The sequence below is a fragment of the Haliotis rubra genome, unplaced genomic scaffold (genome assembly GCF_003918875.1).
Source record: "Haliotis rubra isolate DU_JTF1 unplaced genomic scaffold, ASM391887v1 Scf828, whole genome shotgun sequence".
Classification (NCBI taxonomy): Eukaryota; Metazoa; Mollusca; class Gastropoda; order Lepetellida; family Haliotidae; genus Haliotis; species Haliotis rubra.
This window is the reverse complement of record NW_025767555.1, coordinates 210,755-354,933: the sequence shown is the minus strand read 5'-3', so window position 1 is coordinate 354,933 and position 144,179 is coordinate 210,755. Positions and strand designations below refer to the sequence as shown.

At 41.5% G+C, this 144,179-nt stretch overlaps 4 protein-coding genes across 11 annotated transcripts in view; 3 read left to right on the top strand and 1 right to left on the bottom strand.

The window, feature by feature from the left end:
- Positions 1-48,292, top strand: part of LOC124262226 (amiloride-sensitive amine oxidase [copper-containing]-like) — a 54,829-nt gene extending 6,537 nt beyond the window's left edge. Inside the window, exons 1-4 of one of the 6 annotated variants that reach the window (XM_046696700.1) lie at positions 13,377-13,416; positions 24,996-25,098; positions 30,769-30,947; positions 44,470-48,292. In XM_046696700.1, coding sequence (XP_046552656.1) covers positions 30,856-30,947; positions 44,470-46,834 — 2,457 coding nt within the window. In that variant the 5' untranslated portion in view covers positions 13,377-13,416; positions 24,996-25,098; positions 30,769-30,855 and the 3' untranslated portion in view covers positions 46,835-48,292. Of the gene's footprint in view, positions 1-11,202; positions 11,287-13,374; positions 13,417-24,995; positions 25,099-26,043; positions 26,062-30,768; positions 30,948-41,981; positions 42,114-44,469 lie in introns of those variants that run through there. The other 5 variants (XM_046696701.1, XM_046696702.1, XM_046696703.1 and 2 more) reach the window with 5 other exon arrangements.
- A 10,190-nt stretch (positions 48,293-58,482) lies between these two features.
- On the top strand, positions 58,483-70,482 carry LOC124262220 (ADP-ribose glycohydrolase ARH3-like). 2 transcript variants are annotated; one of them, XM_046696692.1, is made up of 8 exons: positions 58,483-58,687; positions 59,138-59,267; positions 61,332-61,542; positions 62,000-62,235; positions 63,874-63,974; positions 64,448-64,530; positions 68,793-68,989; positions 69,044-70,482. In XM_046696692.1, exons 1-7 carry the CDS (start codon positions 58,540-58,542, stop codon positions 68,985-68,987), a joined length of 1,104 nt encoding a protein of 367 aa, XP_046552648.1. In that variant the 5' UTR covers positions 58,483-58,539; the 3' UTR covers positions 68,988-68,989; positions 69,044-70,482. The 2 variants fall into 2 exon arrangements, with proteins under 2 accessions (XP_046552648.1, XP_046552646.1); XM_046696690.1 differs by having other exon boundaries at positions 68,793-70,482.
- Positions 70,483-79,092: 8,610 nt separating this feature from the next.
- On the bottom strand, positions 79,093-93,916 carry LOC124262219 (pentatricopeptide repeat domain-containing protein 3, mitochondrial-like). 2 transcript variants are annotated; one of them, XM_046696688.1, is made up of 18 exons: positions 93,836-93,916; positions 92,932-92,987; positions 92,378-92,408; positions 91,651-91,696; positions 90,961-91,029; positions 90,190-90,294; positions 89,773-89,896; positions 88,653-88,806; positions 87,129-87,216; positions 86,420-86,480; positions 86,189-86,274; positions 85,340-85,487; positions 82,917-82,970; positions 82,563-82,640; positions 81,521-81,549; positions 80,449-80,557; positions 79,611-79,689; positions 79,093-79,183 (listed from the first exon to the last, which is right to left on the bottom strand). In XM_046696688.1, the coding sequence occupies exons 1-17, from the start codon at positions 93,898-93,900 to the stop codon at positions 79,661-79,663; spliced, it is 1,332 nt and encodes a 443-aa protein (XP_046552644.1). In that variant the 5' UTR covers positions 93,901-93,916; the 3' UTR covers positions 79,093-79,183; positions 79,611-79,660. The 2 variants fall into 2 exon arrangements, with proteins under 2 accessions (XP_046552644.1, XP_046552645.1); XM_046696689.1 differs by having other exon boundaries at positions 92,378-92,405.
- Positions 93,917-95,846: 1,930 nt separating this feature from the next.
- On the top strand, positions 95,847-132,602 carry LOC124262232 (BTB/POZ domain-containing protein KCTD9-like). The gene is given in 13 exon segments (XM_046696713.1): positions 95,847-96,017; positions 98,840-98,929; positions 98,931-98,962; positions 103,627-103,670; positions 104,756-104,888; positions 108,528-108,589; positions 117,855-117,986; positions 118,744-118,811; positions 119,429-119,524; positions 127,915-128,064; positions 128,916-129,021; positions 131,061-131,194; positions 132,206-132,602. Coding segments are annotated over 13 exon segments (1,212 nt in total). The 5' UTR covers positions 95,847-95,969; the 3' UTR covers positions 132,323-132,602.
- Positions 132,603-144,179: the final 11,577 nt, after the last annotated feature.

Below are 144,179 nucleotides of genomic sequence, written 5' to 3'. Positions count from 1 at the left end.
ATTATCCTCCAGCTCCTACACCCAGGTCTGTTTATTATCCTCCAGCTCCTACACACAGGTCTGTTTATTAACCTCCAGCTCCTACACACAGGTCTGTTTATTATCCTCCAGCTCCTACACCCAGGTCTGTTTATTATCCTCCAGCTCCTACACCCAGGTCTGTTTATTATCCTCCAGCTCCTACACACCAGGTCTGTTTATTAACCTCCAGCTCCTACACACAGGTCTGTATATTATCCTCCAGCTCCTACACCCAGGTCTGTTTATTAACCTCCAGCTCCTACACCCAGGTCTGTTTATTAACCTCCAGCTCCTACACACAGGTCTGTGTATTATCCTCCAGCTCCTACACCCAGGTCTGTTTATTAACCTCCAGCTCCTACACCCAGGTCTGTTTATTAACCTCCAGCTCCTACACACAGGTCTGTTTATTATCCTCCAGCTCCTACACCCAGGTCTGTTTATTATCCTCCAGCTCCTACACCCAGGTCTGTTTATTAACCTCCAGCTCCTACACCCAGGTCTGTTTATTATCCTCCAGCTCCTACACCCAGGTCTGTTTATTATCCTCCAGCTCCTACACCCAGGTCTGTTTATTAACCTCCAGCTCCTACACCCAGGTCTGTTTATTATCCTCCAGCTCCTACACCCAGGTCTGTTTATTAACCTCCAGCTCCTACACCCAGGTCTGTTTATTAACCTCCAGCTCCTACACCCAGGTCTGTTTATTATCCTCCAGCTCCTACACCCAGGTCTGTTTATTATCCTCCAGCTCCTACACCCAGGTCTGTTTATTATCCTCCAGCTCCTACACCCAGGTCTGTTTATTATCCTCCAGCTCCTACACCCAGGTCTGTTTATTATCCTCCAGCTCCTACACCCAGGTCTGTTTATTATCCTCCAGCTCCTACACCCAGGTCTGTTTATTATCCTCCAGCTCCTACACAGCTCCTACACACAGGTCTGTGTATTATCCTCCAGCTCCTACACCCAGGTCTGTTTATTATCCTCCAGCTCCTACACACCAGGTCTGTTTATTATCCTCCAGCTCCTACACCCAGGTCTGTTTATTAACCTCCTCCAGCTCCTACACCCAGGTCTGTTTATTATCCTCCAGCTCCTACACACAGGTCTGTGTTATTATCCTCCAGCTCCTACACCCAGGTCTGTTTATTAACCTCCAGCTCCTACACCCAGGTCTGTTTATTATCCTCCAGCTCCTACACCCAGGTCTGTTTGTATTATCCTCCAGCTCCTACACCCAGGTCTGTTTATTAACCTCCAGCTCCTACACCCAGGTCTGTGTATTATCCTCCAGCTCCTACACCCAGGTCTGTTTATTATCCTCCAGCTCCTACACCCAGGTCTGTTTATTATCCTCCAGCTCCTACACCACAGGTCTGTGTATTATCCTCCAGCTCCTACACCCAGGTCTGTTTATTATCCTCCAGCTCCTACACCCAGGTCTGTTTATTATCCTCCAGCTCCTACACACAGGTCTGTTTATTATCCTCCAGCTCCTACACCCAGGTCTGTTTATTATCCTCCAGCTCCTACACCCAGGTCTGTTTATTATCCTCCAGCTCCTACACCCAGGTCTGTTTATTATCCTCCAGCTCCTACACCCAGGTCTGTTTATTATCCTCCAGCTCCTACACCCAGGTCTGTTTATTATCCTCCAGCTCCTACACACAGGTCTGTGTATTATCCTCCAGCTCCTACACCCAGGTCTGTTTATTAACCTCCAGCTCCTACACACAGGTCTGTATATTATCTTCCAGCTCCTACACCCAGGTCTGTTTATTATCCTCCAGCTCCTACACACCAGGTCTGTTGGTCATTCTTAATCTCCAGCTCCTACACACCCAGGTCTGTGTATTATTCCTCCAGCACCTACACACAGCCCAGGTCTGTTTATTATTCCTACACCCTAGGTCCAGCTCCTACACCCAGGTCTGTTAAGATCCATCCAGCTCCTCTGTTGTTTATGATCCACCAGCTCCTACACCAAGGTCTGTTGATGATCCTCCAGCTCCTACACCCAGGTCTGTTTATGATCCTCCAGCTCCTACACCCAGGTCTGTTTATTATCCTCCAGCTCCTACACCCAGGTCTGTTTATGATCCATCCGGCTCCTACACCCAGGTCTGTGTATTATCCTCAAGCTCCCTACACCCAGGTCTGTTTATTAGCCTCCAGCTCCTACACCCAGGTCTGTTTATTATCCTCCAGCTCCTACACCCAGGTCTGTTTATTAGCCTCCAGCTCCTACACACAGGTCTGTTTATTATCCTCCAGCTCCTACACCCAGGTCTGTTTATTAACCTCCAGCTCCTACACCCAGGTCTGTTTATTATCCTCCAGCTCCTACACCCAGGTCTGTTTATTATCCTCCAGCTCCTACACCCAGGTCTGTTTATTATCCTCCAGCTCCTACACCCAGGTCTGTTTATTATCCTCCAGCTCCTACACCCAGGTCTGTTTGTTATCCTCCAGCTCCAGCTCCTACACCCAGGTCTGTTTATTATCCTCCAGCTCCTACATCCAGGTCTGTTTATTATCCTCCAGCTCCTACACCCAGGTCTGTGTATTATCCTCCAGCTCCTACATCCAGGTCTGTTTTATTAGCCTCCAGCTCCTACACCCAGGTCTGTTTTTATTATCCTCCAGCTCCTACACCCAGGTCTGTTTATTAACCTCCAGCTCCTACACCCAGGTCTGTTTATTAACCTCCAGCTCCTACACACAGGTCTGTTTATTATCCTCCAGCTCCTACACCCAGGTCTGTGTATTATCTTCCAGCTCCTACACCCAGGTCTGTGTATTATCCTCCAGCTCCTACACCCAGGTCTGTTTATTAACCTCCAGCTCCTACACCCAGGTCTGTTTATTAACCTCCAGCTCCTACACCCCCAGGTCTGTGTATTATCTTCCAGCTCCTACACCCAGGTCTGTGTATTATCTTCCAGCTCCTACACCCAGGTCTGTTTATTAACCTCCAGCTCCTACACACAGGTCTGTGTATTATCCTCCAGCTCCTACACCCAGGTCTGTTTATTAACCTCCAGCTCCTACATGCAGGTCTGTTTAACCTCCAGCTCCTACACACAGGTCTGTTTATTATCCTCCAGCTCCTACTCCCAGGTCTGTTTATTATCCTCCAGCTCCTACACCCAGGTCTGTTTATTAACCTAAGCTCCACACACAGGTCTCTTCCAGCTCCTACCCAGGTCTGTTTATTAACCTCCAGCTCCTACACCCAGGTCTGTTTATTATCCTCCAGCTCCTACACCCAGGTCTGTGTATTATCTTCCAGCTCCTACACCCAGGTCTGTGTATTATCTTCCAGCTCCTACACCCAGGTCTGTGTATTATCCTCCAGCTCCTACACCCAGGTCTGTGTATTATCTTCCAGCTCCTTCACCCAGGTCTGTTTATTAACCTCCAGCTCCTACACCCAGGTCTGTGTATTATCTTCCAGCTCCTTCACCCAGGTCTGAGTATTAACCTCCAGCTCCTACACACAGGTCTGTGTATTATCTTCCAGCTCCTACACCCAGGTCTGTTTCTGATCCTCCAGTTCCTTTATAAACTCAGGTCTGTCTGATCCCTAAAAGACAGGATCGGTTCAACAGCGTAATCGTAGCGCTACGGGTCTTAAGTCTATGTTAAAGGAGGAGAGTTACGATCACCTAAGCGCTGCGGACGCTTTGTGCAAACGAGCCCTGTCCCTTAACGAACTGGGTTCAGTTCCGAGAGTATGTGAAAGCACAATCGTGATGCCCGTTATCGCGACACAGCTGGAATATTTAGACAGGCGTTTTCTGTAAATTCAATATTTTTTCAAAAAGGAAGGACACAATTACCCCAGTTGTTTACACAGATCCTCAATTAAAAAAAGTCGGAAATTTGGTTTCTTAAAGATACTTGACCTCACTAAATCTTGGCAAGGCTGTAAAAGTCCTTACCTTATGCCTCATCTATATCTATATGTCTATAACTTGACGCAGGAGATAGCGCAACGACCCTTGGATCCATTTTATGCCTCCAGACGAGGTACTGCATCTTATCTCTGCTGAGCCCATCTCATATAAGTATTCAACCGTGAGTCCACCCACTCGATTCCATGTTACTCAACTTGCTGACGTGCTCGTGTTGAGTGGAACAAGATCGTCTGCTGTTTTAACATCCTAAGACTACGTGTATACATAGATGCCACTTCGGAAACACGGCAAGCTTATGTACTTAAACCCCTTGTTAATTTCCTGCGCGCGACTTTGCTCGTGCCAAGTGGTTTCTTTGAAGGGGATTTTCCGTTTGTCTGGTTTCCCATTCAGAATGCGCAACCACCTGGCCCGACGTGCACATTTTAAAACCGAGGGTCTATATAAGACATATATAGAGCGCATCCCATTGTATGTTAATCATGATTTGTACTGATTTTTACAGTATAACAGCGGGGTGAAGGGAATATATCATTTGTATGGATGTACCGCTGTAAGGGGCCTGTCTGTAATGGAGCCACGACTGTTTGTGTGGCCCGGATGTTGCAAGGGCATGTGGATCTCATTTCATACATCAAACACGCCGCTCTGCGTGTACACACTTCCGAAACATGTCGTGTAACATTTCAAAACTAGCTCGGGTTGGATTCAACGTGGCCCTGTCAGATAGAAACAGCAGTGTTTGTCATGTAACAGTGGCACATATTATCTTCACCATACATTACGTCTTACTAAGGTAACCTAAAATGTTATCTAATGGTGGCCATATTGAAACAGTTGTAAACGATTAATCTTAGTGGTCGATATTTGATATTGAGTCAGATATGTTTACACTTGTAAGACAAAGCTGGTCCAGATGCGTCTGTTGTCTCTTACTCATTATACAGTGACGCATGCGCAATCGTAAAGATACATTTCGAGCTGCTGATGCATTGTTTTAAGAAGCAATCGTAAAATTCAGAACGCGAGCCAGAGCGCAGTACGGAGTAAAATAGCTCCACAGCAACCTGTATTTATCGTTAACCAGTAGGATACTTCACCCTGCCTTCCACCCATACTCTTCAACACACGTCCACAAATAAACAGTTGCAACATTAAACACTAAATTTGCAATAAAGAAGACCTCTCTCTCTCTCACACACACACACACACACACACATTCTCTCTCTCTCTCTCTCTCTGTCTCTCTCTCTCTCTCTCTCTCTCTCTCTCTCTCTCTCTCTCTCTCTCTCTCTCTCTCTCTCTCTCACGCACACGCACGAACACACACACGTGGAATGCAAGAGCTGAACCATGAATATATTTAAATTGCCCATAAAAGCTACTTCCCACTGTCTCTTTGTCTCTGTCTCTCTCTGTGTCTCTTTCTCTCTCTCTCTCTCTCTCTCTCTCTCTCTCTCTCTCTCTCTCTCTCTCTCTCTCTCTCTCTCTCTCTCTCTCACGCACACGCACGAACACACACACGTGGAATGCAAGAGCTGAACCATGAATATCTTTAAATTGCCCATAAAAGCTACTTCCCACTGACACGGACATCGACACGCCACCACTTCCAATATGTCACATTGGACGTAGTGGTAACATCTATTTATATGTAGTTTTACTCGGTCCCCTGACCAGCATAACCTTTAACCCATCTGACCCCTCTGAACTCTCATGTCGGTCATGTGTCGTTAAGGTGGACATTCCTCTCCCGAAGATATTATCACGATTTCACCATTTTGAGAATATCCGAAGTATTGCTAGCCCACTGAGATACCGTTCTACTTTACCTCGTGTAGACACAGAATACTGTCTCCAAGCCGACCACAAGGCAGCGTATCAATAAGTACCATACCTTAACGTATTTCACGAAACGCCGCCGGAAGTCGTGATCGACCTTCGACTCTCACTCACTCACTCACTCACAGAAGTCGGTGTTAGATCGACGAGATTAAGACTTAGTATAAAAATTCTGATGCAAACAAATAATGTCACATTAATTGCAAATGAACCCCAGTGAACTGGGCGATTCAGAACCCGGGAAAATCTAGACTTTCTTCATTCAGAGCTCTTGCATTACAGAAAGGGTTGTGCGGGAGGGGGATTATTGTGGTTCAGGGACTGTGATAGTCTGTCATACAGACCCTGACACAAATATACCCAAGAAAGCCCACACAAGTCTAGAAAATGTGGCAAGTCTAAAATGAAGAAAGTCTAAGGGATCTTTTTCATTATATTTTATCTTTTTCACTATGAGCTTATTTTCTGTAAAATATGTTCATTTCAGAGACTAACTGTTAGTCTAGGACTGTGAGACAGGCTATAGTCGGCCAAGTCCTTCCACGCCTGTTTTTACAATAAACATGATAAATTGATGCGGATGGGGCATCAGTTTTCACAGCCTCTACAGATAACGCCGATGATGTTTTGTTGTTTTATCAGACTCTGCCCCCGCGGGGGTAGGGTGTCGGGGAGATACAGTTATATTAGTGGCCACCAATTCCCGAACCAAATACTCTGATGCTGACATATATACACTTGTTACATGTCGTACATGGCGTGTATTTTGGGCTGTGGTGCTTTGATAAGGTTCCAGGGAGGGCGTGGGTGTCTTTGGGGATAGAATTGTCAAGATTTAATGTTATCATGCTGCTTCAGTTGTGTGAATTTAAATGGCCTCAGGACAAGAAAACTGTGTCACATTTTTGTTTGTTGTTTAACCCTGCGGCAACTTTGTTTACATGGCAGCGGTCCGTAAATAACGGAGTCTGGACCAGACAACAGCATGAGCATCGATCTACGCAATTGGGATACGATGACACGTGTCAACCAAGTTGGCGAGCCTGACCACCCGATCCCGTTAGTCGCATGGGTTGCTGAAGACCAATTCTAACCCAGGTCTTTACGGGTCTCAGATCTCACTTCAAAGCATAGAAACGGCAGTCATCGAAGTAGTTGTTTTGGTTATAGCAGTGACTGTAACGGTCTGTTAGTAAAGCTAATGGAGTGAGTAGTATTTTCGACTTACGAGTCTCTGAAATATGTAATGGCAACTGGAAACTCCGTTTAAAAGGATCTAGACTTGCTTCACGCAGAAGCCCTATATGGAGCAAGTCTTGATTTTCCCTGCAAAATCGTTATCACTGGCTACCCTTTTCATAGTAAATTGTTGTGTTTCTGACAGAATTGTGTATTTAGAGACTGGCTGTTGGTCGATGGGCTAGCACAGTAAACCGGCTTTAAACTAATACAAACACCCATATCAGACGCGCCACACATGCATATTGCAACAAACGTGATTACGATGTTTAAAGCTCAACAACGTATGGTATGGATTTAGAACTTCTTTAATATTACAACACGACGTTTCTGGGCTACTTCTTGCCCCTTCATCTTGATTCACCTGATGAAGTGGCAAGAAGTAGCCCAGAAACGTCGTGTTGAAATATTAAAGAAGTTGTAAATCCATACCATACGTTGTTGTGTTACCTCCCAACTTCTAAATGCCCATCAAGCATCTGATGTTTAAAGCTATTCCATCTCACTATCAAACGAGAAAAGCACCGTCACTGCATGTCATAACTCCCACAAACAAGTTGTGCCGCTATTAACAATATCCCAGCAATATTACGGCAGGGGACACCAGAAATGGGCTTCACACATTGTACCCATGTTGGGAATCGAATCCGGGTCTTCGTTGTGATGAGCGATCGCTTTAACCCTAGGCTACCCCACCGCCCCCACGAAGAAATATCTTCGGGGGGGTTCCCGTTTTGCCGGACAATTTTGTTCTAGATAAAAATTCACTGATGCGCGATAATCCTTAAACAATAGGGGATTAACTTATAGTCTTTTTCGGTTATATGTACACACTATAACTTCATCTCGATGTTTTCATTTCAGCAATTCAACATTATTTGTGTATTTTCTCTTCATGATAAAATTAATAAATACACATTTCGTACATTTTCAGAAAATGAGAAAATGGTAACTGAAGACATATAAATAAATATGCATAAATATTTTTCCATAAATATACATAAAGATTTTTGTTCATAAATATACATAAATAATAATTATTCCAACACAGGGACACCAACTAGGTCTGAGACAAGATCCCCTAGAATTTGGAATGAACTGAATTTTTCAATGAGGGAACCATGTCTACATTCTTTATATACAGGCACAATGGCAGAAATAATCATTTGAATAAGTTTCACTCAATTTAGCTGATATAATTCGAGTTCACTCAAATTAGTTACTAGAAATCGAGTTCACCCAAAACAAATTAGTGCCTTGTAATTATTGAGTTCGAACTCTGCCAAACGCCCATGTCCCCCAAAAGAGACTATGGGTGACAACTACCCACTGAAAACACACTATAGCCAGCAAACTATCGGACCGTTACTCTTAATCCGTGATCCTCACATCAGCTGTCCGGCAAAGTGGGGTATGACCATATCTTCTTACAATAACTAAACAACAACACAGCATCATTCTTGGAATGGTTCGCCCTCTGTTTGAACTATTGCCTGTAATTGCCTGTGTATATTATCGAGGTCAATATTTGGTAGGTATTCCGAGGCAGAGTTCACATCAGTTATAAGCCACACACCTGCTGTGATGACAATTTAACGCAAACCAAACACAGTGTAAGGCTCATTTCCTTCTCTAGTACGGCATATCTAAAATACCAGGTACAATTATTGGTAATTAGACCAGTGTTTGTTCAACTAATACATACCTTCACACAGGTGTATTTGAACATTAACTCTCTATATGCCAGAAGCTTCCCGTGCACCTGGGTGAATTTACCTTTAAACTTCAATGTTGACGTGTCACAATGCTTCGTGTCAGGTGTATTATACACGCCAGTTAATACCCTCGATGGGATCGTATTATTTCGGCTTATCCGAAGTTCGACACAACCGGGGCGGCGGGGAAGCCTAGGGGTTAAAGCGTTCGATCGTCACACCGAAGACCCGGGTTCAATTCCAGACATGGTTCCAATGTATGTAGCCCATTTCTGGTGTCCCCCGCCGTGATATTGCAGGAATATTGCTAAGAGCGGCGTAAAACCAGATTCACTCACTCGACACAACCGAAAACTGTTATGATGAAATATTACAAAAGGTCCGAGACAACCCGACTCAAAGTTTGACACAACGTTGTTTGTTGTTTCTGGAATAATAGATACAGGGTTGTAACCTCGATTAACCGTTGAAATATCGTTTCTGTTGTAAATATCGTGAACATATTCGCTACCATAGCTTGTCGTCATAGATCGACTTTCACGATGCTTCAGACAGCTATTGGAACGGAAGAATGTGCAACACCATTACATACGGCAACAGCTTGCCCAGCTTTAAATAACTCATTTTGTGATCAGTTCGTTTGTAGTGTTATTATTTATAACCATATATTTTGATAGTTTAGGTATAATGTTATAACGCGTTTCAGTCTGGTCCAGATGTTCATGATATTAATCATGAATGATTAGAGGCCGCACTTGCTGCCGTGTGCAGCGTTAAACAATAAACAAAACAATCTGAAGGTCACATGACGCTCGGGCTTCAAGCATTTACCTAAATCATATACTATGAGGTTGACTTACATCTAGTCTCTTAAATGAACACATTTTACAGAAAAGAACAGTTCCTAACTTTTATTCATAAAAAAATTAAAAAGTGCCCAGAGACTGAAACTGTTATAATTAAAGGGCCTATTCGATTATGCTAAACCGGTTTTGGTTTCTGGAAAACCATGCACTCGATTATGTCGAAACCTAAAACTGGGTTCTGAAACTTCGAAACCATCTCCGAGGCAGGTTTCGCAGTTTCGGTTTCGCGTTCCCTCACAACAAACAAGGCGGAAACGAAGTTCAGCTGATCTTGGTGGCAAAATAGAGCAGCAGTTTCTGTAACCAAAACAATGATAAAAATCATTATTTAAAACCCCAGTCTATTGAACATGACTATTTTATGTTACTTGTATACATATAATTACTTGTTACAGTATAATTACATATACGCAAATATTTACCTCCAAAAGCATCTCATCTCTTATTATTTGTTCAATCCCTGATAAAATGACAAAAAATATTACCTTCGGCAATGCTGTCATCCAATTCCTTCCACATATATAGTAGCTGAGACATTTTTTTGTATTCATTTTGAAACCGGATGGTGAAACCATCCACTCGTTTATAAAACTAGAAACTGGTTTCACTTTGAAACGATGTATCCGAAACTGGACACTCGTTTATAACAAGAGAAACCAGTTTCAGAAACCCAAACCAGTTTTGCAATAATCGAACAGGCCCTTAGACTTGCCACATATTCTAGCCTTACATGGGCTTTATTATATATTTGTTTCAGGGTCTGTATGGCAGACGAACTCAGAAGGTAATGGTTAGAGTCAGGGCGAAAGCGTGATGAACATGCATCTTCAAATAAGGCAGGGTGATTATTGGGTGTCAAGTTGTTGTCACGGCTCGTCGGGAAGAATACCCTCAATCGATGCACCATCGGGGAACAAATTAGCTCATTAGTGCCCCTGCCTCTGAAGATACTGGGCTAGAATTAGTCTTCAGCAGCCCATGCTTGTCGTACGAGGCGACTTACGGGATAGGGTGGTTAGGGCGGCGTGCAGATCCGGGTTATAATAGCCACTTAGCAGCCCATGCTTGTAACATGCGACTAACGGGATCAGGTGGTCAGGCTCGTTGACTTGGTTGTCACATGTCATCGTGTCCCAATGATGTGTTCATGATGTCAATCACTGGATTGTCTGGTTCAGACTCGATTATTTACAGACCACCATCATATAGCTGGAATATTGCTGAGCGCGGCGTTAAACAACAAACTAACAAATGTTACCCTCCCTGCGGGCAATCGTCAATACGGGACAAGTAAACATAAAATCGCACCCACTCACTCTTTAATAACCTGTGTCACTCTTGTACAAACAAACAAACCGACTGTTGCAAAACATAAAGAAAATCTTAAACTTGAGTTGGTTCAATTCCCTTCGCTCCATTTCCTAGTGCCTTTAGAAAGTACATCGATTTTACAATTTTCCGGAACGCTCGACCGAGACTGATTCATATAAATATAATAGAGAGTGTGAAATACACGTGCTGCTTGCTTTTGTAATGATTTTCCACCGCGGCTGTCGATAGAGGTCAGAGCAGTGCTAGTTATGCATACGCTGGGACGATTCTATCAATGACAGTGACACAACTCGCTCGCTGCTTTGAAAATACAGTGATGTGAGCTGTAACTTCTGAAGCATTTGTGAGGTAGGGATGCTTATCTCTAATGATTTTTTGTTACAGGTTTTCTTTGTTATAAACAACGCGATTGCTAGATTGAGAACGAATGTTATTGCAGCTCAATAGTACTCTAAACGTACGATCGCCTCACATCGTCCCATAAACAGATACAGAAACTTATCTCGTGTGTGTGTGAGAGAGAGAGAGAGAGAGTGTGTGTGTGTGTGTGTGTGTGTGTGTGTGTGTGTGAGAGAGAGAGACAGAGATAGAGAGATTGTATGTGGAGCTGAAATGCTGAAAGTCAAAACACCATGTCGTCATACAAACTCGCTCTCTGTCAGACTCGGTTTCAAATACGCGTTTCCTTTGTGCTTCTGCAGACCCTTCCCTCGTAACGCTTGTGCTCTCTTGCCATGGGGGCTGACGTATATCAACAATATTCAGACTTCAGCCTGAATATCTGTGTGTATCTTGTACTGTAGTATCGAGCCGCGATCCCTGTACTATATACAGAAGCGTTCAATACCACTGGTGTACACTGTTTGATCTGGGCGCTAGAAACGGCCGCCGTTGTTATTGTTTTCCGTCTCTCTGAGGGATGACTCAATTACTCTAGGGCTGTTTATAGCTGGAATGTGCCATTTAGCGGTCTCTGGGTGGATCATTCAAAGTGCAGCTGTAGACATCATTTAGCGCAAGCAGATATGGCTGCATGTTGGCCTACACACCTCTATGACGGGCACCACACTGACGTATAGCAGTACGCATCACCCTGACGTATAGCAGTACGCATCACCCTGGCGTATAGCAGTACGCATCACCCTGACGTATAGCAGTACGCATCACCCTGGCGTATAGCAGTACGCATCACCCTGGCGTTTAGCAGTACGCATCACCCTGACGTATAGCAGTACGCATCACCCTGGCGTATAGCAGTACGCATCACCCTGACGTATAGCAGTACGCATCACCCTGACGTATAGCAGTACGCATCACCCTGACGTATAGCAGTACGCATCACCCTGGCGTATAGCAGTACGCATCACCCTGGCGTATAGCAGTACGAATCACCCTGACGTATAGCAGTACGCATCACCCTGACGTATAGCAGTACGCATCACCCTGGCGTATAGCAGTACGCATCACCCTGGCGTATAGCAGTACGCATCACCCTGACGTATAGCAGTACGCATCACCCTGACGTATAGCAGTACGAATCACCCTGACGTATAGCAGTACGCATCACCTTGACGTATAGCAGTACGCATCACCCTGACGTATAGCAGTACGCATCACCCTGGCGTATAGCAGTACGCATCACCCTGACGTACGTATAGCAGTACGCATCACCCTGACGTATAGCAGTACGCATCACCCTGGCGTATAACAGTACGCATCACCCTGACGTATAGCAGTACAAACTGGTGTTGGTGGTACAGTACACGATATATAGAGTCGATATATAATATTAACACGGAAAAATTGGACAAAGGTTTACCAATATTTTATACCGATATGTGTTATTGAATACTGGGAATATTACAGACTGCCTGAACACGTTCCTCAATCTTAAACCTGCCAAGGGTCAGCCATCATGGATCCGCGGTACCGGTTGTTTCCGTACCGCAATTTACTCATCACTCGTAACGCACTGTATGATGTCATTTTTGTTTATTGAAATTTCGGGACGAAATATTAAAAGAACAGGGGGATACTATTAACACGGAAAAATTGGACAAAGGTTTACCAATATTTTATACCGATATGTGTTTTTGAATACTGGGAATATTACAGACTGCCTGAACACATTCCTCAAACTTAAACCTGCCAAGGCTCACATTGATAACGAGCATTGGACTTAATCCGGGACCAGTATCTCTAAAGCTAACAGAACCAAGGTGCGTTACGTTTATCTGTCTTAAAGGCTGTTTGTATTCCACGTTGGTCAAATCATGTGCGTGCCACATATACCTTCGTGGCATACTCGCGACTGGCCATCGATGCTTCGGTCCAACTAAATGACATAATCTCATGTTCACAATAACAACGTTATCGTAAGTTTTTTCTGTAAACGCGATTATCTGCGATAGCTAGAATAGATATATATTAGGATGACAGTCACAAATCAGGGGGTGGCTGTCTAGTAAATTCACTCAGGTAAGAAACTTTACTTCCTTCTACTTTGACAAACTATTGTTATTCTATGTTAACTTTAACCTATTGTAAATACCTTAACTATATGTTACCACCCTTGGCAGTACCTTCAGGTCTATGTGGAACGAGGCATCCCTTAGTATGTGTCTCATATCTTCTGTATTACAGTTTAGGATTGTTTATTTAATACTGATTGGCACTACACTGTTATGTGACTATTATAGAATGTAGAGTGTGTCGGATATTTTAACTATTGTATTACGTTGTGAACACTATGCTGTTTGGGACCGTTACAGAATGTAGATTGTATGAACGCCTACTGGGATGATGTGTAGAGTATTGAACCATTGTTGTGTACATTGGAATATGTGTCCTGATGAATCTAGTATGTGTCGTGTGTAACGAATCTCCATGTATTTTGATATCTGATTGCATTGTGAACATGTTCTAATAATTAATTGTAAACCATACTGTTATTACCTGATTATACCAAATCGTTCAGTGACTGCTGTGTAATAAACCCCTTGTTTATTTACTCAGGGGTTGTGTTGTGTGTGGGTTGGTATGGTCAGACCTCTTGCCAAGCGAGCTGATTCCCCAAAACTCGCTGATTCCCCAAAACTCGCTGATTCCTGAAAACTCGCTGATTCCCCAAAACTCGCTGATTCCCCAAAACTAGCTGATTCCCCAAAACTCGCGTTTTAATAATAAGGTAATAATCAATAATTTGAATGGTAATTTATAGAAGAAATTATAAATAAGAAGAACACATTGTACCTCTAACAGGCTTAGACTATCTAGACGTGCCTCTTTAACGGATGCTATACATCCATGGGTTTAGCATTCAGTACAGCTTGGAGCAAGGCTATTCACAATGTAGTCTGTCTCACAGTTCCTAGACTAGCATCTACTTTCTGAAATGAACATAATTTACAGAAAAAAACAGTTCCTAAATAATAATCATACAATATAATAAAGAGGAGCCCAGAGACTTTCTTCATTTCCTGAAACTGTGGAAGTTTAGACTTGCCACATAATCTAGACTTGCCACATAATCTAGACTTGCCACATAATCTAGACTTGCAAGGGCTTTCTTGGATATGTTTCTTTAGGGTCTGTATGACCGACTAACAGTTCTGAACGTGTTTTCCCTTCCACCGAGCCTTTTCTGCAATGCTAAAACTCTATATGAAGCAAGTCTAGATGTAGGTGCAGCCACAATCTCCCAGCTAACCGGAGCTCCTTCTCAATTTAAATGGAGTCAGCTGTTTTTATCAAAACTATATATTCAGATACGATGGTATCGATGGATCAGTTTATTCACAAGTAATGAAAATCCGACGAAAAGCATGGTAAACGACCTGTGAACTGTGACAACGAACTCCTGATAGTGTCACTTTGCTCGAGACTGCATCATGTACGCACCAGGCTGTGTTTGGAATTGTCCACACACCCCCACGCGGTGGGACGGGGATTTCCAACAGAAAAACACTACGCTATGTACGACAGTGTCACTATAGATTGCTCTAGACTGTATCCTGTGCACAACTGTCCGTGCTTGGAATCACCCACAGAACTCTTCGTTATTCGTGACAGTGTCACTGGCATTTGCTCTGGACTGTATCCTGTGCCCACCTGGTCATGCTTGAAATTACCAAATTACCCACTCAGCTCCCGCGGCCCACCATAGTGTCACTTGTCTTTGCTCTAGACACTATCCTGTGCCCACCTGGTCATGCTTGAAATTACCAAATTACCCACTCAGCTCCCGCGGCCCACCATAGTGTCACTTGCCTTTGCTCTAGACTGTATCATGTGCCCACCTGGCCATGCCAGGGTTGTTCAAGCTGCAGAAACGTTGCTGTTGTCGGAATGCAGGTATTTAGCAGAAACTGATACCATAGGAACGCGGAGTAGGTCCCCTAGGCCTTCACAGTCACGTAATGAATATACAATATGCTCGTCTTTCCCTGCTGCCCTTGATGGGGTAGTCAGAACATAGGTGCGTGGGGGAGGAGTAGTGTACATGCTCTCAAGGAGCATGTAGAAACAAAGTACATGCTGCCGTTTCATGTAGAGAAAGCCAGACTAGCTCATATCACACGTGTGAAAGTTTGTGCCGACATGAAATCGCACTCGTGTAGTTTATTATAATAGATGCAACACTAGATGAGTATTTAAGAGCAAACTGAATGTCAAAACGTGTTACATTTTTTTTTGTTCAAAGCCGCACTCAGCAATATTACAACGCGCGGCAGTCTGTAAATACTCGAGTCTGGGCCAGACAATCCAGTGATCAGCATCATGAGCATCAATCTTTGCAATAGAAATATGATGACATCTGTTGACCAAATCAGCGAGCCTGACCACCCGATCCCGTTAGTGGCCTCTCACGACAAGCATGGGTTGCTGAAGATCAATTCTAACCGGATCTTCAAGGGTCGAGTGAACACTAATCCTATATTGTCATACGTCAGTTTATACTCAAAATGCTTTTTTCATATCTAAATGATAAACATATCAAATTAACCCTGGGATGCCATAGGATCGAATCGATCCCGAAGTCTCTAAATGAAAAGCGAGATGGTTGTGCTGTTTATTGCGTTCATCTCTCTGCTTTCATTAATTAGGATTGCGATGAAAAGTAAAAGGTTTATCCAGTACTAAATATAGAGTACGAAAAGGCAGTTATTATAAATTGTTAAATTTCGTGAACCGGAAGCGTAAATAACAAGAAAAGAGCAAAAATTGCTTGGCACTAATACCCCCGCTAAGCACATGTAGTGGTAGAAACTTAAGACGGAAGGTACAATAAGTTCAATTATGTAAATATATGCACAGCTTAGGGTACACATCATCTATGTCGATACATGTACTGTTAACGGTAAAGACTGTACACATCATCTATGTCGACACATCTACTGTTAACGGTAAATATTGTACACATCATCTATGTCGATACATGTACTGTTAACGGTAAATATTGTACACATCATCTATGTCGACACATCTACTGTTAACGGTAAATATTGTACACATCATCTATGTCGATACATGTACTGTTAACGGTAAATATTGTACACATCATCTATGTCGACACATGTACTGTTAACGGTAAAGACTGTACACATCATCTATGTCGATACATGTACTGTTAACGGTAAATATTGTACACATCATCTATGTCGACACATGTACTGTTAACGGTAAAGACTGTACACATCATCTATGTCGATACATGTACTGTTAACGGTAAAGACTGCGCACGTCGTTGTTGTTGTCAGCGTTGGTTTTGTTACTCACATGCATCAAGCATGATACATGTTGTATCAACACAATCCGGTATAAACATAGGATTGATGCCTGAAGATCATATGAGAGCTGAACAGTCGGAATCAAGGAAGAGTCATCGTATTGATCATCTTCAAGTGATCGCGCCAACAGTAAACCGTAGTAAAACCATTGTTCCTGTGGTCGAGCTAATAGTTCACTTTACTGATGATCTTCCAATGGAAAAGCCGATAGCTCACCTACTGCTGATCTTCCTGTGGTCGAGACAATAACTAATCGTAATTTATAATATTGAGACTCATTTTTATGAAAATGAAATATACATCTATTTATCAGCAGTATTCCAGCTAAATCATTACGACCAAGAAATAATTAAATTCGGACCCATTAAAGCTTTCCACCAGTATGGAGAGCCGAAATCAGAAAGTGGGAAATATGGGATGACACAGTTGTAGCTGGGTTAGTTGAGGTAAGACCCACAATGCTGACATTTAGTGCCTGTCCGCTGTTCGTGACGAGATTAATTGATGTCACTAATTCGGCTTCGTGTTCAGAGAGAAGTGGTTAGTCCGGTAGTCCGTACTCTTCCACTTTTCGGACGATCTTTGTATACTGTTCCATACTGCTGGCATTTCTAGTCAATGTGTCCTTAAACCAAAGACAGAAAATTATTACGGCTATACAAGACTAGTCATCATTATCTGGGTCCAGATCCACAAAGAGTCCGTAACGTTACGACCTGTCGTAACTCAATAGTTTATCATAGACTTGCGAATGTCTTAACGACACGAACACTTTGTGGATCTGGATCCTGGTCAAGCGATCGGACCTGGCGTGTCATTCGGCGTCTCTGAGTTCTACAGTATTAAACTGCACTCGTCTCTTTGATAAAGTAGCTTCTCTTAATGTCTTTGTAACAGACAAAGTCGATATCTAGATGTTCCTTTTCAGTTACATATGACGCTTATCAGAACTTCAAAAGAATGAAAACATTTCAGCTTTCTAGCGACGATGTAACAAGGACTTAGGATTAACGAACAGAGGAGTGAAACTGTTTCCCTGTGGCTGAGCTATTGCTAATATGTTACTACACGGATAAACAGAGTGTGCCTTAAACCCCTTGAGATGTTATACACCTAGTTTGCCGTGCCTTGTATCCGCTCTCAACCCTTCTTGAAGGCGACAATTCTACTCGATGGCAGCCGCTACCAGAAAGTTTCTCCAATGGTGCTGTTTTGTCCGGTAATTAACGACGTGTGGTTGTGATATTAACTGACTTAGTCTGTTAGGTCAAGTGGTCCTACACGGACCTTGATGAACTGAGACCGCCTGTTGAAATTCTCAACAATGCTACACGGAAGCCAGGGTCATTTCCGTCCACCTGGTCGCGGCCGCCATCTTGACCCACGTGTGCTACACATCGGATGTGATGGCCTTGTTTCTCGACATTCATGATATTCACTGAATAATTGACACGAATATGCCAGTAATGCATTATACATAACACGTATTGTTCCCACTCATTGTACTGAAGCTATGGACAACTATTACCGACATGGACAAAGGAATGTGTGAAAACATAATGAAAGCGATTTCACGATCCCCTTGCACAGAGCGTTCATGGGGTCACGACAGAATTAAATCCCATTCAGAATTCAATCAATCATTATTTCTTAGCACTGAGAAGGTCGTGGGCCCAGAGTACGTGTATACGCAGTAACTGAATGTATATTTGTACAGACAAATGTACATAAAACTCTACGGTAGCCGTTAAATTAATACAAATCGTGAAGGAAGTACGTGCTTTCTAAGATTTACACAATGGAAAATAAGATTGACAATTCTTTAATTGTGACAGTATTTTTAGACACCGTCAGTTACATTAATACAGGTGAGGATCCTAGAAATCATTATTAATGAATCAGTTTCTCATATCGACATAAAATAGACCAAGTGAAAGGCGACATTCATCTTGTATTACTTTAACTACCCAGTGGGGTGACGTGACCGAGAGAGTGAGTACAGTCTAACCCTGCTGTTGGCGTTACTCCCGTAACATCACGTCAGGTGTCTAATGCCTGACACGGTGACAAATCAGTTACCTATTACAAACTCCAGTACATTTCTTCCGGTGTGAAATAACTGAGAAAAAAGTTATTTCAAACTGAAATAGTTATCCGGTGAGATATGATACGGGTATCACCGTTTAGTTTTAGATCTTACGTTTACAGCAATTTTACAGGAATTATTTTCATCCCAGTAACTTTTTGATAACGTTTTGGGGTAAAGTTCAATTTATGTTAAGCACATTTTCTTTTACCCACACCTTTAATAATCATTAAACGTTATGTACTCTGCACCACCATGTAGATAACGTGTAATGAAAGCAGATAAACTTATGGCGGCAATCGGATTATTTGTTTACCAAGAAAAAACCACTGCGTTAGGGAGTTTCCAGTATAATGTTCCACAAAATATCGGAATAATAAGCAGAATATAACACGGTGTGTATGTAAGTAGTGTAAACATACAGACTAAACTCAAGGACGAGCCCCGTTATCATCAACATGTTCACGGCGACTAGCTGACTGACCGTGGTTGTATGTAACATGGTACCAAAATACGTCAAATGTTCACCTATAATTTTGTTGATATTTTTTATCTTTAAATTAGGGACCGTTCATAATTTTTGGCTAGGGGGTGATGATGATTTTTATGGAGAAGCATGTACAAAATCAATTACCCCCCCCCCCCTTCCCATTATTCTAAGCATAGTTTTAAACATAATTTTATGTACAAAATTGGTGCCCCACCCCACACCACCCACCCCACCCACCCCCAACCCCTAAAATCACCATCACCCCCAAGCCATAAATTATGAACGGTCCCTTATTAAGTAATATCTATCTAACAATATAGGTTGATCCAGAAATTTTCAGGGTGGGGGTGTGGGGGGTGTTCAGGGTGTTCCACCCCATCTTGGCTCCGCCATTGCAGAACATTAACTTCAAAGTGGCCTTTAGTCATTTTCAAAGGGGTGGGGGGTGTTCAAACCCCTAATATGTTGTAAAGTCAAAATTATCAACAAAATAATAGGAGAAAATATGACTTATCTAAAGCAAAATATGAATCTATCACAGTCGGTGTTTATATACCCCTAGCATTGTGTGTTAGTTGTTGGCGTTATGTGTTAAGTGTTAACGGGAATGTTTGGTCCCGAGAGAGAAACAAACTATACTCATGTTATCCTCACATAACGCAAACAGGCAGTTCGCAGACGCCTTAAAACAACAATATTTAAAATTTACGGTTCAATGAACAGATTAGCTACTACCTGTTACCTACACATTATAATGGAATAGTCCAAATAAAAACACAAGAAAAAACTGAAGCTATATTATTTACTTTGAAAAATGGCACCGCCTCCACCGTGTAGTGGTTAGAGCGTCCGCCCGGAGAGCGGAAGGTTGCGGGTTCCATCCCCGACCGCGTCATACCAAAAGACGTTAAAATATGGTACTTGTTGGTCCCTGCCTGGCGCTCGGCATTAATGGGTACAACAAGGACTGGTCGGCTCGGAGTCAGTATAATGTGTCTGAGTGGGGTATTCATGCTTCACTGCGGCATGGTATCTCAGTGGGCTAGCACTATAAAACCAGCTTCAGTCTGGGTTAGTACAAGCAGCCGCCCATACACATACACACGCATGCACGTCGTCATATGAGCGAAATATTCTCAAACACGACGTTAAACCCAATTTCACCTCATCTCATCTGAAAAAAATGGCCGAAAAGACATTAATTTGAATTTTTATTACTGCAATATAAAACCAGTTGATTTTCATAACCATTTCGTCTAACGGGGGTTGGCATCATATTGAAAACATTGTAAACAATACATCTAAATTGATTGTTCCTACTAAGTAGAACAACATTAGCGAAAATATACACTGTATTGATGGGCCGCATGTTGTGTACGCATGCGAGGGATGGGTGGATGTTTGATTGAACAAGCCAATAGATTAGAAAAACTCCAACTTGAAGCAGCACGGATAGTCATTGGTCTTCCAAGATATGCATCTTTCGGTTCCTTGTATTTTGAAACGTTATGGGATTTATTTTCTACTCACTTGACAGTGGACTGTTCCATTATACCAGTAGGTGTTACCCTAATTAACCTTCTAGCTCAGTGTCTGTCAATCGACTGTGTGTCAATTGGGACATAACCCTATTTATTGATAACGTGCTCTCCGACAAAACTAATTAATTATTTTATGTAATATCATTCTTTATAAAAAACTTCGAGATAATCTCTACATTGAGCTTGCCAGCACGATAACATCAACTCACTATGCATTGTTTAATTAAGGGATAAGTGAACAAGCGATAGCACCAAGACCTCTAAGAGCATCGATAGTATAGGTAACGGCTTATATTCGGGGCACCTCACAGATGAGTTACGCTTAATACTGAATGGCCGCTAACAGAGGCTTCTCTTGATTATTTAAGGTAAGACATGTGCACTTCACATATTTTGTTCTTAAATTATATCCCTTGTGCATTATGTGTTGTAAACCTGTGGAGATCCGGGTTAGAATTGGTCTTCAGCTTGTCGTAAGAGGGATACAAATGCTTTTCTTAATGTGCTAATTCCCCGACAACCGACTGTCGGTCTTATAATTAGCCCAGCCAAAATGGTCCGAATGTTTATTATAGTTGTACTCTCAACATTCACTCATACCCAGTGAATACCAGGTCTCGTATGTATGTACATTCAACATTAGGGGAGGTGGGGCAGCCTAGTCGCTAGTCACACCGAAGACCCGGGTTCGATTCCCCACATGGGTACAATGTGTGAAGTCCATTTGTAGTGTCCCCCGCCGTGATATTGCTGAAATATTGCTAAAAGTGTCGTAAAACTAAGCTTACTCACATTCAACATTCACTCATACCCAGTAAATATCAGGTCTCGTTTGTATGTACATTCAACATTCACAACAGGTCTCTTTTGTATGTACATTCAACATTCACAATGGGTCTCTTGTATGTACATTCAACATTCACAACAGGTCTCTTTTGTATGTACATTCAACATTCACAACAGGTCTCTTTTGTATGTATATTCAACATTCACAACATGTCTCTTTTGTATGTATATTCAACATCCACAACAGGTCTATTTTGTATGTACATTCAACATTCACAACGGGTCTCTTGTATGTACATTCAACATTCACAACAGGTCTCTTTTGTATGTATATTCAACATTCACAACATGTCTCTTTTGTATGTATATTCAACATCCACAACAGGTCTATTTTGTATGTACATTCAACATTCAGACCAGGTCTCTTGTATTTACATTCAACATTCCCACATTCCCAATGAATGCTTGGTCTACCTCAATATGCAGTCACAATATACACCACCCATATTTCAGATATTGATTCTACGTATCAAGTTTATTTTCATTCGTTCGTCTGACTGATATTGTGCGACACTGGGGTCGTGCAAGAAGAATTTAATCTTCGGAACCTTGGATTCCCTTGCCTTTTTTTGTGCTCGTAAGAATTTTCATGTACCACTTCTCGGCAACCCCCCAAGAAGTAGATGCTCTTGTCATCTAGATGCTTCATGACGCCATGATTAAATATTATTTTTGTTTTATCATAAAAGTTTACCGAACAGATATCAAGAATAGACTGACTGCGTCGTGTTAACGTAAAGTACGGATAAAACGACTTACTGATGGGATCTGTTCCATTAAGCAATTTTATATGATTAAGCGCTACGATTATGGAAAGTGGGTTAAAGTTTGCGTGTTACGATCACCTAAGCGCCAAGATCGCTTTGTTGAACGGGACCCAATATTCTTGCACTGTTATTTACCTACCTGTTATTTACCATCGAATATAGTCTTTTGAAATGGGCATTCTGTTGGAAAGAGTCTAACGTCACATTCAAGATTATTTCATTTCCATGGCAACGTGTGCATGTGTGTGTGTGTGTGTGTGTGTGTGTGTGCCAGAGAGATTAATGTGGCTTCTTCTGTAATTCTAGCCCACTGAGATAGACTGCAACAGTTTACTATGCACACTGAGCGCCGAGCCCACTGAGATAGACTGCATCAGTTTACTATGCACACTAAGCGCCGAGCATACTGAGATAGACTGCATCAGTTTACACTGGGCTCCAAGCCGACTGAGATAGACTGCATCAGTTTACTATGCACACTGAGCGCCGAGCCCACTGAGATAGACTGCATCAGTTTACTATGCACACTGAGCGCCGAGCCCACTGAGATAGACTGCATCAGTTTACTATGCACACTGATCGCCGAGCCCACTGGGATAGACTGCATCAGTTTACTATGCACACTGAGCGCCGAGCCCACTGAGATAGACTGCATCAGTTTACTATGCACACTGAGCGCCGAGCCCACTGAGATAGACTGCATCAGTTTACTATGCACACTGATCGCCGAGCCCACTGAGATAGACTGCATTAGTTTACTATGCACACTGAGCGCCGAGCCCACTGAGATAGACTGCATCAGTTTACTATGCACACTGAGCGCCGAGCCCACTGAGATAGACTGCATCAGTTTACTATGCACACTGAGCGCCGAGCCCACTGAGATAGACTGCATCAGTTAACCATGCACAATGGGCTCCGAGCATACTGAGATAGACTGCATCAGTTTACTATGCACACTGATCGCCGAGCCCATTGAGATAGACTGCATCAGTTTACACTGAGCGCCGAGCCCACTGAGATAGACTGCATCAGTTTACACACGGCTCCAAGCATACTGAGATAGACTGCATCAGTTTACTATGCACACTGAGCGCCGAGCCCACTGAGATAGACTGCATCAGTTTACTATGCACACTGAGCGCCGAGCCCACTGAGATAGACTGCATCAGTTTACTATGCACACTGAGCGCCGAGCCCACTGAGATAGACTGCATCAGTTTATTATGCACACTGAGCGCCGAGCCCACTGAGATAGACTGCATCAGTTAACCATGCACAATGGGCTCCGAGCATACTGAGATAGACTGCATCAGTTTACAGTGTGTTCCGAGCACACTGAGATAGACTGCATCAGTTTACACTGGGCTCCGAGCCAACTAAGATAGACTACATCACTGGGCTACTAAGATATACTACAGTGGGCTCCGAGCCGACCATCCTTGTTTTAATTCCGAAATGCAGGTTAACAATAAGTACCATCTTGTGATGCATATTTTGGCGAGGGGGTCGAACCTCGACCCTTTACTCTCTGGGCAGACACTCTATCCACTAGACCGCGGTGCAGCTTGTATCCTTATAACCAGTATGTGTGTCAGTATGTCGAGATAATTGCGAATTGCCTTGGATTCCTTTATTGACAAGACAATTACTCACACATACAGTCATAAATGGTGTCACACATACAGTCATAAATGGTGTCAATGTAATATGATCACATGGAACCACACACGGTACTTTGTATCAGAACAGTAGACACCGATAGTGGCTGCACACATTTTAGTCATGTAATGAATCAAACCCGGACCATCAACGTAGATGAAACACCTGAACCACTGGGCTAATGCACCGTCAAAAAGGTCATTTAGATTTCAACTTACAAAGTATCTACAAGAATAAAGCCTTGCTCCAAGGCTGTACTGAATGACAACTCTATGGATCTATTCTACCTTAATAATGCCTTAGATAAGCGGACAGAGCGCCAGTCGTTTACAAGGACAGTGTGTTCTTACTATTTATAGAATCAAAAAATTGTGCTATAAAATAATAATGTATTGCCTTAGAGAGTTCTTCAAGTCTAACAAGACTATTACAATGCACGTCAAGAAGCATTTTGCATTAATTGAAAATAATTTTTCTATTATTTTCAATAAAAACAATATGAATGTCAAAAGCGTTATTACTGTATGACTTTCTACAAAATTGCATCGCATTAGTTTGATGAAAAGTAGAACCGACATGATTTCTTCAGATACCTGCGCGTTCCTATAAAATTCTTCTATTTCTATCGCATGGTCCCCCACTGATAAAAAGGGCAATGTGTTCAAAACAATCAATTCAACTCGCAAATTACACCGGGAAACAATGTCAAAAGTGTAATTCTCATGGGTGTAATATATGACCGAAATTGCCCAAATGTCCGATGTGAAATCCTCCACTTATAGCCCTGTGATGTATAACGCGTCCAATTGCTCCCTCCCCACGGTCGTTGGTATGTGGGGATAAATGGTTAATGAGGGGAGCATCCTCCGTTTGTAGGACAAGTCTATTGTCGGCTGATTGATCGCTCGCTCGGCGGCGTGTGACGGGAGGAAGGATGGGTACAATGTGAGACCCTACAGTTGAGGGGCAACTCCTGTAGGTAAGTCCTCCAACATATCAACCTCTGTAGTCGCTTTCTGATAGTTGTTGTAGTCCGGTAGTCGTCTGTACACAAAAACAACCACCTTAATCCGACCTTGATAGAGCTGGTGTGTGACCTCATGCATTGAGCCACGGTCACAAAACAGCTGAAGGAAAGCAACATTGGTCACGGAGAGTCCCTTGGTGGCAACATGACTCGTGAGAGTTTGTAGGATTTGGTCCTCGAACCTCCAGTTACCCCGTCGGCCATAAATGTAAACGACTTGCTCTTCAGCTGTCTGGAAGCTGACCTGTCCAGCTGACCGGGTCTGCGCCAATGCCACACACATCAGTGGTCTTATATAACCCAAGGGATATAAAATAATAGGTCTGACTTGAAGCTGTTTAAGTCATTAAGATTGATGAAAAATGTATACAGCGTCTTTCAGATAACTGACATTTTTACTCTGGTGAACTCCCCAAATCCACCGTGCATTGGTTCGTTTGTTTTTCAATCCAACGTTTATATCTCCATTTGTACCAGGCTATAGGCTTACGCGTATCAATTATCCTGTATATCATATCTCATTCTGTATCTGAAGTGTGAATTCCTTCAGGTTTTTTGGCCAAAGAAAAACACTCCACAACAGATTGCATCGCTACTTTCAAGCTGTAACGTTTAGTTAAACCCGGGATTTGACGCAGGTTATTCAGAATACACCTACCTCACAAATAAACCAGATAAGTGGGAGATTACTGCTGTGTTATCAAACTGCTTGCTGAGTGAATCGCCATAGCTCCAACATTGTTGATATGGAACCCAGAGCTGAGACAGCAACAGGTATTCTACATCTTATGTCTGAAAGGTACTGTACTCGGTTCGGAGTTGAACACATTTCACGAGTTGCAGCTGAATCACCACGTCTTCATCTTCCAGAAACGACCTCCTCAGTGAAAACAATGCGCTAGGTTGATGCGCTAGGTAGGATGCTTCACTCTTCACCGAGGACGTTGATAAGGTGGTTTTAGTAGCTGTTCCTGTCCCTTAACCGTACCAGGATCCGCTGATCGTGGGTTCGAACCTTATATTATCGTATTGGTTTGTCTGCACCTGGTCCTAGCGCGGGGAGTTTTTATCAAAAAGGCCAACATCTAAAATGAAATCATCCCACATGAAACTGAAACACAGAAACAGAACTTAAATATTGTTAAAAGCAATGACACACCGCATTCACCTTAATCACTTAAAACCTGTGTTTTATCATTTACAACAGGGTATCGTCCTGCAGTCTACACAACACTTGCCCTAACTATGATATTGACGATCTTGTTAAAATTAGCCAAAGTCTCGATGTTGTCAACCAAGAGCGAACCCCCACCCCACGCCAAAAGCTTAAGCTTTTACAGAATCAAGTTGAGATTTTCCTTATTAGGTTCCGTTCTAAATCTTTCAATACTGGGCCATCCTTTTCAAAAATATATTGAATTGTCTGTTTCTATCTAAAGCATACATTTTCGGGGTTGAAGTACAGTCTACTCTGGCTCTTTTTTGTCAAAACATCATTATTTTTTTCTTTCAGTGGCATTTAGAAGTTGTACATTGATGTCCAAGATATTTTTATGGATTAAACTTCTTTTTATTTTCTCACGACGTTTCGAGACCATTCCAGGTGATGAAGGGACCTGGAATGGTCTCGAAACGTCGTGAGAGAAATAAAAAGAAGTTTAATCCATAAAAATATCTTGGACATCATTATTTTTATCTCAACTTGTGATATGTTACATTGCCAGTAGATATACACACTCGATACAAAGAATCCCGCCGAAAGCAAAATTTGGTCCGACCGGAAGCGTTTTTTATATCTTCAACATCATCATTAAGTATCTTCATTAAACATCGGAACCCGTGAAGATCCGGATTAGAATTCGTCTTCGGCAGCCCATGCTTGTCGCAAGAGGCGACTAACGGTATCGGATGGTCAGGCTCGCTGACTTGGTTGACACATGTCATCGTATCCAACTGCGTAGATCGATGCTTTTGTTGATCACTGGATTATCTGGTCCAGACTCGATTATTTACAGACCGCAGTCATACAGCTGGAATATTGCTGAGTGCGGCGTAAACAACACACAATCAAATCATTGAACGTCAGTCGTCAAAGGGTAAATAGGCAAGTTCTCGCAGTGCAAAATTGACGCAGTAGTGCCACAGATTTCATTATCGTGTGCTTTCAACCACTACACCACAAAAAAGGAATTTAAATAGCAATGTTTCCTAGCCGCCGTAGAGAAACTCCATCTTAAATTACCCTGGTGTTTATTCGTATAGGCGTAGCTCCTGGTGTGATATCCTATGGCAGTATTTAGACTTACCAGCACAGAATCCACATATCGAGATGACCCTTGTCTTAACCTACGATCTGAATATGATTTATTTATTTTCCATGAAGGTGTTGCCAATTTTTGTTTTTCAGCTTTGCATATCAAAATACGAGCTTAAAAGCATGTCAAGGATATCATTGTGTCACACGGTGGGTCAAATTGTCAGCTACAAATATGGGTCATACAAAATAATAACCCGGGCTAGGGTTGTGTTTTATTTGTCTTATATGTTTGTTTTTTTAAACATTTGTAGATCCGGGTTGGTCTTCAGCAATCCATGCTTGTCGTAAGAGGCGACTAACGGGATCAGGTTTTCAGGCTCGCTGACTTGGTTGACACATGTCATCTGCCTTAGTTGGGTAGATCAGCGCTCATGATGTCAATCACTTATTTGTTTGGTCCAGATTAGGTTATTAGTCCGTCATACAGCTACAATATTAGTATACAAGCTTATATTGTAATTACAAACCATTGGTATAGAGGTGACCGAGTCATACGAGACTCGCAACAAACGTATACTGCAGGTGTCCGTATTCTTAAGGTTCTACAGTACACCGGTTTGGAATTTTTTCAGAACTTGGCACTGGCACCTTCCTCTGATATTGTTTGGAAATGGTTCCCACCGTCCAGGAACAGTGCTTTGAATTGAAACACATTAAATATTGGCTGCTCTATATGCCAGAACAATGATTACTAGGCAACGCCTTTCACATATTATGTAATGCCGAACTGGCAGGTAGACAGATTATGTCTAGCAACGTCAAATAATTGCTTGGTAGTTTCTTTAAGCAACGATCTTGGAAACACTGTCTGTATCGTGTTATTTATTATCTTATTTACAAAATGAAATTAGGAATGTGTGCCAAAGGTGATCTAGGGAGCTCTGATTTGTAATGGGCGGTGGGGTAGCCCAGTGGTTAAAGCATGCGCTCGTCACGCCGAAGACCCGGGTTCGATTTCCCACATGGATACAATTTGTGAAGCCCATTTCGAAAAAAACATTTTTTTAGTGTCTCCCGCCGTGATATTGCTGGAATATTACTAAAAGCGGCGTGAAACTTAACTCACTCACTCTGATTCTCTACTATACTTATGAAGAAGGACAAATGCTAAACGAAATGCGAGAAGGCTAAAGGCTAGAAATGAAACAAGTATTGGAAATAAAACTATCATACATAATATCATATATGTCTGACATCCGATATTTATTTCCTACATTTGGAAGGTTTGACACCAGATATGATCGATATTATATATAGATATGATCGATATTATATATAGGTATGATCGGTATTATATATAGATATGATCGATATTATATATAGACATGATCGGTATTATATATAGATATGATCGATATTATATATAGATATGATCGGTATTATATATTATATATAGATATGATCGATATTATATATAGATATGATCGGTATTATATATAGATATGATCGATATTATATATAGATATGATCGGTATTATATATAGATATGATCGGTATTATATATAGATATGATCGGTATTATATATAGATATGATCGATATTATATATAGATATGATCGGTATTATATATAGATATGATCGATATTATATATAGATATGATCGGTATTATATATAGATATGATCGATATTATATATAGATATGGCAAAATGACGGGGTTTCCAATTTATGTAGGAGGAGCAGGTCCACGACAGTCCAAATATTGTAATATTTGTTTACCGTATTGAACTCACTTTGGAAACTCTGAATGAAATACTACCGAATGTTCAAGCAGAAGAAACGTGGCTCATGGAAATCTTCTCGGCACATTTTACAATAGCCATGCATATCTATTTTTAGTTTTGTTAAAGTTCTAAACGTGCATTTGTTCAAATGGACAAATCTAATTTTCATCCAGTATGACATAACATCACAACTTTTATGATGACTTTGTAAAGGGGTTTAATGCCTTTCTTCATAAAAGGGTCCTTCATAGCATTCTAGGTCCGTGAAAGTCATTGTAGCGCAGTTGTATCTACGAACCCGTAAAGCGTCCCAGCGTTGACCCTGGGAGAGACGGTCAATTCTGATGACACTATCAGTTAGCCCAAGGACCCAGCTTCATGTCGATGTGAGGCATGTGCATGGGCGGTATATATTCAACGTCTGAACGACGTTTTAACGACGACACCCAATGTATTTGACGCCTGTATGAATCAACAGAATTGACTTTCTGTTAACCATAGCGGCTACCATACTTAACATAGACAAGAAAGTCGTAGCGGTAAGACCGTTTACTGGTACAACTGAAAGCACATCAACATTGAGAACCAGTGTTTTAGTTCCCCCTGCCCTCTTACAAAGACCATTGGCATCAGTTTTTTTACCTGATCTGGGTTCCAAGATATCAAGAGTAGGTTTCTAATTAGACGTATTTCGGTCATCTTACGGATTAAGCTATGTTACTTGACGACCTGAAGAGTGTCATGGCGGATTTACCGTTATCACACAGCCGGATCCAATGTCGCTGTCAAGTAGGACCAACTTACTTGACGAGAAAAACAGTATTGATTATGTTGTAGAAGCTGTATCAATAAATATTCAGTTAAAGTTAAAGTTAAAATTGGTTAAAAAGAAAGTACCCATAAACTACGTGACATTGTTTTTCGGGTTACTATTTTGATGATAAGCGCTTTTGAAATTGACAAATGACGCTCTTTTAAAATATCTTAAACAGAAGTTTCACTTGTCATAGGTCGAACAAAGTTTGTTCAACCCATCCTACCCACTTTGTAGTTAAATCCACTTTGAAACCCCGATCCAATCAACTGTGAAAACACTTCCTCATATTTGTCCATATGCCTCTCAGTCCATACTGTGGTCTGTACATCACTTGCGCGATAACGGTGTTGGAACCTATACAGAAACGTCGCTCCTGTTGTAACATAGAAGTTGTTCCATATATTCTTACCCTTCCTTATTTCAAACATCGTTGAAACATTTTCGATGATAGTTACAAGGCAGATAACTTGAACACCCGTTCTGACCTGCTGTTAGCTGTGATAAGTATTCACAAAATAAATATGTTCTAACATACAAACTTTCGCTTTTTAACGGGAGCCCATTTATCGATTACATACATATCGATCTATAAGTTGGTCAGTGGGCGTTTCTTTCACTTAATACAGTAGATACAAATGTATCTCTATTTTGGTCCATACAATACAAGCTGGTACAAACCAGGGCGTCTATTTACGAGTATGTTTGTTTGTGTTCATGTTTATTCAAAACCCCCTCCTCAGATTATTTGTTTTCGTGTTTCCATAGCATCAAGACGAAGTTATTCTATTGGCTGATGGCATCTGAGGCCCGCCCGGGGGAGCAGGAAGGGGGAGGCGAGGCCGCGCGCACTACATGAGGCGGCGTTCCAAAGAAAGGAGAGGAGGAGGGAGAGAGGAAGTGTATGGAACGAGTGAAGAAGAAAAGGAGTGTATTGTTTTTAAGGGGTGAGTAGTCATATTAACTTCAACCAAACCTGTCAGAACTGATCAGTTGAAACCTTTGATGTAAATCGTTGCATTATGTTTCAATAAGACCGAAGTCAAAACTTTGTTATAATTTCAGTATGTTAATATATGTCGTTACAAAATTCATAACAAGCGTAGACGGTGATCTGAAATTAGACAGCCGTTTTGCAGGACGCAAATGCATGTCTATGAACATTAACTTACACTGCATTCGCTGTTAGAGCATTGTATACCCTCACACCTTACCAATACCGGTGTGTGTGTGTACACGAAAACACGACGCGATGCTTATGGCTTACCGATTCGTTCCCTAAATAACCCGGAGATGGAATACCACATCGGCTGGGTCGGAGTACCTCTCTCTAAGCCTAATTGTTATGGCATTTATTTCATAATACGTTGGAAATAATTGTTATCAAACATGCCATCGTTTATTTGTATCACAGACGAGGGAAACGTGTTTGACGTTTTGGCAAGTGAATGTCAGACACACTGCCGGCAGAAAATCAATTCATGTGATAAAATTTCATGTAAACTTTACAGAACTCCCTGTATTAGCATATCGCTTCCTCCTCTGTTAAGTAAAGCATAGTGCGTCTACACAACCTTCTACTAGCATAGTGGGTCTACACAGCCTTCTACTACTAGCATTGCGCGTCTACAGCCTTCTACTACTACCATAGTGCGTCTACAGCCTTCTACTACTAGCATAGTGCGTCTACAGCCTTCTACTACTAGCATAGTGCGTCTACAACCTTCTACTACTAGCATAGTGGGTCTACAGCCTTCTACTACTACCATAGTGCGTCTACAGCCTTCTACTACTAGCATAGTGTGTCTAGAGCCTTCTACTACTAGCTACTAGCATAGTGGGTCTACAGCCTTCTACTACTAGCATAGTGCGTCTACAGCCTTCTACTACTAGCATAGTGCGTCTACAGCCTTCTACTACTAGCATAGTGGGTCTACAGCCTTCTACTACTAACATAGTGGGTCTACACAGCCTTCTACTACTAGCATAGCGGGTCTACAGCCTTCTACTACTAACATAGTGCGTCTGCACAGCCTTCTACTACTAGCATTGTGCGTCTACAGCCTTCTACTACTAGCATTGTGCGTCTACAGCCTTCTACTACTAGGATTGTGCGTCTACAGCCTTCTACTACTAGGATTGTGCGTCTACAACCTTCTACTACTAGCATTGTGCGTCTACAACCTTCTACTACTAGCATTGTGCGTCTAGAGCCTTCTACTACTAGCATAGTGGGTCTACAGCCTTCTACTACTAACATAGTGCGTCTACAGCCTTCTACTACTAGCATTGTGCGTCTAGAGCCTTCTACTACTAGCATTGTGCGTCTACAACCTTCTACTACTAGCATTGTGCGTCTACAACCTTCTACTACTAGCATTGTGCGTCTACAACCTTCTACTACTAGCATAGTGGGTCTACAGCCTTCTACTACTAGCATTGTGCGTCTACAGCCTTCTACTACTAGCATAGTGGGTCTACAGCCTTCTACTACTAGCATTGTGCGTCTACAGCCTTCTACTACTAGCATAGTGCGTCTACAGCCTTCTACTACTAGCATTGTGCGTCTAGAGCCTTCTACTACTAGCATAGTGGGTCTACAGCCTTCTACTACTAACATAGTGCGTCTACAGCCTTCTACTACTAGCATAGTGCGTCTACAGCCTTCTACTACTAGCATAGCGGGTCTACAGCCTTCTACTACTAGCATTGTGCGTCTACAGCCTTCTACTACTAGCATTGTGCGTCTAGAGCCTTCTACTACTAGCATAGTGGGTCTACAGCCTTCTACTACTAACATAGTGCGTCTACAGCCTTCTACTACTAGCATAGTGCGTCTACAGCCTTCTACTACTAGCATAGTGGGTCTACAGCCTTCTACTACTAGCATTGTGCGTCTACAGCCTTCTACTACTAGCATTGTGCGTCTAGAGCCTTCTACTACTAGCATAGTGGGTCTACAGCCTTCTACTACTAACATAGTGCGTCTACAGCCTTCTACTACTAGCATAGCGGGTCTACAGCCTTCTACTACTAGCATTGTGCGTCTACAGCCTTCTACTACTAGCATAGTGGGTCTACAGCCTTCTACTACTAACATAGTGCGTCTACAGCCTTCTACTACTAGCATAGCGGGTCTACAGCCTTCTACTACTAGCATAGTGGGTCTACAGCCTTCTACTACTAACATAGTGCGTCTACAGCCTTCTACTACTAGCATTGTGCGTCTACAGCCTTCTACTACTAGCATAGCGGGTCAACAGCCTTCTACTACTAGCATTGTGGGTCTACACAGCCTTCTACTACTAACATAGTGCGTCTGCACAGCCTTCTACTACTAACATAGTGCGTCTGCACAGCCTTCTACTACTAGCATTGTGCGTCTACAGCCTTCTACTACTAGCATAGTGGGTCTACACAGCCTTCTTCTACTAGCATTGTGGGTCTACACAGCCTTCTACTACTAACATAGTGCGTCTGCACAGCCTTCTACTACTACCATAGTGCGTCTACAGCCTTCTACTACTAGCATTGTGCGTCTACAGCCTTCTACTACTAGCATAGCGGGTCTACAGCCTTCTACTGCTAGCATTGCGCGTCTACAGCCTTCTACTACTAGCATTGTGGGTCTACACAGCCTTCTACTACTAGGATAGTGGGTCTACACAGCCTTCTACTACTAACATAGTGCGTCTACAGCCTTCTTCTACTAGGATAGTGCGTCTACAGCCTTCTACTACTAGCATAGTGGGTCTACACAGCCTTCTACTACTAACATAGTGCGTCTGCACAGCCTTCTACTACTAGGATAGTGCGTCTACAGCCTTCTACTACTAGCATAGTGGGTCTAGAGCCTTCTACTACTACCATAGTGCGTCTAACGCCTTCTACTACTAGCATTGTGCGTCTACAGCCTTCTACTACTAGCATAGTGCGTCTGCACAGCCTTCTACTACTAGCATTGTGCGTCTACAGCCTTCTACTACTAGCATAGCGGGTCTACAGCCTTCTACTACTAACATAGTGCGTCTGCACAGCCTTCTACTACTAGGATAGTGCGTCTAACGCCTTCTACTACTAGCATTGTGCGTCTACAGCCTTCTACTACTAGCATAGCATAGTGCGTCTGCACAGCCTTCTACTACTAGCATTGTGCGTCTACAGCCTTCTACTACTAGCATTGTGGGTCTACAGCCTTCTACTACTGGCATAGTGTGTCTCTAGAGCCTTCTTCTACTAGCATAGTGCGTCTACAGCCTTCTACTACTAGCATAGCATGCGTCTGCACAGCCTTCTACTGTCTACAGCCTTCTACTACTAGCATAGTGCGTCTACAGCCTTCTACTACTAGCATAGTGTAGTCTAGGCCTTCTTCTACTAGCATAGTGCGTCTACAGCCTTCTACTACTAGCATAGTGGGTCTACAGCCTTCTACTACTAACATAGTGCGTCTACTACTACCATAGTGCGTCTACAGCCTTCTACTACTAGCATTGTGCGTCTACAGCCTTCTACTACTAGCATAGTGCGTCTACAGCCTTCTACTACTAGCATTGTGGGTCTACACAGCCTTCTTCTACTACTAGCATTGTGGGTCTACACAGCCTTCTACTACTAACATAGCGGGTCAACAGCCTTCTACTACTAGCATTGTGCGTCTACAGCCTTCTACTACTAGCATAGTGGGTCTACACAGCCTTCTTCTACTAGCATTGTGGGTCTACACAGCCTTCTACTACTAACATAGTGCGTCTGCACAGCCTTCTACTACTAGCATTGTGCGTCTACAGCCTTCTACTACTAGCATAGCGGGTCTACAGCCTTCTACTGCTAGCATTGCGCGTCTACAGCCTTCTACTACTAGCATTGTGGGTCTACACAGCCTTCTACTACTAGGATAGTGGGTCTACACAGCCTTCTACTACTAACATAGTGCGTCTACAGCCTTCTTCTACTAGGATAGTGCGTCTACAGCCTTCTACTACTAGCATAGTGGGTCTACAGCCTTCTACTACTAGCATAGTGCGTCTGCACAGCCTTCTACTACTAGCATAGTGGGTCTACAGCCTTCTACTACTAGCATAGTGGGTCTGCACAGCCTTCTACTACTAGGATAGTGCGTCTACAGCCTTCTACTACTAGCATAGTGGGTCTAGAGCCTTCTACTACTACCATAGTGCGTCTGCACAGCCTTCTACTACTAGCATAGTGTGTCTACAGCCTTCTACTACTAGCATAGTGCGTCTGCAGCCTTCTACTACTAGCATAGTGGGTCTGCACAGCCTTCTACTACTAGGATAGTGCGTCTACAGCCTTCTACTACTAGCATAGTGGGTCTACAGCCTTCTACTACTAGGATGGTGGGTCTACAGCCTTCTACTACTAGGGCATAGTGCGTCTACAGCCTTCTACTACTAGCATAGTGGGTCTGCACAGCCTTCTACTACTAGCATAGTGGGTCTACAGCCTTCTACTACTAGGATAGTGGGTCTACAGCCTTCTACTACTAGCATAGTGGGTCTACAGCCTTCTACTACTAGCATAGTGCGTCTACAGCCTTCTACTACTAGCATAGTGGGTCTGCACAGCCTTCTACTACTAGGATAGTGCGTCTACAGCCTTCTACTACTAGCATAGTGGGTCTGCACAGCCTTCTACTACTAGGATAGTGCGTCTACAGCCTTCTACTACTAGCATAGTGCGTCTACAGCCTTCTACTACTAGCATAGTGCGTCTGCACAGCCTTCTACTACTAGGATAGTGCGTCTACAGCCTTCTACTACTAGCATAGTGGGTCTACAGCCTTCTACTACTAGGATAGTGGGTCTACAGCCTTCTCTACTACTAGGATAGTGGGTCTACAGCCTTCTACTACTAGCATAGTGGGTCTGCACAGCCTTCTACTACTAGCATAGTGGGTCTACAGCCTTCTACTACTAGCATAGTGGGTCTACACAGCCTTCTACTACTAGGATAGTGCGTCTGCAGCCTCTACTACTAGCCTTCTACTACTAGGATAGTGCGTCTACAGCCTTCTACTACTAGCATAGTGGGTCTGCACAGCCTTCTACTACTAGCATAGTGTGTCTACAGCCTTCTACTACTAGCATAGTGCGTCTGCAGCCTTCTACTACTAGCATAGTGGGTCTGCACAGCCTTCTACTACTAGCATAGTGGGTCTGCACAGCCTTCTACTACTAGGATAGTGCGTCTACAGCCTTCTACTACTAGCATAGTGGGTCTAGAGCCTTCTACTACTAGCATAGTGCGTCTACAGCCTTCTACTACTAGCATAGCGGGTCTACAGCCTTCTACTACTAGCATAGTGCGTCTGCACAGCCTTCTACTACTAGCATAGTGCGTCTACAGCCTTCTACTACTAGCATAGTGCGTCTGCACAGCCTTCTACTACTAGCATTGTGCGTCTACAGCCTTCTACTACTAGCATTGTGCGTCTACAGCCTTCTACTACTAGCATAGTGCGTCTACAGCCTTCTACTACTAGCATAGCGGGTCTACAGCCTTCTACTACTAGCATAGTGCGTCTGCACAGCCTTCTACTACTAGCATAGTGCGTCTGCACAGCCTTCTACTACTAGCATAGTGCGTCTGCACAGCCTTCTACTACTAGCATTGTGCGTCTACAGCCTTCTACTACTAACATAGTGCGTCTACAGCCTTCTACTACTAACATAGTGCGTCTGCACAGCCTTCTACTACTAGCATAGTGGGTCTACACAGCCTTCTACTACTAACATAGTGCGTCTGCACAGCCTTCTACTACTAGGATAGTGCGTCTACAGCCTTCTACTACTAGCATAGTGGGTCTAGAGCCTTCTACTACTAGCATAGCGGGTCTAGAGCCTTCTACTACTAGCATTGTGCGTCTACAGCCTTCTACTACTAGCATAGCGGGTCTACAGCCTTCTACTACTAGCATAGTGCGTCTGCACAGCCTTCTACTACTAGGATAGTGCGTCTAACGCCTTCTACTACTAGCATTGTGCGTCTACAGCCTTCTACTACTAGCATAGTGCGTCTGCACAGCCTTCTACTACTAGCATTGTGCGTCTACAGCCTTCTACTACTAGCATTGTGCGTCTAGAGCCTTCTACTCCTAGCATAGTGGGTCTACAGCCTTCTACTACTAGCATAGTGTGTCTAGAGCCTTCTTCTACTAGGATAGTGCGTCTACAGCCTTCTACTACTAGCATAGTGGGTCTAAACAGCCTTCTACTACTAGGATAGTGCGTCTACAGCCTTCTTCTACTAGCATTGTGCGTCTACAGCCTTCTACTACTAGCATAGTGGGTCTACAGCCTTCTTCTACTAGGATAGTGCGTCTACAGCCTTCTACTACTAGCATAGTGCGTCTACAGCCTTCTACTACTAGCATAGTGCGTCTACAGCCTTCTACTACTAGCATAGTGCGTCTACAGCCTTCTACTACTAGCATAGTGCGTCTACAGCCTTCTACTACTAGCATTGTGCGTCTAGAGCCTTCTACTACTAGCATAGTGTGTCTAGAGCCTTCTTCTACTAGCATAGTGTGTCTACAGCCTTCTACTACTAGCATAGTGCGTCTAGAGCCTTCTACTACTAGCATAGTGTGTCTAGAGCCTTCTTCTACTAGCATAGTGTGTCTACAGCCTTCTTCTACTAGCATAGTGCGTCTAGAGCCTTCTACTACTAGCATAGTGCGTCTACAGCCTTCTACTACTAGCATAGTGTGTCTAGAGCCTTCTTCTACTAGCATAGTGGGTCTACAGCCTTCTTCTACTAGCATAGTGCGTCTAGAGCCTTCTACTACTAGCATAGTGCGTCTACAGCCTTCTACTACTAGCATAGTGTGTCTAGAGCCTTCTTCTACTAGCATAGTGGGTCTACAGCCTTCTTCTACTAGCATAGTGCGTCTAGAGCCTTCTACTACTAGCATAGTGCGTCTACAGCCTTCTACTACTAGCATAGTGCGTCTACAGCCTTCTACTACTAGCATAGTGTGTCTAGAGCCTTCTTCTACTAGCATAGTGCGTCTACAGCCTTCTACTACTAGCATAGTGTGTCTAGAGCCTTCTTCTACTAGCATAGTGGGTCTACAGCCTTCTTCTACTAGCATAGTGCGTCTAGAGCCTTCTACTACTAGCATAGTGCGTCTACAGCCTTCTACTACTAGCATAGTGTGTCTAGAGCCTTCTTCTACTAGCATAGTGGGTCTACAGCCTTCTTCTACTAGCATAGTGCGTCTAGAGCCTTCTACTACTAGCATAGTGCGTCTACAGCCTTCTTCTACTAGCATAGTGCGTCTACAGCCTTCTACTACTAGCATAGTGGGTCTACAGCCTTCTTCTACTACTAGCATTGTGCGTCTAGAGCCTTCTACTACTAGCATAGTGGGTCTAGAGCCTTCTTCTACTACTAGCATTGTGCGTCTAGAGCCTTCTACTACTAGCATTGTGCGTCTACAGCCTTCTACTACTAGCATAGTGGGTCTAAACAGCCTTCTTCTACTAGCATAGTGGGTCCACAGCCTTCTACTACTAACATAGTGCGTCTACAGCCTTCTTCTACTAGGATAGTGCGTCTAGAGCCTTCTACTACTAGCATAGTGGGTCTACAGCCTTCTACTACTAACATAGTGCGTCTACAGCTTTCTACTACTAGGATAGTGCTTTTACAGCCTTCTACTACTAGCATAGTGGGTCTACAGCCTTCTACTACTAGCATAGTGCGTCTAGAGCCTTCTACTACTAGCATAGTGCGTCTAGAGCCTTCTACTACTAACAGTGCGTCTAGAGCCTTTTTCTACTAGGAAAGTGCGTCTAGAGCCTTCTGCTACTAACATAGTGCGTCTACAGCCTTCTACTACTAGCATAGTGCGTCTACAGCCTTCTACTACTAGCATAGTGCGTCTACAGCCTTCTACTACTAGCATAGTGCGTCTATTTCTACACAACATGGGTAGGCTTAGTGTTACTTACATGAGCGTCATTCTGGGAATGATGTATTTAATGTGTCACCATCGCATATTTTATTGCTATTGAGAGTTGTGTTTACACTGTTATACCAACATTGTAAGGCCAACGCTAACCATTTGCCAACCGCTCCAACCGTACGCCAAAGTTGGTCTTTTGTTACCATGTTATGTGGAAGCACTTACAAATTCGGTTAGTTGTCGATGGAATTTCAGTGTACTAACAAGTAAACAACAGAGATAAACATTTAAAAATCAAATCTTTAATAAATTTCCCCATCTGTCCAGTACAGATGTGCGAAACTAGATTTATGAGGTGTTATACAGTGTCAGTTTTGAACTGTATAAATTCTTTCGAGGAATGGCCGGCGTGGTGATATTGAGATCTTTGTTACTGTGCTGTATTAAGTCGTGGGGATTTTGAGTCCACATTAGTATACAGGATAAACCCATGCTATGAGGTAGCTTTGCCACATGCAGTTATGACACCCCGCCCTTCTCGTATCTCAGTCCGCGCCTCATCTGCGTCCTTCATTCACAGTTTAAATCTATTATTTTTTGTTCCCAAATATCATGACAAATATTCATTTACTGTTGTGTTTTTATCGCCCGTCTCCGGTTCTCAGAGGGAACAAGGGTGAAATTATATTGTGTTTTTTGCTTCCCATGGTGTACGTGAAGCCTCAGTGGCTGAATTGTTTCTCAAGTTACTCCCCGCGGCGGGTGTTATGAAGTGTTAATTGCCACAGACTGGGGATCAGGAATGTTTATGTGTAATACAGATATCTGTTGTGCTGTTCTGAAGATGAAATAAACCCTGTTTCTTCTCACACAAAAAGTGATGTTTTTAGTGAAATGAGTGTGTTATCTCCACTTATAGCTGACAATGTAGTGTATTTCTTATTACACCCTCCCCTCCACCTAATGCGCTCACCAGAGGGTGTAATAAGAAATATTGCGATCAATATTGTTTGTTTAACGCCGCACTCAGCAATATTCCAGTTATATGGCGGCGGTCTGTAAATAATCGAGTCTGGATCAGACAATCCAGTGACCAACCGATCCCGTTAGTCGCCTCTTATGTCAATCATGGTTTACTAAAGACTAATCATCACGGGTTGCGATCAAAAAGGAGAGTTAAGTTATACGCCGCATCGACATTATTTAAGCCATATATCGACGAGACCAAATCTGCATACGTATACATATTAAGCACATAGTTTAGGGTGTGTTAAGGCGCGATCAGTGAGAGAAATACATCTACAGTGCAAACAACAGGTGTACCTGTCCGTAGTGGCGAACTATCCCTTTATATACCTAACACGTGTACCTATCCGTATTGATGAGGTGTCTGTATTGGTGAGGTATCGCTTTATACATCTACACCACTAACACGTGTACCTGTCCGTATTGGTGAGGTATCACTCTGTACACCTACACCACTAACACGTGCACCTGTCCGTATTGATGAGATACCATTCTGTACACCTACAGCACCAACACGTGTACCTGTCCGTATTGGTGAGGTACCACTCTGTACACCTACAGCACTAACACCTGCACCTGTCTGTATTGCTGAGCTATCGCTCTGTACACCTACAGCACTAACACGTGCACCTGTCCGAAGTGGTGAGGTACCACTTTGTAAACCTACAGCACTAACACATGTACCTGTCCGTATTGATGAGGTACCAGTCTGTACACCTACAGCACCAACACGTGTACCTGTCCGTATTGGTGAGGTACCAGTCTGTACACCTACAGCACCAACACGTGTACCTGTCCGTATTGGTGAGGTACCAGTCTGTACACCTACACCACCAACACGTGTACCTGCCCCTAGAAGACGAGAGTTTCAAGTGTTCAGTGATAGACACAACATTATTTATCAGTCGTTTGTCTGCCGCGATACTTGTTCCAGCCGACCACGGGTTTCTACACATCTGCAGTAATGAGTGACACATATACGTGGTGGATATGTCGGTTAATTGCCGAACTGTGGGCGAACGCAGTGATGCGATCATGCTTCGCCGGTGATCGGGGAAGATCGGAAGGTTAGTTTCGTGGCCTGCTCTCTGCCATCACATATCTGATAGTGGAGTCATAAACTAGATACGCGATTTCAAGTGACATCAGTTTTCCAAAGATTTCACGTTTTATGAGTTTCCTCGAAGCGGTGGTCCGCCAGAAATATGAAATCATATTAACAGAATAAGTACTAGCAGTAGTAGTAGTAGTGATAGTAGTAGTAGTAGTAGTAGTAATGGTAGCAGTAACAGAAGTGGCAGTAGTAGTACTAGCAGCAGCAGTAGTGGTAGTAGTAACAGTAGTGGTAGTGGTAGTGGTAGTAGCAGTAGTAGTAGTGGTGGTGGTGGCGGCAGTAACAGAAGTGGCAGTAGTAGTACTAGCAGTGATAGTAGTAACAGGAGTGGTAGCGGTAGTAGTAGTAGTAGTAGTAGTAGTAGCAGCAGCAGCAGCAGCAGCAGCAGCAGCAGCAGCAGCAGCAGCAGCAGCTGTACTAGTAACACGACAGGTCGTCCCAGGTTGTAACGTCCAAAAGTAGCGCGCAGAAACATTAAAACGTGTCCGAGCTATGTAAGCATTACTATACATCACCTTCTACAATTGTTCAGTACTTACCATGTCATTATATTCACACGGGTTCAAAAGACATAATAGACCATTTATGAAATCATCTTCTGGAAGCTCTATTATGAACCGAGACTGTAATACTTGTTTTGTGAATCATGTCTCACTACTGACTCATTATCTGATTTCAAGATGTGGACTTGTAGGACCAAACACGCTGACGTGCTTGTTATAGCGTGTATTATTTGCCAGCTCATCCAACACAAACTCTGCTCGCTGCGCCAGGGTCGCATTACCCTGAAAATAGCTTGAATTGTTACTACAACTGCCTAGTCAGTCACTGTATGGAGATCTGTGATGAGGGAGTGGGTTGGGTTTAACGCAGCTTTGAACACTGTTTCAGTTACGAAATTGCGTTTCAGTGGGGTGACACTAGCCTGAGGCGATCCAGGTTTCACACATTAACTATCCTGCTGACACGGACGGTCAAATCTAGAAACATACTCAGGCCGTATTTGGGATTAGAACCCGGAATCACCGATTTCTGGAACGGGTAAGGGACGCAACTCGGTACTGTGAATTGCTGCACCTTAGATCACCGGGTCAGTTGTAACTATCCTGCTTCATCACAAAGGTCTGTACCCTGAAGATACAGGTTAGAATTTCTTTCAGAGATTTGCATAATCGGATGGTCAGGATCACTGACTTGGTGACACTGACACATGTCATCGTATCCCCATTGCGTAGACGATGTTCATGGTGATCACTGGATAGTCTGGTCCAGACTCCTTTATTTATAGATCTCTGCAATTTAGCTGGAATATTGCTGTGTTAAACAACAAACAAACAAGCACGGGGTCTGTAAACTACTCAAAGAAAAATATTCAATGGCACCAACAGCAAAAACATGCATGCTGAGCCACCATCAGTCTAATGGCTCCCACGCGACAGTATCCACAGGCCTCATGCATCCAGGCCATTAGACCCTGGAATTCAACAAACCAACAGTGGAACTCATGGTTTTGGAAGTCGACGATACGCCACCACAGAAAGGTGGCGATAATCAGTAGGTGTTTGAAGATCCGTGCTGGTTGAGTCGATGGCGGTGGTTCGTCAGACTGGGTGACGTGGTTGATAGAGTACCATGGTAACCCGGCACCCATGCAGCATACTTACGACATCAGTCCCTTGACTCTGTTACTTGCAAACCTGTTCCAGCGCCACACCAATGTCTCTCCTGTTGCTTACAAGCGTGTTCCAGCGCCACACCAATGTCTCTCCTGTTGCTTACAAGCGTGTTCCAGCGCCACACCAATGTCTCTCCTGTTGCTTACAAGCCTGTTCCAGCGCCACAGCAATGTCTCTCCTGTTGCTTACAAGCGTGTTCCAGCGCCACACCAATGTCTATCCTGTTGCTTACAAGCCTGTTCCAGCGCCACACCAATGTCTCTCCTGTTGCTTACAAGCCTGTTCCAGCACCACGCCAATGTCTCTCCTGTTGCTTACAAGCCTGTTCCAGCGCCACAGTCTTCAGCAGCCTTTTTACAAGCATGGTGTTATTGAAGTTCTAATTACCCTGGATATATCAACGGAGCACCGACTCTTCACACGTGCAGGTTTCAAGGTCGATTCGGTGCACAACAAAACACTGAGCTGGACGTTATTCCTTCAGTTTAAGGAATCAATACCCTACGTTTTCACTATAAACTCCCACACGTGGCTGTAATTACATTAAATCGTAGGCAATGTGTTTGTGTTTGGTGCCATTTTCAAAACCAATCAATAAGACAGGGTAAAAGTCGTATTGGTCATTGATTTGATGAATAGGAATGTCCATTAAGGATAATTAGGTCATAACTCAATAGTTTTATGATGAAACCACAACAAAATTGGGTAATTATTTATATCCTCCTAGCTTGATGGATTCAGGGTAGGCAGCTGGGCCGACTTGCACGAAGCGATCTTAGCCCTACTACTATCTTAGGTCTGTGTTCGGATATGGGAGTTACGGTTGTTGAATCCTATAGTGGACATTTGATAACTATCTCAATGACATTTATTGCTGATAGTTGTGTGAAACAAACATATACTCACTTACTTTGTCCATCCAGCATTGAATGGGTACCCGGTAATGTAACCGTTAACTTCCTCGCGGCTAACAGGCAGCTTGAGCTGTGCATTCACCAGGGACCCGAGAATAAATGTGGTAATTTTCTATGCGCTTTCAATAATTCCATTATGGAAATTGCCATTCAAATGGACTTTCATTTTGAAAATATCATAATATGTACAAACATGAATTTGTTTCGCAACCAGCTTCACGAGTATGATAATTTGCCCGGGGCATGTTGATCTCTGTTAGTGTAGGGTGCATATTGACGGTGCGCACTGCATATCGACTTTCTAATGATATCTCACGTATTCATTTGAAGGTGGAAACTGTTTCCATCATGACATTTCAGTTTTGGCAACACTTTTGGTACACGTCCTCGACATTAAAAAGGACGTGCAGACTCAAAAGAATACACGTTATAACTCATCTTGTTTTATCCAGGTAAAGTCTAAGTAGTTAAATACATCTTCGCTTGGCACGTCCACACGTGTCCTTCTGTTGTCCTTGCATTGGTTCCACAGGTCCAAGATACGTGTTTCCCAAAGGATTCAATAAGCGGAGTTGCGTCCCTTAGGCGGACGAAAAGCCTGGGAACAATGGTTCGAATGCTGATTGTCCTTGATAATGTTTCATTGTAAATATGCACCATCTCAAAGGTCGCTGGGTTCGTTGTGGTAAATGTCTAAGACCGGTATCTGCATCCCCGACATTGAGCTGTTGTAATTTAAATTGTTATCAAAGCGGCCTTAAACAAAATTCACTCACTCACTGACAAACCATTTGAATGTCTTTCCAGCACAATGGGGGAAGGCTTGGTGTCGACGGAGAAGCAGGTGATGGTGTCATCTCGACTGTGGAAATGTCTTCGCGTGCTGCTCGTCCTGCTTGCTATCATCGCCATCCTGCTCGCCATCGCACTCGTCATCGTCATCATCAAGCGGTCAGAGAAGCCCTTCTGTGCAGGTGGCAAGACGGTCATCCCACGTAACCTGGGCAAGCCGGGCATATTCGAGGACCTAACTCCTAATGAAATGAAGATTGTCAGAGACTATATGCAATCTCAGAAAGGTCTCAGTCTTAGGCCCTACAGCAAAGCCATCTTAAACAGCAGCTATATATATTTGATAGATCTGCATCTTCCTATTAAAGCCGGAGTGTTAAAGTATTTAGACGGGGGCCACCGTGAACCTGAGCGAGCTGCCAAGGTGGTGCTGTATCGGGGGGACATGAATCCCCCGCGAGTTGAGGAGTACCACGTGGGTCCTCTACCCCGCCCCCGGTACCACAGGCTCGTAGCTAACCCTATCTATAGACGGATACCAATCCCCTTTACCAGTCGACCAGTGGATCAAGTAGAATATAACCACTTGTACGCAATGATCAGTGATATATCTAAAACGCTATACCCTGTTTTGATGGACAGTTACCGCTTGAGCTACCACAACTGCACCAAGGGTGTGGACTGTATGTTATTTTACGACGTGGCACCGAGAGGCATCAAAAGTAATGAACGGAAGACTTGGTTCTGGGCTTTTAGAGGAGTAGAAGGATTCTATTTACATCCTCTTGGATTTGAAATTCAGATTAATCACGAGTCTGTGAACGTTAGCGACTGGTCCGTAACGAAGCTGGTTTATAACGGACAGATGTTTTACAGCGTTAATGCTTTCGATGACTCTTACAGAAGGAATCGTTTGAAGAAAGTTCAACTGTTCATGGACAAATACGACAGCGTATACTCCTCGTACAATCGCCGTGGACTAAATGATTATGACGTGCCAGTTCGTGGACCGCGATTGGTCGAGCCAGACGGGAGGAGGTATAGCATAGACGGCCAACACGTTCAGTACTTCGGCTGGAACTTTAACTTCAGAGCTAGGACTTCAACTGGCCTTCAGCTGTTTGATATCCGATTCCAAGGCGAAAGAATAGCTTATGAAATAAGCCTTCAGGACGCCATAGTGTATTACACAGGGTATGGACCCGTGGCGGGTTCAACAAATTATTTTGACACCTCTTGGCTCCTTGGGGCTTCGTCTTTCGAACTGATGCCAGGGGTTGACTGTCCCGCCACTGCTACCTTCCACGATGCCTACCATTTTGCCGGATCTGGGGAACCATTGCATTACAAGAATTCTATCTGTATATTCGAGCAGAATTCAGGTCTACCTTTGCGTCGACATTACGCTAACGATTTCATGGGAGGTTATGGCTTTTATGGTGGACTTGTTGACAACTACCTCGTTATAAGGACAATAGCAAACATATGGAACTATGATTACATATTTGATTACATTTTCCATTTAAATGGCGTCGTGGAGATCAAAGTATCTCTGACGGGCTACGTACAATCTACGTATGGACTGCCACAGGAACGGGCCTACGGCAACTTCATCCACTCAGACGTCATCGCCACCCTCCATCAACACCTGTTCCATTATAAAGTAGACATGGATATTGTAGGAACCAAAAACAGATTCGCCAAAGTGGATATCTCAACAGAGACCATCTCCCATCCATGGTATCCGGGTCGGAATAAAACGCAAATGAAGTTCACGAAGAGAGACAAACAAACTGAAAAGGATGCCATTCTAGAATACGACTTCGACAAGCCAGGATACAGTATCATCTACAATGCTAAGTCTGAAAATAACTGGGGCGTGCAGCGAGGATACAGAATTCAACACAAGGCCATGAGCAAGTTCGTCCTTGATGGCGTTGACGTCACTCAGGCAGCAGGCTGGTCCAAATACCAGTTAGCGGTGACCAGATTCCAGGACGTTGAGGAGACAAGCTCCTCCATCTACGCACAAAACGACCCCTTCGACCCCGTCGTAGACTTTAGAAGGTTCTTAGACAACGATGAACCTATTGTCGACGAGGATCTTGTCCTCTGGCTAACGGCTGGCGTGCATCACATACCGCACGCCGAGGATGTTCCGTCGACTACGACAACCGGAAACCAGTATAACATATTTTTACGACCTTACAACTACTTCGACGAGTGCCCGAGTACGACTGTTTCCGACGCAGTCCATGTCCAACCAAGTGCTCATTATGAAGAAATCAAAATCGACACATTTGGTGTCGCGGAAGGTTCGAACTGTTTCGCTAACGAGATCCCCTACAGCGTGTTCAATGGCTCAAGATCCCCTGCTTAAAACCCTTGCTCAATGAATATAATAATTGTTGTGTTATTTTCTATCATGTTCAAGTTTAGATGTTTTACTGTTAAGGAATGGAATATAACTGAATGTTTAATTTTGTAATTTCTTTCCATATATTGTCGAAAAACGTCTCTATTTAATCCAAGTTTATTTTGGCAGTGGCCAGGCTGTAGTCTCAGATCCTAGAGAATATACCAAGAAACCAATCTATCGCTTAGTGTGAATGATTTGGCATGTCTGAATTGTATTAACCATTGTTCAGGGCTCAGATTTTATTCATTAGGGGTCCATGCATAAAGGGCAGGAGACCTATTGTAATCGTTCGATTTATTTTTTTAATTATTTTATATTTGTTGACATATTATTTGAAACAGGATCAATTTAGTTCTGAGACTACATATTGTCAAACATGCTGATGTATGTTTTAGTAATGTAATATGTAATATACAAAACGTAATAATCAGTAATATGTAACGAAATCATTATCAAAATATAGAACAAACTTTATGGGTAACAACTTCTTTTTATTCGTGACTGCGACGTTTCGATACAGATTCTTGTACCGTTGTCAAGAATCTGTATCGAAACGTCGCACTTACGAATAAAAAGAAGTTGTTATCCATAAAGTTTGTTCTATATTGTACTTCCCAACTTCTAAAATGCCACTCAAAGAAGTTATCATTATCAAAAGACTTCGTCTTGAGTTTCCAATGTTTATGATAAACCAGTCAACGCGCTATCATATTTTAGTCATAGTTTTTATGGAACCAAATTATCTTTATTGCAGGGAATGCAAATATATGCACACACAAAGTACACGCATTGACATATACCAGCCGATTGTTTCATATTGCTATAGCTTGTCCTATATATTATGGTAACTGGAATAATAGGAACTATTCGGGCGGACCTTAACAACATGTATATAATCCTCATGTCTCCATCATTATATGTAAGGCAAGTCGTTGACTGCGCTGTCCTTTCTAAATTCCCTTTTCTATAGTTGACACATTAAAGGGTTATATCCCCCTGCCAGACACCTGGGTTCGATTCCCAACACTTGTACATTGTGTGGTGACAGTGTTTTGATGATATTGATGGAGTATTGTAAAAGCTGTCCATTCAACCTCGATTATCCAGACTGCGCTTCCGTGTATGGGAGTTTTTACATTTCTGTGTAACAGAGTTCCATAAGATCATTCTGCGAATGAGTTCCAAGGTTAACGGTCTTTGTTTTCAAGAACGACGGGAACAATTTCTCATGGTGAAATTTTCATGGACTTCATTATGTAACTAATGTCTCTACTTGTATGTATGTACCAGTCATAATGTCAGCGATCTAACATGTCCATCACATAATCAGAGGATGTCTTCTCATTCATATAAAATGTATTTCCTTCAGTTTGTGTCATAATATTGTCACAATGGTAAATAAAATCATTTGTCAATCTCTTCTCATTTCACTCAATTAGTGTGGAGTAACCTACATACTACTAGTATTCATCTATTCAGTCGTTTCCTCAATGGGCAAGGATTTCACTGTTATGAAGCTACCATTTAGTCACACAGGCCCTAATCTGCAAGCTACAGCCACTGCACGGCGTTGGATGATTGAGTCTGGGCCAGCCACACCAGTGAGTGAGTGAGTATGGTTTTACGCTGCCTTAGCAATATTCCAGCAATATCACGGAGGAGGACACCTGCAATGGACGTCACACATTGCACCTATGTGGGGAATCGAACTGGGGTCTTCTGCGTGACGAGCGAACGCTTTAAACACCAGACTACCTATCGCCCCAGCCACACTAGTGGCCGATAGTGAGTGAGTTTAGTTTACGCCGCACTCAGGTATATGGCGGCAGTCTGAAACAGACAATCCATTGATCAACAGCATGAGCATCGATCTGCGCAATTGGGAACACAAGTATAGGTACACGAAAACACTGTAATCTACCAACCCTTGTCTCACCACAAGTACAGGTACACGAAAAGACTGTAATCAACCAACCCTTGTCTCACCACAAGTACAGGTACACGAAAACACTGTAATCTACCAACCCTTGTCTCACCACTAGTACAGGTAAACGAAAACACTGTTATCCACAAACCCTTGTCTCACCACAAGTATAGGTACACGAAAACACTGTAATCAACCAACCCTTCTCTCACCACAAGTACAGGTACACGAAAACACTGTAATCCAACAACCCTTGTCTCACCACAAGTACAGGTACACGAAAACACTGTAATCCATCAACCCTTGTCTCACCACAAGTACAGGTACACGAAAACACTGTAATCCATCAACCCTTGTCTCACCACAAGTACAGGTACACGAAAACACTGTAATCCACCAACCCTTGTCTCACCACAAGTACAGGTACACGAAAACACTGTAATCCATCAACCCTTGTCTCACCACAAGTACAGGTACACGAAAACACTGTAATCTACCAACCCTTGTCTCACCACAAGTACAGGTACACGGTACACGAAAACACTGTAATCTACCAACCCTTGTCTCACCACTAAGTACAGGTACACGAAAAACACTGTAATCCACAAACCCTTGTCTCACCACCACAAGTACAGGTACACGAAAACACTGTAATCCACCAACCCTTGTCTCACCACAAGTACAGGTACACGAAAACACTGTAATCCATCAACCCTTGTCTCACCACAAGTACAGGTACACGAAAACACTGTAATCCACCAACCCTTGTCTCACCACAAGTACAGGTACACGAAAACACTGTAATCTACCAACCCTTGTCTCACCACAAGTACAGGTACACGAAAACACTGTAATCCATCAACCCTTGTCTCACCACAAGTACAGGTACACGAAAACACTGTAATCCATCAACCCTTGTCTCACCACAAGTACAGGTACACGAAAACACTGTAATCTACCAACCCTTGTCTCACCACAAGTACAGGTACACGAAAACACTGTAATCCATCAACCCTTGTCTCACCACAAGTACAGGTACACGAAAACACTGTAATCCACCAGCCCTTGTCTCACCACAAGTACAGGTACACGAAAACACTGTAATCTACCAGCCCTTGTCTCACCACAAGTACAGGTACACGAAAACACTGTAATCTACCAGCCCTTGTCTCACCACAAGTACAGGTACACGAAAACACTGTAATCTACCAACCCTTGTCTCACCACAAGTACAGGTACACGAAAACACTGTAATCTACCAACCCTTGTCTCACCACAAGTACAGGTACACGAAAACACTGTAATCCACCAACCCTTGTCTCACCACAAGTACAGGTACACGAAAACACTGTAATCTACCAACCCTTGTCTCACCACAAGTACAGGTACACGAAAACACTGTAATCTACCAACCCTTGTCTCACCACAAGTACAGGTACACGAAAACACTGTAATCTACCAACCCTTGTCTCACCACAAGTACAGGTACACGAAAACACTGTAATCCATCAACCCTTGTCTCACCACAAGTACAGGTACACGAAAACACTGTAATCCAACAACCCTTGTCTCACCACAAGTACAGGTACACGAAAACACTGTAATCTACCAACCCTTGTCTCCCCACAAGTACAGGTACACGAAAACACTGTAATCCATCAACCCTTGTCTCACCACAAGTACAGGTACACGAAAACACTGTAATCTACCAGCCCTTGTCTCACCACAAGTACAGGTACACGAAAACACTGTAATCTACCAACCCTTGTCTCACCACAAGTACAGGTACACGAAAACACTGTAATCTACCATCCCTTGTCTCACCACAAGTACAGGTACACGAAAACACTAGGCAGCAAGGTTACACATGTTGCATGAGCGGAGAGCCCTATAATTTACACCGTCACTGAAACAAAGGACAATGTTCTGTCAAGTTGGTGTTTAATCAAATCTGCATCATTTAGTGAATCAACATAAATTCAAACGAAGAAAAATAGAAATATTTAAGTTGGCCTATTTTCAGACATGTCAGTTTGAAACACCCGAAGCTATTGGCACAACATATACATACATACAACAAGTGGTGTATGCTGAAGAAAATACCTTATTTCCTTGATTAATACACAGGACTATTTTTCTTTCACTCTTTACAATCTATATATGCATTTTCCATCTAATGATTCACTCAGATCCATCGACGGTAACGTAGTCGAGTTCACGAAATGTTTCTGTTCAGCAGGGACACTGAATCGTACGCATACTGTAGTCGAAATACAATACGTACATATACTATGTCCGGCGTTAAGTTAAGGCCAGGTGTTAAATGGAGGTCCGGTATTTATCTGTTTCAGATACCACAACGTTTACTACAGGCTCAGTATTTAATCAAGGAAATACGGTGATGATAGAGGGTCGCGGGATCACAGTTAGGGTTACACATTTCATTATCACCTACCTGGGGAGAACACTACTCAAGCCAGGGTTCGAAATACCCCATATATTAGTGTGCCATGGCACGGTAATTATTGAAATGGCACGGCTAAAATATGTTCTCGGTGCCCTTTTGACACGCCTGATTTTTCAGAGACATAACTCACATTTAGTCATTTAATCCCCAAAACATTTTTTTTTTTTAAATCAAATAATACCATGAATGCTCACAAACCCATTTTTATATTTAACATTAAATTTCAAATGATCATCATCATTGTCATTTATTCTAAAAACATGTGGGCATACTCAATTTCTGAAAGGCACACCTAAAATATTTGTCCGGTGCCCTAAGGCACACTTAGAAAAAAAAGTATTTCTATCCCTGCAAGCTGAAAGGTCTTGCTTTAACATTAATCTCATCCAACAGGTATCCACTCGCAGCAGAGTGTACATAGTTATATTTCGAACAAAGTCAGATTTTAAAACACTGATTCATACCGGGACGTGGCCGAAATCCATGTGACTGTCGAGAGAGTAACCTCATTTGTGTTAAGCACACAACATGGAACAACCAACATAAAATCCGCTTCGGTTGTTTTCAAGCTTGAAAAAAAGCTTTATATTTTCTAAAAGGAAATGACTTCTTAAAGCAGGGTTAAGTGTACGGTTCCGATTATATTCAGAGCTGGGGCGGTATTCAAAAAGCTTTATGAATACCGCCCCTGATGTTTATAAATCCTGCACTTTGTAACAGTGATGACATCAGGTGGAATGGGTGACCGTATCCTGCCTATGGGTGGCACACTGTCACAAACCAATGCAAAGGCACGTTAGCTCTTCACTCGACAAAACATGGACACGTATTTTACAGGGAGTTGCATCGGTCGTACTTTTGTCAGTAATGCTGGAAAAGTTGAAAATATCACCCACATGTCCACAGGTTCTTGAATGTCATTTAAAGAGAGTTTAGTTTTACGCCACTTTTATAGCAATATTCCAGCAATATCACGGCGGGGGACATCAGAAATGGGCTTCACACATTGTATCCATGTGGGGAATCGAACCCGGGTCTTGGGCGTGACGAGCGAACGCTTTTATACCCACCGCCCCGAATGGCATTTAGAAGTCATACACGCAAAGGAGAGAGTTTTATGGGTGCAATTTCTTTATTATGAGGAACACAACGTTTTGGAGTATATACTTACTCCTTCATCATTTCACACGATGGAGCAACTATATACTCCAAAACGTTTTGTTCCTCATAATAAAGAAATTGCACCCATAAAACTCTCTTCCTCACATGTCCACAATAAAAACTTGATAAAAACAAAACAAATTTTAAGTAGGAGTCGTATGACGCTCTAAAGATCTTCCTATGAAGAGCATGCTCGTTTGTACCTCAAACGGTGTAAAATGTACCCGCCACAGCAACACATACGACCTACGTGAGCTCCACAAAACTTTCCCTTTGGCACTGGACGCAGTTTCATACAAATCTGATCCGTGGATTCTCAAGACGAGCAAGGAATCTCAGCTGTCAAATACTCAAGGAGGTGTTTACATAAACTATAAATAAAATCATAGCTTACACCAGGGGATTTAACACTTGTTTTCATAACGCTTGCGTGTTCTTAAATTGCATAAACAACCTCTTAATATATTTCCAAATACATTTTACAGATATTTCTTTAGTTAAAGAAATTTATCAATTTCAAGTTTGACAATGTTTACATATTAAACAAAACTGACACTTGACTGAGTGCTTATATTTTTACATTTTTCTTGTTGTGTTGAATGATTTTGTTTCTCGTCACTAACCTACTCAAAAATCGTCCCCATCCTAAATATTTGAGAATGTAAAATTTAGTTATGGATCTGCATCTTTAAAGGTATCTACCATTCTTAAGTAACGCATTTTGATGTAACCGGCATGACGACCACTAAATATATATTTTCTAACAAATGCCACATAAAGATGCTGTACTCAAGACAAACATCTATGTCCTTTCAGTGTTGCCGATTATATTTGGTATTTGAAGCAGTTGGATCCAACCTCATTATCCCGTATATTCGATTATTACAAACACCACACAATTTGTAATATGAGAAAAATTATACACATAAAGAGTAGAGAAAAGTCCGCATATTCCGAGATACAATCCCATTCAACAAGGATTGTTAAACAGTCTCATCCCAGCATTTTTACGTAAAACAATGGTGAATTGGGGTTTTAGTGTTTGCAGAATCGAAAAAAATATAATACATGAATTTGATGCATTTCTCTAGCTTTAAAAAAAAGTGAAAAGAACGAACAAAAATCTTATGTGATCATACGTAGCAAAACACAATGGAAACACAGCATCCAGTGTCTAGCCAAGCTTGTTCAAAACGAAAACTCTGCATGGTAAATTAGGAAAACTATCTTCCCGTTCATAACCAGCGCAATCCTTCTGTAAGTCAAGTATTTGCCAATTATCGTATTGATCAAAGCCCCAAAACCAAGATCAGACTCACTCAAAGCGATGCTAATTGGACGCGACACCTGGCCGCGACTTTGAGGGTACTCCATTTTATTTCCGTCTTTTGTCTAGATTTGGGAGGATTAGTGGAATGCCTGATAACACACTGACAAGGAAATACTACCCCAAAGCGGCTTCGCTTCATTCTCGTGGCCGGATTCTTAACAGTGAGTTGCATTAAGGATTTCGTTCACGAGGTCGTTCAAAGCAAGAAAATGTTATTTCGGAAAATTCTTTATTACAGACCACGAGTGACAGTAAATGTGTTTGGCATCTCTGATTCCATAAATAATATTTGCTTTCATCTAAAAATGCAATTATTTCAATGGGAGTCATTCAATCCCAACATCACAGTCTAACGATGAAAGAGGTGTTCCATGCACTATGTTGTCATTAAACAATGTAAATGTATTACATGGACAGGATTAGGCGGTCAGTATTTCATTCTGTGTGTCGCAATTTAGCTCGGTCCGAAATTACCACCCCGCCCAAATACACACAACGTTATGTGCGGATACCGGGTGTTATTTTAAAACATATCCTCCCTGTGGTTTTATCATAAAAATATGCGATGAAGTGGAATAACTCTGCCAATAGCTGTTATTTCATCGTTTCTTTGGTTGTTTTTTCCATCTCCCAGCATTTAATAAGTTATACTCTCAGCCAAGGGACCTTTTTACGCCAAATATACATTTTTGTTGGAAAACCCTCCGTCTAAGGCTGTGCACGTGGATGAGGAGCATACGACATGGTATTGATAACACTATCACCGTGAAATGTACATGTGCAGTCACAGACGCATTGACACGGTTGTGAAGACCATTTCTAACCCGGATCTTCACGGGTAGCCCGGATCTTCACGGGTAGACGCTCACAGGACTTGCAACGTAACACACCAGCATCACAGTATATATTGGCGCTGCCGGGAGTTACTGCAATAACAATATATACCTTGGTGCTACCTTTATCTTTTTTCATCTGCGAAGTGATATAAAATCGATTGCTTTCCGATGTTTGTCACAGCGTTCGGAAACTATGCTGCGTTAAAGTACAAACAAACCAACATGGGAGTTCCATGCGTGGACATGAACAGACGCCGAGCACAATCTTTGGAAAGCTTGAAAGTAAACAGGAGCATGTTTGTTCCGACTATATATCATTTGGTACAGGGAATTCCAAATAGAAAGTTGTTAGCATAGTAGTCTTGTATCATTTCCTCGTGTCCTGTGGGTACATGTATACGGGTAGTGAGAAAGACTCACTTCCAGACTAATATATAAGCTAAGGCTTTAACAAACTCACGGTGGTAACAATCTAGTACATACAGTATTACAGCATAATTGGCAACTAGTGCGTCTCTACGTCGTGAGAAAGGCGTGAATACATGTACCCCTGTTCCTTTTAATCCATACCACCCCGTGAAGATCCGCGTAAGAACTGATCTCCAGTAACACAAGCTTGTCGTTAGACTGACTGGCTGAGTTTGGTTTTACGCCGCTTTTAGCAATATTCCAGCAACATCGCGGCGGGGGACACCAGAAATGGGCTTCACACATTGTACCCATGTGGGGATTCGAACCCCCGTGACGAGCCAACGCTTTAACCACTAGGCTACCCCACCGCCCCCTTGTCGTAAGAAGCGACTAACGTGATCGGGTGGTCAGACTCGCTGACTTGGTTGACACGTCATCGTTTCCCAATTGCGTAGATCGATGCTCATGATGGTAATCACTGGATTACTTGGTCCAGACTCGATTATTGACAGACCGCCGTCATACAGCTGGAATATTGCTGAGTGCGGCGTAAAACTAAACTCACTTACTCACTTTAATCCATACCTACAGAGAGACTCTGCTTTTCATATTATGTCGAATGTCTCAAATGTGTGTGATAAAATACTTTGTTGAATATAATACTAGGGTTACCAACGAAAACAACCCAGCAGGGTTTGCTTGACCCTCTAGTAACTTGTCATCTCCGCTACTTGTATACATAAATAATGGTGTTTTTTATTCAGCTAGATTACTGTTGAAATGACAAAATTACTGAGAGCTATACATGTTTGGTGATTTGCACCATTCCCCGTAAACTTGCACAAGTCTCTAAGGTAATAAGTTACAGTTTAAATGATAATTCTAAACAAAAATATAAATATTCCTCTTAACAGACTTGTGTCTTTGTACTGTACGCTTGTATAGACTTGCCTCCCTGAAGGGTGAGTGGGTTTAGTTTTACGCCGCTTTTAGCAATATTCCAGTAATATCACGGCGGGGGTACACCAGAAATGGGTTTCACACATTGTACTCATGTGGAAAATAAAACCCGGGTCTTCGGCGTGACGAGCGAATGCTTTAACCACTAGGCTACCCCACCGCCCCGCCTCTCTGAAGGATTGAATTGCTATAAGTACATCCATGTGCTCAGCATAAGTACAGCCTTGGAGCAAGGCTACATTCCCACACATTTATGTTCTCTGTCGAAACTCAGTTGGATTTTAACTATCGCATAAATGGCTGAGTACTTTTTCAAATGTAAATCGTGCGATTGGTTCTTAGTAGAAGTTTGACCTACAAGTCAAAATGTACGCATTTGTCTCTCAAATTACGCTGTGAAAATATGTAACTATTAAAACATCTCAGAATATTTCAGTTCAGCTCAAGTTCAGTTCGTAAGCAAGCTGCCCTTTACAGTATAAATAAACCTTTCAAGTGTTAACACACAGTAGCATCTGAAGACAGTGAAAATATTATTGAGACACTGAATATTTTTAAAACAGATTATATTTCATTTCTAAGCTCCCGAACAGTTTTTAAGATTATGTGCGCAATTACCACTAATCATCTTTTTCTGTTTATCGGCATTGTTGATTTGTCCATGCACTAGCAGTTTTGGTTTCACATTCAGCGCGTAACGATTTCTTCCAGATCACACCCATCCCTGGTGTCCCCCGCCAAAATGTTGCTTGAATAGTGCTAAAAGCGGCGTAAAAATAAACTCACTCTCTCGCTATTCCAGATCATAACATGTCCAATACAGATATCGAGAGAGGTGTCGTAAAATCACCCAAAGTCATCAGTATAACTTCGAGCAGACGACAGGTTGTTTAAGAAATTCCTAACTTTAGAGCAGAATTTTACCATGTCAGTGTTAATTTCGCCAATCTACCGTTAAGGTAGCAAATATAAATTCTTACTTCACCAGTAATGACCCCTCATGAAAGATTCTCAGTAACGGCTTTCATCTGACAGCAATGGAGTCAAACGGCAATCTGACTGTTTTGATGAATGGCGCGCACCTGCACATGTTCATGCCCCACGAGAGTCACGTGCTGCACGTGCTTAAACCTTTGTCGGTGACATTGTATCTTAATAAGGCCTAAACAAATGCACCTTTTCCTAACAATGAGAGACGATAGGTAAGATTTCGTCTAGGAACTATTGTGATAAAAATTATATAATTAATAAATAATATAATATTATGTTGATAAAAAGTAAGAAATAGGTTTTTTTGTAGGTTAAACAATTCATTGGAAATCTCTCTCATTGATCGTAAAGATTTAAAAGCTGAGTACGGGCCTGGATTTTCTTTTCGATGGGTCTTCGCGGATGATGCGCGTCATCGGTTGATGCGTGCCATCATATCCTAATAACCTAGCTCGCTACGCACGATGTCAATCGATTGATTTTCAATCCAGACTCCATTATTTACAGGCTATCGTCATATGTAGGTTAATATTTGCAAAGTGCGACATTAAACCAAAAAGAGACCAAGATAAAGGCTATTTTTAGCAACGAAAGCGAATAACTATGTTCTGCTCCACTGTCACAGTCTGCCTATTGTTAAATGGGAATACGTGATAATATATAACTTCTACTGAGGACAAAGTAACAAGAATGCGGAGACCTTTTTCCGTAGCTTTGATTAAAAAAAAGTTTTAGCTTTGATGTAGTTTAAAAACTGAAATAATGAATTTAAAGTCGAGTGTACGCCTCAGACGCAAGGTATGAATTTGGGTTGAAACATACAATATAGAACAAGAGATGAAAAATAACATGATCAGTTCGAGTTTCGGATGTTGTGCACAGTCGTCTAAGAAGCTGTTATTAATATACGATATTTTGTTACTGTGATTTGTGCCGTTTTGTTTTTTGATCGAAAAGATTTGGGCCGGGTAAAAATGGATCATAATTTGTTGGCAGAAACCGAAGATATGTTAAAATTACATTGCACAACAAACAACTAAATGGATGGATTTATCGTAGTCTATTGTATAAAATTGTGAAAACCATTTCTGGTGTCCCCGCCGTGACATTGCTTTAATATTGCTAAACGCCATGTAAACTAGCTAGACTAACGTCTAGTCTCTGAAATGAACATATTTTAAAGAAAAAACGGTTCCAGAATTATAATCATGAAATATAATGAAAAGAAGCCAAGAGACTTTCTTCATTTTCAGACTTGCAACATAATCTAGACTTGCTTTGGCTTTATTGGCTATATTTCTTTCAGGGTCTGTATGACATATATGAACCTATAAGAATCACTCTTAGATTAATTTACAACGTATCATACAGATAGCGCATCATTGCACACAGACACCTTTGCATTTAGAATAATAAATTGACAGTTTCCAACAGATCAGAATTTAAAGCGCTTAATACGTAGGTAAACGGGAGATGGTGCTTGTGGTATTCAAATGAAAGAGGAAGTTAGAGTTACCTCCCTTCGCGTCAAAACCAAAACAAAAAGTTGCTGTGCAGGTATTTCGACTAAGTCAAGTAGTGTGCTACATGCGTGGCGTTTTAATGGCTACTCTGTCTAGATTTCGTGGTAGTTTAGTGGGGGCAGTTCTGGGAGACTGCATTGGAGCTATATACGAGTGTGAAGGGAATGTCAAACTGAAAGACGTGCTGAAGACGGTGAAGGATATTGAAACGAGTTGGTGCATTTACCTTTTACCTTTATAGTATATTATTTATTGAGACCACGTCAGTGACAGTATATACCTTGATGTCATTTTTTTGTGTTACAGTCACCTTTGGCTGTTCTTAATACGTATTAGATGTACATAAGTCTATTCTGTGGTACTTCACACTTGCTTGATAAAGGTATAAGGATCTCTACTCAAACGGGTGTTTAGTTTTTTGTCATTATAGAGATAAGTTGTCATCCACAAAGTATCTTGCCCCTTAATGTCATTTACCTCGGGTAAAACCACTACAACATCATGTCTCTAATATGATTGTGTACTTGTGCATTGCAAAATGAATGTCAGTCACTAAATGAAGTAAATCATAATGCATTAGGACAGATATATTTCTATTTTGTTACGAACCTAAGAAGCAGTACTGTCAGTCTTGGTACTCTTACTCTGTTCTTTCTCTTCAGGATATAAAGAATTGGAAGATGGCAAGAAATTGGAGCTTCTACCTTTCACAGATGACACAGCCATGGCTAGAAGTGTGGCTGCATCTCTCATCGCCAAGAAAGGATTCGATGTCAAGGATATGGCAAAACGGTCCGTCTATCATCATCATTAAAGTTTTGCAAGTTCTTGTAAAAATAGACGGTATTATGTTTTCAAATGAGTTACCATAACAACAATTGTCATTAAAGAAGTTAAGAGATAAGGTAAATGATGTGTTCAAAGTTGGGAGAAAATAATTAATCCTTGAAGTTTTCTGACATAGTCCCCAAGCCCCCTAAGATCGAGTTTAGTGGTACATTTATCTTTTTGTCACTCGTTTTCATGTTTTGGCCAACCTTTTCTGAGCATTTATCAGCTATTTTACTGGGCTTTGATAATGATTTACAGGATTTTGTAAGATAAAATCTAGGATTCTACTGCATTTCATGTACATGTTAGGTCCTTTACTGTCTATAGATACAGACTATAATGATTCACCAGTAGTCCACCGGTGAAGGTCCAGGTTAGAATGAACCTTCAGTAACCCATCCTTGTTGTAAGAGGCGACTAACGGGATCGGGGGGTCAGACTCGCTGGCTTGGTTGACTCTTCATTGGTTCCCAATTGCGCAGATCAATGCTCATGCTGTGGATCACTGGATTGTCTGGTCCAGACTTGATTATTTACAGACCGCTGCCATATAGCTGGAATATTGCTGAGTGTAGTGTAAAACTAAACTGACTTACTCACCACTACTCCCCATGACTACAAAACCCTACCTGGTTGTAAGACGAAATGAATTGTGTCCCAGTACACATGGCACAAGGACCACGATACACCACTGCTTGGTTTACAACCAATGTATTGCAATATATACCATTCATTACATGTTACAATTACAGTATGAACGTGTGAATAATAGCAATAATAAATTGTTCAACATCCAGCTCAGATTCAGTTGGCTATGAATAACTGCATTCACAGCCTATACATTTCTGCCCAACAATATCACGTCTTTGATCTCTGAAATTTACAAGCCTGTGATTAAATTGGAAAAGGAAACAATATCAACATATGAATGAAAAGAACTGTATCTGGAAATGGATCATATCACATCCTAGTAGTGGAATACATATTACAGGTTTCTTCACATGTCTATTAAATATATAGTCATTATCAAAACACATTCTCCGTTGGACGGGCAGCATCACCCCAATGTGTGTTGATGTCGTGTATACAACACAAATAATAAACATTGTTGTGGGTTAATGGTCATGAGCGTGATGGTTTTTGGAGGGGCCCTTACTTAATAACTATGACAGAGAGTTAAATCGGGCGACTTCTGAGTAGACACCAGCAGCAGGATAAAGTGTTGGCAAATGAAGTTGCAGCAGCAGCAAAATGATAGGTAAAGATATACGTCCGCTGAGAAGCAGGAATTTATTTATATGCCAAAATAGTCCCCACCAATGAGAAGTGGAGGGAAAATAAGATCCAACTGAAAAGTAGGACCCCTAAATTTAGAACATTGTTATAATATGTTTAAGCCTCCCAAAATCCTGCCACACCAATAGCATTTTTATTCAAGAGTATTTACAGAGGGATTAAAATGTTTAAGAATTTATAAGTAAAAATATATGATGACGACAAGGCAAGCTAGGGTGGGAAGGGTGGGGATTTTACAGAATGATGTTTACAGCACGATGAGATCGGCGCGAATGACATCCAGAAAGTGACGTGATCGGCACGCATATAATACATGACGTCATCGGTAACGACGTGACATAATTATGGCGGCAGATAACAGAATGCGGAACCAAACGCGAGAACGCGGAAGTAGATGCGAAGGAAGCAAGAGAATGGTTTTCATAACCGCATTTAGTGTCAATCACTAAATGTAATTATATAGCCAATCCATCACTCACTGAAGAAGATAAGCCCAACATATCACAAACAACTCAAACCCTATCCATTTGAAATATGAAAACAGATGTTATAGTCAAGTGCAGTTTGTTCAGGGGAGTGGCATATTTTTTCAACAGCTGAATATATACTACTCAAAAAAGTTAGGGACCTCTACATTACTATTATTAATCTGTGATGAATTGTGTGGTCCTTAACTTTCTGTGAGTAGTATACTATCAGATCCTTATGGTCATTCTAACTTTCCTACAGGTTTGCAGACGAGTTCCGCCATGAACCAGACCGTGGTTATGGAGGGAGTGTAGGTGCCGTCTTCATTGCTTTGAGGCTCAATAACCCCGAAGATGTCTTTGAGCCTGCAAGGAAGCAGTTTGATGGTCAAGGTTCCTTTGGCAACGGTGGCGCCATGAGGATAGCTCCTGCAGCATTAGGCTGCATGAAAGATGGGTTTGAGAAGCTCAAGGTGATTACTATGGCATTTCACTTTAAGTTATTATAAACATGTTATGGAATAGATAACATCTTGGGTCAAATTTGTGTTATTTAAGGGAGCATTTCAGTTGTAACTTGCATTTTTAAAATTTATGAAATTTAGTTAGATTTTGATGGAGTGAGGTAATGAATTGTATTTAAGGATCCCTTTAATGAGATGCTGTAACTTGTTTGCCAGTATTTGTGGTATGATCGTGTTATGGGTTTTCAGATGGTTAAGAACACATGTTGTTGTCTCAATTAGCATATGAACAACTGTAAAATATGTCAGTAACTCTTTTTAGACAACAACTTTATCTTAAACACTGGTCATCAGTGTTTATACTGTGTGCGTGACGCAACCTGTCACGTTATCGTGAGAGTCAGCACTGCCTTCCGAAACATGTGACGTCCTAGGATAAAATGATAGTCACATTTCTATTTTCCAGACTGTTACCGTTGATACCAGCCAGATCACACATTCCCACCCCCAGGCAATACAGGGGGCAGTGTTACAGAGTAGTGCTGTGGATCTGGCTCTCAGGGAGGACCAATCAAAACAGTTGGACAGGGAACGGTTCCTGGACAGGCTCATTGAGAGAATTAAGCCTATGGAGGAGGAACAACTGGAGAAATCCAAGAAGGAAGAGAAAGTGTCGGGTTCACCGAAACGTAAAGCTAAGAGGTAGAGCCATGTCGTACAGATGTATGCTGAAAGGAGAACACTGATGCCAGGTTTAAATTTATGGATGTGTTCTGGTATATTTTCGTGTTCTAAGGTCAACTTCACTGTCATGTACATGGTGTATCTGACATCTTGTGTCAGTCTGTCATGGACATGGTGTATCTGACGTCTTGTGTCAGTCTGTCATGTACATGGTGTATCTGACGTCTTGTGTCAGTCTGTCATCAGTATTCGGTCCCTGGCCATGTGATACCAAAAGACATTAAAATATGGTACTTTTTGGTCCCTGCCTGGCGCGACATTAATGGATACAACAAGGACTGGTCGGCTCGGAGTCAGTGCAATGTGTCTGAGTGGGGTATTCATGCTTAACTGCGGCATGGCATCTCAGTGAGCTAGCACTATAAAACCAGCTTCAGTCTAGGCTAGTACAAGCAGCCACACATACACACGCATGCATGTCATTATGTGAGCGAAATCACTGCAATATGAAAATTCTGCATGGTTTTATATATACTACCCATCAAAAGTTTAGACTCACTAGTGTAAATGTAGCCACTTACTTAATTCAGTCACCTGTTCTAAACTAGATTTTGCAAAATATTCCCTACTGTTTAAAGGTACTGTTTACACATGAACTGATGTATTGTAAAACAAATTCGTAATGTTGAAAAGATTATTGTCATGAGTTCAATAAATGATGAAACTCAGTGAAAATTGGCGAATTCTTAACAAAACTTTACACCAAAATGCAGCTGTTCACATGCACGTTATTTGCACATGCTTTTCAGCAATTTGATGCATGATCCTCATGCAATTCATCTGCATAAGGTTTGCAGTTGGTTCCCCCAAGTTAGGGGAGAATTCATCTTCGATGTAACCACATACACATACACATACATAACATATAGTGAATGCTTTGAGTGAGTCTAAACGTTTGATGGGTAGTATAAGATACTGACCAGCAGACATCCTTAATTTACCAGTGAATCTATCTGGCTGACAAGGCAACTTATTTAACACCGGAGTTCCCTAGTCATGCCATCATCACTGGGTGCTGATGAAATTAGCTTTTATTTACAGGTAAGGGAGGGGTCATTTATTTTTATAGGGGGTGGTTAGGTCTGAGGCAATCAAAGAGACCGCCAAATATTACAAGTCTGTATGTGGATGGTAAATAAATAGGACAGTTATGTGAGGAGGAGACAAGAAAAACTTCACATTTTATGGTAAAAATGTTCATATTCATATTTTGCCACTAACAAGTCAACAACATTGATTTTAGGATTTCCGGACATGAATGTTTAGCATGTTTACTGTCATGTGTAATTTGTTATATTTGGATTCGAACCCACACTCTCAGAGTCAAGCGCCTAATCAGTGGCTGAGCGGGTTAGGCGGCTGACTGTGTGTGCTGATGATTAGGTGCCTGACTCTGAAAATGTGGTTCGAATCTCAGATGGGACTCAACCGAACAAAAGTTCCAAATCTGTACTTTACTGAGAAAGAGTAATCCCAAATATAACATGTTACATTTGACCACTTTCTAAATGGCATTGTGTATTCATTACTGTGATTTTTCTAGTATTTGTTGAGCCCTGAACTAAGGCCTGAAGTGCTGACGTCTGCTTGTTTCAGGGTGTCAGACACAGTGAAGATGCCATATTGTCATAAACTGGAAAAAATAAAAGAGTTCCTCCAGAAAGATGTGTCTGTCAGTGACATCGAGGAAGAGTTAGGTAACAGAAACTCTACTCACTAATTCTTGCATGAAGTTATTCCTAACTGGTGGTTGAAGACCACCCAGGACAATCTTTCCTTCAAAGGATTAGTGCTTTCCTTGGGTTGAAAGCACTCTTTGTCTGTCCAGACACTCTGGTCTTGGAATGAAATCCCTGTTTGGATCCAGACCTTGGTCTGTCAGCACCATCCCTTTTCCTGATCCAAAAGTGTTAAAAAACTGCAACCTGTGCTACCACAGGCTATCGTCTTACATTGTAGTAAAAGTGATATGCACTGTCTACGACTTTAGCCTCTAGTTTGAAGCCAGGTCTAGTAAACTTCTGCTCAGTCCAGTAAAATCTGGCAAATAACATATAACAATGCAAAAGTGTACTGAAAATATAGTAAAATCTCACGTTGTTGTCACCAAAGGTACAGGTGCTCTCATCATAAGGGTTTATTGGTTAGGATTTCTTGGTCTCTCTTGCAGGCAATGATATCTCTGCCTTAGGCTCTGTTCCTGCAGCTGTGTACAGCTTCTTGAAGGCTTATAAGGAAATACCTGGCATTGAGGTGAGATACAGCTTCTGAAGGCTTATGAGGAAATACCTGTCATTGGGGTGAGATACAGCTTCTTGAAGGTTTATAAGGAAATACCTGGCATTAAGGTGAGGTACAGTTTCTTGAAGGCTTATAAGGAAATACCTGGCATTGAGGTGAGATACAGCATCTTGAAGGTTTATAAGGAAATACCTGTCATTGAGGTGAGATACAGCTTCCTGAAGGCTTATGAGGAAATACCTGTCATTGAGGTGAGATACAGCTTCTTGAAGGCTTATAAGGAAATACCTGTCATTGAGGTGAGATACAGCTTCTTGAAGGCTTATAAGGAAATACCTGTCATTGAGGTGAGATACAGCTTCTTGAAGGCTTATAAGGAAATACCTGTCATTGAGGTGAGATACAGCTTCTTGAAGGCTTATAAGGAAATACCTGTCATTGAGGTGAGATGCAGCTTTTTGAAGGCTTATGAGGAAATACCTGTCATCAAGGTGAGATACAGCTTCCTGAAGGCTTATGAGGAAATACCTGTCATCAAGGTGAGATACAGCTTCCTGAAGGCTTATAAGGAAATACCTGTCAGTGAGGTGAGATGCAGCTTGTTGAAGGCTTATCAGGAAATGCCTGGCATCAAGGTGAGATACAGCTTCCTGAAGGCTTATGAGGAAATACCTGGCATTGAGGTGAGATACATCTTTTTGAAGGCTTATAAGGAAGTACCTGTCATTGAGGTGAGCTGCAGCTTCTTGAAGGCTTATGAGGAAATACATGGCATTAAGGTGAGATACAGCTTCCTGAAGGCTTATGAGGAAATACCTGGCATTAAGGTGAGATACAGCTTCCTGAAGGCTTATGAGGAAATACCTTGCATTAAGGTGAGATGCAGCTTCTTGAAGGCTTATGAAGAAATACCTGGCATTGAGGTGAGATACACCTTTCTGAAGGCTTATGAGGAAATACCTGGCATTAAGGTGAGATGCAGCTTCTTGAAGGCTTATGAGGAAATACCTGTCATTGAGGTGAGATGCAGCTTTTTGAAGGCTTATGAGGAAATACCTGTCATCAAGGTGAGATACAGCTTCCTGAAGGCTTATGAGGAAATACCTGTCATCAAGGTGAGATACAGCTTCCTGAAGGCTTATAAGGAAATACCTGTCATTGAGGTGAGATGCAGCTTCTTGAAGGCTTATCAGGAAATGCCTGGCATCAAGGTGAGATACAGCTTCCTGAAGGCTTATGAGGAAATACCTGGCATTGAGGTGAGATACATCTTTTGAAGGCTTATAAGGAAGTACCTGTCATTGAGGTGAGCTGCAGCTTCTTGAAGGCTTATGAGGAAATACATGGCATTAAGGTGAGATACAGCTTCCTGAAGGCTTATGAGGAAATACCTGGCATTAAGGTGAGATACAGCTTCCTGAAGGCTTATGAGGAAATACCTTGCATTAAGGTGAGATGCAGCTTCTTGAAGGCTTATGAGGAAATACCTGGCATTGAGGTGAGATACAGCTTTCTGAAGGCTTATGAGGAAATACCTGGCATTAAGGTGAGATAGAGCTTCTTGAAGGCTTATGAGGAAATACCTGGCATTAAGGTGAGATATACAGCTTCTGAAGGCTTATGAGGAAATACCTGGCATTGAGGTGAGATACACACCTTCTGAAGGCTTATGAGGAACTACCTGGCATTGAGGTGAGATACACCTTTCTGAAGGCTTATGAGGAAATACCTGTCATTGAGGTGAGATACAGCTTCTTGAAGGCTTATGAGGAAATACCTGGCATTAAGGTGAGATAGAGCTTCTGAATGCTTATGAGGAAATACCTGCATTGAGGTGAGATGCAGCTTCTTGAAGGCTTATGAGGAAATACCTGGTCATTGAGGTGAGATGCAGCTTCTTGAAGGCTTATGAGGAAATACCTGGCATTAAGGTGAGATACAGCTTCTTGAAGGCTTTTAAGGAAATACCTGTCATTAAGGTTGAGATACAGCTTCCTGAAGGCTTATATAGGAAATACATGGCATTAGAGGTGAGGATACAGCTTCATTAAGGTGAGATACTTATGAAGGAAAAATACCTTGCATTAAGGTGAGATGCAGCTTCTTGAAGGCTTATGAAGAAATACCTGGCATTGAGGTGAGATACACCTTTCTGAAGGCTTATGAGGAAATACCTGGCATTAAGGTGAGATGCAGCTTCTTGAAGGCTTATGAGGAAATACCTGTCATTGAGGTGAGATGCAGCTTTTTGAAGGCTTATGAGGAAATACCTGTCATCAAGGTGAGATACAGCTTCCTGAAGGCTTATGAGGAAATACCTGTCATCAAGGTGAGATACAGCTTCCTGAAGGCTTATAAGGAAATACCTGTCATTGAGGTGAGATGCAGCTTCTTGAAGGCTTATCAGGAAATGCCTGGCATCAAGGTGAGATACAGCTTCCTGAAGGCTTATGAGGAAATACCTGGCATTGAGGTGAGATACATCTTTTTGAAGCCTTATAAGGAAGTACCTGTCATTGAGGTGAGCTGCAGCTTCTTGAAGGCTTATGAGGAAATACATGGCATTAAGGTGAGATACAGCTTCCTGAAGGCTTATGAGGAAATACCTGGCATTAAGGTGAGATACAGCTTCCTGAAGGCTTATGAGGAAATACCTTGCATTAAGGTGAGATGCAGCTTCTTGAAGGCTTATGAGGAAATACCTGGCACTGAGGTGAGATACAGCTTTCTGAAGGCTTATGAGGAAATACCTGGCATTAAGGTGAGATAGAGCTTCTTGAAGGCTTATGAGGAAATACCTGGCATTAAGGTGAGATATACCTTTCTGAAGGCTTATGAGGAAATACCTGGCATTGAGGTGAGATACACCTTTCTGAAGGCTTATGAGGAACTACCTGGCATTGAGGTGAGATACACCTTTCTGAAGGCTTATGAGGAAATACCTGTCATTGAGGTGAGATACAGCTTCTTGAAGGCTTATGAGGAAATACCTGGCATTAAGGTGAGATAGAGCTTCCTGAATGCTTATGAGGAAATACCCGGCATTGAGGTGAGATGCAGCTTCTTGAAGGCTTATGAGGAAATACCTGTCATTGAGGTGAGATGCAGCTTCTTGAAGGCTTATGAGGAAATACCTGGCATTAAGGTGAGATACAGCTTCTTGAAGGCTTTTAAGGAAATACCTGTCATTAAGTTGAGATGCAGCTTCCTGAAGGCTTATAAGGAAATACCTGTCATTGAGATGAGAGATTTTGAATATTAGACACCAGAGGACTTTGTGTCATTTCTGAAATATACTAAGATCTGATATACTAAGTGTGAGTCAGAAATGTGCTACCGTAGATAAGCCAGTCTGATTGATAAGCCGATCCCCTAACTGGACCCTTAAAATCAGTATCAAAATGGTATGTTTCGTACATAAGCTGACCCCCCCCGATAGGGTCCTAATCACGGCCAACTCAGTCCACAAGACAACTGGCAGTTACCATCTTAGATGCAAAACGTAAGTATGTTTGGTGAGAATAATTTCTAATAAAGATTTTACTGACCCCTAATGTGGGTACCTGTGTTTGTTTTCCTTTTTATATGCCAACGATCAACAGTGAGACACCATTTTGTGAAATCGGTGAATATAGAAATATGAACCCATGAGAAAATTTACCCACGGTAAATAACGGAAGTCAGTTTTTTATATTCAAAACATTATGTTATTTTTTCTGTGTTGACTAAAAAATAATAATATGTACATAGATATAAACTTAAGTGCAGAACACGTTTGATTATGGAAAGATGATATTATTTATAAGTCCTCGGAAGTGAACCCTTCAGATCAGTGTCACTGTCTTCACCGGTTTGAATCTGCCACACTCCTTCATCGGTCCCATCGTCATAATTGTCCTGCAGATTTTCACAGCCAAGGACACTAATGTCATAAATATTCTGGGCCTAGATTTTCGAAGCTCTCTTAACGCTAAGATAGTCATAAGTGCCATACATTAACATTAACTTACGACTATCTTAGCGCTAAGAGAGCTTCAAAAATCTAGGCCCTGATCAGTCTCCTGAATACAATGTCAGTGGCATCAGTGGTTGTGTGCTAGTCTGCTGGTAGCTTGGATCACATTACATAGAGAACTAGATAGGACTGCCTTACACTGAGGATTACATTTTGGACAAATCGAAGATGACAGCTCCCGGCCCCTTGTCTCTCCTTATAACAATGACTGGTATAAGTATTGATGAATCTGTTGAGGTTTTATGTTCTACATTTCCAGACTGACAGTGCCTTTGAAAGGACGATCATTTACGCCATATCTCTTGGAGGAGACACAGACACCATCGCCACCATGGCAGCAGCTATGGCTGGAGCGTACTATGGCTACGAGGCTATTCCTCAGTCCTGGCAGGCATCGTGTGAAGGTGTGGAGGATGCCAAGAAGTTCGCCCAGGACTTGCTGGAGCTGCAGTAGCCGCAGTAACAGCTGGAGCTGCGGTAGCCGCTGGAGCTGCAGTAGCCGCAGTAGCTGCTGGAGCTGCAGTAGCCGCAGTAACTGCTGGAGCTGCAGTAGCTCAGTAACAGAGACAGCAAATCTTCGAAGTCTCATACCGTATTCTACAGTGATGTCACATTTCTTTAATTTGCTAAATGCAGATTTTGTGCTGAGGTTGCAAATGAGTATTTATTTAACCCTTTGTGATAAGAGCATGTTTGTCAACTATTCACAGGTGTCAGTATTTCATTATGAATTACCTTCACTCAAAGACTGACAATAAGTCAGTGTTATTCTAGTTTATCTTGTCTTGTGTGTACATTGTTTATGAATAGAAATTTACTACAATCTGGTATTTTGGATGAATTATTATTATTTTCAAAGGTAGTATTACAAATAAAATAAAATAAATGACATAACATCCTCAATTTTGACATAAAATAATATTCTGTAATTTCCACCCAAGAATCATTCTCAATAATTAAGTCTGTTTTGTTACCACTCTCCTTGACAAACCACCCTTGGCCATTTGCCACCATAAATCAGTTTTAGGCTGAAAACCTCTACACTTGAAATAGAGAGCCAATTACTTATAGGTCAAAGATGTTGTGTGTTGTTAGTGACAGCAGAATGGAGTTGTCACTTCCAGAACAAAGCTTTGAAAGTTAATGGTTCCAAGTCTTTATCGTTATAGGATGGAAATGTGATACACAAGATAATTAAGGTGATGTGGCCAATATTATTGTGCTTATATGCTGATGTGTATACGTGGTGTGTGTGTGTGCTGTGTGTGCGTGTGCGTGTGGTTGCTGGAAGAATGGCAGTTTTATCGTCTGGCCCAAAGTTTTAAGATGGACACCTCACTCAGGCATGTACAATGAATCAATCCCCTAAAGTCCTTGCTTTATCTTTTATCGCCCTAATATAAAGAACAAGGTTGAGTAACATCAAGTATATTTTTTTAATTTATTTGGTACATGTCCAGGGGTCAAACCACCTACCTTCCGCCCTACAAGCAAATGCCCTGTCAGCTAGACAATGGACTGACTGACTGAGTTTGGTTTTACACCGCTTTTAGCAATATTCCAGCAACATCACGGCGGTCTAGACAATGGAAGTCATGTCCATGAATTAACTGCATGTACATTATGCAGTAAGCAGGAACAGCTGTCCATGTGAGTTTTCATATTGAAACAACACTGTTCCAATTAATTCCTGAACGAGACTTCAGCAGTTATTTCAAGTAATTGATTTTCAGGGTGATCTTATTTTAGAACTTAACAATGTTATTCCAACCTATTTTAGTCACATTTTATCGTCTTTGCCAGCTCTATGATGTGTGATGATGCTGATTGAGACAGCAGATGTTGGTACCAGTTATTGGTGCGGAAGTGGATCAGGTACTTGGCAGAATGTCATTTTACATAATTTATATGACCAATAAAGGCAGCATAAATACTTCTTGTAACTATCATAGATTTGTTTTGTTGTATGTGTTGTGCAAGATGCTGAGCTTGTTGTTGCAGTTACCTCCCTTAGCACTACCAGGATCACCTTATCCACACATATTAAATAATTAATAGTAGCCTGATAATGTTCCTTGGTGTCAGTCAGCAGCACTAGTAAATGGGTTTCAGAAAAATGCTTTTAATTTATGACATGATTTCCTTCAACACAGAATTGACACAATGTGACACATTGAACACAACTCACTCACTCACTCAGTGATTGGCCCATCAGTATCTGTCACATCTTTGTGCCAATGAGTCTTTCATGGATTCTTGCTCTTGATCTTGGAAATACCTACTGATATTCAACTTGTCTCGTGTATCTTAACATTTCAGCTCCAGATATGGAATTGGGCAACGTGATTTGAATCTAGAGAGCCCCTTAATGTGTCACCTTTAATACAAGGTCAGTGAAACCTTGACCTTCATCCTCAATCCCACTGACAGATATGCATAGAACCAAAGCATCAATACAAATCACTTTATTCTTTTCTCCACCATGATAACAAAGAATTGTTTTTTCATCAAGTGTTTTGGGCTTTTTTTTCACTTTTTGTGATTTATAGTGAGTGAGTTTAGTTTTACGCCACACTCAGCAATATTCCAGCTATACGGCAGTGGTCTGTAAATAATCGAGTCTGGACCAGACAATCAAATGATCAACAGTATGAGCATCAATCTACCCGACTGGGATACAATGATGTGTCAATCAAGTCAGCGAGCCTGACCACCCGATCCCATTAGTCGTCTCTTACGATAAGTATGGGTTACTGAAGATCAGTTCTAACCTGGATCTTCACGGATCTCTGATTTATACCACTACCGACATAAGAGTGTTTGCAATGTTTCACAGAATATTCTGTTTTGTGAGTAGCGTAACTTTGGACACAATGGTTGCAGATTTTATACCTGGGCATGTCTGTATTGAGTGAGTGAGTTTAATTTTACACTGCTTTCAGCAATATTCAATCATTATCATGGCAGAGAACACCAGAAATTCACACATTGTACCCATGTGGGGAATCGAATCCAGGTGTTTGGTATGACAAGCTAAAGCTTTAACCACGTGGCTATCCCACTCCCTAGGTGTCTGTACTGAAACTAACAGGATCACTTCAACATTGTTCCATCTCCACAAGCATTTTACATTCATAACTCAGATGTAACAAACAAAACTAGAACTAAAAGTTTATATTCAGTTCCTGTTAATAGCACTACATGATATCACAAGGTGTTAATTTATCATCCAAAACCAGTTTTGACAACAGATAGCGCTTTAGTGTCATCAAAATACATGGTCATCTCAATGCTTTGCACAAATTGCCTGCCTTTAAATTTGATGCTATGACTTTTTATGCTTTTAAATGACAATGTAATGAATATATGTTTTTGAAATAAAATTCATTCCGAGTATGTATTTACAATGTTTATTAATGCAAACTTGTTCTCGTCACTATATGGCTGGAATAATGCCGATGTGACGAAAACCCAACTCAACAACAATCAATGCTTTGCAGACCATCGTGATGTCAACAGTTACCATGACATCACAAATCAACTGACATTATTAATCTCTCTGCCACTGTTTTGGATGATAAAGAGAATCTCACTCTAAAGTAAATTGATACAAAATATATTAACACTTGTTTTTACAATCTTGGTAAATCACTGTGTAATAATCTTTTATCAACATATGTTAATATATTTCATATCAAAAGACACAAAGGTGAGATATTCTATATACAGTCATCCCTCCCAATAGCTTGGGTCTTGGGAGTCCATGGAAGACCCCCGCGTCGTGTGACACTCGCATTATTACATAACACGGAATAAAGATCATAGTTTCCATGTGCATTTCATAACTGCCATTCCGTGTAATGTGCCCACTAAAACCACGGATTGTTGATAGGCTGTGTCCGCTCCGTGTAATGTGCCCACTTAGAACCACGGATTGTTGATAGGCTGTTTCCGTTCCGTGTAATGTGCCCACCTAAAACCACGGATTGTTGATAGGCTGTTTCCGATGCCCTTAAGATGTGTGATCGCTGTGGAACTTTTGGGTTTTTTATGGGAGCCACCAATTACCCCACGGTTGAACCAAAACCGCGGTATTGCGAAGGGCGCTATTGCGAGGGGTGACTGTATTTCTAGTCTGTAGCACACATTTGCTCTTCATCCACAGAGACCAAGGTATGGCCCACGTCAAACTTCATCTCAAACAACTCACTAACAACATCACACACACTGAAACCTAGAAACCACATGAACTAGACACCATGCCACGTACCGCTGGTTGTACACACAGGTGAGACAGAGTGGCAACAAGTACCTTAAATGCTTACACACAGCACATGAAAATGTCCATGATATTGTTCCTTCTGCCTATGCATGTGAAGGGAAAATATTACCCAGGTATTTTCATATATATTGTGTTTTGCAAGCTATTGCAAACAAACAATAATTATTTCTCAAACAGGATATTCATGAAATAAAAACATGAGGTAATTGATCCCTTTGTCATAATGTCTTGAAATTATTGAAGTTTAGGACATATTTCATATGCTAAAGTAACTTCAGAAATCACAGAACATTATGTCTACAGTTAGATGTGGTACCTACTACACAGTGCCAATGATCACTTCATTTGCATATTACGGATCATGAGTCCGAGTTTATCACACTGGCGTGTGGATATATAATAATATGATAATCATAATTTACTCTGGCAGAACAATGTTATCTGTAACATTAATGGAATAGTCTTGTTATGAAGTAGATGTTGACCAATTGGATCAGAGATAATCACATCTCCGAACACTGCCATCAGTTGTCTGGAATCATTGATCTGAAGAAGGTCAGAACCAGACAACAGTGTATTCATCACAACACAAACAGCCTCCAGGACGATCAGTGGTTGGCAATACTGTGGTTTGTTGATGGGACTCACACTTCCATCACTATCATGTCCCAATAATGCCTGCCCACTGGCAGATTCAAAATGGGGATGCACACCTTCTTTTCTTTTCAGACACTGTATATGTCAACTGCCTCGGCCAAGTCATAATGTGCACACACTCTGGCCAACCTTCTCTCAAACTTCTGCATCGGTGTTGTTGCCCATGTCTCCTGTATTCCTGGTAACTCGGAGTGTTGTGTATCACTGTAGCAGCACATCCACACAAGTGACCACCACCTGGTGTTGACCCATTCAGATGCCTGACAGAACTTATCTCATCACATTGACCCAGGTCAGGAAGGAAGTCCGACAGGTGTTTCCAGGAATTAAAGTCCAGCAACATTACAACAGTATGGATTACAACATTGTGCGGGGCAGTAGGTGCTCTATCTGACTCCTGAAAAACAGAAACAGACATAATTAACATCTACTCACTTTGAAATTGATTTTATAATTGATATAAAGCAGCCAGTGATTGAGGAATTGTATGTCATCCCAACTGGAGATAAAAGCATGGGTCCTAAATGTCTGTTCTGTTTCACGCGTCTAGTTGAGAGATAGGTATGGGTTACTGAAATCCTGTCATGTGACATAGGACTCATTCCTCTGTGGTCTCCACATACCTCTGTTGTCCTGACAGAGACAGCGTCTCCATGGTCTTCTTGGTGGCCTCGTCCACACGTGGCATCATCATCTCATCCATCATCAGCACCACAGACTGCAACATAGCAACCGCAGCTACCAGCAAGGAGTGAAAACACACTGACCCAGACATATACTATCACATGTACCATCTCATGACACTAAACATACCACTGTAGACATTATGCAATACATATGTGTGCATCTTTATTTATCCTCAAGAACTGGTGATACTTTCAAGTTAACAAAGGTACTGTACAGTTGACAGACTAACCCTAACACAGAAAAGACACAGATCTTCTGTTTGCAACTTTGCTGCACACAGTAAGACTCCAACCATGTGATATGATCTGTGTATAGCTGAGTCAGGAACAGACAAACCGGTGGTGGATAGCATGAGGAATGATGAACACTGTATACAGAATACACACCGCTGTATACAGAATACACACCGGGGTATACAGAATACACACCGCTGTATACAGAATACACACTACAGAATACACACTGCTGTATACAGAATACACACCGCTGTATACAGAATACACACCGCTGTATACAGAATACACACCGCTGTATACAGAATACACACCGCTGTATACTATAGAGACATCAGTACATACCACAGCCTTCTCTGGATCCTCCTTCTGGATGCAGCCATCCAGCAGAAGATGGAACGTCTCCTCCCTGAAACAAACACATTTCAAGCTGTACACGACTCTTCAGACGAAATATGACAATCAGTGGTTGCTCTTAAGACTGTTATTACTTTACATCGGCGATTGTGTCGGACATATGGTATGGTCCAGGAGGATGAACAAATATGACACTGGATGAAGAAAGAATTACCAAGAAACAGTCAACCACTTAGATATGATATTTATATACTGATGTCAAACTCTATGAATATATGAATTGTACGTGTACTGACCCTGGTAACCCTGAGAAGTCACGACTGTTGAACTTGTATGTTTCAAATGCAGACCTGGTGAAAAACAAGGAATACAGTAAGGAAGAATGCTTTCAGCCAGTTTGGATACTAGTACACTGAATCAGTGGGACACACACTGAATCAGTGGGACACATACTGAATCAGTGTGACACACACGGAATCAGTGTGACACACACGGAATCAGTGTGACACATACTGAATCAGTGTGACACACACTGAATCAGTGTGACACACGGAATCAGTGTGACACATACTGAATCAGTGTGACACACACGGAATCAGTGTGACACACACGGAATCAGTGTGACACACATGGAATCAGTGTGACACACACGGAATCAGTGTGACACATACTGAATCAGTGTGACACACACTGAATCATATTTCTGCCAGTAAACCAGGAAGTGAATCACTCCAGTGTAACCTCTACCAGAGGTCTTGTTGTCATGGGCACTATAGGAATGTACCTCAGTAACTTGTTCTGTGTACAAGAACATATCTGTCCCAGGCAGAAACATACCCCAGCTGCACACTGTATAGAGCTGAAGCCCGTGACAAGTCCATTTAATCAGACCTATATCCGATATGCCATACCATGGTAAAATCAGTCATGGCTTGTGTGTCATAGTAGTAGGATTATCTATTTCCTCTGTCTATTCATAGATCACCATAAAAGGCATGACTACACAGCCAATCAAATAGGAGAATTTCTGCCTGCCACTTGCTGCATGCACACTGTACTTGGCAACAAGGACGCATCACCAGAGATTTTACAAAACCTGGTGAAGTAATTCCTGGGCAGTGATGTGTACATGTAGTTAATTACAACAGTTAATGTCACAACCGTTAATGTCAAGACCGTTAATGTCACAACCGTTAATGTAATGTCACAACAGTAAATGTCACAACAGTTTAAGTCACAACAGTTAATGTCACAACCATTAATGTCACAACAGTTGAGGTCACAACTGTTAATGTCACAACAGTTAATGTCACAACCGGTAATGTCACAACCGTTAATGTAATGTCACAACCATTAATGTCACAACCGTTAATGTCACAACAGTTAATGTAATGTCACAACCATTAATGTAATGTCACAACAGTTAATGTAATGTCACAACAGTTAAGGTCACAACAGTTAATGTCACAACAGTTAATGTAATGTCACAACAGTTAATGTCACAACCGTTAATGTAATGTCACAACCGTTAATGTAATGTCACAACAGTTAATGTAACAACATTTAATGTCACAACAGTTAATGTCACAACCGTTAATGTCACAACCGTTAATGTCACAACAGTAAATGTCACAACCGTTAATGTCACAACAGTTAATGTCACAACAGTTAATGTTACAACAGTTAATGTAATGTCACAACCGTTAATGTCACAACAGTTAATGTAATGTCACAACAGTTAATGTAATGTCACAACAGTTAATGTCACAACCGTTAATGTCACAACAGTTAATGTAATGTCACAACAGGTAATGTCACAACCGTTAATGTCACAACCGTTAATGTCACAACAGTTAATGTCACAACATCTCTTTGTTGTTTATTGGTGTCGCACACATTTCTTTCGCATACAGAGTATCTTGGTCAGTTATTCCATCAATTTGGAAATTGACACAAAACAAGTATATATACACATGCAGGTGCCAACATACTGCTTCTCACACAACTAGTCTTACCATGCTTCACTGAATCGACCACCCTTCTGCAGCAGAGTAATGACGTGACCCATGATTTCCGCTGTCAACCTGGAAATATGACGGACATATTTGTTATAACAGTGTGAGGCTATAAACTAAGGGTAATGTCTTCGTAGTCAGTATCTAGCTTCAGATTCATTGTATAAGGATATGGAGCTCCTTATATACCCTTATGTTGCCGGGATCAGGGGATGATATACCTGCGGTGTTTACCGGTGGGCCAGTGTTCTGGTGAACCGAGGACAGATTGACTGGTGAGCAGACATTCATGTGTGAGAGGTCAGAGCATCTGTCTGCTGGGATATATTTCCAGACTGGTTGGGGTACATTTGAGTATCAGTGGCGAAGTGACGTGTTCGTTCTGTTTAATCAGTTTAGCGTATGACCAAACACCGAGCCATTGAATTGATATAGATCGTATATCTCAAAACAATCTATCAATCATGCAAGTCCTGAATGACAAGATCTATTCCTCAAGTTCCCCAACACCCCTCACTCTGTGTCTGTGAATCTGTTGTTTATCACCACAGGTTATGTGTTTTTCGTGTGAGGCCACACTTATAGTCAAGCTAGACGACATTCGCTAGTAACCAATCAAACCTTCAACAATTTATTGACAGGTTCTTTTGTTACTGACATTTGAAGCGACAATAAATGGGCTTAACACATTGTGCCCACAATCCATGCCATTTGGTGTAACGACATGTTATTAACCAGGTCATAGAGCACGGCAACCAATCATATAAGTCACCTCTTACAAGCAGCATCAGTTGCGAGGGATGAATCTGAATCCCAATATCCACAACAATATATGCATAACATAAAAACAATCAGTTCACCATGATGCAAACAGTCAAAAACACTTAAAAGTAGTACAAAAAAGTCTGAAAAGCAAAATACATTTTCAAGCCAGCTCCATACTTATGAATCATATTCACCAGAAATTTTGCATAAATACATTACGCTGTAAGAATAACAAAAGAGGCTTAAAAAACACTGCATGACAATCAACTGTAATAATTTTTTTAACAAATTTTAAACATGATATTTCTACTCCATACTTTTCTCCCTTCAATCATCGGGACATTTCAAAAGATTATCTGTAAATCAAGGGTTGTTTGTGTTTCTGATATTCAGATTCCCTGTGACAAGACTTACACTAACGGTCTTCTGTCGGTGATCTTATCCCTCCACTGTTGAATCAGAAACTGGGCACAGTCGGCAAACTTCCCAGACAGCTGAAAGTAAACATTGTTTTAATAAAAAGGAGCAGTAAGTCAGCAGCCTGTAGTATGTGAAACTATCACTTCATTTCACCAATGAATGACCTTCAAAGTAACCTTGACATTTGACACAACTGAAAGGTGTTGATAAACTTTATCTTCACTAATGCAACAGAACTCTTTGATATATGACGATTTGTACAAAAATGTTTGGATGACTGTCTAACTCTTGCAACCTTGACCTAATATGGAAGTCACCCCCAAACTGTCCATCCTACCTCAGGCTCTATCGGGCTCTTCACCATAAGGCCAAGCATCAGGTTCAACACATGGGGCCTGGAAATGTCAAGTCTCACCAAATCTGAGGATGGAAACACAAATATGAACAATGAATGATGCTGATACACATCCTGTCACCAGGGGTGAGGGGTGAAATGATGTTAAGGTCACACAGGAGCATGCTGGGAGTAGGTTTGACAGAGTGTGTATTTGGGTGAACGTTCTACACTGTATAAGGATTGAATGATGAAGAAAAATTCAGTACTATTTTGGAGTCACTCAGTGAGTCAGTCAATCAGTCAGTCAATTGGGTTTAACCCTGCTTTGAACAATATTCCTTTACTATCATGGCAAGTTAGCTTGATGTATGAGGAAAGCCTGAAGGGACATAGGTTTTAGATGTTCACCATGTTGTAGAACCCACATGTATGGTACAGGCAACCTTCAAACATAACTGGCACAAACCACCATAAGACCCCAAATCACAGGATACCGGTGTGCCGAAGGGATTAGAGTGAGCGGGTATGGTTAAACGCCGCTTTTAGCAATATTCCAGCAATATTCCAGCAACATCACAGCGGGGGACACCAGAAATGGACTTCACACATTGTACCCATGTGGGGAATTGAACCCGGGTCTTCAGGGTGATGAGCCAACGCTTTAACCACTAGGCTACCCCACCACCCCAGGGATTAGACTATATAACCTATATTCATTACTGTTTAATGCTTGCCAATGGCTCACCTAACACAAGCTTATGATACAGAAACACACTCTACAAATCATCTTCAGTGATGGAGCTCACCTGCCCAGATCTGGGGAAGATGTCGGAAACCTTTGTGTAGATCTATTGCTCTCATGATCTCCTGAATTACGGCAAAATGGGGTGTCCATTGCTAGAATCAGAAGCAAAAATATGTACAGTGATTTTGATATAACACATTCTTCTCAATTTTGGACTGGAAGACATACTTCAGTGTTCCTAAGTACCTCAAGCAATAACATTGTGAAGTTTTAAAAACAATCATTTCCATTTTGTTTGTTGCCTCACTATTCCAGCTATACGACTGCAACTTGTAAATAATCAAATCTGAGCAGATAAACCAGTGATTGATATGATGAGCACTATTCCACACTGTTGGGTTACAATGGCAACCAACTAACAAGCCAGTCTACTCAGTATTTAACAGTAATAAAGTTCTGGAGACGAATCTAACCCAGAATTACCACAAGCTGTCGACAATCTACTCTCCCGTTTATCAAGCAAAGTTAACAGTGAACAGGGAATGTTAGTTATATTACACTGTAACCATGGTAACCTACAGAAGGAACGATGCTGGTGTAGTAGTCCATGACGGTGTCAATGTTGTCCATCAAACACAGAGTTCGGAAGAAGAAGTTGCTGGAAACAAATGATGAAACTCAGTGACTGGATTGTCTCCCTTTGATTGAAACTTTCGACCCCAATCTCTTACGTGTCCATTATTGCAAATTACTGGCTGCCTAAATAGGGTTTCAAATATTCTTTACCAAATGTCACAGTTTTAATGACATTCATGTGAGTGTAGTCTTTGTGAACATCCCCTACTAAGACCAAGTTTTAGATGACACTCTGCACTTTGTTATATTAAGTACAAACTTCCTACCAGCGACATCATTGTAGATGGAAATACTTTACATTGTCACTTTGGTCAAAAACGTCATATTTTCCTTGATGTTCAAACTAAGTCAGTACAAAACAGGCCTCCCGCTTGATGAATGACGACAAACATAGTTTGCGCAAGGTTTAAATAAGCATCACCTTAACCAGGATGTTTAGTACAGAGATTACAGTCTCTGCTTCATGCAAATTTCTTCATTATTGCAAAATTGTGGAATGATATGTTATGTTCAGTGAAATTCATGATTAATTCAGAATGAAACATGAGAAACAGGACTTCATTTATTCCTTTCCTGGAAATAATCTCCATTTAAGAGTTGCCCCCTACAAGGCTGTGAACAATGTTTTAATACTAGTAGAGACACTGTGTGAAGGTCATGTACTCAGTGTGAAGGTCATGCACTCAGTTTCAAGGTAGTGTACTTACTAGCAGAGACACTGTGTGAAGGTCAAATACTCGGAGTGAAGGTCATGCACTCAGTTTCAAGGTCGTGTACTTACTAGTAGAGTGACTCAGTGTGAAGGTCAGACATGACAGTGAAGTTCCGTCGGTGTTGAACAATTTGTGTAAACGTTTTGCCAACTCTGGATCCTTCTGACAGATGAAACACTGGAAGGACAACAGATGCAACATTCTCAAGACATGCTCTTGGCTTTGAGAAAAAAGTGAGATATAAATTCAAATCTCACTGTTTTGTTGTAAATTAAGAATTGACTTCAATGTTTGTTGTTGTCAATTAAGAATTCAATACCTTTGTACACTTATGGCAGTATAAACCTAAAGACTGTGTATCTCCCAATTCGTATACATATATCATCAATAAGAACAACTACATAGATTGATTGGAGCGGTGGGATAGCCTCATGGTAAAGAAGATGCTGAAGACCCGGGTTCAATTCCCCACCTGGGTACAATGTGTGAAGCCCATTTCTGGTGTCCCCCACCGTGATGTTGGTGGAATATTGCTAAAACAGTGTAACTAAACTCACTCTCTCATAGACTGATTATTTGGTCATTAATACAAAAATAACTGTTAACAACATGATTTAGTGTGTTTATTTCTATGCCACACTCAGCAATTTTATAGCTATATGGCAGTGTTCTGTAAATAATCGAGTTTGGATCAGACAATCCAGTGATCAACAGCATGAGCATTGATCTACGCAATTGGGATATGATGACATGTGTGAACCATGTCAGAGAGCCTGACCACCTGACCCTGTTAACAATGTGAAATAAGTGACATTGTTTAGTACAATAATCCAACACATGAATTACCTATTCTATTATTAGAAAATTGAGCAGTCCATTAGAAGGCATGGAGTGAGTGAGTGAGTGAGTGAGTGAGTGAGCGAGTTTTGGTTTGGTTTATGCTGCTTTTAGCAATATTCCAGCAATATCACGGTGGGAGACCCCAGAAATGGGCTTCACACATTGTACCCACGGGGGAAATAGAACCTGGACCTTTGTCGTGACAAGCGAACACTTTAACCACTTGGCTATCCCACCTCCCCACATTTTGATGAAATGTGAAAAAAGAAAGAAAATCAGTTTAAACGTATTAAAGCTTACCTTGGCCATTGCTGATTTGAAGAACTCTCCTGGAGCAAAAGAGAACAAAGCATATGTTACAATTCACCCAAGAACAATCAACAAAGAGGCCCACAGTAATACGGATGTGTTTCAGTTAGGTTTTATTTGTTTGTTGTTTACAGCCGCACTCAGCAACATTCCAGCTACATGGCGGCGGTCTGTAAATTATCAAGTCTGGACCAGTCAATTAAGTGATCAACAGCATGAGCATCGATCTACACAATTAGGATACGATGCACCAATATTCCAGCTATATGGAGACACCTGTAAATAATCAAGTATTGACCAGACAATCTTGTGATTAAATGCATGGGATCGCAGAGGCCCAGATAAGCTGCGTATCCGGGTAAAATACGCATAGAAAATTTCCAATTACGCATTGAAAAATAATTGTTGCGTACCAATTACGCATTTAAACTGTTAGATACGCAAAGAGTTTAACACAAATGCGTACGGAATATACTTATAAAAATCGCTTGTGTAATGAAAAAGACATCGATTGCTATCAAGTTGCACTGTTAGTATAGGACAAGTGTTGTACTGTCAGTATAGGATGAGTGATATTTTATGAAATCATTTCCCTTATATTTAAGTTGGTTTTGATTTTGTATGACATAAGGCAGAACATACCTGCTTAGTAAACGTGCTCAATGACACAATATTTAGGTGTGTAAAATGACTGAAATACGCACATATTTGAAAGCAGTGGGTAACGGAAAATGAAATACCCACTCAACATTCATAATACCCACTCCAAAAAAATACAGTGGGTACAGTACCCACATTAGCTAAATCTTATCTGGAGCTCTGGGATCGATCTATGCAACTGGGTTACTAAGACATGTGTCAATGAAGCCAGCGAGACTGACAAACTGATCCCGTTAGTCGCCTCTTACAACAAGCATGGCTTGCTGAAGACCAATTTTAACCCGGATCTTTACTGGTGAACATTTTCGTGATTTCAACAACGGAACCGACTGTTCCCAACCACAAAGATGAGAAAAAGATGTAAAGATCTTACCATCCTCTGGGTGCCGGCAGGTGACTCCATTTTCCTCCAGATACTCAATGATGGTGCCAAGTAGAGGTGACTGCACAGCTGGAAGTAGATTCATTAACACTTAACAGAAAATAAAACTTGTACATTTTATAAGGATTATGGACGTTTTACTAACCCTTAGATTTGGAAGGTCAAAATAAAAAAATAAAGGCAAAAATGTGGAGCTCAATCATCATTTTTGCATTATTTCACTTAACATAATCTGGGGTAACTGGGACATACACAGGACGCCCCTATGTACTGCAAAATGCTTGCCTTAGAAAGGGCCAGCTTTAAATGTTACTATGGCTACAAGTTAGATAACTCTACACTTACCATCTTCAAAGTATACAATGCTCAACAATCTCGACCAAATTGACAAACTTGGCTCTGAAACATACAAAACAGGTCATAGTCCAGAAACACATGTAAAAAGTGTAGTAACAACAGTAGACCATATTACTGCAGTAGACCTAATACCACATTAGACCATATGACCACGGTAGACCATATGACCACAATAGACCATATTACTGCAGTAGACCTAATACCACATTAGACCATATTACCACAATAGACCACATTACCACAGTAGACCATATTACCACAGTAGACCATATTACCACAGTAGACCATATCACCACAGTAGACCATATTACCACATTAGACCATATTACTACAGTAGACCATATTACTACAGTAGACCATATTACCACAATAGACCATATTACCACAGTAGACCATATTACCGCAGTAGACCATATTACCTCAATAGACCATATTACTACAGTAGACCATATTACCATTCTAGACCATATGACCACAGAAGTCCATATTACTATAGTAGACCATATTACCACAGTATACCATATTACCACAGTACACCATATTACCAAAATAGACCATATTACTACAGTAGACCATATTACCATAGTAGACCATATGACCACAGAAGATCATATTACCACAGTAGACCATATTACTATAGTAGACCATATGACCACAGTACACCATATTACCACAGTAGACCATATTACCACAGTAGACGACATTACCACAGTAGACCATATTACCACAGTAGACCATATGACTACAGTAGACCATATGACTACAGTAAACCATATGACTACGGTACACCATATTACTACAGTAGACCATATGACCATAGTAGACCATATTACCACAGTAGACCATATTACCACAATAGACCATATTACCATAGTAGACCATATTACTATAGTAGACCATATTACTACAGTAGAAAATATTACCACAGTAGAAGATATTATTACAGTAGACCATAGTTCCAAGGAAGACTCAACGATCCTACACTTCCTCTCAACAGACCATACTACCAAGGAAGACTCACCGATCCTACACTTCCTCACAGTAGACCATATTACCAAGGAAGACTCACCGATCCCACACTTCCTCACAGTAGACCATACTACCATGGAAGACTCACCAATCACACTTCCTCACAGTAGACCATACTACCAAGGAAGACTCACCGATCCCACACTTCCTCACAGTAGACCATACTACCAAGGAAGACTCACCGATCCTACACTTCCTCACAGTAGACCATACTACCAAGGAAGACTCACCAATCCAACACTTCCTCACAGTAGACCATATTACCAAGGAAGACTCACCGATCCTACACTTCCTCTCAACAGACCATACTACCAAGGAAGACTCACCGATCCTACACTTCCTCACAGTAGACCATACTACCAAGGAAGACTCACCGATCCTACACTTCCTCTCAATAGACCATATTACCAAGGAAGACTCACCGATCCTACACTTCCTCTCAATAGACCATAGTTCCAAGGAAGACTCACCGATCCCACACTTCCTCACAGTAGACCATATTACCAAGGAAGACTCACCAATCCCACACTTCCTCACAGTAGACCATACTACCATGGAAGACTCACCAATCCCACACTTCCTCACAGTAGACCATACTACCAAGGAAGACTCACCAATCCCACACTTCCTCACAGTAGACCATGTTACCAAGGAAGACTCACCGATCCCACCCTTCCTCACAGTAGACCATATTACCAAGGAAGACTCACCGATCCTACACTTCCTCACAGTAGACCATATTACCAAGGAAGACTCACCAATCCCACACTTCCTCACAGTAGACCATACTACCAAGGAAGACTCACCAATCCCACACTTCCTCACAGTAGACCATATTACCAAGGAAGACTCACCGATCCAACACTTCCTCACAGTAGACCATATTACCAAGGAAGACTCACCAATCCCACACTTCCTCACAGTAGACCATACTACCAAGGAAGACTCACCAATCCCACACTTCCCCACAGTAGACCATATTACCAAGGAAGACTCATCAATCCCACACTTCCTCACAGTAGACCATATTACCAAGGAAGACTCACCGATCCCACACTTCCTCACAGTAGACCATATTACCACGGAAGACTCACCGATCCCACACTTCCTCACAGTAGACCATATAACCAAGGAAGACTCACCGATCCCACCCTTCCTCACAGTAGACCATATTACCAAGGAAGACTCACCAATCCCACACTTCCTCACAGTAGACCATGTTACCAAGGAAGACTCACCGATCCCACCCTTCCTCAAAGTAGACCATATTACCAAGGAAGACTCACCAATCCCACACTTCCTCACAGTAGACCATGTTACCAAGGAAGACTCACCGATCCCACCCTTCCTCACAGTAGACCATATTACCAAGGAAGACTCACCGATCCCACACTTCCTCATCTCAGACAACATGTGGAACGCCCGCTCCTGGTTGGTGTTCTTCCTCATCCGCATTAAACACAGGAACGCCTGGTTGAACGTCTCCAGGTCGGGCCGGAGTCCTCGCAGACTCATCTCCCCAAGCAGGCACTGAAACCAGGTGCATCAATCTTCATTCCATTACTTGCTTCATCCCAACAGACGCCAGAAATATTCGAATACACTGTGAACATGGCCATCTGGTGCTGGGTCTACATCTAACTATCATGATAAAATCCTTACCTTCTCAAATCAATGTTACTGATCAGATAGTCTTGAATTTGTGTCAGAGGTAGAACCTAATTGCTCCAATGAGGAACATACAAGAGACATAACTATTGGTGGCACTATGTCTATGCCACGAAATTCCAGCCTACTTCGGCAAATGTAGAAACTGGATGTTTACAGGGAGTTACCTCCCTTGCCTCAGGAAGAAGAAACAAAACATGTATCAGCAACTACTGTCAGGTAGCAATACATATCAGCCATTGTTTCTACATACAGGCAATCCTGGCCCAGTGTTTTGATAATCACATGGAAAATGCTGGGTATTTTTGTTTGCTGTTTAACACGACACGCAGCTATGTTGCAGCTACATGGTGGTGGTCAGAAAATAATCGCGTCTGGACCAGACAATCGAGTGATCAACATCATGAACATTATTCTACGTAATTTGGGATATGATGACATATGTCAACCAAATCAGTGAGCCTGACCACCCGATACCATTATCGCCTCTTACGACAAGTATGGGTTACTGAAGATCAATTCTAACCCAGATCTTCACAGGTTCATGTGAAGAGAGAACTCACCAGGAGATGTTGCCAGCGTATTTCGCTGGAGGAGTTGTCTGTAAACACCGAACTGTAGATGATGGCATTGTAGGTTGGTGTATCCACTGAAATCCACAAATAGAGACAGATTAGTAAACATTGCCAGCTAATCAGATTGCAGCAAATAGCATTAGTTTTACAATGTCGCATCAAACTATGGGTGAGTGAAAAACCTTCAAACACATTAACATGATGTAAGGTTCTACATACGTGGCATGTCTGCAGCCACCATCTCTTCATAGTACTCGAATGCTTTTTCATGGCCTCTGTACTGTAAACACAACAAACATATAAACATAAAGGCTAATCGACATTCATAAAAACATGGAATATCAAATTAAACTGTATAGAAGTTCTCATTGTTATGCTTGTTATATCAAGACAACAACTGATGCACTTTCTTGACTTGTAAAACTGCAACGTAACAACATACTCGCATGTGTGTCTCAAAAGGAAGTATCTTCGATTGTCTTGATTGCAGTATTAATTGGTGCTTGCACGATGTTATGATTGTGTCCTGTTTTTGCTCACATGAGTTTTGTGGTGGGATACATAAATAAGTTTGAAAGTAATATGTCTGGACCAGACAATCCAGTGACTGATATCATGAGGATCATTCCACTGGGGTACACTGACACGCATCAGCCAGGTCAGTGAGTGACCACCCAATCCTCAAGCAATGGTTGCTGTAGAACAATTCTTACCCAGATTTTCACAAGTCACCAAGATATCAGTCATTGTATCCCCACAGCATATCAATGCTCATGCTGTTGATCACTGGATTGTCTGGTCCAGACTCAATTATTTACAGACTGCCGCCAAGTGCTAAGTGTGGCATTAAACAACGAACAAGCAAACCAGCAAGTCACCATGTACAACAAACACAAACTCCAATGGTGTTATTACTCATAAGACTTACTTTGGACAGCCCTCTGATCATGCTCTTGTAAGCTTCTGGCGTCTTCACTTCCATATCATCAAACACAAGCTGTGCCATGCCATTTTTGCTGTGGATGAATATTAAAATGGAATGTACCATCATCATCATCATCATCATCATCATCATTGTCGTCGCCTCCATCATCATCAGCAGAAGCATCATCGTCATTGTGATCATCATTGTCATAACCAATATTGGCATGGAATGTATCATCATCATCATCATTGTCGTCACCTCCATCATCAGCAGCAGAAGCATCATCGTCATTGTGATCATTGTCATTACCAATATTTGGCATGGAATCTATCATCATCATCATCATCATCATCATCATCATCATTGTTGCCATTATCATCATGAACATTACGTATGAAGGTTAAAGTCTGCAGCTGCAGAAACTGTACTGAGTTGAAGGGGGAAAGTTTAACGGATGTCAATATTCAGTAATAAGAGTGTGTTCATCTTGTTACACAAGATGACATACAAAAATCCTCCCTTCATGTGTATCACTTCTAAATGCCACTCAAAGACTGTATAGAGTTACTTAAAATACAAATGTTTTCCAAGGATAAACACAACGATTGCCATTTGTGTACAAACAGGAACAACAGCTATCTTTGTTAATAATTCTAAGGACACTGCCTCTGTTACACCAGTGCCATTAATCCTGTATTCGGCTGCAATCATACACCACTAATCTTCACTGTTATCTTCACACAAGTACAGTGGAAACCGCCTAAGTAAAGACCGCTTAACTAAACAGACCGGATAAGTAAACACTATTCTTTGGTCCCGGCAAATTTCTTCATTATTTATCACTATTAGAGTCCGGTTAACTAAACTCGGATAAGTAAACAATACCGCTTAACTAAATGTCTTCTCACGGTCCCTGGAAGTAAATTACTTAACAAAAGAGACTGGATAACTAAATTAACGATCACCACATAATCTGATATGAGGGGCACGTGTCAGTCTCCAGCTCCCTGGCTTAACTCAATGAAATTTTATGGAATAAAACATGTCATATTACTTACAAATGTTGTCTGTTATTCTTTTGTATACATATATATGCATATGGTTGTCATTTGCAGGTTTTGATCAGTTTGGATAAGTAAAATACCTGATAAGTAAACAATTTTGGCGAGTTCCTTGAAATTTTATTTATCAGGTTTCCACTGTAGTTGTCAAAATAACAGTACCACTAATCCGCACCTCACTCTTCAACTAACGCAAGGTGGGAAAAACCTCATGATGTATGTTGGGACAGTGAGTGAGTGAGTGAGTGATTTATAGTTGTATGCCACTTTTAGCATTATTCCAGCAGTACCACAGCAGGGGACACCAGAAATGGGTTTTACAGATTGTACCCATGCGGGGAATCGAACCCTGATCTCTCGGCTTGAACCACTAGCTCCCAATGACTGACAGTCAACACGTGATATACATTGAGTTGACAATTGACAAATGTGACGTGATCTTTACATGATCTATATAAGGACGTACTTCCATGACTTTGATGGACCCCTGGGTGAATCTTTTCCTATATCTTGTCGAAACTCGAATTCTTCAGGCAGCAACTGGTCCGGAGGATCGTCACTGTTGTAGACACACAGCAGATCCAGGAGGCGTTGATGTGTGTCGGCACTGATCTCAGTACCTGCAGCAGTGAGTGAGTGAGTGAGTGAGTGAGTGAGTGAGTGAGTGAGTGAGTGAGTGAGTGAGTGAGTGAGTGAGTGAGTGAGTGAGTGAGTGAGTGAGTGAGTGAGTGAGTGAGTGAGTGAGTGAGTGAGTGAGTGAGTGAGTGAGTGAGTGAGTGAGTGAGTGAGTGAGTGAGTGAGTGAGTGAGTGAGTGAGTGAGTGAGTGAGTGAGTGAGTGAGTGAGTGAGTGAGTGAGTGAGTGAGTGAGTGAGTGAGTGAGTGAGTGAGTGAGTGAGTGAGTGAGTGAGTGAGTGAGTGAGTGAGTGAGTGAGTGAGTAACACCAACTCATACAGATCACAGTATAATATGTTAATGTGGTCTTAGTTGATCACTACACTAACACTATTAAGTCAGTGAGTGGGTATGGTTTTACGCTGCTTTTAGCAATATTCCAGCAGAAATGTCACGGCAGGCTGACACCAGAAGTGGACTTGACACATTGTACTCATGTGGCATCATGTAATTAAGTGAGCAAGTTGGATACTAAACCTACTGATAACATTTATGAGTGAGTGAGTGAGTTTAGTTTAACGCCGCACTCAGCAATATTCCAGCTATATGGCGGTGGTCTGGAAATAACCAAGTCTGGACCAGACAAACCAGTGATCAACAGCATGAGTACGATCTGCGCAAATGGGAACCGATGACATGTGTCAACCAAGCCAGCGAGCCTGACCACCCAATCCAGTTAGTCGCCTCTTACGACAAGCATGGGTTACTGAAGGTTCATTCCAACCCGGACCTTCACGGGTGTTAACATTTATGAATAATGAATAGATGACATGAAATGCATAAACTATGGATATGTAACACGAGAAGCATACACTATGAATAGGTGGCATGAGATGCATGTACTATTATCAGGTGAAATGAAGTGAACACAATATGGATAGGTGACATGAAGTGAATGCATTGGCAACCTACCTTCTTTCTTTAGACTTTTATAAACATCAACTGCATCTGTCACTCGTCTCTTCTCAATCCTTTCATTCAAGGCCAGCTCATTGACATAGCGATACTTGTACTTGTTTGACTTGGGCATTAATGCCTGGTGAAGAGAAATGTGACAATTACTTTAACATACCAAGAATGAAAGGTGTACACACTGAAATGCAGATTAGAAAGTTCTTATGGAGGATTTGCGAGATGACATACTGGTGTTGAAGTTCTGATTTTAATGAAACGGCACAACACAGTTAACAAGGTTAAACAGATCCTGGCATAGAAAGAGCCTGCAAAACTGCATTTTCATGGTTCTTGAAAATCAGATTTCATTGAATTATCTTGCTAAATATCTCCCTTTACTCAATGAAAATGACAGTTTGGAAATAAACACACTACCTCGATGGGCGGGTCAGCAGGGCTGTCTCGGAAGTAGGCAGGATACTTGTCCACCATGAATCGAGCTGCTTTCCGTCCAGATGCTTTGGACAAGGCAAAATTCCTCTGAAACACATTACTGAGATGAAATACATGCAGATGTTGTCAAATTTCCACATGTTAAAAACATACAGGCAAAAAGTTTCAAGGTATGTACGCATGCACCTGGGGTGTGCAGGAGTGTGCACAACACATTTCAAAGCATATACGCAATACTATCAGTAAATGTTAGTAAAAAGGCAAAATTTGGCGTGAAGTGAAATTGTCTGAACATCACTTTCGAGATATTTTTCCTCATATGGCTGCTGGTAGTATATAGTAACATAGCATGCTTACATTGCACTTTCCTCCATACACTCTGTGCATGGCCAAAGATATCAGTAACATTACCCAAGTCATTGGATAAATGTCCACATAATTTTAACTCTCAGCTCCTTGAGGAGTATACCTTGTCATGAAGGATAACAACTATGCATCTAATCCTGCTGTGTATACTGTTTTAGTGCTGGGTGTACAGCACAAATTTCAAACGAAATCAACACAAAAGCCAGAATTGTATTGTACGCTTACAGATATAACACGATACAGTTTGACTTTAACACCCACTCTGACACTGGCCCAACTAAGCAAGTAGCATCTTGGTAGTTCTTGGTCTCTTGGCATGATGCTGCAGGGATTGAACAACAACCTTCCCTCCTAGTGATAAACCATTTACGTATATGGAATACCTACCTTGGCAGAATAGGAATAAGGGATGAGGAAGGGGTCGTCCATGAACATGTATTTGGGAGCTGTTTCATCCTGCAAGCAAAGTAAATACATATCAGTGTAACATCAACAGCAAACATGTGTGTTGGGTTTCACATAGTTATAGTTATATCACAGCATATGGAACTAAAGTAGGTCTCAGGCATTCACCACTTTGGTGAAACCCACAAATGAAGTCAAACCAATAAACAATCAGAGCTTCCAGTCATGCCTAAAGGATGCAACTCTGAACAGTAAATCCACCACCTCTGACTGAGTTAAACACAGACACATAGATTCGGTGAAGTCAAACACATACACAATCAGAGGTTCCTGTCATGCATAAGGGAGGCAACTCCAAACAGCAAATCCACCACCTCTGACTGACATAAACACAGACTCAGCACATCCACTATACAGTTACATCTTTCTTATGTATGGATGTCATCGAAGGAACCACAGAAGATAGGATGTAATAACAAGATATTTACGTCTTGACAGGCAAAGAGTGAATGCTCCAGTCCGAGGTGACAAGGAGATTGCCAGTCCCGTGGGCAAAACATGTGACATCATGTGATGTTATACCCCAGTATCCAGAAATGTCAGGCATTTTAATAACCACTGTTACACCCATAATCACATAAACTTCAGAAAAAGTCTGCCACGTTTCCCTACCTTTCCAACAGTTGATGCCAATGCTTGAAGTATAGACAAAGAATCCCTGGAAACAACAGAAACATCATCTTATTATACAGGCACTACATCTTACACTAGCAATACAGCCGTGCAAGGAGAATTCCTTACAGCACTCTGATTTCTGTATTGCCTGGCTGTCTGGTCTACTTTAGGCCAAATCTCTGAAGAATGTCCAAAATTAAATTTTGGATTTACAGTTATTAAAGGGAGTTTGTTTTAAGTCAAATATTATACTGTTTTGTTTCTTTTGAGATAGAACCTGGCACTTGATTGATGATGTGAAGTGGATTAATTCAATCTCACATCTACACGTTTCAGGGCTCCAGATGATTTTTCAACATCAGGAGTATGTACTCCTTATTTTTTCAATATAGGAGTACTGGGAAAACTTGGAGTACATTTAGAGTACTGAATGGAATTTAATGGAGTATCAGTAATCTTGTGTTTCGTTTCATATATGCATAACAACATTGCTACTCTTGTGTAAACAGGTCAATGAACAATAAAACAATACTTTTTCAGATAAATACGTCTGTAAATGATTCTAAGACCGTACACCATTGCTGTGGTGAGTATCTGCTACGTTTCCTAAATTATTGACGAACCATTTGACGATATTTCCAACAATCGATCTATTTAGCCAGCCATTCACCATTATACAATCAACATGGAGTACTGAGTAGAACAAATGATTCTTAGAACTTACCTTTTCTTCTTCTTTGGTATAATAATATCTGCTGAAAAAAGGTGAAATAAACACATTAGAAAAAAGGATTATTTTCATAGTTTAGGAAATGATTAAGCTGTGACAATGAATTTTATTCCCATTGTACGAAAGGTCAACATCACTTTACTAACGATAATTATCAAAATTGACTGGACAGCTGAACATGAAACCATGCACGTTCTTGTAACCATGGCAACATTATGATTATGTTAAATGTTCCCAATCCCATGAAGACCAAAGAGGTTAACCTGTCAGCAAGCTGGCTTGGTAAAAATGTCATCATGGTCATCTGTGGTATGACTCCAAGATCTGCTACATACTACCCCTCAGTAAAAGGCATGTACCTGGGGTCAAAACGTCTGCCTTGGACCAGGTTTGTGGTTCAAATCCCATTACCAGAGGCAGACATTTTATGACCATAACACTTTGAGACCCATCAAATGCAAATCTACATTACAACTATCCATGTTAAGAGAGTGTTATATCAATACTTTGATGTACAGAACATAAATCCTTTCTCCAGCATCAATAACCTTGTTTTGAGTCTGACGTCTCCTTCAGTGTAGACTGTGTGGATACTGTGCACGACCTGAAAGATACAGTACAAATTCTCTGTATCGAAACATCACACATCAAAATTAAATCATACCATTTTAATGAGTCAATCAGTACAATGCATACACAAGAGCTCCAGATAAGCTACAAATTTGCATAACATCTGCAAAATATCATCATAACCAAACAACTACGCATCCTTCTTAGGCAAGGTTTACCAAGTCATCAGAATCTGATTGCAGCTTGTAACCATTTTTTCCACAATAACAAAAAACTTGAAATAAGGTAGTTTCCTCTAATTGTGTTGGATTTATTCAATAAAACTAAAAGAGGTAGTTGGCCCTACTTCACATGTCACAACCAATCCCACGGATTAAAGAAGGGTGTTTTATCTGCAGGTGGTGAACATCCTAAGGATCATGAATTATCCGAACGATATATATATAACCCTGATAATAGTACAGGGTGCTTGACTGGTAAGGGTATGTCTATAGATATATTAGTTCAGCAAGCTAAACGTCGTGTTCCTGCCAAGGCAACACGACGTTTAGCTAGAACTATAGATATATTTGATTGTAACGTACCCATCAATACATAACTAACCTTAAGGATGTAAGCGATACGCGACATCTGTGTAAGAGCCAGAGTCGGAAGTCTGAGACAAGTACATTGCACTTTTGTTACGACCTGAATGGTTGGCAATTAGTGCCTATGATGCTGACATCATTGACATTGACAAGATTAGTGGAGACTGGCTAAGAGAACCGGCCGCGCAAAATACGTGTTTCAGGTTATGCTTTCCAACAAACACTGACAAATCTAACCAATGCCACACTTTAGCTCTACAGACCACCTTTGTACATCTGCAGTAGAATAACGTACCTATAACACAACCTAACACTTGTTGCAAGCACTCGCCGTGTGCAGTTGCACATGGACGCAGCCATCTTTGATACTTAAAATCCGGATCGTTACTTATTTTATGAGTTTTTGAAAGCCGTATGAAAGCAGTGTCAAGCTAGCATTGAGGAATCTTATCAGAATTTCTATTCTAATACTGTACGTCATCTGTCTTTTATATTTCAATAATATGCCTTTTTTTTTATTAAGAAATAACGAAGACATCGTTATATAAGGATCGGACCGGTATTTATAAACTTGGCCAATGTTCTTGAGAGAACTAATATTTGTCCCAAACTTAAAACGAACAGGAAAAACTCCTCTTGTTTCATGCGTTGACATTTTGCAATTTCAGTGGAGTAACTACTACTAAGAACAAGATGCAAGTTAGTACTTACACTTTTAAATCGTTACTCAAATCAAATCAATTTTTTTTTTAAATCCTGGAGCGTGTTCTTTCAAACCTATGATATAGTTGCATGCATGGTACTTGTTTAATTTCCAACTTGGCCCGGCCACTAATATGAATGTTGTCGTTGATGTGTTGGTTAATCAACAATATAATGTTTGCTTGTTGCTTTAATTTTTTATGATGTCTAAGTTTCTGTTTTTGATAGGGATCCCTATTTTAATTGTGTTCTCTATTGCAGATGCATGCCAGTGTTTGGCCTGTGTTTGACGATCGTTTCAAATGTTTTATATATTACACGTGACTGAGTTTAGTTTAACGTCGCTTTCAGCAATATTCCTGCAATATCACTTCGGGCGACACCAGAAATCGGCTTCACATTATTGTGCCCATGTACTAGGGCTGGGACGGGTAACCCGGATATGCGGGACGGGTGGGTAATGATCCAGTTGGACCCGGGTGCCCGTCTCAAATACCCAGACCCGTTATGATCATGTGACTAATGGATTAAATAATGTAATATATTATTCTTTCATGATTGAAAGGTTGTATTGTCTTTAAAGATTTAGACATAATTTACAGTCACTTGTTTTGAATATGATATATGGTTAAGATATAAACACGAAATTTTAGCCTCCGAGTATCAGGGTAGGGTAATAGGGGGTGGGATACCCGGGTATAAAGTTTGGACCCATCCCAGCCCTACCATATATGTACCCGCATAGGCAATAGAACCCAGGCCTTCGGCGTGACGAGCGAACACTTTAACCACAAAGCTAGCCCTCCGCCCTTAATGCCCCTTATATATTACGACAACATATTGGTTGATGTTATAATTTCCTCATCAATTATCCTTTCAATAATTCAGTTATACGATTGCTTCAAAACGATTGCTTCAAAGGAATATATTTGAATAATAAACAACGGGCGAAGCGTGACAAGTTGTACACGTATCATGTTCAGATTTAAAAAAAAATTATTATCATATTACTTGATATGACGTTCGAACCGTCTTTTCTGGCAACGTCACAGTAGGTAAAGAACAACTGTTAGTATCATTTATTCTGTACATCATCTATTTACTACGAGCAAACCATTGGCATACACATTTATTTAAATATTTCACCACCGACTGTTCACATTTGACGTAATATTAAGTGTATACTGTTAAATAATACTTGTACTACTGCTGCTATAAAGTGTTCGCGAGTGCGTGCTTGTGTGGGTGTACTTCGCAAGCACATTCCTTTGTATCGAAGTGGAAATCCTGTTTGAGGCGGCTTAAAAGTTGATCGTTTGAGGTTTACAAATGTATATATTTCCTCTGACGAATAATATTATGTCTAATATTATTTGCCCTACAACTCATGCAAATATATTGATAAACTATTGAACCGCCATCTTATATTAGGGTCCTTTGTTATCTAAAATTATTTGGGGGGGGGGGGGTATTGAGAAAAAAATATAATATTTAACTGTGTAGATATTTATTTGGGATTTTACTTTAAAATTCTACATCAAATTAAGAATATATAATGTGTCTTTAAGATAGTATATTCTTTACTAAATCTATAATTAGTAACCATCTGGGTAAATAAATATAGCTCCAATGAAAAGTTAGTCATTTTAGTAGGTAGGAACGTGAACTTCAGCATGACAGTGTCAAAAGTGTCAAGGAGAGACAGAAGGATGTAAGGTGTTGGAGTTATGAAAAGGATCGTCGTTTACAACAACGGCTCAACTGTGGGTGGAAAGGCAAGTCTCACTGGTTCAAGAATTTGTTTCGCCGTCAGATCATGTTGGAATGAATAAGAGATTTTAGTTTGAACTTCCTTAAGATGATGTAACAAAAGACATTTCGCTAAGACTGCATTTTTTCCGGATGCAGCTGATAGCGTTAATTGGGCGTCTGTACGCGAGTTCTCGCTTCATTGATGTCACATGCCTCCTTGAACCTTACTCACTAACTTACTGTTAGTTGTGGTGGGGTAAGGGCAGGTTACCCCTAACTCTACACCTTGGATCTTCATTCCGTTCAAGCGCCCCTTCACAGTCGGGAGGGTTTGGTACCCCATGTATCTTAATCTTATTTCGGTTAAACAGCCCTTCATGATCCTTGGGGTTGGGCATACCTTTCAAACCAAATACCCTTTGCATTGAGGATCCTTTGGGTTGAGCACCAAATACACAATTTACAATAACTACGGTAAATTGTAGGCACAGGGCTATGGGTTAGCTCAACCTCTTGTAATAATTGGTAATATGTGGTAAATTAAATTTTACATTCATTAGCTTCACGCTGGCAGACTGGTTTTGACTAAGCTGAAAGAGTTCACCTGGTAAATGGCAGTTCTCATAGCCTTATTGCTGATTATGTTTGGCTGCCTATATGAATTAAGTAGTGCTAAAATGGTATACCGCGGTATTTTGTTTTCAGTTCGGTACACCGAAATTCACTTTGAAAATTAAACGGTATGGCCGTTTTTTGTACCGGAAATATCATCAGGGATTTACAGGACGCAACTTCCTGCGTCCTATACACATAAAAATTGACCATGGACGCAACAAAGTTTATTAGCGCATCCACAGGGATGCCGAAAAAGTCCAAATACTTTTTTGTAAAAATTCCAATCAAGTAACAATAAGTTATCAAAGGGTTTGGTACTAGCTGGGTTATGTTATCATTTGCAATTCAATTACTGTAACAAATAATGTGATGATCATGATACAATAACACTATTACTAATAATATTTAAGTGTCTGGGACCCCCATTTTGTTGTCAAGGACCCCTGAAATGTAAGAGTATGAGTCCCAGGGACTCTCAAAAACAGGACTCAAGGTAAATCCCTGTATCATCTTGCTCACCTTATGCACATTACTTACGGAATGTCATCACAAATATTCCATGTAATTTAATTCTAGATCACATCTTCTGTAGCTACCGTTTCTAACATTTCTGTGCCAAAGTGCTATTATACTGCTATTGTCAACAACTCATGCTGATTCGATAGGATTGGGTCCTAATTCCAAGAAGATTTCTTCTCGGAACTTTAATTTTTATTGTTAATGAACCGAACTGAAATGTACTGAACCGAGAGCTGCGTACCGCAATACGTACCAAACCGTGGCATGGGCGTACCTTTGCACCCCAAGAATTAAGTATAGAATATACATGGTGTAAGACATTGTACAGATGTATGTGTAATATGCCATTGACATACATATCAGTGAGTGAATGTTGTTACCATGGTTATAAGTCAGTCAACCATAATCCAGTATCATCACTACAACCTTTCAAAAATCCCTGTCGGTCTGAGGCGGTCTTCATTTGGTCAGCATCTTAACACCCGCATTTGATTCCCAACACGACTACAGTGTGTGAAGCCTAATTGTGGTGTAAAATCAGACTCACTCACTAACATTTGTGGGCCTGGCAAACCGGCGGTTGATAGCTTGATCAGTGCTGAATGCTTTTGACCATCTGGGAACTCAAAGAGGCTTAATCAGCTGAGTCAGATGTTCTTGTTTCTGTTTCCTATCAGCATCACGACAAGAGACATTGCAGGGATAAAGACTGATAATCAGAAATATCATCAATAGTGAAAATTATTAATGATTATCAATAGGAAAATTGTGTCATCGATAATATTATGCATAAACTTTAGTGATAAAGTACAATTTAATTTACTCAGACAATACTCAAAGTTAGGTATACATGCATGGGCTGCTTCTAAGATATGTTCAGAAAGCTGATTTGTTACTAACCCATGAATAAACATGTCGCCACTCACCATATTTCCTGGTTCTCGTAAAATCCCCTAGCGGCAAAAGATCGCAAAACGAATTATCTCCCTTCTTTCTATCCAATCAGAACACCTGTTACATCGACTTATATTCAACTTAGACTAACACAAGCAAATGTGAGGCCACAAATATCCCCCATCTGCCGGGGACTTGTGTTGATGTTACACACAAGACGTTTAATGGCTAGCTTGTCCGTTGTCAACGAGGGCGATGGAGACGCCACTGATCCGCCATAACATGACGGAGTTCTGTCTAGAAGAAACGTGTGCGCATCGCGCAGGGGAAGAGGTTTAGTTTTCTCGAAGTATACGGAAATTACCGAGGCCTTGCGAATGATCACTTTTGAAACAACGTCGCTGATTGCACAACTAAATCTGATTGCCTCCAATCACGAGTCTTGAACGCTCACACCATGAAAGGGCCGTATTAGAACAGAGGTAACGTAGGAAGATATGACAGGAGTAACCTCTGTGGGAAGAGAATGACCAGTGACATGAAATGTATTCATTTCTTTCAGACTTTCCTTTGCATTTTGGCTCAGTTACTTCTCCGAAAAGTATTGATAATTGACTGATATTTAGTCTTAATTATCAATCTCTGTGTTCTTTATTCATAACCAGCCCTAATTGCAGGACAAGCTTTGACAAACTGTGACAAACAGATCCTGAATGTCTCTTTAAATTTACCCCATAAGATACCATTTGCTACATGAAAAACTTATTTTCATCGTTTTGTCTCGTGATCATCTCTATTACTGCTTAATTTTCAATAGGTTGTGGCTGTGTCGGAAAGTCTAGATGAAACTCTGGCAGAGATTGGACAGAAGCTTGGCATCCAGGCCAAATGTCTGTATACAGGACAGGGGGGGCCTCATTGATGATGTTCCACTTTTGAGGTACGTACAGTCAGAGCAAGAAATATCTTTACACATCTCTGTAATCCCGGACTGTAATCCCAATTACAGTCATGGGAATTTCCTTTCTGCTTACTTGATTCATCATTAACAGGACTTTGGGCAACATTGAGGCATTTTTTAGATCGTCCAAACCACCCTGTGAGGACAGTGGCCGAGAATAAATGAATGAAATAAACATATCCTTGAAAAAGTTCAAGGCCGGAAGGCTCGCTCATGTGGATTACTAAAACTTTGTCTCGAGGCTTCATTTCTAACTTTACCTGTGAAGGTCCGGTTTAGAATATTGACCTTCAGTAACCCATGCTTGTCGTAAGAGGCGATTAACGGGATCGGATGATCAGACTCGCTGACTTGGTTGACACGTGTCATCGGTTCCCAATTGCACAGATCGATGCTCATACTGTTGATCACTGGATTGTCTGGTCCAGACTCGATTATTCACAGACCGCCGCCATATAGCTGGAATATTCCTGAGTGCGGCGTTAAACTAAACTCGCTCACTCGCTCATTTCTAACTTGCATTTTTAAAACTGTGTCTACTGGTTCTTAGAAAACCTATATTTGAATCTGGTGGTTTCTGAGGTCATTTGAAATAGCTGACTTCTCCAGACATATTTGTTCCAGTTTGGACTGTTTTTGCTCTCCTCACCTCTTGCACTGATTGACACATCTTATGGGCATTGATTTGATACTACTCTCTGTTGATTTGCTACTGAATTTGTGGGCGTGTCAAGATAAGTAAAAATGGAAAAGTCACCTAATTCACATCACACCACACTCAGCAAATATTCCAGCCATATGGTGTATTCTGTCAATAATCAAGTCTAGACCAGACAATCCAGCAATCAACAGCATGAGCATCTACCTACGTGTGATACAATGACCCGTGTCCTGACCACTCAATCCTTTTAACAGGTTGTGTACTAGTGGCTGAAGTCACACACTGTTTTATCACAGTTAAACATGTTGAGGTTCTAATCCATTTCATTGATTTTATTCAAAATTTTGATCAATACTGTTAACATAAATTTTGCATGTTGTGTGTAATCAGGAAATAACTAACTCCATAAACATGATAAATGTGGCAGTTTTTCAAACAAGTTACAGGTGCTACCACTCTTCAGCCTGTAGTTATTTCCTTGCTTGTTGATGACCGAGGCTTGCTTATCAGCTTAAGGTGATTACAAGGTGGCTCAGTTGTCTGAGGTGCCCCAATTCTGGGTTTGAATCTCAGTGAGCCACACTATATTTCTAGGTTTGTCAGCACCATGCATTTGTAACCTGCATCAGTTTTCTAACAGTACAATTAAAGGTGGGGTAGCCTAGTGGTTAAAGCTTTCGCTTGTCACGCCAAAGACCCAGGTTCGATTCCCCACATGGGTACAATGTCAGAAGCCCATTTCCGATGTCCCCGCCGTGATATTGCTGGAATATTGCTATAAGTGGCGTGAAACCAGACTCACTCACTCACTCTAACATTAAGTTGACACGCCTTGATATAAATGGGGCAGTGGGGTAGCCTAGTGGTTAAAGTGTTCACTAGTCACGTAGAAGACCCGGGTTCATTTCCCACATGGGTACAATGTCTGAAGCCCATTTCCGGAATCTCCTGTCAAGATATTGCTGTAATATTGCTAATAGCGACGTAAAATCATACTTGATTGTTTCCTCGCATAGATACATATGGAATACTGTTAAAAGCAGTGTTAAGCCCAACTCAATAACTCTGTCTTATAGTGTTCCTTGTTCAAGCTGTTGTTGATCTATTGTATATCATTGTCATTGGTGTATTGATCCAATATTGTTGTAATAATGATAATTGATTGAGATGTCCCTTGTATTTGTCCGTGTGAGGCAAGACTGAGGATTGACATGAACACCCTTCTGTAATATTGATTGTTGTGGTCAACACAATAAGGTATGAGCTCCATGAGAAGATGACCGTGATATCTGGCCGCCAGCATCAAGCTGTTACACGATCTGTTTAACATTCGTATGTTTTCAAGTCACCTTGCCATCAGATGTCTCTGTGATTATAATCATGATTATTGAACGAGAAAGCTGCAACTGTCCGCTCCAGTGTCATACATAATAATAATAGTGCATCTCTATGGCACTATTTCCACACATAAGCATGCTCAAAGCGCACAGTCTGATTATTATTACCCCAGATAACCCAAGCTGCCTGTGAGGCTCTAGAACGGTTATAGTCACATGACTTATCTCAACAGGTACCCATTTTCTGCTGGGTGAACAGCGGTAAGTTTGAACAAACTCACTTGACTAGTGTGAGACCACATGTATCACATGTGCTTCATTGTGGGGCAGTACTGAAGTCCTAGAAACTCTCAGGAGTCAAACTGCCAAACATGGTCACCCATCCAAGGAATATCCACGCCCAATGTTGCTTAACTTCAACTGATTTGTGACCTGAGCTCTATGTACAGGACCACACACCACACATGCTGCCAAATGTTTAATATCATCAGTGTGTGTAAATACCGTTACCATGTTTACCCAAATTACCTTTACCTTGCATTATTCATGTGCTTAAAGATAAGGCAAACAAGCTATAACTCAAAAAGCTGATTTCTTTTACCTCAGGCTGATTATTCTCTGATAAAACTTTGTGAATATTTTGCCAATGTTTCCTCAATTTGGATCTAAACAAATGAAAAAGTTAGTTCTTTGTCATCGATGCTATCAAAACTTTCAATAATTTGTCATGTTTAAAAAAATCATGGTGCATAGCATCTATCAGTTATTACTCATCCAAGTAAAACCCTTTGCTTGTCAGTAGCAACAGGTGCACTTAGCAAAAGTGTTAAATATCATCAGCAACTCACTGGGTTTTCCCTCCAGCAATGGCATGTGATGTAACCATGGTAACCATTACAGCTGAAAAATTGTGTAAAGATCCTGTTAGTCACCTCTTATGACAAGGGTTACCGAAGACCAATTCTAGCCCGGATCTTCAGGGGTCAGTAACTAGTAAGGAAATGTGAGCTAGTGAGTGAGTTTAGTTTTACACCGCACTCCGCAATATTCCAGCTATATGGCGGCGGTCTGTAAATAATTGAGTCTGGACCAGACAATCCAGTGATCAACATCATGAGCATCGATCAACACAATTGGGATATGATGACATGGGTCAGCCAAGCCAGCGAGCCGGAGTCCCCTCTTAGGACAAGCATGGGTTGGTGAAGACCAATTCTAACCCGGATCTTCACAGGTCCAAACCAGATGTCTCCCTCCCCTCTTCTATTTCCTAACTTCGTTTGTTTTTTTTTATCGACTTCAGTTACTAACGAATGGTTTGTGATAATTCACTTGAGTGCAAACTTTGATCACGCTACAATGTGAGGCTAACGTTTATGTTGCATTGACCAGTGTTAATTAAAAAATTCTAATTCGATACTTGTTATGTTTATGGAGGTATTAAACTGAAATCTGTACTGTGTACACCTTTGTTAGGGTTTTAACTTCATTGATGTAAATACATATTTATGTCAATTACATCGATAAACCCATGAAGGAAGCACCTACCAATTCTATTATCAGCCATTCAGGAAATAGTACTCTGTGGGTGGGCTTGGCCTAAACATTTCTTTCAGTGGATGGAAACATTAATGCCCCAAAATTGCAAGGTTTGCCAATCAAATGCCTTGGAATAACGATTTATGGCAACCTATGGCCATTGTAGTGTGCACGCATGCACGCACACACACACACACAAAGCCCCCATGTTATTTCCAACTGCAGTAAATGTCCAAACTGTTGCAGTGTTGCTATGTAATGGCTTTCCTACGACTGTGACTTGGATCAATAAAGTATTATCCAGCTTGTAAAACACTGAACAGTGCAGAATAATGGCATTTCTGTTTGTGTGGGCCAATTTGCATAATGATATCATTTCACATGGACTCAAAGAAACACACAGGTGACACTGAACATTCTCTTGTAATTATCAGTTGACTGTCAGATGTTATTACTAGAAGTGAGATCACCCTGTGTTTACAGCACTGTGCCTATTATCACATGTTAGTCATCGCCTGATTGTCTGGCTTCTGCTGTAAACATCGTCTTGGAAACACCTGCCCTGGCGGAAATTTCACATACTTCATGTCACTCCAATCTTTGAATCTGAGTTTCAATATGGCCACTGTGGCATCCATATTAACAAGCATTTCATGTGAAAATTTGGGCATGTGTAGTAAGTTGGTTGGCTTAACACATGTAACTTCTTTAAGTGGTAGTTTGAAGTTTGTATGAAGAAGAGGAAGAAGTTTTATGGATTGATTCCAACCGTAAAACGTGTTCCTCAGCTCAACACATGGTCTGTTTGTTGGCTATAATTTATGTGTTTGACCTTGCTTCTCTGAAAATGTATATATGCCTGTGTAGCTTAATAGTTAAAGCATTCGCCTATCTCACTGAAGGCTTAGGTTTGATTCCCCGTATGGGTACAATGTGTGAAGCCCATATCTGGTGTCCCCCGCCATGATATTGCTGGAATATTGCTGAAATTGGTGTAAAACCATACTCACTCACTCCTATTTTGGGGATTACATTTTACAAATTTTGTTGTTTTTTTGTGTCATGGTTGTCAAGTGATTTTGATATATTTAAACATTTTTTTCCAGAGATGATGAGAAGATTTATGTCTCAGAAGGGGATCCATTCATTGGTATGTAGAGTTTTTTGTTCCTGTTTCAGAATAAATGCAGTTTGCGAAACAAATTTGTCTACATCCAAGTGTATTCTGACTTCAAAATCTTGTTAACTTGTTTCATCGTAATTGTCATCGTTGTAAAACTGGGTTCAGCGACTAATTCTAGTCTAAAGAGCCAACTAATTCGAATCGGGTGGATACACTCGCTGGTTGAGGCATGTCTTGAATCACAGCTGCATAGATCGCTGCTAATGATGTCAATTATGATTGTCTGGTCCAGACTTGATTATTTACAGAATCACTTCAAAATGAGTGACTATATATGAGTTTGGTATTAGGTTTTTGTCTGTTTGTTGCTTACTGCCACAGTTAGCAATACGCTAACTGTATGACACCAGTCTGTATGGAACTAAACAAACCAGTGATAGATACTATGAGCATCAATCTCCACAACTAGGATATGATGACATGTGTTAAATTTTCAAGCCTGACCACCCGATCTCATTATACACCTCTTACAACAAGCATGGGTTGCAGGGGTGGAAATAACCCATTGCCCAACACCCGAGTCCAGTGTTTTTTTTCTGTCGGGCAAGCAAATTTGTATATCACACTGTACTGGTGTCCAGTTGATATTCCAATGTTAATTATGTTATTTATTTTAAAAATCAACAAGAAAACGGCCGGAATAGTGGAAAAATTATCAGGGCAAGTGATTTTACATGTGCCACTGTACCGGAGTACACTAGCAATTTTCAAGTTATTTCCACCCCTGGGTTGCTGAAGATCAATTCTGACCCAGATCTTCATGTCTAGTTTGACATTAAACAACAAACAAAATGTAATTAGTTATTGAATATCATTTGATGTGTTATCACTATGGATACCGACAGATAAAAATGATAATTAAGTTTTCAATTTATTATATATTCAATACGATTGGTAGCAGTTAAAGCATTGGTTGTCATCTATGCTTGTTTCTGAACATGGGTACTTGTTTAGCCAGTTTTTTGTGTATCCATGAAGATGTTGTTGGAATATTGCTAAACAAGTAAACACAATCGAAAACTGTACACAATTACATGCTACTTTTTTCACAGCTCTGTCTCACTCAACCCCAAGAGTTGTCTCCCCTCTACGTCCAAAATCTGACCCCCCTGGACCCCATAAGAAATGCACCAAGTCGGAATGGGTGACGCTGAACGTAGGCGGGACCATGTTCACAACAACAAGGTGAGTCACATTCATGTTGATGATCATCCTGGGGAGAGAATGTTGTGTACAGTATGATGTGATGAGGTCACATTCATGTTGATGATCATCCTGGGGTGAGAATGTTGTGTACAGTATGATGTGATGGGGTCACATTCATGTTGATGATCATCCTGGGGAGAGAATGTTGTGTACAGTATGATGTGATGGGGTCACATTCATGTTGATGATCATCCTGGGGTGAGAATGTTGTGTACAGTGTGATGTGATGAGGTCACATTCATGTTGATGATCATCCTGGGGAGAGAATGTTGTGTACAGTGTGATGTGATGGGGACACATTCATGTTGATGATCATCCTGGGGTGAGAATGTTGTGTACAGTATGATGTGATGAGGTCACATTCATGTTGATGATCATCCTGGGGAGAGAATGTTGTGTACAGTATGATGTGATGGGGACACATTCATGTTGATGATCATCCTGGGGAGAGAATGTTGTGTACAGTGTGATGTGATGGGGACACATTCATGTTGATGATCATCCTGGGGAGAGAATGTTGTGTACAGTATGATGTGATGGGGACACATTCATGTTGATGATCATCCTGGGGTGAGAATGTTGTGTACAGTGTGATGTGATGGGGACACATTCATGTTGATGATCATCCTGGGGTGAGAATGTTGTGTACAGTGTGATGTGATGGGGACACATTCATGTTGATGATCATCCTGGGGTGAGAATGTTGTGTACAGTGTGATGTAATGGGGACACATTCATGTTGATGATCATCCTGGGGAGAGAATGTTGTGTACAGTGTGATGTGATGGGGACACATTCATGTTGATGATCATCCTGGGGTGAGAATGTTGTGTACAGTGTGATGTGATGAGGTCACATTCATGTTGATGATCATCCTGGGGAGAGAATGTTGTGTACAGTGTGATGTGATGGGGACACATTCATGTTGATGATCATCCTGGGGAGAGAATGTTGTGTACAGTGTGATGTGATGGGGACACATTCATGTTGATGATCATCCTGGGGAGAGAATGTTGTGTACAGTGTGATGTGATGGGGACACATTCATGTTGATGATCATCCTGGGGAGAGAATGTTGTGTACAGTGTGATGTGATGTGGACACATTCATGTTGATGATCATCCTGGGGAGAGAATGTTGTGTACAGTATGATGTGATGAGGTCACATTCATGTTGATGATCATCCTGGGGAGAGAATGTTGTGTACAGTATGATGTGATGGGGGACACATTCATGTTGATGATGATCATCCTGGGGAGAGAATGTTGTGTACAGTATGATGTGATGAGGTCACATTCATGTTGATGATCATCCTGGGAGAGAAATGTTGTGTACAGTATGATGTGATGGGGACACATTCATGTTGATGATCATCCTGGAGAGAGAATGTTGTGTACAGTGTGATGTGATGGGGACACATTCATGTTGATGATCATCCTGGGGAGAGAATGTTGTGTACAGTGTGATGTGATGGGGACACATTCATGTTGATGATCATCCTGGGGAGAGAATGTTGTGTACAGTGTGATGTGATGGGGACACATTCATGTTGATGATCATCCTGGGGAGAGAATGTTGTGTACAGTGTGATGTGATGGGGACACATTCATGTTGATGATCATCCTGGGGTGAGAATGTTGTGTACAGTATGATGTGATGGGGACACATTCATGTTGATGATCATCCTGGGGTGAGAATGTTGTGTACAGTGTGATGTAATGGGGACACATTCATGTTGATGATCATCCTGGGGAGAGAATGTTGTGTACAGTGTGATGTGATGGGGACACATTCATGTTGATGATCATCCTGGGGAGAGAATGTTGTGTACAGTATGATGTGATGGGGACACATTCATGTTGATGATCATCCTGGGGAGAGAATGTTGTGTACAGTGTGATGTAATGGGGACACATTCATGTTGATGATCATCCTGGGGTGAGAATGTTGTGTACAGTGTGATGTGATGGGGACACATTCATGTTGATGATCATCCTGGGGAGAGAATGTTGTGTACAGTGTGATGTGATGGGGACACATTCATTTTTGAGACAGCAATCTGGTATACTCCCAAAATATTTTAATACGAGTTATATTTGATGCAGTAATTTTTTCAGAGTTTTTCAGGGTTTTACATGGAGTGAAATTCCTTCTTTTTTTATTTAACATTTTTGTAAATATTTCCAAGATATGTTCATGAGTTGTATCTGATGCAATATGTTTTCAAATAAGTGTACCTTGAATGAAGTGATTAGTTAACATAAATAAGTAACCATGCACTGAATCAAATTACTTACAAACGGGAACAATATTACAAAATTTACCGTCACAGCCCTTGCTGTACTAGGAATTAATCATGGAATTATTTTATAGACAAAATATTTTAGTGACTCACAGATTTTGAAAATGACTCCCGAAACATTTACTGAGTCATCATGACTCCCATTTACATGATAATAGGACTAATGGTAGCCCAGCAGTCTAGTGTGTTGGAACTACCTCTGCAGAGTTGCATCCCTTAGCTCTTTCAGGATTTGCTGGTCCTGGGTTTGATTCCCATTTTGAACTTTGGATTTATAAATGTAAAATTAAACTTATGAGAACAGTCATATTCATTCTCACTGAAAGTGGCAATAAATTTTGTTTAAAGATGACAAATAGTGACATGGACATTGTAAGATGTAACCATAGTAACCATGCCCTAAGACAAGTGGTATGAAACCTAATAAGGTCATCATATAACCACATGCACTCCGAGTGATAATGCTACCTATTTATTGTACTGACATTTTGTATCCTGCCATTGTAAAAGAGTTAAATCAAATTGATATACAACTGTTCGATTGAGCTGAGATAAATTTACGTGTCACATAACTTTCATTGACTCGTGACAACCTTCAAGTCTTTACTTCATTGGGGTATAAAGAGTTTATTCTCCTACTTCAACATATATTTGCTGACCCGGGCAGTGTACATAATATTTTATCCAGGTCAGTGTGAGATCATGTGAACCAATCAGATTTCAACAGTCTGACAAGGAGGTGAGATAAAAGCCATAGATTGTAAAGTAAACAATGTGAAAGTGAGACAGTGGGAATACTTGTTACCATTGCTTACTACTTAACATGCCAGATGTCTGACTTCAGTTTTATATATTTGATATTTGTGAAGCAGATCATATTATTGGTTGTTTTTTCCCACCATCTATGTTATATTATGCTATTAAACTTGTTTGCATATTTTTGTCAGAAATACTTCAAACCTTGAGTTGTGTTTACACAAGAATTCATAATCCATGATTGGTTATTATTGTACATGTACTATAGGACATGTTTGCCACCCTAACCTAACCCGAACCCTAACAGTAACCTCAACCCTAACCCCTAACCCTAACCCTGACAGCTGCAATTTTAAAAATATTGGTATGGAATATATGTGTTTGAGTATTAGAGGAAAGGATTAGTGGTAAACATGGTAAATAGTTACAAAATAAGGTGGGGAACATATACTATAAGTATAACCACACTGTATGACCACGTCTTGTCCATGTTTTGACCACATCATGTCCATGTTATGACCATGTTATGAGTGTGTAATGACCATGTGATGTGTTTGCAGGGGGACCCTGACCCGTACTGACCCAGACAGCATGCTGGCCAGGATGTTCAACAGTGAAAATGGTATGTAGGTGCATGCTGCTTGTGATGCAGGTAGCCCCATTGTCTAACATGTCTCAGGCATGACAGTTCACAGTGCGGAGTTGTGTCCCTTGGGCATACCAGAAACCTGTAAATATTGGTCTGAAACCCAGATTTGCAATGATTAATGTTTTAACTCCCATGTGACAGACCAGCTAGAATATTGCTAACAAGCATAATATGACATTTCTTTCATTGCTGCTGATGACAAAGTGTTGATAAAGGTGACAGAATGTCCCAGCAGTGTTGATAAAGATGACAGAATGTCCTCTCATTGTTGATGAGGATAATAAAATGAGCTGTCATAGCTGATGAGGATGATAAAATGTCCTGTTGCTGATGAAGATGAAAAATGTCCTGTCATTGATGAAGATGATAAAATGTCCTGTAGTTGTTGAAGATGAAAAATGTCCTGTCGTTGCTGATGAAGATAATAAAATGAGCTGTCATAGCTGATGAGGATGATAAAATGTCCTGTCGTTGCTGATGAAGATGAGACATGTCCTGTCGTTGATGAAGATGATAAAATGTCCTGTCGTTGTTGAAGATGAAAAATGTCCTGTCGTTGTTGAAGATGAAAAATGTCCTGTCGTTGCTGATGAAGATGATAAAATGTCCTGTCATTTTTGCTGCTTCTGATAAAATGTCCTCTTATTGTTGATTAAGATGATAAAATGTCCTGTGATCACTGCCACTGCTGATGAAATGTCCTCTTATTGTTGATTCAGATAAAAAAAAATGTCCTGTCGTTGCTGATAAGGATAACAATATGTCTTGTCATTTCTGATGAAGATGATAAAATCAATCAGTGTAACTGTTATTTTCAATTGCAAAGAAAGATGAACTTCTAAGATCTGTTTCACTAACTTGTAGGGCTGTGTATTGCCCCAAATTTCGTATTGTGATATATTGCCATACACTCTTCTGTATTGCGATATGTATTGCAATATATTGTGAAAGAACCGTTATTGTGATCTGTCCACTTGGTAATGTTCTTTTACCTTTAAATTGAATCACAGTATATGTGAGTAACCATTGTGCATTGTATAGCTTCTTTCAAAGTGAAAAAGGAAAATCCAGAACATTCTTCTGTTTATATTTTAAAACAGCAGGGATCGACAGTCAATAAAAAATTTAACTGGCCCTCCGGGTTAGTAGGTTTTGTATGTCACTAGTCCTTTCCAAAAATTACTAGCCCTGCTTACTACTATAAAAAAAACTTTCAACATATCTTTCTTTTAATTGTAACTGCTGTCCAAAGGAAAGTTAACACAAATAAATGTATGATTTCTCATTTCATATATATAACAAATTCAGCTGAAACTAGCTTACACCATGTCCTCCATCGACCCACCCATACTATTTATATATTTTAACTTCTTTAAACAGCAAAGGATGCTGAATTTCAAATAATTTAATGAGTTAAAGAATTCACTGTACACATCTGTATTACTCAAGAAAAATTTAATTGAAGTCACAATCATGTGACATGATCTTGAAGTGCACATTCTAATCAAAACGATGATTTATGCACCTTTGTCTTTGAATAAAAAGTAGCATTAACATTACCTATTTCATGAATGACGTTTGGTACACATTCACATAAAGAAATGATTTAACAAAACACTCACGATGGGCAAAAGTCACTCTGTATCAGGTAAAGTACACTTTCTTTAGACTGAATAGAATAATGAAAAAAAAATGAAACATGAGAAACATAACCTTATAAAAGATAGAAGCCTACGTTTGTCAAGGAAAATATCAGCTCGTGAAACATCATTACTATGTCATACACCATTTAATTTTTTTCGGTCTAATCCAACTGTTGATCAATACCAAAGGTATGTTTATCATGTTATTCAATTAATACAACTTCAACTTAGATAAATTCATTTCTAATAGTAATACAAATTTACACACTTAAAATGTCCATATAAACCACGAAGGAGACGTACCGTTAAACTCCCCCTATTTTAATCCATTTGTAAGATGCCATATTATCCTCTTACCTATTTCTTTTATATTTTCATTTTTACGTAATCAGAAAATTATTATATAAAGATTAATTAAAAAATATTTATGGTCGCCTTTTTCCCGATAACCGTGGCTTTTCACCCGGTAACATGACAACATTGGGAAATGCCTCCATTTTCGAAGCTCCGTATGAACAACACATTAGAAGATTCATTAGATGACGGGTATTGTTCCAAAGCTCTAATCATCAATAATATCACAGTAACCTTGACATAATGAAGCTTTTTCGCCACAGTCTGCTATAAGGTTCGTGATTGGTAAAAATCATGCTCGTAAGTCAATCATATTACAGCAATGGATACCGTCCTCATTTAGACAAAAAAAATTGGGTACAATGATGCTATTCTGAACTTGTTAAGCAACAAATCGCTACATATACGTAAATTATGGAACTTATTGGACGTATCGTGCTAGGTGGCGACCTGTCACATATATTCTTCACGCAAATGTTTTCTCATCAAACATCATGTCCGAAAACTGTTGATTTTATTCATTAGTTTATTCAATTTTAATGATTTCCTCGAAACGTCCATACTTTGCTCTTTGACAATTTTTAAGTGGACCCGTTTCCAATCATTTGGAATGACTTCCGCCCAATCCCCACCTACCACCACCGTCCATATTACCTGAATATACATATATAACTTTTTCCTCACCATTAACATTTAGGGGGTATACGGGCGGAAGTCTTATGTGCAGTGTTGAATGAGTTAAAATGGAACAAATAAATCTTTGGCGGTATAGCGGTACGTCAAAAACGTATCGCGATACGTAATATTTTTCCTTATCCTGACTCATGCTCTTTTGCTTGTCTTCTTCTTCTTGCGAACATAGTGGAACACTTGTATCTCCTTATTTGAAGCTCCCTTCAAAATAAAATCACTAATTGGTACTCACCACGAGTTGCTCCCCTTTGTTTCCCCTGGCGGGAAAGGTGTCGCCACCCTCTGGCCATGTGCTCCACTCTCTCCTTCTTCGCCCAGTGAGCAGGATGTGAGAGCGCCTCGTGTCTCCTTACACACCATATCCTTTGATAATCTTTTAGTTTTTACCTCTCATAGGTTACTATAGAGGTATAGCTAGTATCCTTTACTATTTGTATTGATTAATTATCGTTATTTCTACTGTTTATTCACGTGTATTAAGTGATTGTTCAGCTAGCTTTCGTTGATGAAAATCTGTACGATTTGTAGATTACGTTTTTCTGCCTCCGATCCACATGTAATATGCCCTAGTTGTTCTACGCCGTGTGCGTTTAATTCCGTTGCAGTTACTGCATTAATTTATCTCATTCTGCATTTAATAAATATCATCTTTAGCGTCTTAAGGCGTGCTGCAGATAGATCATGGCAAACAAGGGCAAAACATGGCAGAGAGTCCAGATATTCCATCCAGTCAGCTGCTAGCGTCGACCCTCTCCGTCTGGTGTTCTGCTAGAGACCCCTTCCGGTAGAGGCGTGGGGCGCAGTCCGTTACCTCGAAGAAAAGCGACCGGCCTCCCCAGACATCCCGTCATTGCAGACCAAGTCTAAGAGGGCCTCATCATCGTCGTCTCAGCGCCAGATTGAGGACACCCAGGGCAGCGCCAGACTTCAAAGGGAAATCTCACGAAGACAGCAAGAACTTTCTCAGCCGAGATCGTTCCAGCAGCAGAATTGGGCCTCTCGATGATCAGCCGATAATCATCCCGACTTACGGCAGAAGAAGCGACCGGTGTCAGCGACTGTGACTTCTGCAGAGATCACCATGCAGCCTGATGCCTCTACACCGGCGTCAGGCGTCATTGATGTGAACCCCATCGCAGAAAAAGACGCCCGGCGACTTCGTCTGAGATCATCCCAGAAGACATGATGCGGCAGATTATGAACATCATGGAGGACCACTACAAACTGCGCAAGCAGGGTCCGAAGCCAGCGAAGGCTCCAACGTGAACAGCACCCCAGAGGCACCCCCGTCAGCGTAGCAGCCAAGGCGATGTCACCTTCCGAAGGAAGTCCCGCACCACCTTGGACGGAAGGACCTAGATGTACAGCCAGCGGCAGAGATCATCACCATCTTTGATTTCATCTCTAGATATGGACTCAGACCATCAGACATCACGGAGGCCTTCGCGAAGGTCATATCATCGATCCCGGACGGGGCGCAAATGAAGCCAGCGAAGGCATTAGCGAAGGACATATGATTCAGATCCTCATCATCTAGAAGAACATCGAGGGACTGCCGAAGAGCTTAGCGAAGCTATCAACATTCACCTCACAAGTCTCCGAAGATCATCCCATAGACGATCTCCGCCGTTCATCACCAGGTCGATCACCCGTCAGATCTCCACATAGAGCGCCGCACAAGTCAACTAGATCGCCACAAACCTCATCAGATATACAGACAGCTACCGCAGGTCCCGAAGAGCATCTACAATTTGTTAATGATGATGGTTTTGAGGATGATGGAGGAATCATATTTTCTGATGCAGAATCACGGTATTGGATGGTCAATAACCTAGATCTCACATCACCATCTAAAAGTGGCAATACAGGGCAGGCGTATTTGATGAAGGAAGATGATCCAGATGCAATCACTCTACCCCGATCGACCCGATTGCGGCAGTGCCACAGAATCTAGATGCAGCTTTCCAGAAAGCTCACGAAAGTTCAGACACCACATCTGCCCAACTTTCAAGCCAAGAAGTTCTCCACGCATAACATGGACTCATTCTACAAGGCCCAGGACATCGATGAGAACTATAAGATCATCAGCGATGTAAAGAACAAGATTTACAAGATGGATGATGCGCAAGTTGGCTCATATAGAAACCATGACGAGGCGTATGTTCTTTGGGTTAAATAGATCTAGGACGATCAATGAGACTCTTATTACTAGATTCGGGATTCCACGATGGAAGATGATAGAATGATTTATTCTGCCTTACTTATGCAAAGAAAGATCAGCAGTTTTAACGGATCATCTTACATCTGTTTCAGCAGCACTGACCTTAGCTTCGTCGTCAAGGCCTCCTCGCCTCCTGTAATTGGGGAGAACTTTACAGCCCCACTTTATACAGCCCGTGGTGCGACAACATCCATCTTTGTGGAGAAATCGACAAAGTAAGCCAAGGAAGTCTCTAAGGATTCCAGGGAAGTCCTTATGATTAGATCGATGGACACACTAGCCAGCGTCATTAGGTCAGACTTCACAAAGATACTCAGGCAGATCTAAGTTCACGGGCCTACAAAGAGCAAGAGACAGGAAGATAGCCAGCTCTAGAGGTAAAGATTCTTTTAAATTAAGCCCATATGGCAACTATAGAGGAGGATCAGGAAGAGGCAGGACACCCAGAGGTTCCCGCAATTATAGGCGCTGAAACACAGGTTCGGAGCGACTGGAGTCTTCCACCCCAGCCGTTCCAGTACAGCCAGCTCAAGTGGGTGGGCGCCTCCAACTACACTGGGAAAACTGGGGAATATTGCAAGACCCTTACGTCTCCAACATTCTTCAACACGGTTCATTATCCCTCTACAGGCCAAGCCTCCGCTGACAATCAAACCCCCAAGTTCGAATTACAAAGCAACAACTACCAAAGATAAGAGAGGCTGTTTCATCACTCCTATCCAAACAGGCCATAGAAGTAATAGATCAAGCAAACGTCGAACCAGGTTTCTACTCCCCAGTTTTCCTAGTTCCCAAGAAAAACTCCACGGAGAAATACAGACTCATCTACAACATGAGCTTTTCAACAAGAACTATCTCGCAAACCACCGAAGTTTCAAGCATGATACATTTACCTCAGTTACGCCAGATGATTACGTCAGGTATGGACTACATGGGCAGCATAGATCTACAGGATGCCTACCTGCACATCCCCATTCATCCCGATTCCAGGAAATACCTACGATTTACTCTAGAAGGGCTACATTACCAGTGGAAAGTACTCCCATTCGGAATATCATCAGCCCCCTGGCTATTCACGAGGATAACGAAACCGATTATCAAATTTCTACATCGTCAAGGGCTACGCAGTGCGTTTTACCTCGACGACGGGATACAAGTAGATCAAGATCCACTGCGTCTCAAACTACAGTTAAATTACATCATAAAGCTACTAACACAACTAGGTTGGTTAGTAAACTTACTTACATAAGTCGGACCTAGTACCATCGCCAAGACCTGCAGTTCCTAGGTATTCGATTCATCACAAATCGCGCACCGTATTATGGTACCAGAAGACCGTTGGCTCAAGATACAGCAGACCATTCCACCAGCTCTACTCTCTCCGTTACCACTGCGACAATGGCAGAGCCTACTAGGTCTTCTCACATCAGCCCAAGACATGACTGTCACAGGCAGATTACAGATTCGTCCCCTACAGGTCCTCATCAGCGCACATCTCAGCGATGTACAACCATTCAGTCTACGAAACATCTCAGACCGCATCTACTATGGTGGACCAAGAAATCGAATGTCTGCGAAGGGATTTGTTTAGCAGAGCAGGAATACAAAACCCATCTGTATGTAGAGCCAGCGTCACTCCAAGGTTGGGGAGCTCATCTCACCAACCACCGCGATATCAGGATTATGGAATCAGCAAGAATGCAAACTCCATATAAACAGTCTAGAAATGAAAGCTGTAATCAGCGCCATTCTACATTGGAGCACATTTCTACAAAATGCGGCCTAATGATCCATACAGACAATTCGACGGTGGCGTTGTACATAAACAAGCAAGGCTCAGCGAGATCGATGAACCTTTTGAACCTAAGCTTTCAACTGTTCGATTTAATACAAGATCTAAATCTACATGTCAGAGCAGTGCACATTCCGGAGCCAGAAATATACTAGCAGGCGGCTCTCTCTGGGTCTCATCTACCATCACCGACAGAGTGGATGATCAACAGGAAATTTTGCACAGATAATCAAGCAATTAGGGCGCCGCTAATAGACCTATTAAGCCCGCAGCGATTCAACAATCAGCTACCGACATTACGTGTCACCAGTCCCAGACCCCCAAGCTTGGGCAGCGGACGGCTCTAAGTCTATCATGGGAAGGCCTCAATGCGTGCGCAGCGTTTCCGCCAGCAGCAATAATACCTCAAGTATTACAGAAAATCAGACAAACACAGAGCCTACAACTCATTTTGGTCGCCCCTACTGGCCGGCCAGAGCGTGGTTTCCCATACTAATTCAAGAAATCGGTCAACCAACACTGGAGCTACCCAAGCGCGCAAACCTGTTAATTCATCCTCACACCAAACAAAGTGCACGGAAACCCAGCAATGTTCCAACTACTGCGTTATGGACTGTATACAAATGTGTTTAAACAAGAGAGGATATTCGGCCAGAGCGGCAAAAGCAGTCACGCTTGCCTTACGTTACTCAACTTCGTAACAATGCGGCGACAAGTGGCACAGTTTCGAAAATTATGCAACAAAGAAAGGGTTTACAGCAAGAGAGGCTTCACAACCTCAAGTGGCAGACTATTTGTGTTACCTACGCCAAAACAAACATTTAAAAGGTTCAACGATATCAACATATCTTGCCGGCTTAGTTCTGTAATCACCATGAGAGCGGGTGTCAAATTGACAAGATCTCCAGAGTTACTGGCCTTACTCGAGCTTTCCGATTGGAGGACCAAAGCGGAAGTTCCACGCCCAGCAGGATCTGAATGTAGTGTTACAACACCTCCGCGAGTGAGGTCTATGAACCTTTGGAATCGACAAACTTTGAATTTCTCTCACAGAAAACACTGTTTCTGCTATAAGCTAGCCACAGCAGCAAGAATGTCTGAAATTCACGCTCTGGATTCACGAGAGGATACAGTTTGATGACAATCATAACACAGCGCACCTCGGATTAAGATGGGATTTCATCGCCAAAAATCAACTGCCAGGTCAACCAGACAGATTATTCCACATCCGGGCGCTATCCTCTATTCTCGGATCACAAGATACACAAGACCTATCACTGTGTCCGGTAAGGCGCTCAAAGTTTATTCTGACGATCCAAAACAAGGAGAAGATTTCTCAAGCGTTTATTCATCCCCTTATAAGCCTCACGAATCAAACAGAAGTGTCACGGACCACAATATCTATTTGGATAAGGACTGTCATTCTCCGTGCCTACAAGGCAGCAGGCTTGGACCCACCAACAGCATCAAATCCACATGAGATCAGGGCACTGGCCTCTACCCTCGCCCTACGGTAACTGTTCCTTGAACACGATTATGGAAGGATGCTATTGGAAATCTAACATGGTATTTGCTAATCACTACCTGAGAGACATCACTACAGAAGATGTCTCTGGCATTCACCATTCCGGACCACTGGTCCTCGCTCAGCAACTGACAGTCCCTCGTAGGCGTTAAAATATTATCCTCACAAGATTAATATGTATTTTATACATACTCATCTAGCTTATAACTCTGGAGTTTTAGGGCTATGTATATATGTTCAGCTTAAGTATTCAACCTTAAGCATATACTTTCAGTATAGTCAATTTCAGTGCCTCTATCAGAGTCACCTATATATATATATATAATTTATATGTATTGTTCAATATATTCATAATGTAATTCCCTTTAATGGCTTTATATAACCTATGGTTTTCTTTATACAGGAAACATCCTAAATCTAAGCCTTCATGAAGTTCCCATAGGGGATATTACAGTATATCTATACAAAATCACTAATTATAAATCCAAAGTATTCTGTTACCCACCTCCGTTCATTAGGATGCTACAAACAAAAGAGCATGAGTCAGGATAAGGAAAAATATGTAATTTTAGAGTAAAATTGATATTTTATACTTATCCTGACTCATGAGGTTAGTCTCTCCCATCCTCCCCACATAACACTTTGGATTTCCCTGTAAGTTCAAGTGTTGGGCTGCTAAATCAGGAGAGTGGAGCACATGGCCAGAGGGTGGCGACACCTTTCCCGCCAGGGGAAACAAAGGGGAGCAACTCGTGGTGAGTACCAATTAGTGATTTTATTTTGAAGGGAGCTTCAAATAAGGAGATACAAGTGTTCCACTATGTTCGCAAGAAGAAGAAGACAAGCAAAAGAGCATGAGTCAGGATAAGTATAAAATATCAATTTTACTCTAAAAATTACATTTTTACAATTTCGTATTGCGGTTTACCATGCAGCCCTATTAACATGTAAACAACAGATCAGAATATTTTGGAAGGTCATGTTGCCAGGGTTACTTCCTGATTCTGCAGATGTGTCGTGGAGCAGCAGCTGTGATGTGACCGGCGCCTACCTCATCGACCGGAGTGCACGGTACTTCCAACCAATCCTCAACTATCTGCGCCACGGCCAGCTGATCCTGGACAAACAGGTCAACCCAGAGGGTCAGTGGACACTCATCATCATCAATGCCTCACAAGCTGTACACCTTGTTCTTCCATGTATGGTCCTCCTGTCCAGTATGTAATGTAGTAGTTGTAGGCTGTGACAGGTAACTCAAGTAAATGCAAGTACCCAGTTACTCAGGTACCCAGGTTGGATGCATCCTGAGTAGGACCTGTCTCCCACTGGACAAACTGAGCCTATGGTTAGTCATACAATAACTATAACAGTTCAAGGTTACCACCACACCACACCACACCACACCACACCACACCACACCACACCACACCACACCACACCACACCACACCACACCACACCACACCACACCACACCACACCACACCACACCACACCACACCTCACACCTCACCTCACCTCACCTCACCTCACCTCACCTCACCTCACCTCACCTATGATCGAAACTTTTATCTTTGATTATACACACATTCCATCAGACTTTTATAGTGAAACCAAGGCTTCAGTCATCTTCAGAGTATGTATGATCAGATTGTTTCATACATGCATTTAAATAGTTTTCGCCAAGTTCATGTAAAACTATCAACAATCAGACATTTTGCACCCAACTTGAGACCTACGGTGTACACCTGAACAGGGTGCTGGGACCTGGGGAGTAAATGTGGAATTGTTCCGACTCTGGAGTAGGACTGATATCTGTTTTATTAAGGATAATGCCAGGGACCCTTGACTGTTCCTGTGTCTAGAGGCTGTCTAAATTATGTCTCCATGTTGTCTTCAAGGTGTGTTGGAAGAAGCCAAGTTCTTCGGCATAGGATCTCTGATTGAAGAACTGGAAGAATTGATTGAGGTAAGGATCATATGTCAGTTCATTGTGGTGCTGGTTATCACTCACAATATGCAGATCGATAATCGGAGCTCAGTAATCAATCCATAATCAATTGTAATCATACACCCCACCACAAAACTGACTTGGGCAGTAACGGGACATAGTCATAACGCAACAGGCACCAAGAGATCGAGGATACTTCCTGTTGAGACAGTATGTTGTTTACATTGCAGAAACTGCACCAGTTGTTTATGTCTTGATTTAACAAACATAACAATAAGAAACATACCTTCTAGAGTTTAATTTGTTGTTTTATTTTTTATGAATATGGATTATTCTCCCAAGCTCATCGGTAAACAGTGACACTAGCGAAATCGATTGATTAACTGATTATTCAGTCAATCGCTCCAGCATTAGTTCATTGAGTGATAGTATCTATATTACTATATTAACTAAGTACGGTGAAATCTGGTCTTTCAAGTAAGCTGTTTTATTGGTCAAGGAGTGTTTAGAGGATGCCTAGAGTCTCAAGACAATTATTGGGGTGATATGCCTAACAATATAAGCCAGCAACATTTCGTTAGCGAATACATGTTGACCTTGACAATATATTAATAAATGACCTTGAAATGTTGCAGCGTGACCAGCCTGCAGATGACACAACACCTATCACAAGACGTGACCTTGTACTTCGTCTCCTGGCCACGCCCACTACCTTCGAACTTAGGTGCCAGGTATGTGAATAGGTGCTGGACAAACTGGCAATGTTTCAGTTGTTGAGATGTACTGGTTGTTACGAATAAATATGACTTTAATAAGGCCACATATATAGCACTGGACTCTAAGTGCATTCAGCATAATGGACATTATTACCCCAAATAACCCAAGCTGAGTGTGAGGCATTAGGAGGTGAACAGCCATATGACTTATCCCACCGGGTACCCATTTTCTGTTGGGTGACCAGAAAATATTTTGAACAAACTCACTTGCCTAAGAGGAGACCACATGGGCTTCATGTGGAGCAAGACAGAAGTCCTATTAAGGCTGTAATAAGGTGGTCTCATGGATTGGACGACAACCCGTAGTCGTCATTCAGTGCTGTCTAAAATATTTTGTGGGAAAACAGTAATATGGCACATCACTTATTTTTTCTTATCCTGACTCATGCTTATTTGCTTGTCTTCTTCTTCTGGCGAACCTAGTGGAACACTTGTATCTCCCAATTGAAGTTCCCTTCAATAAAAAAAATCACTCATTAGTACTCACCACGAGTTACCTCCCTTCTGCAAGCGCGGGAACGAGGGCGCCACCCAAGCCCATGTGCCTCACTCTCTCCTTCTTCGCCCAGTGAGCTGGACGTGAGAGCGCCTGTGTCTCCCAACACACTATATCCTTTATTTATATTTAGTTAGTTCCTCTTATACGTTAGTATAGAGGTAGTACTAGTATAATTATTCAATTTGCATTGATTATTGATTGTGTTTCTGCTGTTTATTCAGCTTAGCCGTGATTGTTCAGTAGGCTACATTAATGAAAATTTGCACAGATTGTAAACTTCGTTATTCTGATACCGATCCACATTTAAAATGCCCTAGTTGCATTACTCCATGTTCCTTTGATTCTCGTTGTAAATTGTGTATCAATTTACCAATCTCTACCTTTGACAAATATTTATGTTCCGTTTATAGGCGGAAGGCAGATAAATCTAAGTAAACAGATTTCAAACATGGCTAATAGATCGCAAATTAATGTTCCTTGTCAACTGTTGATTGAGGACCGCCACCGGCTGGTGGCATGCCTGAGTTTCCCTCGGCGGATAAGCGTGGGGCCTTGATCCGCTATGTCCAAAGCGACCTGCATCTCAAGAGCTGCCGTCTTCTCAGTCCAAGTCGAGGGAAACCAGCCGTATCATCTCGTACACTGTACACACCAAGATCTACACCTTCATCTAAAGGGAAGTCAACAAAATCTAATAATTTTGCCTCTGATATCTTACCAGTTACAGAATTAGCATTATATGATGATGATATGCCAATTATCATTCAGAAGTTAGTCACAAGAAGCGGCCCGTTTCTGCGACTGTCACCTCAAGCGCAGATGAACACACAACCCGGACATGCCGACACTATCACCAGAAATTTTATCTGAGGGTCCGTCACCTCTGCAGAGAGACATCCCTCATCAAAGCAGACCGCTTCAGGCGACTTGATCAACCAGATAATCAGGGTGATGGAAGATGCGCTCACGGCTTACAGAGGCCTCAGAGCCCACGGGCCTCAGAGCCCACCCCATATTAAGTCATACAGGGCCTCAGAGCCCGCCTTGGCTTCAGCGTGGGCCTCTGAGCCCATAGGCAGCGCCTCGAAGGGCAACCCTGCCGGGTGAGCTCTTTGCATAAGGTATCCCAGGCGCCTCGGCGAAGAGCTAGAGCCTCACCTTTTGCAAGAGGCTTCGCGGAGAGAAGGCGCTTAGCCGAGCAGCACCTTGTCATGCACGAAGAGGCGTTAGCAAAAGCAAGCTCATATGTCGGATCGGGACACTGACTCCAGACATTAGCGTGGGGCCGAAGGCTAAGTGGTTCTACATCGCCTAGAAGGCGTTGGCGTAGCCCTCAGCGTTCGAGAAGTCCAGAAGCGTCTGCGAAGCCATCACCGTTCCGCGAAGCCCACAGTCTCCATGAAGGATGTCTTCTCCAAGGTCTACATACACTAGCCACTTTCGTCAGTCCGTTCTCCTCAGTCCTCACATAGATCTTCTTACAGATCGAGGACTCCGACATCTGACCATCGTCAGAGGAGGGCGATGGTATCATTTTCTCAGAGGCTGAGATAAGGTATTGGATGGTAAGCGAATTACAACTGGCCTCCCCTCTAAGAGCGAGGATGCAGCCCAAACTTACCTGATGAAAGATGATGATGTAGATCATATCACCGTGCCTCCTATGGATCCTATAAGCCGTTCCTGCTAAACTGGATACAGCCTACTCCAAATCTACTAAAACCCATCCTACCCATTTACCGTTCTTCAATGCCAAGAGTTTTTATGGACATAATATGGAGCCCTTTTTCAAGACTCAGGAGATTGATGAAAACTTTAAACTTATCAGTGATTCCAAGTCCAGAAGTTATAGGGTGAGCGATCACAAGATGGCCCAGTTAGATACCATTTCAGAAGGATGTTCTTGGGACTTAATAGATCTAGGACTATTAGCGAGACTCTCATCACTAAGTTCAAGAACTCTCACGGATGAGGAGGACAGGATGATCTATTCAGCTCTACTTATGCAGAGAAAGATCAACAATTCCTTACAGACCATCTTTCAGCACTTACTGAAACTACTACCATGACACGTCGGCAAAGGATTACTAGCCTCCTGCTCTTGGAATAAACAATTCACAGAGCCCCTGTACACAGCTCCATGGTCTTCACCTTTACTGTTTGGTGGCAACATTAACAAGGTTTCCAAGGAAGTATCTAAAGATTCTAGAGAAGTACTCATGATTAGATCGATGGATCGTTAGCGAGCGTCTTTAAACAATCAGCACAGAGGTACTTTCGGGTAAGTCTAAGTTTTCAGGGCTACAGAGAGCACGGGATAAGAAATTAGCGGCCACTAATAATCCCAAGGATTCTTTTAGGTAAGCCCGTACAACAAGTTCAGAGGAGGATCAGCTAGAGGCAGATCATCCAGAGGTGCCCGATGGATTTAAGCGATGAAAGTCAGGTTGGAGCGACTGGAGTCTTCCACCCCAGTCGTCCCAGTACAACCTTCTCAAGTGGGTGGGCGTCTACAACTACACTGGGAAAACTGGGGAATACTTCAAGATCCGTTATGTATCCAACATCCTTCAATGCGGATATCGTCTACAACTCAAGGCCAAGCCACCGTTAACAGTCAACCCACCAGGGTTCAAGCGTTCATCTGGCACAACTACCGATGTTAAGAGAAACAGTTCAGTCTCTACTAAACAAACAGGCCTTAGAAGTTCTCGATCAGCGAAACATCATACCAGGTTTCTACTCCCCAGTTTTCCTAGTGCGAAAAAGAATTCCAAAGAAGTATCGTCTCATTTACAACATGAGCACATTCAACAGAGAATTTCTATGCAAACCACCAGCGTTTAGCATGATACATTTACCTCAACTCCGTCATCTGATTAGTCCACTAGATTACATGGTAAGTATAGATCTGCAGGGCGCATACCTACACATTCGATTCATCCCAGTTCAAGGAAATATCTGAGGTTTATGCTAGGCGGCATACACTACCAATGGAAAGTACTTCCCTTGAGATCACTTGACCCCATGGGTATTCACAAGAGTAACCAAGCCTATTGTCTCATACCTACATCGTCAAGGACTGCGGAATGCATTTTACCTAGGCGACGGTATACAGGTGGATCTAGATCCACAGCGTCTCAGACTACAGCTGAACTTTACAATCAAGCTACTAGCGCCCAGTTAGGCTGGTTAATAAATCTACTCAAGTCGGACCTAGAGCCCGCGCCAGGATCTGCAGTTTCTAGGTATCACGATTCCTTACAGCTCAGAATCGTATGGTAGTCCCGAGGACAGATGGATCAAGATACAACAACTGATCCCCCAAGCCCTACTCTCTCCGTTACCACTACGACAGTGGCAGAGTCTACTGGGACTACTCACATCAGCTCAAGACTTGACACTCAGAGGCAAGCTTCAATTGCGTCCATTACAAGTCCTCATCAATGCCCATCTCGAGGACCCTCTACCGTTCAGTCTACCAGATTACGTCAAACCACATCTACTCTGGTGGACCAAGAGATTGAATGTTTGCGCAGGCGTCTCCTTAGTAGAGCCGGAATCGAAAACACATCTCTACGTGGACGCGTCACTAAAAGGTTGGGGAGCCCACCTTACCGGCAGGACAGCGTCAGGCCTATGGAGCATTCAAGAGAGCTTATGTCACATAAATCTGCTAGAGATGCAAGCAGTCATAAACGCCATAGGTCACTGGAGCAACCTGTTACAGAACGCTCAGTTAATGATTCACACAGACAACTCAACAGTGGCGTTTTATGTGAACAAACAAGGGTCAACAAGATCACTGAATCTACTCACTTTCGATGTTTCAGACTGTTGAATTAGTCGACAGTCTAAACATACGTATCAAAAGCCTGCCACATTCCAGGAGCAAAGAATGTGTTAGCAGGCGGCTCTCTCTCGGCCGCACCAACCGTCGCCGACAGAATGGATGCTCCACACAGAGATATTCAATCAGATAATCATGGAAATAGGATCTCCTCTGATAGACCTATTTGCCACCCGATTCAACAATCAACTGACAACCCATTATCGCCAGTGCCAGATCCATTAGCCTGGGCAGCGGGCGCACTAAGCATATCGTGGGAGGGACTAAGCAGCGTCGCGGCTTTCCGCCTCCTGCGTTAATCCCACAAGTCTTGCTAAAATCAGTCAAGCGAAGAGCCTCGATCTCATTTTGGTCTCGCTTTACTGGCCAGCGAGCGTGGTTTCCAGACCTCATACTAGGAATCGGAAAACCAGTACTTCAGCTCCCACTACGCTCCAATCTACTGATACATCCGCGCACCAAACAAGTGCACAAAACACCAGAAGCATTCCGACTTCCGCGTGTGGATTGTATCAAGGCATGTTTGAATAAGAGGGTTATTCCACCAGGCGGCGAAGTCAGCTTGCACTCGTAAACTCTACTGCGTAACTTGTGCGATGACAAATGGCTCAGATTTGTCAATTATGCTGCTAAGAAAGGATTTTCAGCCAGATTTGCTACACATCCTCAAGTGGCAGATTTCTTATGTTTCCTCGTCAAACTAAGAATCTAAAAGGATCTACACTGTCCACTTATCTTGCAGCCATAAGTTCAGTCATAACTATGAGAGCGGGCGTCAAATTGACTAAAACACGGAGTTACTCGCTTTTGTTACGTGCCTTTCGATTGGAAGACCAGAAGCGGAAGTTTCAAGCCCAGCCTGGGATCTAAATGTTGTACTTCAACACCTCACAAGTGAGGCTTACGAACCATTGTTATCTCGTCATTTCAATCATTGACCCACAAAACCTTATTCCTGCTAGCGTTAGCTACTGCGCCAGGATGTCTGAAATTCAGCTTTGGATTCACGAGAACACGATTTGATGATATTCATAACATGGCTCATCTGGGACTTAAGCTGGGATTTTATGGCGAAAAATCAACTACCAGGTCAACCAGACAGGTTGTTCCATGTCCCAGCTCTCTCATCCATACTTGGACCGCAGGATACGATGGACTTATCACTTTGCCCTGTACGTGCACTGAAAATATATCTCCAAAGATCCAAGCAAAGTAGAGGGAAATTCAAAGATTGTTTATCCCTATATCTACCGCCTCACAGACAGAAGTGTCGCGCACTACCATTTCTATTTGGATCAGAACTGTCATACTAAGAGCCTACAAGGCAGCTGGACTGGACCCTCCAAGTGCTGCTAATCCTCACGAAATTAGAGCACTAGCTTCAACTTTGGCTTTACATGGAAATTGCTCATTGAATACCATTATGGAGGGATGTTTTTGGAGATCCGATATGGTGTTTGCCAACCACTATCTGAGAGATATCACCACCAAGGACGTCTCAGGTATCCACCATTTCGGTCCCATGGTCCTTGCTCAACAGTTGACAGTTCCACGGAGAAGATAAGTCTATCTTGTTGATTTTATACTTATCTGATAACAGTACTAATAGCTACATGCTATCTATATATATTTGCTTAAGTTAAAATATTATCTTAAGCTCAGTACTATGATTCTATATCATAATATATATATACCTACAACTCTTACGAGTTTCTACTATTATATATATGTTCAGCTTAAGTTTCTATCCTTAAGCTCGGTCATATGTTCATTTCATAACATGTATTAGTATCAAACTCTCAGTAGTTGGTTACTATTATACAGCTTAAGTTATCATTATATCTTAAGCACAATTATGTTATAGCTTATATATATCCATATTGTAAGCTTACTACTTTGGTTCTTATAAAAGTATTCATTATAAACTATCAACAGTTTATACTATCACATTAATGGCTTTAGCTTAATTAATGTTCTATATACTTTTATTATATTCAGTAAATTGTAATAACCTTCTTTTAAAGGCAGCTGTTAAATTAACAGCAGGAATTCAGTTCAGTGCCTTCATGAAGTTCCCATAGGGTTTTACAATCATCTCAGTTCAAATCACTAATTAGTAAAATCCAAAGTATATATAATCCCACCTCCTAATCCGTAGGATTCTACAAACAAATAAGCATGAGTCAGGATAAGAAAAATATGAAATTTTTAGAGTAAAATTAATATTTTTATACTTATCCTGACTCATGAGGTAAGCCCTCCCGTCCTCCCCACTTAACACTTTGGATTTCTCGGGAAAAATAAAGTGTTGGGCTCAAAACAAAAAAGGAGAGAGTGAGGCACATGGGCTTGGGTGGCGCCCTCGTTCCACGCTTGCAGAAGGGAGGTAACTCGTGGTGAGTACTAATGAGTGATTTTTTATTGAAGGGAACTTCAATTGGGAGATACAAGTGTTCCACTAGGTTCGCCAGAAGAAGAAGACAAGCAAATAAGCATGAGTCAGGATAAGTATAAAAATATTAATTTTACTCTAAAAATTTCATTTTACACTTGGTAATAGTTGGAACAGATCACATTTTGTCAGGTCCAGACTTGTTATATCAGGACACTTGGTAATAGTTGGAACAGATCACATGTCTTTGTCAGGTCCAGACTTGTTATATCAGGACACTTGGTAATAGTTGGAACAGATCACGCTTTTGTCAGGTCCAGACTTGTTATATCAGGACACTTGGTAATAGTTGGAACAGATCACGCTTTTGTCAGGTCCAGACTTGTTATATCAGGACACTTGGTAATAGTTGGAACAGATCACATTTTGTCAGGTCCAGACTTGTTATATCAGGACACTTGGTAATAGTTGGAACAGATCACGTTTTGTCAGGTCCAGACTTGTTATATCAGGACACTTGGTAATAGTTGGAACAGATCACATTTTGTCAGGTCCAGACTTGTTATATCAGGACACTTGGTAATAGTTGGAACAGATCACGTTTTGTCAGGTCCAGACTTGTTATATCAGGACACTTAGTAATAGTTGGAACAGATCACGTTTTGTCAGGTCCAGACTTGTTATATCAGGACACTTAGTAATAGTTGGAACAGATCACGTTTTGTCAGGTCCAGACTTGTTATATCAGGACACTTGGTAATAGTTGGAACAGATCACGTTTTGTCAGGTCCAGACTTGTTATATCAGGACACTTGGTAATAGTTGGAACAGATCACATTTTGTCAGGTCCAGACTTGTTATATCAGGACACTTGGTAATAGTTGGAACAGATCACATTTTGTCAGGTCCAGACTTGTTATATCAGGACACTTGGTAATAGTTGGAACAGATCACATTTTGTCAGGTCCAGACTTGTTATATCAGGACACTTGGTAATAGTTGGAACAGATCACGTTTTGTCAGGTCCAGACTTGTTATATCAGGACACTTAGTAATAGTTGGAACGGATCACGTTTTGTCAGGTCCAGACTTGTTATATCAGGACACTTGGTAATAGTTGGAACAGATCACGTTTTGTCAGGTCCAGACTTGTTATATCAGGACACTTGGTAATAGTTGGAACAGATCACATTTTGTCAGGTCCAGACTTGTTATATCAGGACACTTGGTAATAGTTGGAACAGATCACATTTTGTCAGGTCCGACTTGTTATATCAGGACACTTGGTAATAGTTGGAACAGATCACATTTTGTCAGGTCCAGACTTGTTATATCAGGACACTTGGTAATAGTTGGAACAGATCACATTTTGTCAGGTCCAGACTTGTTATATCAGGACACTTGGTAATAGTTGGAACAGATCACATTTTGTCAGGTCCAGACTTGTTATATCAGGACACTTGGTAATAGTTGGAACAGATCACATTTTGTCAGGTCCAGACTTGTTATATCAGGACACTTGGTAATAGTTGGCACAGCTGGAATGTTGCTGAGTGCAGCAGAAAACAACATTCAGTCTCAGTAATTTTCCTATTGTTTTTCAGGGTATGAATTTCTCAGGGGCTAACCTGTCCAAGCTTGACCTACGCCTGATCAACTTTAAATATGCAGTATTCAAGAATGCAGATCTTTCAGGGGCCAACCTCACCAACTGTAACTTTGAGAGAGCTGATCTCACCAGGGCAAAGTTTGATGTGAGTGACCAACAACATGGAGACAAACCATGACGATGTACATGTATAATATATGATTGTATTTAGAATGTTACCACTGATACTGTGGGAATGTTCCACTGATACTGTAGGGGTGTTGGGATTGTTCCACTGATACTGTAGGGGTGTTGGGATTGTTCCACTGATACTGTGGGGGTGTGTGTGTTGGGATTGTTCCACTGATACTGTGGGGGTGTTGGGAATGTTCCACTGATACTGTAGGGTGTTGGGATTGTTCCACTGATACTGTAGGGGTGTTGGAAATGTTCCACTGATGTGATAGGGGTCTTGTGAATGTTCCGCTGAAAGTAAGGGTCTTGGTGATTATTCCACTGATACTGCAGAGGTGTTGGAAATGTTCCACTGATACTGTAGGGTTTTGGGAATGTTCCACTGATGCTGTAGGGGTATTGGGAATAATCCACTGATGCTATAGGGGTATTGGGAGTGTTCCACTTAAACTATTGGGAATGTTCCACTGATACTCTTGGGAATGTTCCACTGATACTGTAGGGGTGTTGGAATTGTTCCAGTGATACTGTATGGGTGTTGGGAATGTTCCACTGATACTCTTGGGAATGTTCCACTGATACTGTAGGGGTGTTGGAAATGTTCCACTGACACTGTAGGGGTGATAGGATTGTTCCACTGGTAATGTAGGTGTGTTGGGAGTGTTCCACTGATAATGTATGGATGTAGGATGTGTTCCCCTTATACTGTAGGGGTGCCGGGATTAATCCACTGATAATGTAGGGGTGTTGGGAATGTTTCAACTGACAATGCACTCTGAAAGCCAGTGTGTTGGTCCTTCATCATCTACCCTTGTGTTCCAGTCTGCCAATTTGCTGGGGGTGAAGATGCTTTGTGCCAACCTAGAGGGCGCTTCACTCAAGGGATGTAACTTCGAGGACCCTGCTGGTAGCAGGGCCAACATGGAAGGTGGGTCAAGACTCCTGTACTGTTTCAGCATCAGTTACATCGAAATGCATGCACAAGAAACTCTTACTGTTCAATAACAAATATGGCAATGTGACTAGATTTTAGATTACTTAATGCATCGTTTATCAGAAAGATTGAAAACTGCAAAACTTACAAATGCATGAAACAACACAATGCAACCCATCCCAGGTGATCTGAGGTATTATACATCCATTCTGTTATGATAAATACGATAGACCCAAGTCCTGCCATAGCCGTGTTTTTGGTCTGACTCTGAACATGAAACTTTCTGCAGGGTAACTAACACTTCAAATGGAGATTGTAGAGATAGGGTCCAGGGAATTTATCACATGAGAATGAAGAGAGATTAACTTGACAATTTAGAGTGTACCAAACCCGGCCATTTTCAGTTGGTAACAAGGCTTTCCTGACAAAGGAGACAAGAATGGTGCAGACAATACAATGTTGCCTTGTAACTATCTGTGTGAAGCCCATTTCTGGTGTCCCCCGCCGTGATGTTGCTGGAATATTGCTAAAAGCGGCGTAAAACCAAACTCAGTCAGTCAGTCAGTGTAACTATCTGTATGACTAGTCGTATAGTGGCTTGTCAATATTACACAAGTTCTGTATAAACTGCCTTCCTACCCATGAATACATTGTGTGCACACCTCCACTGTATGGTGACTTTGTGGAACAGATTCCTGAAGTGTTGTCAGAAGTACAAGTACGCTTGAATTTTTGTAAATACAGTAGAACACGGATATAACGAACTCCAAGGGACCAAGAAATTTAGTTCACTATATCCGTTGTTCGTTATTCACATTTGACCGCCATCTTGGATTGTAGAGATGTAGACATTCGCAGACATTACCTATATCATGTTGATAAATATGAAGTTTATTTTTATAGTCTGCTATAAGGATCGTGATTGGTCAAAATCAGACACGTGACCTTAGGCAGCCAATCATACTACGGCAATGGATACCGTCCTCGTCAACGAAAACTTTCGTTTTTCATAACGTTGTGGCCGATTATTCGGCCTGCGGTGTTGAATGGGTTAAACACGATATGTTTGTTTTGTTAATTAATTAATGACCATCAAACAATGTTGATTCACCACCAACAAGATTGATGTATACTGTACCGCTAAGTGGCTGAGCTGACACTGAGTGAGTTCGCTAATCACGTCGTTAATCTGGTGTTGGGGATAGTAAATCAGTTCGCTATAGCCGTTAATTCGCTACTCACGAGTTCGTTATTCGCGTATAATTTTAATGATATTATAAAGGACTGTTGACGGGACTTTTATATTTGTTCGCTATATCCGTTTGTACGCTATATCCATGTTCGCTATAACCATGTTCTACTGTACTCAATAGATGTTATCTTAAAAGCTTACACACAAAAATAGATAAAATAACTGAGGTATGTTGAGAGGTTCTATTTCAGCACATGAACTTGGCAATCAAACATAAATAACAAACATGTAAACCAACATTTGAACTTTATTATATTTTAACAGTAAATGGGAAATGGCAAAATACCCAATTGAGTTTGAGTGAGGTGGGTACAATATATTTGGTTACTCAAAGAAAAATTAGGAGACCCAAATGAGATGAACACAAGCGAGTACATAACTCAATGACCCAACTCAATGACCCAAAAAGTTATCTGTAGCTCTGATTGTACTGTTTGGTTTTGGTCAGTCAGTGAAATTAGGCAGGTTTACTCACAGTAATGAAATGAGCCCAGTTCTGTTGGTGAGCTGGGGACCAAACAGTCAGAAAGTCAGTGGCTCATGATCCATGAAAAATACTGCTGATGATATCAGATATCATTGGTCTGAAAATTCGGTACTTTCCGTCTGACTGAAACCAGACTGGTGCTTTAGTTGTTGGTTTAAAATTACTTCACCACCTAGCGTCCATGTTAATGAATGACCCACATACAACCTTTTCAAGAACTGGGGACCATTTGCGTTCTGCTGAGCGTTCTGCTGGTTGTGGTGTGTGCATTGACCCGGCGTTCACTTGTTGCAGGAGCCCTGATGAAGAACGTCAACCTAGAGGGCAGCCACATGGCGGGGGTTAATCTGAGAGTAGCAACGTTGAAAAATGCCAACCTCCAAAACTGTGCTTTGAGAGGTGCCGACTTAGCTGGCGCAGACCTCGAGGTGAGTTTGGGAAAAAGTGTGTGATGTGCTGACCTCGAGGCAAGTTTGGGTGAATGTCATCCGGATGGATTGTGGTATATGTCCTTGTGATGGGCAGATCTTGGGGGGAGTTTAGGTATATCTGCTTGTGATAGGCAGATCTTGGGGGGGTATATGTCCTTGTGAAGGGCAGATCTTTGGGGGAGTTTGGGTATATGTCCTTGTGATGGGCAGATCTTGAGGGGGGTAGGTATATGTCCTTGTGAAGGGCAGATTTTGTGGGGAGTTTGGGTATATGTCATTGTGATGGGCAGATTTTGGGGAGTTTGGGTATATGTCCTTGTGATGGGCAGATCTTGGGGGAGTTTGGGTATATGTCCCTTGTGAAGGGCAGATCTTGGGGAGTTTGGGTAGATGTCCTTGTGATGGGCAGATCTTGGGGGGAGTTTGGGTATATGTCCTTGTGAAGGGCAGATCTTGGGGGGAGTTTGGGTATATGTCCTTGTGATGGGCAGATCTTGGGGGCAGTTTGGGTATATGTCCTTGTGATGGGCAGATCTTGGGGGGAGTTTGGGTATATGTCCTTGTGAATGGCAGATCGTGGGATATATTGAATACTATATGATGTATGAAGGTTTGACTTGCATGACTGACCATAACTGCCAAGGCACAGGATTCAAATGTAGATTTCCCTGTGGGTATATATCGTTAAATTCTCATAGCTTGTAAGATATACTGTGTTTCACTCTCTCACTCCTCCAATATTCAGCTGACAAAAAGTCAAGAGTTGTCTGCCCCAACTGCCAGAATATATTCTCAGTTAGTCTCTTATGACAGGCATGGGTTACTGAAGATCAATTCTAACCCAGATCTTCACTGGTTCCAACAATGTATGCCGACCATAAGGGTGAACTGATGTATTGTAATGCTAGGTGCTGAGATCTGGTTGAGTGTATGTCATGACGTTAGACAAGAAATAAACCAGTGGAATATGGAATTGCTGGTCAGTGGCTGATGTTTCCTCTGCTTCAGAATTGTGATCTCTCAGGCTGCGACTTGCAGGAAGCAAACCTGCGTGGGGCCAACCTCAAGGGAGCAGCTTTTGAGTTGATGGTGAACCCACTGCACATGGCCCAGGCTGTCAGGTGACACAGGGATGCCAGGCAGCAAGAACAGTGATGGCTTCATGTACACACAGTCCAGGGTTCAGTCCAACACAGCAGGCTAGCACGGCAGGCTAGCACAGCAGGCTAGCACAGCAGACTAGTACAACAGGCAAGCAAAGCATGCCAGCACAACAGGCAACACAGCAGGCCATAATCAGACAGTTTCATCAAACTCAAAGCTTAATATTTTTTATATTTGTATACTAATCCTGCACTACTTACTTCCTGCACTTATTGCTTATGGCTCGAAAAGCGTGGCTTGCCAGACGATGTTAAAAGACGTAGAACTGCAATCACTTCCTGGTCTCGGCTGCTACTCGTCTGCGCATGCGTCAGCCACCTAAGATTATTGCTTTTCACACGCCTCGCTAGACGTGTGGGTTGCCAGCTGTTTATTGTATCCTACGGGATTTTTGTGTGTGGTTAATAAACTGACTTTGTGTGTATTATTATTTTTTTCTTCTACGGGAAGTGTTTCTAGGAAGCGCTTGGGGCAACAGAGACGGAAGAATATGTCTTCTACTATGACGCCAGTCTTGACAACCTCTACATCTACATCCAGTGTTGCAGCGTCCACTGTTTCTCCGAGTGCGTCTGTCACCAGCATACAGATGATGACCTCGCCTCTTATGTCACCGTGTGTTACAGCGTTTGGCGCTTCGTCGTTCAGACCTTCGGTGCTTGGTGCTCCCTCGCCCCCTACGCTGTTGCCGATGTCACCACAACGACCGATGGGTCAACAGTTTGCGCCGTGTCAGGCGCCCCAGGCTCCTGTGTCGCAGTCCTTTCCAGTGTTCCCGGGGCAGGCGCCTTATGCGTATCAACCATCTACAGGGTTTCCAATACCTCAGGCGTCTATGATGCAGATGTCATGCGGCCACCAGCAGTTCGATTTGTCTACGCTCAGCACTCTCTTGACTTTATTATCAGGTCAAGCCGGTTACTCAGCGCCTATGCCGTTTATGCCACCAGCAACATCGGCGCCTCTCCCTCCTACAACATGGGGATGTCTCTCAACCCAACTATTAAAGCGCCTAGAGTCCGGCGTGATGACTATCCTCTTCATGGCTTGGACTTTGCCCAGACAGTCACTAAGGTGGATGTGGAGATAAACGTGTGACAGGCTGTTCCTCTGTCTCCTCCTATAAAGTTCAGGATACAAGGGTAGCTGCTTTGGACTTAGAACTTAAGTGTATGCTCCGCCCTATATCGGCATTGGCGTCAGTGACTGATGCAATTACTCAGGATCTTAAGGAAGTAAATCCTGATCGACTGGATCATCTCCCAACTATGATGCTGTGGCAGAGCAAGGTGCTCACTGACCTGCATGAGCACCTTCGGTCAGCGCTTGCCAACGCATGCTTCATTCGTCGGCAAGGCTTCCTCTCTTTTTCTTCATGGGATTTGGAGTTTCAACGGAAACTATTCCACCAACCCTGGTCGTTGTCGACACTGTTTAACTACGCCATTCATGACATTTATCGGGAGGTGTGTGAATTTGCCAAAGGGGAGACTGCTTTCAAAGCTTTTCAAAAGGGACAACGTCCTTCCTCCATGCCCTCCAACACCTACCAGCCTCGACGACCGTCTGTTCGGCGTGCCAGAAATCCAGCGCCGTCTCGTGGCAGGGGATGTGGTGCCAAGCCTAGATCAGAAAGGAGAGGATATCAACGTCGCCGTGCTCCGCCCAGAGGCGACGGGCGGAGGGGCAAGTGAAGTGAGGGACATGCACGACTGGACACTCCCACCTCCAGTCGTCCCAGTTTATCCTACACCGGCAGGTGGGAGAATAGGGATCTTTTGGGAAAATTGGTCCATCCTAGAGGATCCATATGTCACCGATATATTGAGGCAGGGGTTTCGGCTCCCCCTCCTCTCCGATCCACCTCTGATGCTGTTCCCGCTCCGGCACAATCACTCTCAGGTTCAACACGACCTTCTAGCGGAGAACATAGCGATTCTGTTGGAGAAAAGAGCCGTCGAATTACTCCTGCATCCCGTTACAACACCAGGGTTTCATTCTCCAAAATTCTTAGTGCCGAAGAAAGGGTCCACGAAAATGAGGATGATTCACAATCTGTCCTATTTCAAAGAGACTTTCCTGGAACGTCCTCAGCACTTCTGAATGACGTCCCTCGAATACCTCAAATCTATGGTATGCGTCAACGACTTCCTCATCAGCTTGGACCTGCAGGCTTTATTTTCAGCAATCAACATTTCCAATGGGCTGTCCTCCCATTTGGAATTTCAACGGCCTCGTGGTTGTTCACGGGTATCACAACTCCTATTTCCCGGTATCTTCATTTGAGGGGCGTCAATTTCGACCCGTACCTGGACGATTGCCTTATGCACCTGTTAGACCGTCTGCTTCTTATAGTAGCAGCCAAGACCGGGAAGTGATTGCAGTTCTACATCTTTTAACATTGTCTGGCAAGTCACGCTTTTCGAGCAGTAAGCAATAAGTGCAGGAAGTAAGTAGTGGAGGATAAGTATACAAATATAAAAAATATTTAGATTTTACTAAAATTAACACTTCAGATTCATCCCAAAATTATATAACTTTATTGATTTAATCACAAGACTTGACCAGTTAGATGACATTTTTAAATATTTTTTCCCACCAAAAGTCAATTGAAACAATTTTAGATAAACAAAAGTGATAGATTAAGTAATATAAGAATTGACATCAATATGTTTTGCATTGATGGATGTGTAGGCATAAAACATAGTTAATATTTTGAATTAACAAAAGTGTTTATAATTATTATTTTTTCTTATCCTGACTCCTGATCTTTTGATTATCTCCCTTTCCCTTGCGAATGGTAGTGGAACACTTGAATCCCTTGAAGTTCCCGACGCGGACGTAAAAATACACCCACCCACGAGTTACCTCCCTTTTCCCCCGTAAACAGTCATCTGACCAGCCTTACTTGTCACTCTCTCCCTTTACGCCCAAGTGGATGGTTGGGCGAGCACTGGAGTCCCGTATACGGCATTATATCCTTTTCATTATGTCCTATTCTTCAAAATTACGCTGTGTGTGGATTTGGCAATAACTACTTTGTATTATATGTAAAGATTTTGTAAAAACTATTTGTATTTGTGTAATAATTTCATCGTTATGTAACTTTGTTTACATTTCATGAAATCTTGCAGTAATTGCAGGCACAGGTTATCCGTGGCTGATCCTCACCCCCAATGCCCTTCGTGCATAAAACCATGTTCTTCCAGCTTGCGCTGTACTTATTGTGTTGATTTATCAAATCTACAATTTAATCAATATTAGTCTTATATCTATAGATGTGCCATGGATCTGGTGAGGAAGTCATCTCAAGACCCGGCTGATAAAACAGGAGATCAGCCTGCAAACCGTATGTTGCTTGCTACTGCTGAAGTTCAGAATACTGGTGCTTTGTTGAGTACGTTGCCGGGGCAGTCTGCTGGTACGGGGGCTAAGAAGAGATCGGCTACAACGCTGTTGACTCCGACTCAAGCTAAGAAAAAGACATCATCCTCTTCTACATCGCAGAAGAAAGTATCTGTTACCAGATCGGAGGGTAAATCTACGCGGGCTAGTAAGTTAACGCATCAGAAATCCTTCAACGAAGAGATATTACCTCCACATGAAGTAGACCATTGATCCCCCATTACTTCCACCCGAAGTACCTACGAGATCAGTGACTCAATCGACTTCTACAGCTATTAGATCGTCTCCTGCAATGGTCACAGCAGGCCAGCTGTTTGACGAACTACCACCAACTTCTCAACAGAGTGAAGTCGAGGCACACAACTCATCAGCGTTCACAAACGCTTCTTCTACACCGCAGCAGCTTCAATCAACGCAGAACTTGATCCGGGTCTAATTATGAGAAAATTCACCAACCAGATGATGGCCATGATGGAAAGTAGGTTGAGGAAGAAGCGAAGGCTCGGTGAAGCCTCTCATCTACTGACATCGTGCGCAAACCTACGGACCTGCGCGAACCTACGCCTCATAGAACTACGTCTCAAGACTACGTTGGCGAACGTACACCTTTGCAAAGGTCTATACAGTCTGACGACTCTGTCATCTTGGAGGAGGATAGAAGACATGAGATGCTTACTCACCGTTCTACATCTTTGAACCCTCAACGTTCGAGAACATCGAAGGATCCATCTCCTACACCTAGCCGTTCTAGATCGAGATTTCATATCTCTCACAGATGTTCGCGAAGTCACTCATCAGTTCGCGAAGAGTAGGCTCACGTCACAGAGGTTCGCGAAGAGATGAATCCACAGATAGAGGTTCGAGAAGAGAGGACTCTCAAGATAGACGTTCGCGAAGGGAGGAATCTTCAGTTTGCGAAAGGATGATGGAGGTTTGTGAAGGGATACAGGTTCGCAGAAGGATGATTCGCGGAGACATAGCTCTACCGATCAGGAGATAACTGATGAATAACCAGACTTCGTCTTCCCGACTCAGAGGTTACAGATTGGATAGCCAATGGTTTGAACTTGGAGTCTCCTAAGGATATAGATGAAGTCTACACTTATAAGATGCGTAATGACGACTTTGACTCGGTGATTATTCCTCCGATTGAACCTATATCCAAGGTACCTTCTAACCTACGAACAGCTTTGAGAAAGCTGCAGACTTCTACAAGGTTCGAGAACTCTCAGATCTACAGGAAGATAACAGCAACGCAGACATCTACAGGGTTCGCGAACCCTAGGGTTAACAAACCCTTACATCAACAGGCAGGATGTTGACGTCGACTCAACTAAAAGATCTACAACATGTGCGATCTCTACAGTTTACAGCCTGCACAACTCTACAACCTGCACAAACCTTATTCCTGTATAGGTTCAGTTTTGGACAACAATCTACTTGATGAAAGGAATCTCTTCATCTATACGGATGCTGAGGTCTTATACCGGGTAGCAGATGGCCTGCGGATATTGTCGTTCACTCACTTACTCCAACCCAACAGAGACGTACTGCATATATGCTGATGACTTTGACTCCAATATGATATCACCTATGAAGCCGATATCTCAAGTACTGGAGAACCTCAAGGCGACCTTTGTAAAGGGCTTAAGGTTAACAACGCCTTCAAGAATCCTTGAACGGACGTACAGATAATATTATTAACACTCGTCACTCAGCGTGGGGATTAGGATTTTAAACTATCAACTAGATTCAACATCGGTATTTCTTCAAGATCCATACAGACATACGTCTCAACAGCCTCCTTCGTCATTCTGGTTTATATTATCCACAATGGGAATACGTGATTTATATCACTGAACAAGATTTTACACTTGGAGCAGCCCTTATTCAAGAGGTTTATATGAGCGGCGTAGAATTACATCAGCAGAAGTCTCAAGAACAACGATATCGTTCTGGATGAGAGCCGTTATATTGAGAGCCTATAAAGCAACAGGACTAGAACCTCCAAGAGCTTCCAACCCACACGAAGTCAGAGCATTGGCGTCAATACTAGCTCTGCACGGAAATTGCTCTATATCAGCAATTATGGAGGGCTGCTTTTGGAAGTCGGACACGGTGTTTGCCAACCACTACCTCCGAGACATAGCCACTGAGACGTCTCAGGCATTCACCAATTTTGGCCTCTCGTTGTAGCACAGCTACTAACGGCTCCACAAAGGCGCTGAAATCTCACCCTTTATCACGCTGACTTGTTGATAACTTTTACTAAAAGGAAAATTATCAGTTTGGAAGTCCATGTGCACGTGAGAAGCACATGCACAAGTGCCGACAAAGTTAATGATTCATTAACCTGTGCTGTGCCGTCTCCATCCTTTCTCGCACACCTGGCTGTCCCTTTCTCTGCACTCCTCCCTCGTGCAAAATAGTGAACTGTGTCAATATTTTAGTGATAGTTTGTTAAACAACTTTTTTAATTTTAGGACATAAATTCTGCACACAAATCACAGAGTTGGTCTGATGTTTTGATTATGATCAGCGTTTCATGAGTATTATATATTTATTAGTTTTCGAGTTAGATTGCAATTCATCGGTCCGCTTTTGAGCCAAACGCACTATAGTTATAACGGAAGTTGGAAAAATAGGATCTCGGAAATGCCGCTACGCAGATCCCATGGGGGGGATACAGGACGTATCTAAGGACAGCTGATGAATCCAGGAAGTGGCCTGACCCACCACCAATCCGTCAGATTCTATAAGCAAAAGATCATGAGTCAGGATAAGAAAAAATATGAAATGTAATTTTTCAAGTAAAATTGATATTTTTATACTTATCCTGACTCATGAGGTCCAGCCCTCCCCGCTGGAAACACTTCAGATTGCACAGCAGATCCAAGTGTTTGGGCAGATAAATCAGGAGAGAGTGACAAGTAAGGCTGGTCACATGACTGTTTACGTGGGAAAAGGGAGGTAACTCGTGGGTGAGTGTATTTTTACGTCCGCTTCGGGTGAGTGTATTTTTTCAAGTGTTCCACTACCATGCGCAAGGAAAAGGGAGATAAGCAAAAGATCATGAGTCAGGATAAGTATAAAAATATCAATTTTACTTGAAAACTTACATGATTAAATCAATTCCAAGAAAAACAAAGGCAGCTTTGTTTGTAGTGTGGCCTTTGAGTGTTATATGCATCATGATCAGCTGTGGATACTCCGCTGCTGCTTGTGAGGACTTGACCCGAGACTTGAGACACCACTGTTTCTTCCTTCCAAGCCTGGCTTTGTCACTACTTACTAAAGTCAAAATAATCCATCTTCCAAGTCCCTGTATCTTTTCCTTCAAAAAAGACATCTTATAAAGTATGATTCAAGTGTTAATATGGGGTACGTTAAACCGCCTTTTTATAACCTCTAATAACAAATGGATCTTGTTTATATGTTTCCATTTAGGCATGTGTTGACTTCCCTACAACTACTTAAGTTTATTGTTTGATCGGCACACTAGAAGTTGGTGAGTCAAAAAGGAAGCATTTGTCTTAATGGATAAACAGCTTGTTTATTGCATAGAGCGATGTTTCGGTGTAGATTCTTACAACATTATCATTATGAGTTTAAAGGTAACTTGGTGTTTTCAACAGTTTAAAACCTAGACGTTGAGACTTGCTTGAAAAGAAAGTCTTCGATGACATAATATTGTCCCGTTTCCTTACCAGATTCTGAGAATGACAGAATTCCTGGAAGTGGGAAAATATATTTGTTTCATAGAGTGAAAGTAAAACAATAAAAATTAATAATTAATGTAGTCCAGGTGTTTAAAATATAATCATTGTTAAATTTTTAGAGTCTTACATGAGTAATGTTCATTTCATTTTAACTCTGGAATATTTTTAATTCAATCTTTTGTTGATATGACACTATTTCTTTCAAATCAAAGTGTGTAAATTTTGGCAATATATTGACTTACAAGGTATGGATTATTTTGATGATTCTCATTCTGCCCTTTCTGTATTCACATACTATAGCACTTTATCTATGCAAGTGCTGAGTGTCCAGCCAGGATGTGTACCTGGTTGGGTTATACATGTGGGTATCATCAGGCAGGTTTGACCTGAGCTTTGTCATCAATGTGAGGAACTACATGGCCACTGGGAACATCGTTGTTGAGGGAGTCTTCGACATGTATTCAAATAGTATGAGTTTTAGGCATCACTAGTAAGGTGTACAAGAGTTTATGAGCTGAATGGATTTGTCTGCCATAAGACTAAAGGTCAAGGTCACATAACGTTCACCTTGTAAATCCTGTACAATTGTCTTTGGACATGTAATGAATTTATCATTATGAGTTCATAAGTACAAAGCCTTATTTTGCATAAATTCCCATTGAAAAGATGCTTTATGTTTGAGTATTGATGAGACACATTCTCTTCCTGCATCTCGTATGGGATGTATCCAATATACAGATAGAGATTATTTTTTTTCAAGCATTTTTCATATCTAAGATTCAGGATTTTGCAGTATATTGGGTATAGTAATTGTAAATTTTTCATGTAAACAGTTACTGAATTCTCTCATATAAAACTCTTTCAAGGATGTGCCCAGTGGTTTCGGATATTGATGTAAAAGCAAGAAGATTATATTCCCCTGGAAATCTGTTGATGTAGAAGCCCAGTGTCATAGACCTTAGACACTTATATTTGTGTATCACAATCTATTTCTGTGCCATAGTTTATTGTTTGGGAGTTTTGTGTGTGATTCCTGTAACTTATTGATGATTTAGAGTGTTGAGGTAAATGTGATTCCAGAGTCGCGTGGACTTCTGATTGAGAACCTTCCATAGGCCGTCTTAGCAGAATCACTGTTTGTTGTTGAAGCGATAAGACTTCCTTTGGAAATGAACCGAAATGAAGTTCTTAGGATGAAATTCAGAATTTTAAACTGTGTGAATATTGTAAACAATTTAGCTCACCTGGATCACCAGGGAATTGATTTTTAAAACCAAATGTCATTGCACAAAGGAATCGTAAACAAGGTGTGCAAGAAAAATGCATTTTCTGAGACATACTGTCCAAGTAGGCTTGAAATATTTATTAATACAAATTGTTTGAATAATTTTGGTATTAACTGAAAATCTTTTAAATCACCATTCGTTGATCCAGGTGAGCTACATTGACGTTGTTCTTAATTTTGTGATTAGGTATGCAAGTCTTGATGATGGATTTCTTTCTGATTTTGCACTATTTTGTAGTTTGATAAGAATCCATTAATAGCTTTCAGAGAATTTATGAGAATGCATCTCACTTTACATATCCAGGGCCCATAGGTATCAATGAGCTTGAATTTGCTTCAGAATTTGTGCTCCAGATCAGAATGGCATGTTTATATTGTCCTAGTAACAAAAATAAGATGATTAATACAGATGTGGCTATTGCCTTTATAAGACCAATTTTGATTGGTCAACAGGTTGTCAGTGCTGTACATCTGATTGGCTAAGGATTCAATAGTTTTACATGGATCTAAGATGCTGTTTAGTTTGAGTTTAGTTCAGAGTTTCAGGATAATTACCGAGTGATATTATGATTTGTTTTATCAAATGTCTTAGAAATTTGTATAGTACTACAGCTGATGACAGCACTTGTGTACGACTATCTGTAGGTTATGCCTCTACATATTACATAATGTTATATCTATTATAGCCCCATCTATCTATGTTTAGATTAGTCTTATCTTTTCCTTCAATACAATACCTGTCTGTGTGACAATATGTTAACTCTTCTGTCGCAGGTGGCAACAGGCGAACCCTTTCATCCTAAACTTTGGCAGCGTGATAGAAATAAAAGGATAAAATGTCCTTGAGTCAGTAAATGTTAGCTTCATTTCTTTACAACCTTCAATTGGAAATTTGATTTTTACATAATTAACCACATTTAGAATAGAGCTGATTGCTCACATTGTGCAGGTTGATAATCAGCTGAGTAATCGTTAGTAACCAATTGTATTTGTAAACCCTCCACAGACTCATGTGGCCAATAACAGGACACAATCATAACATTGTACAGACTAAACATACTGTAATCGTAGTTATTTTCGCGTGGGATTAATTTTCGCGCTTTTAGCACAAAACGATTGTGCGTCAATGATCATACAAAGCGAAAAATTCATGGTCAGAGTCATGACAAATACTCAAGTAGGAACAACATGCAATTAGTTTATTCTCTCAGATAACAACATCAAAACAACATATAAAGGAATAGAGGCATAAACTAGTATACTAGTAATAGCGATCACAATCAGCAAATGTTGTTATGTTTGAAATGCGCGAAAAAACTACTGCGCTAATAGGTCTTTTGTGAACTTTCCGCGAAAATTGCACCCCGTGAAAATATATACAATTACAGTATGCTGATTAATACTACGATCAAGACAATAGAGGATACTTCCTGTTGAAACACCCACGCCAGTATGTTGTTTATGTTAAAGTTTTATGAGTCAGGAAACTGCATCAGTTGTTTATGTCTTTATTTTACAAACATAACAATAAGAAACATACTTTCTAAAATTTAATCTATTGTTTTATTTTTTATGAATCCTGATTAGTCTCCCAAGCAAATTGATTATCGTTAACACAAACGAGATCAAACAATTGCCCGATTATTTTATCAATCGTTCCAGTACTAATTTAGAACATGAGTGTTCCTTCAGAGGAAGTCAATCAATGCTCTTAAGTGTTGATGCAAAAGCACTTAGAAATAATGGGGTATGAAATATTGATGACAATGTAATGTGCAGCCTTTTTTATTTACATTTTGAACAGGACATTTGAGCTCATTTCTCACATTAAAAAACAAATTTGCTGCTGTTAGTTAGTTAATGTGATGCAGAGAGGTTGAGATACACTGACAAGGACAGGTATCATATTGAAAGTAAGAGATCTGATTATTATGAGATTGCACTTTAGACACATGTAGAAAGAATGTTGTATATTTTGGTTTGATTGAACATGTAATTGAAGCACTATTAACAAAACTGTAAGTTGCATCAAGTCAAAGGAAAATGTTAGCCTATATATTTGCTTCATCAATATCTTGGTTACTAAATATATTTTAAAGCAATATTCCCCTCACCCGTCTTCAGTACATGGGGCTGTGGGGTAGTCTAGTGGTTAAAGCATTTGCTCGTCATACTGACGAACCAAGTTTGATTCCCCAATGCATGAAGTTCATTTCTGACGTCCCCTGCCATATTGCTGGAATATTGCTAAAACTAAACTCACTCACTCTGCAGTAAATTTTAGAGTTCAGCCCTGAGTCTCAACCTCAGGATAAAATGAAAGTCAATATCAATAATAACAAAACACCACCTGTCAATATCAATAATAATAAAACACCACCTGTCAATATCAATAATAACAAATGTCACCTGGGACTGAAAAACGGGATGCAGTGCATCCACAGAATTAATGGACAGAATTAGACAAATATCTAAAGTTCTTAGCTAATATTCAGTGGTGCATTTTGAGAAAGGGGGGATGCACACTATTGAGAAAAGGAGGGGTGCACACTATTGAGAAAGGGGGGGTGCACACTATTAAGAAAAGGAAGGGTGCACACTTCATTTTTACCCGAGTTTCAATGGTCATTTAACAAACTTTCAGCACAAAAGGGGGGTGCGCACCCCTGCACACACACACACCACCCCACCCCACCCCAACCCCCTTCGATCCGTCTATGGCATTGTATGTGAATATCCTGTTTGTTTCCATCAAATATCTTGTGATCCTGTACTTTCCAATTCACAGTAAACATATTTATAGTTAATTGTAATGTAGACTGAAATGGCTGTTCTCAAGGAGAGTAGAAAGCAAATTTATGCTAGACTAAGATACTGGGATACAAGCATACAGTGAAGGCAGCCTGACAAAGATGGTCTCCTTCAGTGAACCCTGTACTGGAGTTGGGCCATGCTCTTGTTGTTTTTCAATTTATGGATTGGATGAAATAGAACCAAAATCTGTTTCTCACTGTCTGATAAAAGATCCTGTCTGACAGAAACAGAAGAAACAAACATATTGACCTGTTTTAATCTTTACCTAGACAATCCTGTAGCCAGGTTCATTGGGAAATGAATTGTTTTAGTTTGTTTACAGAATTACATTTCCTATATTCGTTGTGATGTCAGTGGTCAAATTCTTTCTTTTTTTGCAAAATTTCAACTACAATCTGAGGTACATGAATGTCACCGTTTTCCTGTCTAAATGATAACTCTGGAACATCAGTATTTTCTATTTTACAATGAATACTACTAATGTCTACTTATGGTATTTTAATGCTAATGTTGACGGTATTACAAGATTTGTTTTTCATTTCATTTTCAATATGTTTATCAGAACATGACATAGTAACCTTTTAGGGAATGGTTC

Excerpts from the sequence above, each read along its gene's own strand:
- LOC124262220 (XM_046696692.1), top strand. The coding sequence starts at position 58,540 with ATGCGTGGCGTTTTAATGGCTACTCTGTCTAGATTTCGTGGTAGTTTA. Across the intron at positions 58,688-59,137 it reads GGTGAAGGATATTGAAACGA|GATATAAAGAATTGGAAGAT; the intron begins GTTGGTGCATTT and ends CTTTCTCTTCAG. Across the intron at positions 62,236-63,873 it reads CCGAAACGTAAAGCTAAGAG|GGTGTCAGACACAGTGAAGA; the intron begins GTAGAGCCATGT and ends TGCTTGTTTCAG.
- LOC124262219 (XM_046696688.1), bottom strand. The coding sequence starts at position 93,900 with ATGGCTGCGTCCATGTGCAACTGCACACGGCGAGTGCTTGCAACAAGT. Across the intron at positions 87,217-88,652 it reads GGTCCATCAAAGTCATGGAA|CAAAAATGGCATGGCACAGC; the intron begins GTACGTCCTTAT and ends ATTCATCCACAG. Across the intron at positions 79,690-80,448 it reads CACACTGAGTCACTCTACTA|CAACTTCTTCTTCCGAACTC; the intron begins GTAAGTACACGA and ends ATTTGTTTCCAG.